Source organism: Cupressus sempervirens, chromosome 11 (genome assembly GCF_028749045.1).
Source record: "Cupressus sempervirens isolate cs-2001-9-10 chromosome 11, ASM2874904v1, whole genome shotgun sequence".
Classification (NCBI taxonomy): Eukaryota; Viridiplantae; Streptophyta; class Pinopsida; order Cupressales; family Cupressaceae; genus Cupressus; species Cupressus sempervirens.
The window spans coordinates 720,274,744-720,418,922 of NC_143128.1; the positions used below are offsets into that span (position 1 = coordinate 720,274,744).

General features: G+C 35.6%; 1 pseudogene across 1 annotated transcript; it reads right to left on the reverse strand.

Annotated features, from left to right (window-relative positions):
- Positions 1–24,166: 24,166 nt before the first annotated feature.
- On the reverse strand, positions 24,167–89,658 carry LOC149531690 (lysine--tRNA ligase-like; annotated as a pseudogene). The gene is made up of 13 exons (XR_016358694.1): positions 89,316–89,658; positions 88,824–88,909; positions 78,755–78,879; positions 78,590–78,670; positions 78,174–78,299; positions 77,783–78,065; positions 77,505–77,601; positions 77,224–77,380; positions 72,602–72,745; positions 72,264–72,332; positions 50,432–50,575; positions 50,301–50,352; positions 24,167–24,681 (listed from the first exon to the last, which is right to left on the reverse strand). The product of XR_016358694.1 is annotated as a lysine--tRNA ligase-like (transcript).
- Between the last annotated feature and the right edge of the window lie 54,521 nt (positions 89,659–144,179).

The following is a 144,179-nucleotide window of genomic DNA, read 5'->3' on the forward strand; positions in this document are numbered from 1 at the left end:
TGATTAGTATTGATCTTTATATCTATATCATCTAACATATTTCAAACTTTTCATAGGTTGCAGGACACATCAAAGGCAACAAAGGCGAGGCTGGAAAAGGTTGGGCAGCACAGACTTGGCTCTGGGGGATATTCAAAAATCAAAGCACGTGTTGTAAGTAGCAATAAATGAATTGCAAAGAAAAATTATTCATAAAATAAAAATAATTTTGTTAATTAATAAAAAAATGTAGGGTACTAATTTTAATCTAGAGGCCATGGAAGAACACACAAAAATTGCCTTCAAGCAAGGCTATGCAGTAGTGGTTGAACGCCTACGACAAGCTTCCACTGCCCCAACCGAACAGTCTCCTGCATCATGTGCATAGGTAAATATGCCAAAATATATATTAGAAATTGAATACTTGAGCAACAATTGATTTGATAATAATGTGCATGACATTGCAATGTAGCCTGTTAATCATGACACAGATCATACGTAGCATCATGAAACCTCTAATGTGCATCATACTATCAATGGAGGTGCTCATTTGTTATTTAAAACTAATTATGTAATTATTAATACAATTTAACATCTTTAATTGAACTTGGTGTAACCTTTTTGTGTTGAGGATATAGAATCATGTCGTGTTGAACAAGTGCCGGAGGATGTTCAGACTAATCAGCAGGTAGATCATGTCACACATTCAACTAAAGAAAATCTATGTTTTGTCCTTTTAAAATAATTTTTTGATTTATAGTTCTTTTACTTAAATAAAAACTTGTAATTCACTAATATAAAATAGTGTGAATTTAACTCATGAAGTACTTGTTATTGCAGCGGACCCCTCTTTGGTGCAGCGGCCTCATGATGTTCCTGAACGGATGAGAAGGAGACATGTGTTAGAACTAGTAGAGGAGGGGGATGACGAGGACATTGATATTCCTCTTAGAAATTTTATAAAAAAAGAAATGGAAAGAAAGCAAAAAAGATATGATTATTCATGAATGACTTACTCTTGAATATTGTTAATGAATATTATTCATTAATGTTGGGTGCTAATGAATATTGTGTTAATGAATTATTCATGAATGACTTACTCTTGAATGTTGTGTGTTAATGAATTTTGTGTTAATGAATTATTCATTAATGTTGTGTGTTTATGAATTTTATGTGTTAATGAATGTTATCATGTGATTATAATGATTGAATGTTATATTTCAAAAATGGATGAATTGAATGTTATTAAATGTTAATGGGGAATTTAGAGTGATGTTAGGGCGGGGGGGAGGGGCCAAATGAGCTTCCACCTTCATGTGGTTGGCCCTGTTAAGTAGAGAATATTTAACTATTCTTGAAACCAATTGAAGCTCAAACTTTAAAGATAAGCTTATAGTTAATAGTGACAACCAATTAGCAAGTTGAAATGAAGTTCTTCGTTACAAGTACCTTTTTATTTTTTAAAGCACGATGTCATGTTTTAATATTGTATAGGTTTTTTTCTTAAGTTAAAGTATTCTTTTACTATAACAACATAATTAATGACCATTTTAGTAACTATTCTAACATCGCTTTATGAAAAATCCTATTTTGGAAAAGATGGCGATAAGCGGTGCTGTCTATTCCTTGTGAGATTGGATTGCACAGGTCTGTATCTCAACATCATTTGCATGTAGTAGAAATTCATACTTACAACCATTTCATTCTACATTTAAAAACATTGATGATAATATTTCTCATTTTAATTTATATTTTTGTCTATAGTCATTATAAACGTTGCAACCTTAGTCAGCTTTTATAGGCTATGAAGAACATAGTTGAATACTACAATAATTTTGTGGTTAGGAAACGATAGCAATTCTTCTAAGCCAAAAGATGAGACAACTATATTTCATCTTAAGATAGCAACGGAGTTATTCATGTATGATTCCTTTCTTTAATGGTGATTTGGATTTTTTACTAGTTCTAAATATGTTGCTATAGTGCCTATTCAACCTTGTCCATGTATACTGATATTTTGTAGTGTAAAGTATATAATCAACATCTTTTTGTAGCTCAAATGTTCAAACAAGTTGGGAAATACTCTATCCACATGCATATTCCATAGTAGACTACCTTTGCTTGTCTTCGATAACCTTGGTTTCTTGGGATTTTTGCTCTGGTCACAATCCTTCAAACTGTTTGGTTATAAAAATATCTTGTGCCAAGATAAGTATTGCAAATCTTAAGGTAGTTTGACAATAAATCATAGCCATTTTTTTTTAATAGGATCAGTTGATTTTGATTTTAACCAAATAAATAACCATCTCTAGCAGTTTTGGTCTGAAGCATGCTAACAGTTGTTTCTTTTCTGTCCTATATTTTTAGTTTAGAAATGCTTGTTGGTCGTGATGGTGAGCTTCCTGATAAGCTACATAACTTGGAACCACATCTGATAGAGCATGTTAGCAATGAGATAATGGACCAAGATCCCAATATTCGGTGGGATGATATTGGTAAATTTAATATGGCTAAATGAATTGATGATAATATTATTCATGTTTATTTCTATGTACCCATTAACATTAATATTTTTTCTACCAAAATTATACTGAAGCTGGTTTAGAGCATGCCAAAAAGTGTGTGATGAAAATGGTCATATGGCCTCTATTGCGACCTGACATCTTTCAAGGTTGTCGCTCTCCAGGAAAAGGGCTCCTCTTATTTGGCCCTCCTGTAAGTTAGTCTGATTTATTCTCTGTTCTTTATATGTTGGAAATTCATTTTTGTTTACAATAAAGTACATTTAATTTTCTCTTAGGGTACTGGGAAAATGATGATTAGATACGCTATGGCAGGAGAAGCCAAAACTACTTTCTTTTATATTTTTTCCAGTTCATTGACAAGTAAGTGGCTAAGTTCCTAATAAAATCATGCTTTCAAGTTCTTTTATTGTTTTGATTCTTGAATGCAGAAAGCCTTGTATAATTTTTTTTCCAGGGAAGCACTTGTGCTTAACGAAAGTCTTAAATAATAAAGATAACATCAAAAACTATAACAAATGGTTTTTGTTTGTGAGAAATTAGACACATATTAGGATTGCATGTGCAAGTGCAATTTCTAAAGCATATACCATGGCAGGAGTTAATGACCAACAAATTTCAATAACAAAAAAAACATTTTCCTATGATTGATTGCTAGAATTAAATATTGATTTAAGGGAAGAGCGCAAATTGAAAGAGGGTATTGGGCATCTGTTATCATTTACTTTTTTGTTTTGGGTGACAATACAATACTGTTAGATTAGGGTATTGGGCATCTGTTATCATCATATTAGAAGATGGCAAATGGTGTGAAATTGTACTTTCCTTAGTCGTGGTTGCATACCTACTGCACTCTTTCATTTGAAAAATGAATAGAAATACCATATCTAGTAGCTTCTCTATGTTGTATTCATTTATTGGTAATGATTCAATGTCATGCCATTTGATGGTAGCTTCTAGAGTTTCATTTAGTTTTAAGGTGTGTCTTATCTTTTCAAGTTTGTATACTCCATTTGGTAGTTTGGTATTAATTGATGATGTCTGGGATCTTCTATCTTCATTGTAGTCTTCATCATCATCCAACTTGTTGTTTGGTATTTTCCATGTTATCCTCTATTTCCATGGTCTTCAGCATGGTTGTGTATTTTATCTATCTAGTTCAAAGACTCTATGTGCCTAAGGTGGAAGCCATTTAGAACTAATAGTTGGAGAGATCATGTTTCCCCCTGTAAAACTAGAAAATGTCACGAGTTTAAGGTCAAGAAGGAAGACATCGCAAGATTGTGAGTAGCAAAATATGCTTAAAGATACATATTTAATTGATTCTTTGGTGAAGTTTCTTATTTCAATTCAATTGATTTTGGTTGTCAACCAAATTCCTAACTCCAATGTATATTGTATTTCAGTGCTACATTTTCATAGGGATCTAAGTAAAATGACAGTTGACTATTATTTATATTTGAGAATTTGTGTTGTGCCTTACTATGATTTTACTTAAAACTTATATCATTCATATATATAATGGTTTCACAATTTATTATTGTTTTATATTTGCTTGTTGTATCTGTTGGCACATTATATCAACATTACTTATTGTTATAATTATTGTAATATCGAACAATAACTTCATGAAAGAAGGATTTAGGATACTAATTTTTTTTGTTAGCTAGCATTTGTAAGAGAAAATAAACATATGGTCATATACGTGGATATACTATTTTCATAACTTAGGCAAGAACCTACAACACAAGGATAAAATTGCGAGCCTCTTATGATTTTGGGTTCAAATCTACTAGAATTTAATAAATAATAATAATAGTAATTAATAAAAACATAAAATAATAATTAATCTTAGCTTTGACCTCTTATCAATCAAAAAATAAACATCAGAATTTACTGATATCTTGTACTTACTATATACATCTTTCACTACCATAACTAGATCAGCCATTTTTAGTTATCAAACTCTTTTATCTAGTTAACTCGTGAGTAATCTATAAAACATGCATTTCTCAACTTCAGTTACCAAATTTGTGCTCTCATTTCTCTACAAATAGATATCAAGATATCTAGAAAGTTAATGATTCTCACATTGATACTGAGGGATTATGCTTCTATGCTCTTCATTAATCTACAAGCTTTCTTATAATACAAGAAACCATAAAATGGTTGTTTTTTTTTCAGTTTTATCAATGCATGTTCTTCATCATTGGGTCAAGTAATCTATCCACATATTTCCCCTATGTGGTACTGTGATTGCCACATGTAATTGTTATTTGCTAGAAATTGTCCTAAAAAATATTGTCCAGAAAAATGGATCAAGAAGATTTAATGTCTTTCTCATGGCAACTTTGGTTATTAATAATAGTGTAAAATTGGCCTCATTCTTTTAACAATTATTTTCATGTTATCCGTAGAAAAAAATTTATCATTTAAGTTTGTTGCTCTTGCAAGATGAACTACGAGATGCAGTGTTATTGGTGTTTGCAAATAAGTAGGATATTCCCAATGCAATGAATGTTGCAGAGATCATGATAAACTTGGGTTGCATTCTCTTAGGCTGCGAAACTTGTGAGTATCACATTCTTTATAATTCTCAGTATTAAAAATTGTAGATACTAATCATCTATTATGCTACACTATTTCTACTTTGCATATAGTTTATCATCACTCTAGTAAATGAGAAAAAAAACTACAATCTAAGTGTTGCTTGTGAAATAGCTTGTATCATGTCCTAAGGTATATACAAAGCATCTATGATAGTTTGTTAGAAATAAATCCTTTTATTTTAGTTCTTATGGCTTTTTTTTTATTTTGCAGGTTTGAAAGATTACAGTGGAATAGGGTTCAAGAATTTTGTATTACAAAAACGTCTTACTTCTTTATTGATACAGATAGATTGAGGAGGTAAAACTTTAGTTTTGATGCATACTCATATGTAGGATGCAAACTTATTTTGATGTGACATTATGTGTGTTGTCTTTCACATTTTACTATCAATTTTCTATCCAATTTAATGACCCAAATCTACTGAGAAAAACTGTGAAGGTCACAATTGCTATTAAAATCTTGTACTACATTTTTATGTTTATCACTTACCTATCTGCAACTCCACAATCGATATTGATAGTCTCGTGCCCTCACCGTGCAACTGAACTACTTTAGTTTTATTGATGCAACTGAACTACGAGTGCCTTTTTTGTTCTTGACAAATCGTAAACTTTCAACTTTTGTGAAGCCATTAAGGATGCAAATGAACAACTGATGAGGTGTCAATTTTAAGGAAATTTTTTGTTTCTCTAACGTATAGTTCAATTGCTAGAAATATTTCATCTAGATTGTTAATTGATAGATTGTTAACTTTTCATGTCACTTTCTACTTTGGTTGGGTAGTTATCCTTGCATTTTTAAATCGTAAATCTTGTTGCAGTCTTTAGCCTAATGACAGTTTGGTATTACATCCAAGGCGATAACATAGTTGACTTAAAACTTTGCATTAAAGAAAACATCAAGGGATAATATTTGAATTGTGGATATTTATAAATTATGTTGCTTTTAGACATAGTTATAGTTATAGTTATATATGCACTCTTATGATGATGTGATTGGGACTATAAGTTTTTTTGTCACGTTTATCTGTTTGAAAAATAGATGAAATTATTGGCTTTCATTCTTGGTAAATAATTCTTTCCTAATTTTATTCTTCCCTGCAAGAACCAAAATTTAGACATGTTGTGCCAATTATTGCAAAGGCTTTGCTCTCATAGGAGCCTTCTAAACTACACAAAATTTTAGTTGTAAAGCATAATTTCTCGGTGGAGACTTAGGATATCGTGCACATTTCTTCCTCCTTCCCATTATTTTGTATGAAATAAATCATGTGACGAACGAAACAATGGTGTGCAGGTAGAAATGTGCATGATACCCTGACTCTCATGCACTGAGAAATTACACTTTAGAATCAAGTTTTGTTTTGTTTAGAAGGCTCCTATGAGAGCAAAGCTTTTACAATAACTGGGATAGCTCGTCAAAATTTCTACATATCTTGGTCTCAATTTTGATGCAAATGTGTAGAAAGGTAAGGTCTTTTGGTTGTAATTTTGACACCAAATTGGTCGCCTTTGACGTCACTTGTACGGCACCGACATAGAAAAGTAAGGGGTTTTGGTCGCAATTTAGATGCCAAATTGGTGTAGGTTTACATCAAAATTTTGACCAGTGGTGCCTTCAAATGAGGAAATAATAGTTTAGGTTGGACTAGGGAAATCGACGAAATTCACGTTAGTAAGTCCACCTTTATGAAGTTGAAATTTCAAGGCAAAATGTATGTCGCGAAAAATCGACCAAAAAAGACTGACCAACCTACTCTTGTCAAAATTTTGACCTTTTCGCGTTGAAATTTAGGCCTAAATTTACTAGTGTAACCAACTCTCATGATCTTACTAGTTGTTGGTCTAGCTAAGAAATGGCCACCATCAAGACCATCATGAAACTCTTTGATCATCTTATCAATTTGATCAAGGTTGATACATCTTAATAATGCTCCATTAATATCCTTTCTAAAGAGAAATCAATCCACTAGGACAAAAGGGATAGACTACAATCTGAATTGTCTTCTTTTAGCTCTGTTGAACCCTTGTGGATATCCTTCTCCCAACAAGAAGGTTGTCATGTCTTACATCTAATCATTCAGATTTCCATCCCCTATTGGTTTTGTATCTTTTGTAACTAGACAAACCTTGTTAGTAGACTCCTAGGATGAAATCATTTGTTCACATAGTCCTTTACCTCTAACCAGCTTGGTGATCTTGATGTCTATGTCATACTCTATGGCCTTACTGATCCATCCAACCCTTCTCTCATCGACATCCTTATTTAAAAGAAAGTCCTTCACACTTGCATGAGGGACTAAGAGCTGGATCCTTTTATGTGACAAAATATGTTTGAACTTCTTTAAGACTCTTATGACAAGGAGGACCTATTTTTCTACATAGTTGTACTTAGCTTCATAGTGCTTTATCCCTTCACTAAAAAAGGCTATGGGTTGCCCTTCATTTGTACCATTAAGTTGTGTCAAGATAGCTGAGATGCTTAACTCACCCCCTAGGGTATAGAGAATGAAATCCTTATCAAAATTGGGATTGATGAGCGTAGGAGTTGATGTTATTGCTACCTTAATCTCTTCAAAACTAGCTCTCCCTTCCTTTGTCCAAGTGAATACCATATCCTTTTTTAGCATGTTTGTAAGGGGCTCAACCATGGTAGCAAGATTAGGGATAAATCTCCTTACAAAGTTAATTCTACCAAGGAGGCTCTGCAACCCCTTCTTATGACTAGGAAGTGGGAGAGCAAGAATTGTCTTTGTTCTCTCTAGATCAATATCCAAACCCTCCTTAGAAAAAATATGTCCAAGAAAATTTCCTTGATTAGTAGAAAACACACAATTGCTTGGATTTAGGGATACACCATACTCCCTACATTTGATGAATACCTACCTCAAATGACCAAAATAATCTGCCACATTCCTGGAGTAGATTGTGATATCATCAAGGTAAACCAAGACAAATATCTCAATCATATTCTTGAAGACCATCTCCGTTACCTTTTGAAAAGTAGCACCTACATTAGTTAGTCCTAAAGGAATCTTGTTATAGGCATAAGTTCCTCATTTAGTGGTGAAAGAAGTCTTGTATATATTAGATTCTTGGACTAACACTTGATTATAACTAGAGAACCCCTCTAAGAAAGAAAATCTTTTTCAACCACTAAATTTGGACAAGATTTGTTCCATGGAAGGGAGAGGATGGTGATCTTTAAGAGAAGCCCTATTAAGGTCCCTAAAATCTACACTCAATCTAATTTCATCATTTTTCTTCCTAACGGGAACAAGGTTGGCTACCCAAAAAGAATTCTTAATAGGAAAAATTATATTAGCCTCTATTAGCTTGGATAACTCTTTTCTCATTATAGGCTCAATCTTAGCGTTGAGTGGACTTTTCTTTTGTCTAACATGTTTGACATTGTCATGCAAGTCTATAGTATGTTGAAACAAACTTGGGTCGAAACCATTTAAATCATCATATGTCCATGCAAATACATCATTTTATTCTTGACATAAATGAACAAAATTTTCTTGTTCAACTTCAGAGCATACCTTTCCCAAACTGAGAGTCTTTCCATAAGCAATTGTAACTGGTGTGTGATCATCTTTATTTGCAACTAGATTCCAACTTCTTCTCCTTGCTTGATCATTAGGGTTAAAAATACTCTCCAAAGTGATTAGGCCTTTGGGTAACTTGTTTGAACTGAGGTTCATGATTTGATCACCATACTGACCTTGCAATTTATATTGGCTCCTCTTAGAGAATTCTACTTCACTTTGCAAAAAGTTGATAATTTGTGCATCAGAATCAAAAACCTACCAATTGGTATTATTGTCTAGGATTGCAAGTCTTACCATCACTATAATGTGTTGCTCCTTCTCATATTTAACACACTCTAGTACATCATAAGAAGCACCAATTGCTGCAAAATTATTTGTTTGTCTATTCTCTCTCCTGGGAAAACTTTGACTGTTGAATGCTTGAAAACTTTCAAGAAAGTCCCACACTCTATGTTTATATCATTTGAGGAGGTTGTTCTTGGTGATATTTTGGCTTCTTACTTGATTAACAACCAACTCACTATCTCCAAATATCTTTAGAGCCTTGATTCCTCTCTTTTGTACAAGTTGGAGACCTTGGATGAAAGCTTCATACTCTGCTACATTATTGGTACAGCTGAATGTAGCCTATAAGAGAAATAGTATTTATCCAATTCAAGGGAAATGAGCATGACATCAGCCCTTAAACCATATTTTTTCCTTGAGCCATCAAAAAATATGCTCCACAATCCATCTCTATTTTCTTCCTTCTTCATGAGACTAGGAATAGGAGCATCCTTTTTTGATATACAATATGTCCCAAGGCCTATCTCTAGGGTTTCTTGTACTGAGTCAAATTGATAAGTGGTTGCCCACTCATCCAAGAGATAGTCAGGACCTTTTTCCAAAGAAGTAGCATGCCCTTGTGCCATGTCATTATCATCTATCTGAAGAATAGCACAATTCATGTTTATGGGATTTGGAGTATAGGTCTCTATATGATTGAGGGCTAGAGGCTCTGCTTTAATGGAGACTTTTGTTCCATGCCTTGTTCTAAAAACCATATAAGACCAGTTAGAAGAAATATAGCTAGCTATTTGTGCAGTAAAATCTGTAGAGAGACAAATGTTGAAATGTGGTTTGACCTCTACTACTGATATGTCTTGTGTAATAGTACAACCAGGGCAAGAATGCAATTCCATTTCTACATTCTTTAAGACTCCCACTATCTTGATAGAGCTACCATATAATTGGAGCACATCCCTAACCATTGGCTCATATTTAATACCTATGAGGTCAACTACACACCTAGGCATTACAGAACTACTAGCCCCTGAATCAATCATGCAATTATGGACTAGTTTATCTCCTATAATTAAAGAGACATATAAAGGAGGAAGCTTTCCTTTCTTACTCGATTCTCCTTCTTTTCTTGGCTACACTAGGCTTGTAGCATCCTTTGGAGTAGTTGATTGATCTTCCACTCTTATGGTCTCTAGCTCCTGCCACAGTAGCACCCTTTATGATGGCATAGCAGTAACAACATCCCACATAGGGACACTGATATTGGTCTTCTTCATCTAATCCACAATATTAAGAGGAGTACCGACTACTTTGATTGAAGCTTTGGGAACTATAGGGGCTGATAATCAAACAGGAACAACCTGAGATTCAAAAGACTTTCCTCTATTTGTGTCTTGTTGATGTCAAGTAGCCACACTTGGTTGTGTACTCATGATTGGAATAGAAGGAGCAACTCCTAAATTTAAATATTGATTAGGTGGAAGAGGGATAGTATCCTCTATAGCTCTTCTCTTACTTTTGGTGTTGTGAGCTATGGCATCCTAATTGGTATGGCAACATTCTCCTGGTTGATGGTTCATGAAAGAATAATCACCTTGGTGCCACAAATGGGCAGTATTGGTAGCTTGAAGGGCATCATCTTGTTGTCCTGGTGCTTGGTCTTGAGTGGTTAGAACTAAGTATGATTCTACTTTAAGGCACATGCAATGACCATAAGAATAATTGTAGGAGGGACAGAATTCTTGGTCCTAAGCAAGATTGTTTTGAGGAACTAATGTACTCATTGGATTTGGGTTTACATTTGCTACAAGGGTAGTGCCAATAGGCCTATTATATGTAGGGTTTTGAAAATAAGGTTGGGGAGGCTTAGTATTCTGGGCTTGCTGCTTTTCCAAGGTCACCACCTTGTTGCTCATATTTTGGACCACTGAGAAATTTGTCATCCAGCTTCTTTTCTCGATCCTGTAGCTTCTTGCCAATCTTAGAGCCCTGATCTTGCAATTTTTTATTACTTAACATAAGGCCTTGCGTCATGTCCTTCAACTTTCCAAACTCACTAGAAGATGTGGAGCCCACTTGCTCTACAACAAGAGGTTGGCTTGTGGAGGTAGTAGGGATAGGGGCTACTGTGGGCTGATGATTGGGCATATTTGGGAAGAAAGGCATAGGAGGCCTTGGAGCTAATTTTCCTCCTTGTATCAAGATACTTTCTGCCCTTATAGAAATTTCATAGGCATCAAGCAAAGTATCTCCTCGCATGGATTGCAGGGTGGTAGAAATATCACTTTGAAAGGCTCTAAGGTAATATAAGAAAGCATTACCATGAGAATGCTTTACTGTAGTAGCTATTATATCCCATGTCTTTTAAAATCTATAATTAAAATCAGTCATATATTCATGGGGTTCCCTTTTGATAGTTATTAATTGTTCTAAAAGTGATAGGTGATCACTTTTGTCTTCAAAATGCTTGCAAAGTCCTACTCCCAACCCATCCCAATCAGTAATAGAATTAGGAGCCAAACCTTTATACCACTACAAGGATTTCCCTTTTAGAGATGAAGCTAAGAGCCTAACAGCAACATCATCTTCACAATACCATGTACATTGCAGACATTTGAAACTTCTTGAATGTGTTTGAAGGGAGAAATGGAAGTTTCACCAGTAAATTCAGGTATACTTTTAAGTGCAGCAACTAGAATGTCATGTCTATGAGCTAGGAGAAGAGGACTTCCACCATTGAAGGTGGAAAAAATATGGGCTCTAGGTTAGGCCATATAGAATAATGACCTATTCAAATGAAAATATGGCAACCTAGCATGTGATCTATCAATAGGAAGAGTAGAGAGAGATCTTGCAAGTGTATTTGTTGTTGTTGCACTCTTAACTGGTGATAGAGATACCCTGTTTCTCTTTCTTCTAGGGTTTGAAAATGAAATCTCAATCTATTGAAAATTACCTCTAGAAGATACTCTTGTGTGAGCCTCGGGCATGAACCACAGAAACTTGGTTTGAAACCAGATGTATTAGTAGAGTGGAGTCACCAAGTACTTGTAAATGAGCCTCTTGAAGGCCTGAAATATTGAGAGCAACACTATCTTCTCGACATGAATCTGAAGTTTTCTTCTTTGACACCAGTGAACTTAGAATGCTTCAATATGAGTGTTCCACCAAGCATGCCAAAAACTATTATCACAAAAGCTTTCACCCTTGCCTAAAGTTTTTACCTAAAGGCAACCTTATGAAACATGGAAACAATCTCCAATTTACGGGGCTTGAACTATGAGATTAAATCTCTAGAGAAGGTCAACTTTCTCACTATCAGGATGCACCTAACTATTCTTTTGAGAGGAAAAGGTAGAAGGATTGCATGAAAAAAAACTACCTAATCTAATATAAAAGGGGTGATACACCAAAATAGTATGTTCAACCTTATCTCTCCCCAAGAATGGATAGTTCATCAATATAGACTCAAAGTATAAAAATTCAATCCTTTCTTAATCCAACAACCGTATGTAGATCAAAAACCAAAAGAATGCTATAAGGAAGAGACTTTACTTTATATCATTCCAAAAGCCAAGTAGATACAATCATACAGTTGAGAAATGAAGACAATACATTAACACAAGGCAAGAAGGTATTGCACAATATATTAATGGAAGAAAGAGATACAACAAAGGAGTATATTAACTCAGAGGAAAAGGAATTTTCTCTAGTAGAGCATAGACATAGAATGCTACAAAATCAAAGAAAAGATTGACCCTAAGAAGAGTTTTAAAATTTGCTTTTATAGTTTAAGCATAATTGAGAAACTTCTACTAGAAGCCAAGAAAATCAACCACTACCACCAAGTTGCAAGGACATTAATGCAGATACAGAAGGATTTGATTAGGTGCACATCCATATGTAGAAATTTGATCCCTATGTGCATATTTGACCTTTGAAGGGACAGAAACGACAACCATAACTGAAAAATTGGGTAGATGGATAACCCAAATCAGTAAGAAGATAGAAAATTTATTCACCATGCATGGGGAACACAAAATAGTAGTTGCAGATGATCAAAAGATCAATCTAGTGGTTAAAGAGCCACTAGTTATGCATTTTTTGATCACTTCCAAATCAGATATGTTAGCAAGTCAAACAAAAATTAATTGTCAATCCCACCATGTGGCCCAATGACATTACAACATTCTTCCACCTCACCCTAGCATTGAAATCTATGTTGACCCGTGCCTTTGCCTTAGTCGTAGCTTCACCACCTTTGTATTCATTAACTTTTTTACCCTTGCGAAACCACAAAACCATCAAATCTAACAGTTATTGTTGCTTTGTTTCTTGCCTTCTCTTCACTTCACTAACTATTGTAACCCAACGATTGCATGATTGTAATTGTTCGCAATGTCACCATGTAGACTCTAGTTAGACCTAACCCTTTGCGACCATGCGAAACTATGAACCTTAATTGTCACCACTCAGTAGACACATTGACTCAAGATAAAGTTAAACTCATTGCAACCATGCTACAAAATAATTTTAATTGTTGCTTCTGTGACCTCGAGCCCACTGGTATACATGTCTTGTTGTTGTTATCTCGCTATGACTATTCTATGCAAATTTCATTAACAATAAAGTGACATCTGTTGATCCTGAAAAGATCAGACGACTATGACAAAAAATCTCCCTTCCATTGTGTTTATATTTATGGCGAATAAAAACTTGTCAGTTAGAACCTCATTTATAGCAAAAAACCTTCGACAACTCCCTATATGGTCAGTCCTACCACTTCCACGTGTCCACCTATTGTTGGCTCACAACCTGGAACTAGGGCTTGGCGTTTAACCCCACGACAATGCGAACAAAGGGTTTTTCACTTTTGTGGTATTGAGCATGATTTTCCCTTAACCCATTGCGACTGTGTGATCCAAAGGGTGATCACAATATCGTCGCTCTTAACTAGATGCTAGCCTTCTAAACGACGACCCTGCGCTTACTGCTGAGAAAATCGTATTGCACATTCGTGACCTGTTTGATGGTTAGGACATGATATCCTACGACCAGACGATGGAAGGTAGTCGCATGGTCATGACTTGAAACATTCACAGGGACATATCATGAAAAGGCTTGAAACTTAGGGATATAAGGATAAGTTAAAGATTTTTTAATGTATCCCTATAACACTAGAATATTTGAATATCTAGAATATTTGAAAAGATATTACCCTTGACCATGCTTGATAGGCAAAACTCAAATTTTGGGGAGAGGGCAGAAGTTGCTAACAGTAACCATAATCATTAAACAACACATGAAATATAGTCAACTAAGTAATCATCATTGATACATCTTTAATCCAAGTCATGAAATAATATCATAAAACTGTAAATCTGGTATCTCTAAAACTAATCAATGCATAAAATCAGCCTAAAAGAGTTTGGCAATCAGAACATAAAAGCAGACGATGGGTGGGCATTACATGCAAGTTGTGTCCAAAGGAGATTATGGTCCTTTTAGGTAGATGTCAATGGACCTGTTTTGTTGATGTAATTTATTTTCATATTAATAAAACCTAAACTTATCCGACCAAAAAATAGATCTAGCAAACATGATGTAAAAAATATTTTTAAAATAAATTTTAAAAAAAGGATTTCAAAACCCTACATTAATCCACAAAAATTAATTTACAATCATGAAGAATAATTTCAAAACTATTAAAAACCTTAAAGCTATGAACAAATTCTTAAAACTCTCAAAATCCAAACAAGGTATGTGGCAAACCATCATGAAATAATAACCCAAAACCCTCTAATATAGAAGATTGGATAGGTTTTCCAAAATAAGAGACACAATTATGCAAAAAAAAAAAATATTAATTAATTTATTTATTTAGTTAAGTCACTTAATTTTTAAAAGATTAAGTTATAATTTTAGAATAAAGTTTTTTTTTAGTTGCATTGTCTAATTTAAATTAAGCAACTCAACTAATAACCACTCAACTCAAATCACTAAACTTTTAACTTAAATCATAATTCAATTTTACTAAATTAATGTGCAGCTTTAATTTTATTATAGTCGTCTTGGTGTTGAACGACTTTGGTCTAATAAGACATCTCTTTTTATGATATTTTTGTAATATTGTTGTGAAGGGTTTTAAGTCACTTCAAAACCTATTTTTGAATTAATCAAAAACATATTAATATTTATTTAAAAATTAATATTTTTAGCACACTACTATATGAAAAATTATAGGTTAATTATATTTAATAAATTTAAACAATATAAGATGCAACATGACTTTAAAATTAACTCACATTATTTGTGCAACTTTAATTTAAGTTTTTCTTTAATCATTAATTAAATCTTTAATTCCATAGCTAATTTTTTAATTAAGTCTTTTTTTAAGAGGTTGAAGCCAAGATTCATTATTATTATGAGTTGTGATTAATTATTATTATTTTATTAAGCTCAAGTATACTTGAAACCAAGACTTCTCACATAAGAGGCTCACAACTCACTGTTGTGTTGTAGGCTCTTGCCTTTTAATTACATCTGTTTAATTAAATAAAGGTATTTAATTAATTCATCACACCTAATTATTTTAATATTTATTACTCTAATATTCAAATATTCATAAGATTTAATTATTCTCAAGTCATAATATATCTTAATAAATTCATTTCACCAAGTAAACATATGACAAAACTCACGACTTAGCAACATGAAAATAACTCCAATAGACTATCAAGCTCATGGTCAGGTTCACAAATTCATGTCACCTTGATGAATTTGGATAGGTAGTCAATTAGATGCATGTTTGTATTTTAGGACAATGATGAGTTAGGATGGGATTGAGTATGTATATTATCTCCCCTTTTATGATTGAGATACTATGATAGGGCACGCTTATCCTAACAATTCAAGAAAGTCGATGTCTAGTACCTACATACTTGTATAAAAGAAGAGCATGTACAAATATATGTTTATATAATAGATAATGATGGGGAGTGGTACATCATATAGATTGTAACTATGACTTCCTCCATCATCTACATCAGACACATCAAGAGAAAATGTAAAACAGACACACACATCATAAACATGCAAGTATGGGTCAACCAATCCAGAATCATAAAGAATCATCATCATGAACACATAACTATCCACACATGATATCTCACACTATCCTATAGATCTTGATATAAAATCAAATCCCAATATAAGGTCATACATTAATGATCTCCAATGTTACTGAACTAACCAATATACAAATGAAAGTGGCCCAAAAGAGTTTGGCAAAATGAATTGAAAAGAAAACTATGAGGTAGGCACTACATATTTTTTCTCAACTATGTCGTTAAATAAAATGTGTATCTTCTTTTGATTTTCATGGATTTTGAACAAATCAAATATTGTATTCACCTACCTAAGGTCAAATTGGTTTTTAAACATGTATCTAATAGGTAGGTAACTAATTTAAGATGGTATTAGTCAATAATGCATTCAAAGTTGCTTGCTTTTACCTCTCTTTTGAGATCTCCCCACTAGCGTTGGGGAGATTCACGTTGTATGCTTAGGACTACTAGAGGAAGGTTGTTACAAGCAACTATGTCTCACACTCCATAAGGATGTAATCGTTGTGTTATTGAGTGAGTTGGATCAACCACGACAAAGCTAATTTTGTATCTCACTTAAGGTCAGTTCTCTTATGACTATATTATAGTCCTTGGGAGATGTTCCTTTCTATGACTCTATGAAAGATAACATGTTCATCAAAGCATGAAATGTGAGGGAAAATAGGTCAAGGGGTTAGATCACCCTAAAAGGGTAAGTGCATATTCCTATTATTTCAATCTTCCAAACACAATTAATAATTGTTAATTTACAAGCCTCTAATCCAAGTAGAACTAGGGTATGTTTGGGAGTTTAATCACCTCAAAGAGGTGAAAGAGTATCCCTAATACCTTTTGTTCACAAACAAATTAGGCTTTCTTTAGGGGTGTTTGTTTGTCCAAAGCATTTTATCATCTCCAAATCCACATATTTTGGAATTCAATGACTTTAAGAAAAGAAAGAGCATATCCCTAATTTGTTGTCAAGGACCTTAACACTTCCTAATCAAACTAGATTTTTCAATTAAATGCCACAACTTGATCATATTCAAGCCTGTTTAACTACTTGCCTCAATTCAATGTAGCTAGGCTAGGTGAAGTTTTTATTTATATTGTGCATTTATTTTCATACCTCAACAATAGCTCTCGTTCCTTCCCATGCCCTTCCACAAATGTTAGTCCAAAAAAAACTCCAAGAAAAAGTTATGTAAGTCCAAAATCAAAAGGAAAATGCTCCTAATTAATGAAACCTCAAAATCCAAGGAGTAAAGATCTAATTTAAAGAATGATATTTCAACTTGTAAGTTGATACAACCCTAAGATAACCCAAATGTGCTTCTTCTTACTCCAATAAATCTTCTAGCAAATTAGCATTACTAAAAAAATTCTCATAGCTTGATAATTGCTTCCTTTATTCTCCTTGTAGTGTCTTGGCAATTTAAGCCTCGACTTCTGCACCTTTTTAGGTCTTGTCATCTACAAACAACATGAAATTTGACATTAAGTTTACAAAATTTAAAATTTTGCAATATTTAACAAAAACATTATAAGAAAATTTAAAGGTGTTGTAAATAATTATGAAACCAAGCATTGTAAGGAAAATTAAAGGTATTGGAAGAAAGGAAAAATCACGCTGAAAGATTTTTTAGTGCAAAATTTTGATAGATAGAGAAAAGGAATAAAGAATTTTCCACAAATGTGTTGAAAGAAAATCAAAAGCACTGCAAGTGTTTTGCAAATGAGTTGTAAAATAATTTGAAAGTGTTGCAAGATAATTTAGATGTGTCATAAGAAGATTCAAATGCGCTAGAAGACTATGTGGAGACGTTATTGTAAATTATGACTTCAAAATCTAGTTTAAAGATGAAAATCGATCAAACTTGAAGCTAGTGCCCACGGTGGGTGTTATTTTGGATACACTAAATTGCATATTCATGAAACATTAACTTGAGACTCAATTTGATAACTAAAATGAAGAACAATATGAACAATTATCAAATTAAGCTTAATCAAAACCATTTTATGTTTTCGTAACTAAAATGATTAAGAAAGTTCTTAACTAAGCACAATAGCAACAACTTCTAGAATGGAAAATCAAATATTAACATGATTCTAGATGCACAATTGAACTAAAATTGATCTAATCAAACTACAAAATTAATAATTGAGCTAAATGACTCAGTGTGATCAAATTGATTATAGTAATGTAATGGAAATACAATGGATGATTTGTTGTAAAATGGCTTAGTATTTATAGATTTTTCCAATGATTAGGGGTAGAGTCAAAGTTAAGTCAATTACTCATGGTTGAGTGACTTCATTTAAATGGTTTCAAATGAGGGGAATACCATTTGAAATTAGTGATCAATATTGCATAGCCAATTTGAGTAGTTAAGATTGTAAAGATTTTGGTGATCCATATGAGTAATGTCCTCAGTTCCCATCCCATGTGGTTTGGGAGGGATGTTAGAATTACTAATTTATTTATTTCATTTATTTTAGCAAAGTTTGCCCATGGAATGGGTTGGAATTAATATTTAATTAATTAAGTGAATTGTGTAAATAATTAAAATCAATTACATAATTACTTAACAGCTTTGATTTGATTTAATTATTTTTACTTTAACAATGAATAAATCTATATTCTTCTCATAATGATTTAATATTTAACTATTTTGATCACTTTAATTTAATTCGTTTTGATTAAATGACCTTGATTTGATTTAAGTTTGACTTTGTCATTGTTTATTTAATAACACCATGATTTAAAAATTCTATCAATTTTAGGGTGATTGAAGTAACTTGTGTAGTAGGATCTATAGGAATGTTTATACCTTGCTCATTAATACCTTGAAGACCTTGCTCATTAATATCAAGTCATTGTTCACTATAGCCTTGTTGACTATGAACATGGGTAGTATAAAGAGGAATATGAAGGGAAATAATCTCTTTAGGTAGATTAGGATTCCTATCGCTATTCCTTTCTTTATTAGGTGGAGAAGAAGAAGATGGTTTATCAAGATCTTCACATAGATACTCAACGTTATTCTTGGAGATGAATCGTTAATAAAATGTGTAACATCATAATTATGATAAATACTTTGATAATGTTGGTTAATTCTAGTGTAATCATCAACAAATAGACTTGTGTAATCAATATATTATATGCATTTTGTTAAAGATCTTGTGAAAAAATTAGAATACTGATAAAAGTCTTAAAGACATCCCTCATAAGGAAGAAAGATATTTGAAAGTCTCATAACACCATATGCAATAAAATCATGGATTATAAACATCATTAAGTGCAAATGGTATATTTTTCACCATGCGATTAATAAAGAGAAGGAAAAATATAACTACATAACTTATCACACACCAATCTAACTTAGTAAATTCCATAACAAAAATTGCCCCAACTTAGACATATAAATGAAATGTATTAGATCCAGTTATACAAAAAAGAGGTAACACTAAAATCAAAATGGAAATATCATATGTTGTATTCACCAAAATGTACACTAAGAAAATTTAGCAATGTGATTGTTCCCCTAATCTTGATTTACAATTGGAAGGAAGACATCTCAATAGGTTTAAGTCTTAAGCTATAAGAGATCCAGTGATACTTCACTGATAGAGATGATATGATGATGGAGAATAGAATGATGAATAAGAAAATATTGACAAAATTACAAAATAGACTTGGAGAAAATAGACTTTCTAGGTATGAAATTCCTTGGATTTTTTGTTCCTAGAAATACAAAGCCTGAGGCACTCTTTACCCAAGTGTTTTTCCATAATCTAGTTGTAGTTTTTTTACAAATCTTGTGCTTGTCATAGCAACTCTAGACAAGTGTGCCACCTATAACTGCACATGAAAGAAAAATGACAATTTGATAGAGAAAATCCCCTAATTGAAATCAACCTTGAGATTATTGGAAGAAATGAAAGCATGTTTTCATATAACATGGCTAGATTTGAAAAGAAAAATATGTCATACCTTGGCTATGCAAATGTCTCTTTAAATATGTTGATGTAATAGTTGACATAACATAACAACCCCAAAAGGAAAACATGAAAGATAAAATTATACGATGGATGCTCTAATTCACCCCAAAAATTTGATTGAAAAGAAGAAAAATGTAGATGTGGGTTTATCTCTTGGATAGAACACTCATTTTCTAGGCATTCAATGAGAGAAAGAAGATTGATCCATAGAGAATACCACCTTGAATTATTGAGAAGAAATCTAGATCTGTAATGCTTGAATGCTTCCTTACAAACCTTGATTTTAAATTATTGCACTTGACAATAATACATGCTTGGTAATAATGTTAACACCTCTTAAATTGATGAGATAAGGTGTTTATATACCTCTAAAAACAACTTCAGGGTTATAACTAAAGTAGGTTGAGTGTAAATCCATATATTCCAGTAAACTGCCTAATCTTCAAGGAACAAAGTGTCAATGTATATGTTCCCAAGAACATAATGTCTTTCACTCAATCAGAGCTCATAGCAAGGCCACAAGTTGCAGACAATTAGGAGATGCCAGATTATAGAGCATGGTTGATTTTGAGATCAAGACATAAAATGATGCCACAATGGTAACATAGGGCCTAGCTTATGATATAAATTATTGTCTTGGAGGAAAAGGTTGAGTAGAACACTTCGAAATAAGAGCTTACCATGATTTCAAACAAGATTGATATAATAGAAGACCTATGCGTAAATTTAAGTGTAGGTGAAGATAAATTTAAAGTCCTCTTATGAAAACACACTAAGGTGGGTGCTAAATAGTTGTGAAATTGTACACACATGTTAGGCACTTGCAATTTATACTGTATAAAATAATTAGTTAATTAATGAATATTAGCCCCTAGAAAATAAGTGGTTAAAGCCATGTCCCATATTATACCTCCATAGATTCTCCAAGAAGATTTAGTTACTAAAGCACAAATAATGAGTTCTTTTTTGTCAAACCCATTTGTGTCCACTTAGAGAATGGCACTCAGGTATATGTATGTTTGAAGGAAAATAAAACATGTTTGATAGTTACAAGTAAAAATATATATTTTTAACATACAATGAATTTGTGGGTAGACATATATCAATTCTATCAATATGAAAAAAAAATTGAGATAATATCTTAATCAATCTCAAAATAATTTAGTTTTAAAAAAATACTTTTATTAAAATATTGAAAATAGTTGATAATAATATAAATTGAATTTTTTAACTAATACTTCTTCATAGTTGTATTCCTTCAAAATAAGAAGGCAAAAACTAAATTAACAAAACTAAATTTGTTATTATGAATGATCAAACATCATTGTTGACTTTTTGATAGATCTATCCAATATTTTCTCACTTTAATGTTGAAAACATAATATTATATTATTCCATTACATGTATACCCTCATCTAAAAAAAAATTAGAAGACTATATTATATCTAAAATTATACCAATATTATTAACTAGCATAATTATATTTTTAAAAATAAATTATAGATGTTGTAAAATAAGAACTAACATATTAAGAATTGGAAAGGTTACAAGTCATATATTTTCAATAAGATTTTCATATGCATGACAACAAAGTGAATTTGTGGCTTGAGTATTTTAGATTAGAATGAAATGTAGAATCTTTAAAACACAAATTCAAATTAAATTGCATACATTTAACAAAAAGATGAGGAAAATATAGCAACCATCTCCTTTATATTGAAGTATACCATTTGAAACTTTTATAAATTGTGGAATAATCTTACAAACAACTAATATTTAAGACAAACTTCTTTATAAAATGAAAATAATACTAATATTAATAAATGATAGCTCTTTAGAATGAAAAACACACTATCTATATAAAATGAAATAATGTTAAAACAAAACATTAAATAAAGATCAAGAGGTCACTAATTATTAGTCTATCACATAAATGGGCTATAAGGCATATGACACAGAGCTTCAGCTCTATTTTTGAGGAAGAACCCATGATCAAAACATTATTTTGCTATAGGACAATTTTGAATCTCCTAGAAAATAATAGCTCTTATTTTTTTAGTAATATTTTTTTTTCATTAATCAAATATTAAATTTTCAAATTCAAAAATATCAAAAATTAAAAGAAAATTAATTTTTTAACTTGTTTTTTATAGGCAAAGTTACGCCACACCTTATTTAAATTTTGTAATTAATCTTTTTAGGTTAAGATAGACTATATAATTCATGGTAATGCTAGCTTTCAAATATTCCCTAAAAAAAAAAGCGAGTCATTCATCTCTACTTTTGAGGATGCTCCCTTCTAAATAACCCCACCCTGTACATTCATTCTAGTTAAGAATAAGAAATATCCTTTTCTTTTCAAATATGCTACAAATTATTCGTTTTCAAATATGCTACAAATTATTCTATAAGTGGTGTGATTTCCTCCAATTATTTTGCAAGGCACCAGCCTCATTTTTTTTATTTTGTTAAGTTTTACACTCTTTTAAACACAATGCCCCGTAGTAAACGGAATGTTGTACGTGCAATAATTGGTGAAATATTTCCATCGATCGGCATTTCTAAGGGCTTGTGTTGGAATGCATGGTTGGACGCTCTAAAGTTAACCAGTTTCATTGCTTCTAGTAGTAACTTCATTCCCCGCCCTCCACCAAATTCAGACCTTGAGACATCTTTGATTATGATGTGCTCCCCAACTAATATAGTAGCTACTATAGTAACTTGAACTAAGTTTCCTTCCTTCACCAGATTTTTCATTTCTTCAACACGTCATAAATAACAGAGCACAATGTTCGAGTTCTCAATGTCAAATAAATGTTTTGTTTTGTTTTTTCTCATTTTTCCCCATTTATTGTCATCAGATTTTTACAATCCATTAGAAATGCATAAGACAGTTTTTTCTACTGTGTATGAACTTTAAACATGAGTTTTCTATTCTCTTCACTCTCCTTCATCAATGGGTAACTTTATGGCCAGATATGTTGATGTTAAAAACTCACACAATCAAAATTCTAGAAAATTATCTTATGTAATTTATCATTACTGGAATATACATATACATATACATATACATATACATATACATATACATATACATATACATATATATATATATATATATATATATATATATATATATATATATATATATATATATATAGTTTAGGCAAAAGTTGAGAATGTGAAAAAATAGGTGATAATAATATTTGATAAGAAGATATTTTTCTATATCAAATTAAATTGTGATATTGTTATTAAAATTTAATTTGGTAGATTTTGAGTCGAACTCATTGACACATGTTCTATGTGCAGCAATTCATAAGAACTCGTCTTCCATGAATGAATGGAACACTAAACACTCATTGCATCTCAGTATTACTCTAGCTCAAACACACCTAACCACAGTTTCCACAACAATAAGCTCACTTGGGTTGCAATCTGGACAGCAATATCATAGAATAACATTTTACAAACACTCAGAACAAACGAGTGCAATTCATTGTATCTTTACAATTCATCATTCCATTCTCAAGTATATAATAATAAGCAACTTAACATCAGTTAAGATTTTTTTCCCTAGTATATATGGTGCCTATCACAATGGAGGAAGCTCACCTGAGTACAAATATAGTTTACTAAAATCAAAAGACACTTGAAAAAATGTTATTTAAGGCTCTCAAAGATATAAAAATGACTTTTCTAATCGACATGGTTACAGACAAAAATCAGCACATTCAATCTCTTACCATTCCTACTTTTATTTAGGGAAAAACAAACCAACCATCTATACAAAGCCTCAATATACAATCATTACATGGGGATGCAAGTGTATGTGTCCCGCCACTCTCCAACCTCACCTCCCACGGACACGAGGATCTCACCCAGTGATCCCCTGTTCTGTAAGGGAAATGGGTACAGGTGCATCCCTTCTTTTCTTTACTTTTAATCACTCACTTTCATTAGAAAAGCAGACAAAAAAGTGCATGGGGAACTCACAAGCCATCTCACTCCCCTTCTGAAAACCCTTAACATCCCAAATGGAACTCGCTCACCATTTACAAAGACTGCATAGATATTTTAGATTTTTATGTAACATTTGAACAAGGCAATCATTCTATGAAATTCCAGGAACTCAAAACAGTTCCTATATTAATATATATGAACTGCTGCCCCCGCCTTGGAAACATCGTGGAACATGGCAGTTTTACAACAATATTTCTGAACTTGAATAGTTCACGTGTCTTTTGACAATAACAAAAACAAGGCATTAAAGAAATTGAACCTCTTTTGCCGAGCACAACAAAAAAATTCCAAAAATTAATCTGCCAGCAGATTTACATCATTGCCATCGCCAAGAAAAAGTATTTAGTAACAGTCGAGTCAATTGCAAATAGTTAATTTAGCAAATTGGATTGTCAACAATAGAGAGATAAATCAACGACAAATTCCAGTTCATCTATTACAACGAACATAATAATAATTGTGCTGCTCATTTATCATTTGAGATGTGCATTATAATGCAGTTAGAATGCCAACGAAAATACAAAAATTCATCCAATACTTCTGCGCAGCATGATAGCAAATCAGCATTTTGTTTGACTTTCGACCTTTCTTGGAACACTTCAAGCTGTGAAAAGAATGCAATGTATAGTTACAATCAAGATATACATTAAGCAAAATTACATTTCTTTATAAAGGAACCACATATTCCATACAAACTTGGACACAATAAAAAGTTTTTTAGTCTCCCAAGTTAATTATTCTGAACTTCTGCACAATTCAGCCTTAAAGACAAAAAAATGGTATCAGTAACTACAATATCTGTTAGTAGCAAATTTTTTCTATGATATAGGATGAAGCAACCAATTCCTGTAGTCAAACAAGGGCATAGTGGTATAGAAGACATACTATTAGGAATCAATATTGGCCTATATGTCATTCTTTCTCAATAAAACCCAGGGACACAAACCCAACCCAAAACCCCAGAGTACCAGGTGTTGGGACATCTCCAGGACGAGTACTCCGCATACACAAGTACCCCCGCCACCGCTGGAGCTCCCACCATTCCGCGCGGGTGCTCTGAAACTCCAGTGTGGTGTGATGGTGCTTGGGGACTTTTAGACTCCAACAGTCCCTCAACAGCACCATGAATGTGACAAGGTGAGGTCATCTGCGGGAATGAAAAAGTACTTTAACATCCTACTTGAAAAGTGTTATATAAGTAGCTTGCAACTCCCTTCACCTATTGAAGATATTGTTTAATGTTTCAAATATGATTTATCACCATACAAAGCTACCAATTATTTGGATGGGCCATTATCAACAATTGGATATAAAAATTTCACTCCAAGAAATCTTGAGGCCTAGTTTATTTTGATGTAATAAATATTTGAACTTCAGAAAATTTTATTTGTAATGCGAAAAATATTTACTCAAATTCTGTAATAATTGTTTTCTGAACTAAATTATAGAATGTTCCCAATGAAACTGTACCTGGTTCACACTCGGTCTACTTGGGTCTGCCCTAGTTCAACCTAGGTTTGACCCAAAGGAACCAACCTGCTTGGCTTCTGATGGAGGAGCATCTTGGGCTTGCTTGCAATCCTGCATGTTGGAGGTGTTTTGGCGAAGTATTGTGGACTCGATCACCAAATAATGATGCTTGGTCACTGAAGGGTCTAGTTATGGCCGAGATGCTCGATCGTCGTTGGAGCTCAATGCATTTTGTGGTGCTCGATTTATGTTGGCTGCTCGACACTCTCTGTGTGCTCGGCATAAGTTGGTTGCTCGGCACTCTCTGTGTGCTCGGCATGCACTAGGAGCTCAACAGTGCTTGGGAGTTAACTGATGCTCGGCTTGGTCTTTCTAACGCTCGGCTTGGTCTTGGTTCCTGATGGTGCCAAGTTGTCTATGAGCTCACTTTTGGTATTTAATTCGTGTTGAAATCGACTTCGGGTATTTAAATTGTGTTGTAGCCGACTTGTGGCTCAACATATATTTAATGTAAGGGATTTAATTTAATTTGTAATGAACTAGGCCAACTTGTGGCTTAGTTGGATATAAGTAAGGGATGTTGGGGAGTCTTTTAGAAAGAGGAGAGTAAGTGATCCATCTTGGAAAAGAGGATGCGAACTTTGAAAGGCTAGTGGCTGAGGCTTGAAAACTAGGAGAATGTTTGGTGGGCTTGTGAGCACAAGTTAAGATTTCCTTGGTGATTTTCTTTCGGAGTTCAAGTATGGACAAGCTGGGAGTAGTGTTTGGATTGGATCTTGGGGGATCTTGCAAAACTATTATTGTAATTGTTGTTGTATTTGGCCCTAACCCAGAAGGCCTTACAACCAAGCGTATTGCATATAATCAATTGTTTTATGAATGAAGAGTTGTGATTTGGTATCACATCTTGCATTATTGTTGCATTGTTTTGGTGTTTCCGCTGTGTGGTTATTTGTTAGGCGCTTGGACATCTCCTTTAGGGATTCTCCTGCCTTGTACTACATCAAATGGTATCAGAGCCAAAGTTTTCCTAAGTGGTAGACAAATCGCCAAAGTCGAGGCAATTTGCACCAAGACATTGGTGAAGGCTGGAGAGATGGTTGATCTAGTGGAGTTGATTGATCTTCTTGATTGTGTATCTATTGATTAGGGTTTGCAAAGATTTTGGAAGATGCCTCTAAGAAGACTGGACCCTGGGGCAATTGATCATCTTAGTGATGTTGTGGAGGAAAGGATCTCAGAGAAGATTAGAGCAGAATTCAGATCTGAGATTGCATTGATGAAGAGTGACATGATTGCTGAATTGTGAGTGATTTAGGTGGTGTACCTAGGCATGTGGTTACTGAAGATGGTTATGAAGAAGTTGTTGAAGACTTTGAAGTTACTGGATCTAGTGGTGAGGACAGAACTGATCATGTGGAGAGACCCACTGGAACTAGGGTTGGTCAGTTTGCTAGACCTGGATCTCAATTGAAGCTGAAGCATAAGATGGAGGTTTTTAATTTCTCAGGTACTTTGACTCATGAAGACCTGATTGATTAGATTGGTGAATTGAAAAACTACTTTGAACTTGAGGATATTGAAGATCCACTTAGAGTGAAGTTGGCACAAACTAAGCTGAAAGGACATGTTGCTCTTTGGTGGAAAGAACTACAAAGAGACAGAGAGGAGGAAAGCGAAATGAAGATCACTAGATGGAGGTTGATGGTGACTAAGTTAAAGGCTAAGTTCATTCTTGATGATTATGAACTTGAGTTGCTTAAGAGGTTGCAGAATATGAAACAAAAGGATATGACTGTGAAAGATTATACTGAGGAGTTCTACAAGTTGACTATTTGGTCTGGGCATAGAGAATTGTCAAAGAAGAAAGTAGCTCGGTACATTAATGGTTTGAGATTCATTATTCAGGATGTGGTTGGTATGTTGAATATTTCTTCGGTTGAGGATGCTTATCAGTATGCTCTGAAGGAAGAAGTTAAGTTGAAGAGGAAAAGTCAAGGGAATGCTAGAGGGAAGGTGAAGCAAGATAGCTTGGCAAAGGCTAAATTGAGTGCAGAAGGTGAGCCAAATCTATTAGAAGGACAGGTGGAGGTGAGTTCAAAAGTAATTGTTTTAGATGTGGTAAGGAAGGGCATAGATCTTTTGAATGTCCTCGTGGTAGGAGAGGAGTTGTTGTGAATGAGGTTGTAGTCCAAGATAGTCAACCTAAGCAAGGAGAGAGTTTACTAACTCGGCGAGTACTAGTTGGTCAAAGGACATTGGATTCTTGTCAGAGGACTAATTTGTTCAAGGCTTGTTGCAAGTCTGGTGGTAAAATCTGCAAGATGATTGTGGATGGTGGTAGTACTGATAACTTTATTGCTGAGGAGATGGTTCAAAAACTTGGTTTGAAGAGAGTGAGACATCTTTATCCTTATAGGATTGGCTGGTTGCACGGTGAGCATGCTTTGGAAGTGAGGGAGCAGTGCCTTGTTGATTTCCAGATTGGGCAGTATAAGGATCAAGTGTTGTGTGATATTGTGGACATAAACAGTTGTCATGTGTTGCTTGGCAAACCTTGGCAATACGATTGCAGATTTGTGCATGATTGTGTCAAGAATGTGTTTACTATTGTAAAAGGTGGTAGGAAGCATTCCCTGATTCCTTTGCAGAATGAAAAGTTCACTACGAGAAACCTGAGTATTGGCAACCGAGTTGACTTGGGAGATCACCATTGAAAGCAGACCTGTATCACACCTAGGATGGATGAGAAGAAGCAGAAGAAGGGAAACAGTGTGCAAGTTGAAGAGTTGGAGGATATGTATGTGAAGAACCAGTTTGGGATTTATGTGTTGAATCCTAGAAGATGCTCTTCCAACTACTGAGAACATCTTTTCGCACTTGGGGTGTTTGATGCAAGAGCATTCTGGGCTTGCTTGCAATCCTGCATGTTGGAGGTGTTTTGGCTAAGTATTGTGGACTCAGTCACCAAATAGTGGTGCTTAGTCACTGAAGGGTCTAGTTGTGGCCGAGGTGCTCGATCGTTAATGGAGCTCGGCACCTTCTGTGGTGCTCGACTTATGTTGGTTGCTCAGCACTCTGTGTGCTCGACATATGTTGGTTTCTCAGCACTCTCTATGTGCTCTGCATACACTGGGAGCTAGGCAGTGCTTGGGAGTTTACTGATGCTCGGCTTGGTCTTTCTAACGCTCAGCTTGCTTTTGGTTACACTTGGTGCCAAGTTGTCTATGAGCTCACTTTTGGTATTTAATTTGTGTTGTAGCCGACTTTGGGTATTTAATTTGTGTTGTAGCCCACTTGTGGCTCAACATAAATTTAATGTAAGGGATTTAATTTAATTTGTAATGAACTGGGCCGACTGCTTAGTTGGGTATAAGTAAGGGGTGTTGATTGTCCCTCTCAAATTTTAGCACCATTTGTATGGGGTCCTTATGATCCAAAGTCTCCTGTGAAACCTATGAAACAGTTCCAATAAGAGTTTCACCATCAACACCTACAAGTTGTGGCACGCAAAAATGGAAATGTAATTTTTGTGGCACAAAATGGTTTTGAAGAATTATTAGAGTTAATTCACACCACCTCTTTTGGACTAGAAATTGTGTGAGTACATGCAAAATCTTGTCAAGTGCTGAAAATGGCAAGTTTAGAATTGAAATAAACAAAATGTGGGGAATTCCTAATGGTAGTTTAATTCCAATGCCTAAGTCTTTGGCTAGTATGCAATAGGTGCACACAATTCAGCAGTTACGGGGGTAGCATGTTACTTCTACGTGTATCTTGCATTAGAAAGTAAGGACTATGTCAGAATCAGCTTCGAGAACTTCATCCATTCACAGTTTAGCAAGAAAGGGTAGGGCAGGGGAAAGTAAGGTAGGAAGTTGTAGGAACCCCATTGCCAATTTGTTTAATGTCCACAAGATGGTTAGACAATGCCATTGGTACATTCTTCTTTACCAATGGCATCCCTTTGCATGCAGCTTGATCTCCTTATTATAAGGAGTTGATGTCCTTGGTGGCAATGGAGAAAGGGCCATCATTTGTGCCACTATCACACCCCTCCAAGATACTTTATATTAAACAGTGGTTTTGTAAATTGAGCTCTAAATGGTTTTAGCTTTAAATTAAACAATGGTTTTGTAAATTGAGCTCAAAATGGTTTTGGCTTTACATTAAACAATGGTTTTGGAAATTGTGCCCTAAATGGTTTTATTTGGAGTGAACTGTGGTTTTGTAGGTTGTGCTTGAAGTGGTTTCTGGTTTAATTTTAAATGGTTTTGTGAATTATGCCACAGGTGGTTCTGCATGAAATAATTTATGATTTTGAATTATCCTTATTTGTATAATGAATTTAATTTAATTTTAAGATGTTATGGTTAATCAAGTCTAGTACATTTAATTATTATTTTGCATTATGTATGTCTCTAAATTTACCATAATATGATAACAGACTGAATGCTATTGTACTGCAAGTGGGTGCAGGATCAATGCAGCCTCCAAAGGATGGGAAAGGTATCATCGGGAAAGATGTTTGGTCACCTTCGTAGATCAAATTTCTGGTAAGAAATTGAAATGGATATGTTCATCTTTAGCTTTGATTAATGTGCATGACTCCTGAGTCAAATTGTTACCCCCACTTGCACCATATAGGATATGTTGACCACGTATAGCTTGTAAGGGGTTCTAAAAACGTTATTAGGGTTATCCCAAAGCAAAATTTAATATGTGCCGATTTAAAATATGTATGTTTGGGTAAATATGTCAGCTATATGAACATATTTACCTATATTTCTCTGTGTGCTCGGCATGCACTGGGAGCTCGGCAGTGCTTGGGAATTTACTGATGCTCGGCTTGGTCTTGGTCCCTGTTGGTGCCGAGTTGTCTGTGAGCTGACTTTTGGTATTTAATTCGTGTTGTAGCCAATTTTGGGTATTTAATTTGTGTTGTAGCCAATTTGTGGTTCAACATATATTTAATGTAAGGGATTTAATTTAATTTGTAATGAATTGGGCCAACTTGTGGCTTAGTTGGATATAAGTAAAGCGTGTTGTGGAGTCTTTTAGAAAGAGAAGATTAAGTGATCCATGTTGGAGAAGAGGATGCAAACTTTGAAGGGCTAGTGGTTGAGGCTTGAAAACTAGGAGATTGCTTGGTGGGCTTGCGAGCACAAGTTACATTGCCCACACAAGTAAATGTCACAATAGAATTACCCAAACATAAATAGTAAATAGAATTACCCACACAAGTAAATATGTGTTATGTGAATGTTTTGACTATATGAACATACATGTTTTATATTACCACTTGCTAGCACTAAGGCATTCCGGTGTAATGCATAGCGACACACTAAGTAATGTTGATGAGAAATTGTACAGCCATAATTTATTAATGCTTAGTTAAGTCTAACTTGATCATGTCCAAGTCGCCACCTTTCGATAATCCTATTGAATTTAATTCTTTGGTTAATGGATGAGTTGTCAGGAAAGCTTGGCTCCATATATTGAAATATTTTTGGAAAACATGAAGGTAAAGGATTTTATCGGGAGAGAGGGAATCTGATTTTGGAACTTCCAAAAACAAAAATGATCCCTAGCATGCAAATACATTCTTGAAGCACGAAGGGTGGTAGTGGAAATAGTGTGCCCGCTCATTGTGAGTTAGGGATGCACCTCCTGCCAATATAATTAGGATGAGAAAACAGCTTTGAGCAGCAACTCTTCTTTCTAAGTTTGTAGTTTTGCATTCTTTACAACTGAACACTATCATGAACCTAGGAAAAATAAACGTTGCACTTTGGGTAGCTTGGGACTCAGGTGGGGATGAGATACTTGCCGAACCTTTTATGAGGAAGAGCTAATACAGACCTTGCAGTCTCTCAGCCAGCATGTCCAGGCACGTGAAATTCCAATCGCTTTATTACTTTCTTTTGAATTGAATGAACTAGAAAAGTCAAGTTGCCATCATAGTTTCCTGTTCAAAAAGGTTCTGATAATCACATCCCAAAAGAATGGAATGTTTCTGCTATTTTGTCTTGTTTATATCTGAAGTTCCAGTTTTATGCTTAAACATGAATGGAAAAATAGAAGTACAGTTAGGTGTTGCATAGTTCAAATTAAAAGAATCTTTGAAGATGAAATTAGCAGAGAGAAATTGAACCAAATCTTGATCTGGTGCTGGGCGGCATGCCCAAAGTGCCGCTCAGCTATTTCAATAGCATATAAACTTTTAGACATCCAAACTTACGTTGCATGCATTTAAGGCATTCTCTTGATCGTTTTTATGTCTCAACTCTCAACAGAAAGGACTTAAGCCAAAAGAAAAGTAATATGAAGGGTGACTAAGCTGTTAATGTTCAGACAGAACCGATGCAACCTGAAAGAATGGAAACAATAACCTTTAATGCCTTAACAATAACTCAGACTGCTTCACGTGCCATGTGTGAACTGGTTCAGTATAGGCAGTCCAACATAGCAGCAGACAAGTAGGAACTGTAACAATAGGTTCGATTTGACCAATATCTAAAGCATGATACAATAGTAATGATGTACTAAGAACATGCAGTTTATGGACGGTACTCCAGGATAGAGAATACCTATCAACACTTGTAGCAGAGCAACCTTACAAACCTACAACATTAGAAAGGTCATGCACAATGTAAGCACTAAGCCCAAGTTAGGACACCCTGGGAAAACCAACCATAAACAAGTCAGTCACTTCACATAAGCTGCAAAAGTTGATCTATGCAAGTCAGATGTAAAAGAAAAGTCTCAAATTATTCATAGCTGCAATCTAACCTAATAAGAGTAATGCTAGTGATCCAAGCTCAGTGGATACCTAGTAATTGTAGTTTAGACAATTGAATTTAGATGGTGCAAGTCGATAATGTGTGGACTGATTCCATGCTTGCCATGAGTATAAATCTTTGGCCAAGTTACACCAGAACTTGTCAGTGCTTGTCAATCTCTAATTCCCAGATACAACTTCGTCAGGAGTTACGCCAAGTTAGCAGAAGCTTTAGGGTGTAACCGACTAAGGTTGTAGGGTAACACCAATTCCAAATGACTCGATCCCTTACCACGTACTTTTCCCTTGCAAAGGACCAGGCACACTCCAACTAGAAGCGTACAAAGGAGGTTCAGGTTGATCCATGGTTCGGTGGTTAAACGCCCCAATGATAATCCCTTGGGGAGGTTTGTGAGTGCATTGATTCCATGCTTGGCCAGATAAGGGCGGTTGAGCGTGAGAGGGACCCCAATTTAGCATTGTACAATGAGCACATTCGGCCTATCATTCACTGCAGATAGAAGAAGTTGAACAATCCTTTGCACATGGTTGCCTATGCATTGAATCCTAAGTGGTACATGCCTAGGCCTAGAAGAGATACACCACAACAGGATGATGAGGTGAAGACCAGGTTCTTTAGGTGCATTGTAAGACGTCTAATGTTGAGATTGCTGGTGAGATTTGTTCAGATTGGACGGAATTTGACACTCTTACAAGCAATTGCTAATTCAATATTCATTACTAATATTTACTATCTCTAGTTTAGTAACTTCAGTTTTTCTATTAAGTGTATTTATGGCATTATGTTCAAACTTATTACATTCTAGGTTTTACTCGGATTTGGCACAGATGGGCGTTAGAACAATAGCATACAAGCACTCAATTTTGTGATGGAAATATCATATCCCACAGAGGGCAAAGATTACCAATCTAGCCAATCGATTGCTATCTCAGGTTTGTAGTTCCTCATTTTTAGAACCTATTCAAGTTCTAAATTTTATCATTTTTAATTTTAAGTTAAAGAATCATACTTTTCTGATTTTCTCACAAGAACCATTGGTTTGCTATCTCAAATTGATGAGGATGAGATTGCAGCATAAGTCAATGTAGTGCTAGTTAGTGTTTTTTTAGCAGAACTTGACCATGAGGAGTCCAATAGTTCTAGTGTAGAGGACTTTGGCTTGGGGTGATGATTAGAGGCCTCCCTTTCTTACATTTTGACATGATTTTGTACTCATTTTGGCTAAGTTGCCAGTTCGGGTTCAGTTCCAAGTTCGAAATTTGAAAACCAATTCACTGGTTTGACAAAATTTTGGAAAGGGGTTTGGGTTCGTTTGGGTTTGTTAGAACAAAAACATGTAAAAATTATTTATATATATATATATACATTTTTATGAAGCATGAGTTAAAATTAGAATGTAGCATAGAAGCATAAACACATTTAAACAACAAAAACTTTAAAACACCGTAAACAATAACATATCATAGTGATCATACCATCATATAGTAACATAGTTCAATCAACTTCAACATCAAATATTCAAAACATTTAAAATATCAAGTTCAAGTAATCATTGTTTCACGTTCATGGTTTAACTAATGGAATGAAAATCTATTGTGTCAAAGCAACACAGAGCTCTAACTTAATTTCTTATCGCCCCTCCCCTATTATCGTAAATGAGCCAGTTGGACCCGTCTCTGATTCCTACTCACTGCCTTACCCTTAAATAGTAGGGGTAGGCCCCCCCATAGAATTGTAGTGTGATTCCTTGTCCATTCAAAAAGGGTGGGGTCGAAGGGTCGGTTGGTTTAAATGATTGAAACTGAGAAAATGAACTTATTTTAGATCTTGTTTAATCTTTCCATTTTGCAATTTTATACCTAGTTTTTAGCTTCTCTTAGATTTTCACAGGTGGTTAATGATGGAAACAAATCACTAAACATTCAATTCTTGAGAAAATAATGCCAATCAGGATGCACTGAACTTGTAAAAGGGCTTTCAAAGCAAAGGCTGAGGCCAAAAGATGAGTTTGGATAAAGTAACATAAACACACAAGGTGTAGAGTTGTCTCAATCATCAAGGCCAGATGCAAGTCACAGATGACTTTGATGGAAGAGATACTCCTTTGTCATGTAATCTAAGTTGAAAGCTGACCCAAAATGGGGAATCAATTGATTCTGTGTTCCCTTATTTCGCTTGTAAGTTATGTACTAATATTTATTGGCAAGATGTCAGGGAAATGATGGGTGTAAATTCTCCTTGAGAAAGTCTTCTGAGAAGTGAATGCTTTAGAATCTATAGTATGCTTTGCTTTGTTTGTTGTTCTGTCTTTGTCCGGACAATATTATGTGTTCCCGCTGTTTGCTGGATTTCTGCTCTTTCATTGGCAGTCCCTTAGGCCTCTTGTTGGACATTAAAATTTATCTAATGATCTATCTATTAATAACACCTTTTTAGGTTACATGGACGTCAAAACATTATACAAAATTGCAAATAAAACACTTAAAAGAGAACCCTGGTCGAACCAAGTTTGAACCGGACCCGAACTTGCAACCGGTTCGAACCAGATCGTGGTTCGGAGCGGGGGGGGAGGGAAGTACCCGTGCAACCTAGCATTTTGGTATTGATTATGATTCATTATTTCATATCATGCTACTCTACTCATTATCATGATCATCTTCATGAATTACTATATTTCATATTTGAACAATGAATTTTGAACAAATAGATTAATAGAGTGTCATTGCTGAATGGTGACATAATTGTGACCGGGTCAGTTGAATTGGAAAAATGAGTGTGGAAAGCAGAACAAGGCTTTTTAAAAATTCATACATAGCAAGTAGCAGGGTAAAAGGTCTGATCCTATCAACAAAGTTTGGGGATTATATATATCCAGTCAATAATTATTTCAGGCAAGAAAACCCGGCAAATAATTATTCAATCACTTCCAACTACTGTATCTAAACTCTGATTACTAGCTGGTTTGAAAAGTATGGAAATAGAATTCAAGATCCACTTTCTCAGCCTACCCCTGCAGTCCCTCAAGGCTTCAGAAATACACATCCTTACTGGTGGAAATTTATTAACGTCAAAATATACAGTCAAACATATAGTTCTAAAGAATAAACAGAGACAACTGGAATGAGGTCTTCGAATACAAGCATGAAATGTTTATGATAGAAGTCTATATGAACCATACAAGGTATCGATCATCATTCTGATCTAAGAAGGTAATGATAAATAATTTGACTGTATATACCAAAAGATAACATCCACATCAAACATGACAACCGCACCTAATTGGAGGATTCAATAAAAATATAATTAAGCAGCATACAAGCGTTGACATCAGCAGGAAATACGAGTCCAGACAGGATGAGGGAATATGAGGGTCCAAATAATGCTTAAAACCTGTATGCAACATCAATATGGTTGAAAGAAAAGTAACGATAAAACCCAGATTTAAGAGTACCAATCAGCGATAAAGAGGTTTGGCGTATCCAGTATTATCATTATCAAGACACTGCACATTAACTATGACCGGTGGCAGAAAGGTTTGGATATTTACGGCATCATAAGGCTATCAAAAGCATCTTCTCCAAGTCCAAATATGTAGCTGTGCATACAGTGCAGGATCATTGCAACTCAAACATCTGCGAATGTATAAAATCTTCAGAGGTGATTGGAAGGAAGTAACGAAGGCAATATAGCAACGCTGAAGTGTGGTTCGTCTTTTGTGGTCGCTATAAACAACATAACCAATTATCAACCAAACATATGGATTATGCATTATAACGCAAAAGACATAATAGTTTATGTTACGAAGAGGTGGGATTAATTAATAAGAAGAGGAATATGACTTTTTGAAAGGTCACAATTTTAGAAAAATAGGATATATAGAGGGGCAGAGATTATAAACCACATTATTCGAAAAAGAACCATTTATAAATATTTGTAGGAAGGAATAAGGAGCAAAAATATGGCTTTGTAATATGAATTCAAATATTTGTAATAAAATAGAAGGCCATTTATTTATTTTCTAAAAGGCGAGGAGATTTAAAGTGCAGTTGATTCGTCCTTTATAATCATTTTTGAATTCTATAAACAATTTTGGTCAGATAAGTGGACAAGGTTATCTATGGCATTTTAAACTCGATCATCACAAATATTGTGAAAAATTTAATTGTTTCTGAATCTGTGTCCAATCTGTCTCCCCGACCTTAGGAATTAAAGCACAATCTGGACTAGTTTAGAATTGTGTATATATATTTGATCTGTCACCTCTTGATTATTAAACTATTTATAGTTTATGTGCATAGAACATCATAAAGTTGTACGTTATAATCTTCATTGTAGTTGACTTTGTTGCCCGAATAAGCCAAAGCACTAGTCTTTTTATCATTGAAGTATTGGATTTATATTTGAAGTCGTAAAATCTATAACTTCCTTCTTACACACCTCAAATCCATTGTTAAAAAACTTATACAAAACATTCATTTCAAAACTATAATGTAACTCCATGTTAATCGAGTACAACGACCTTGCCAGTCGAAGAACTCCCAAAGCTTAAATTTTCTATAGAAAAGCTCTAAACCAAGTGATCAGGTTCGAGGAGAAGATCTACCTGCCTAGTGTAGCAGAGCTTGAAGTGCAAGGGAATCAAGGTGATTCTTGTTTGTTGGCCTGAACTAATTGTGGAATCCTATTGGAGAAGTAGCAAGCTCTTGGATTTCCAATCTATGGTTTTGGGAACCAACAAAACTAACTTACTTCTTGTTACAAGCTAGAGTTGTCGTTGCACCAAAAGACCCTGTCAGTGCTTGATACCACTATACTTATAGAAAACAGAAAGCAGTTAAGCCATGTGATGAAACCCTAAGGGGAACGTCGGTGTTTAGTCCAACACTTTCATCATTATGTTACATTGTTACTCTTTTGGTTATTCAAAAGTTTTGGTTTGTGTTGCAATTTTTCCATCTCAAGCATTTGGTCTATTATACTGTAAGTGTGAGGCCTCGCTCTGATCCATCGTATCACATCTGATACATTTTATTTTTGACATATTATGACTCAATGTGTTTGAGACACTAATGTGTTAATACCTTAATTATGCAATTAGTGATGATTAAATATGTGTGCAGAAATGAGAAAAGTTATTTAAATGAAAATTTTAATGTTTTAACCAATGTGATTATGCAAATGTGGTTTTAAAATATGAATGTGATGTTATCGAACTACTGATATTCGAATTGAGTGTGCAGGATAATTAACCATGGAATTAATAGAAGTATAGGTAATTGACCCTATGTGCAAACTGTAACACTAAGGTTGAATCCAATAAAGTGATTCGAACCTCGTTGTCTAGTGTTTAATTTGTATCATAATCGGAATGTATGCATCATTCTGTATTTTGTGACATGTCAAATGTTATGTAAAAATAAATCTTATGGTGTCACTTGACACCCATCATATGCATATGTGGACTAACATATCAGTTTAGGGTTAGCAAAGTAACCCATCAATCTAAGACTGATTAGTTAGTAACCTAAATTAGTTCCCCTTAATTAGGGTTTAGTGGAAAGGTTACATCCTTAGGGTTTTTGAAGATCAAATATTTCAAGCCACTCGTATAGGTCATAAATTGATCCTAAAAGCCAAAATTAATGCAATTCAAGTGCCCAAGTGGTATGTGTATGGGCTAGGAACTTTTTCAACCCTTCTAGAACTTCCTAGCAAAATGGCGAGCGAGAGCGAAGGAAGCAATGTTTTTCAAAAATTGAATTTAGGTAAGGGCGGGACTCTGCAGGAATGTCGAGATCGGATCCCTGGTCTGGAACACGGGTCATAGGCGGGGGATGGACAGGCATCTTCTGGTACTAGGTACCAGTCGGAGATCCTAGATGGGGACCCAGTTATCCCCCCCAAGGAGCCTCTACTCTGGTTGGCAAATTTCTGGGGCCGAGACCTAACATAGACAATGTAAGGTCCTTCATCAAGAAGAATTGGGCTCTGAAAGGTCATGTCTCAGTCACGGCAATGGCGAAGGGTTTCTTGTCTTTTGCTTTTTCATGCATGGAAGATATGTCCAACATCCTCTGTGAGGGACAGTGGGCTATTGGTCGCTCCACCCTGGTGCTCCAGAAGTGGACCTCCAATCTGAACTTGAACGACTTTTTTTGTCCAAGCCCCTGTCTATAGGCTAGATTACCTAAGTTGCCTTTAGAGTTTTGGAACGAAGATGTTTTTGTGGGGCTTGCAAGGACTTTTGGTGAACTCCTATCTACAGATCCGATCACTGCCTCCAAGCGCCACCTCAACTATGCTCGCATCTGTATTGGAGTCAGGGAAGGCACAGACATGCCTGCATTTGTGGCCTTTCACTCTAAACTTGGAGTGCACATTCAAAAACTGGTTTATGAAACTATTCCTTTCGCCTTCTTTCTCTGCCTGAAGGCAAGTCACAAGGCCAACCAGTGCCCTACGGTGGTCAAGCAGAAGACGATGGTCCCCTGTTACCTCAGACAATTCCAAGAAGCTTCCTCCTCCCCCTCGCCCAGCAGCCAAGGGGAAGAAGAAACTGATCTGGAGGCGTAAACCATCTAGGTCTTCAGAGACGTGGATTAGCAAGGTAGTTAAGCAGATTACCCCCGGGCAGATTGACACCATTTTGGAGGATCAAGCCCACATTGATCCTGTGGTGGAATCCCCTGATGCAGAGGACGGTCCTGAGGCGGTAGGGTTAGAGCAGAACGGCTAGAGGCAAGAAAAACCCTGCTCTAAAGAGAACATTGGTCAGAGGATTGAGCCCCCCTGTTCAGATGGTAGGCTGGACTCTCCTCAGAAGATCTCCCCAAGGCCTATGGTCCCCCTGACCCGACCTCTGGGTCCGGGTTCTGATCAGGCGGAGACTATGCTAGCTCTTAAAGGATAGGAGGCAAAACTCCTTCAACTTATCAACTCTTCCCCTAACCAGGTTGCTCATTGGGAAGAGTGGATAGACAGCTGCTCTCTGGACAATCTAGATGGCTGGTGTATGAAGAAAAAATATCATAGGAAGCACCAACCTCATGACCTCCCCTCGTTGTCCCCAACGACAACCAAGAGCAAGGTAAAGGCTGATGTTGGGATAACTCCCAAGCAACCTGATAAGAAGAAATCAAACCAGCTATTGCAAGAAGAAACCAAAAGAAACCTGGCAGACAGGAGCCAGAGAACCATCAAGGAATTCTCAGAAAGCAAGAAATGAAGGTCATTTCTTGGAACATTAGGGGCCTTAATGGAGCCCATAAACAGGAACTTATCAGAAATTTGATCAGAGATCAAAGACCCGATTTTTTGCTGATCCAAGAAACTAAGATGAAAAGGAATCTAGTTAATAAGATTTCTTTTAGTAAATCCATGAACAGTGAAGCCACGGATTCAAAAGGAGCCTCGAGAGTGGTGATGATTCTTTATAACAGTAGGGCATTCAAGTTGTCCCCCATTTTTGTTGCAAAGAATGTTCTCCTTTGCAAGGTGTCCCATATCCATACTGATGACTCTTGGTTCATTTTAAACCTGTACGCCCCTAATTCAGTAAGGGAAAGGAAAGCTAACTGGGACAAGATCTCAGTGTTCTTTGCCAACTACAATATTAACAAAGGGATAGTTATGGGAGATTTTAACTCTCCCCTCACAGATGGTGAAAAAAGCAAACATCTTGCCCCGGATCAGAACAGCAAGCTCGACCTCTCCAACTTCATCCTCAACCTGGCTTTCATGGATCTGGACCTCATGGGGGTAAGATTCACTTGGTCTAACAGAAGAGTTGGTGGGGAATGCATCCAGGTCTGTCTTGACAGAGCTCTCATCTCTCCTGGGTGGCTACAGACTCACTCTTGTAGACTCTCCCTTCTCCCCAGAATTGGCTCTGACCACTCTCCTATTTCTCTCTCTGTTAGCCCCCTGGCAGTGAAAAGGTCTTTCCCCTTCCGTTTTGAGAAAATGTGGATTTCCCACCCGGATCTGGAATCTAAGATATCTTCCTAGTGGGATATTGAGGTTGAAGGCACCGCAATGTTCAGGGTTGCCCAAAAATTGAAGAATGTGAAAAGAAACATTAAAGTTTGGAACAAGTCCGACTTTGGTCACATTTTCCAGGATAAAGACGAAAAGACAGACCAGCTCTGTATCATTCAGGAAGAAATTCAGCACAATAGATATAATGACAAGAACAGGCTGGAAGAACCAGCCATCCTCTCTGACCTCCACAACATAATATCTAAGGAAGAACATTATTGGAAACAAAGATCTAGAGTCAGTTGGCTGAAAGAAGGTGACCAGAACTCTTGTTTCTTCCATTTGACCATGCTCAAACATCGCACAAACAACAAGATCGTAAGCATTAAGAAAGGCCAAGACCTTCTTTCCAAGGAAGATGAGATTGCGAATGAAGTTGTTCAGTTCTTCTCATCCCTCCTCTCCAAGGACCCCTCTCTGTTGGCGATTGATCAAGCTGACATTCTGTCGGCAATCCCTTCATTACTGCAACTGCACCACAATTCTATGCTGAAAGCTATCCCCTCCCAGGAGGAAATCCTCCAGGCTCTCAACTCTCTTCCGGGGGACAAAGCTCCTAGCCCGGACGGTTTCGCGACTTTCTTTTTTCAAACCTACTGGGAGGTGGTCAAAAGGGACGTTACTAAGGCTGTCCAAGAATTCTTTGGGGCCAAAAACCTTTTGAAAGAGCTCAACGCCACTTTCCTGGTTCTCATTCCTAAGATTCTGAGGGCTGATACGCTGGACAAGTTCAGGCCTATTAGTCTTTGCAATTCCTTTTACAAAATCATCTCTAAGGTTCTTACCACCAGACTCCTCAACATTCTCCCCCTATTTATCTCCCCCCAGCAGACTGGTTTTGTCCTTGGCAGGCAGATTCTTGACTCTATTGTCACGGTTCACGAGGTCATCCACTCTCTGGAGGCTGGCAAGAAGGAAGGCTTTCTGCTAAAGTTGGATATGTCTAAAGCCTATGATAGGGTGGATTGGAATTTTCTCTTGGCGATCCTTCAGGCATTTGGTTTTGATGCTCAGGTATGCAAGATTATCTCTCAACTTGTCTCCTCTCCATCTTTATCTGTTTTGGTTAATGGCTTCCCCTCTCTTTTCTTCTTCCCTTGGAGAGGACTGAGGCAGGGTGACCCCATCTCCCTTGTTCTCTTTTCATTATGGCTGAATGCCTGGGAAGACTCATCCAGAGGAAACGTCAGGACAGGAGTTTGCAGGGTCTCAAGCCCTCTTCGGGCCCCTCTACCTTCTCTCACCAGCAATTCGTGGATGACACCATCTTGGGGGGAGAAGCTACTATCCGTGAAGCCAGAGCTTTCAAGGGCATTCTGAACACCTACACCAGGGGTTCAGGCCAAGCTATTAACTAGGAGAAGAGCTTAGTTTTCTTCATCAACACCCCTTTGGAGAGAAAGAGGAAAATTGCTCAAATTTTGGGAAGCGGCATTGGATCCCTGCCAGCCAATTATCTTGGCCTGCCCTTGGGCTTCAGACCCCCGAACTCCTTCTGGAACAGCATCATTGATAGATTCAATAAGAAACTTGCTGGATAGAAAGGGGCTACCCTTAGCCAAGCTGGCAAGTGTACCCTGGTGAAATCCATTTTCCAGAACCTCCCCACTTATGCTTTAAGCCTCTTTGGAATCCCTGCCAAACATGCGGATAGAATGGAGAAGATTCAGAGGGACTTCCTTTGGTCAAAGGTTGATGACCATAAGAGATATCACCTTGTCGCCTGGGATCTTGTCTGTTTCCCTAAATGCTATGGACGTCTAGGCATCAAAAAGATTAAACACCTCAACAACGCCCTTTTGGCCAAATAGCTATGGCGTATCTTTCAAAGCACCGGTGTTTGGAGGGATATCCTAACCGAAATATCTGAGAAGTCAACCCTTTAACTTCCTGATAAAAGAGACCGAGATTCCCCAGGGGTCCTATATCTAGAATGGGATCTCAAAGGCTAGACCCCTGGCCAAGTCAAAGGGAAAATGGAAAGTTGGCAAAGGGGATAATATCTTATTCTAGCAGGACAACTGGACTAGTGAGGGACCTCTTATCAACCACCCCATTTATGGAAGATGGGCAAAACAGTGCATTGAAAGTTATGGTAGGCAAGTCAGTGATTACAAAACTAGTCAAGGTTGGCAGGACCTCACTGAGCTATCCCCGGACCTTATCCCTCTGATGATTTTATTGAATGCCACCCCCATCAACAACAATAGGGACTCTGTCATTTGGGGTGATAACTTGGATGGGCTTTTCTCTGTAGCCTCTGGCTACTTCTCCTTATGGGCCAGAATGGAGAAGCCATTGTGGGCCAGTGCCTGGATTTCTGGCCTCACTCCCAAAATTAATATCTTTTTCTGGCTACTACTGCAAGACAAAATTCTTACCTGGACAATTTAGCCAAGAAAGGCCAATTCATCCCCAATAGGTGCAACCTTTGCAAGCTTAACCTGGAATCGGTAAATCACCTATTCATCCTCTACCCCTATTCCTCTAAGGTGCGAAATCTTTTGACCAAGCATCTTGGCTTCAGCTAGTGTCCCCCTGACAACATCCAGGACTTCTTCTACCAGTGGAGAAGCCACCACTCTGTTTTGAATACTCAGCTTTTTAGCTCCTGGATTCTCCCACACTTTTGCTGGGGAATTTGGAAAGAGCGCAACAACCGAATCTTCAGAGACAGAGAGGTTCCTAAGTCCATAATTGCTGAGAAAATTGAAGGTCTAACTATGGAGAACTTTGCCATCACAAAGGGAGGAAACATCAAGGAAGGAGGGAATAGTAAAGCTAGGAAGAAAGACAGGGACAAGAGAAGACAGGAAGCAAGATGGTCCTTCCGCCCTGAGGATTGGCACAAAGCCAACTTTGATGGGGCGGCTAAGGGGAATCCTGGACCGACCAGTAGCGGTGGCATCATCAGAAATTGTTCGGAAGGAGGAATTGCGGCTGTTTCTTTCCCTCTTGGTCACCAGACCAATCGCTTTGCTGAAGCCAGTGCGGCCAAACAGATTGTTAAGCTCACCCTAGCGTCAAGGATCGAGAGCCTATGGCTTGAGGGCGACTCCCTAAACATTATCAATTGTATTAAAGGACATGCCCCGCCCTCTTCAACGATTGCTAACATCATTGAGGACCTTAGATCTGACTCGGGAAAGTTCAAAAGGACTTTCATTAGCCACACTTACCGTGAAGCCAACTTGGTTGCTGACTGGTTCGCCAATGACGTTGTTACCAGAAACTCGGTGATGACATGGACGAACAGAGACGAAATCCCGGCAGCGGCAATTGAGTTACTCCGGCATGATCAAATCTAGGGTACTAATATCACCCCTTTTTAATTATGGAAAGATACGCCAAATCACACGTTGAAAGGGGAGTAATTACAAGTCATGCAAAGCTCTTTTCAAGTCATAATCACACGTACGGATGGCACACTTTGAGGGCTGGTGTGAACAAAACCACCAAAAATCGTAATTACGATTTTTTTTTCAGCGTCTCAAGGAAAACCGAGCTCAACATTTCTGCTAAAGGAATAGGGTTTATAGAGCCGAAGTCTGCCATGGTTGGGGAAAGGATCAGAAGAGAGCCTTGGGGGGAAAAGGGGAAGGGGAAGGTTTGGCACAAGCTCGAAAAGGGGGTATAACCAAATTCATGGAGAACCTTCATGGCTTTGACGCTGGGGTTACCAAGGGGATGGTGGAAACATGGAACAACAGGAAAGTTAAAATTGATGGTCTCCCACCAAATCACTAAGGGATTGATAGCAGAGGTGACGGAAATCCCTCAAGTTGGCATAAACTTCTTCAGGGATAAAAAGATGTCGGCCAATGCTATTAGTGAATTTGTCAAGGACAATGCTGAGAGGAACAATCTTATCAAGATAGACACTTACTATGAGATGGAATCCATCAAAAAATTATGGAGGTATGTTCTCAGGATTCTCATTGAGTATATTACTCTTGACTCCAGGTTCGATAGGATAAGAACGCACCATTTTGTGTTGCTTAACCACTTTAAGCATGCTGTTAAAATTTATTTTCCTTTCTTTTCACCTCCATGTCTAAGAATATTGAGGGTTTCAAGAGAAAACCCATCACTAATCCCGCCCTCCACGAAGGCCGTCTCCTCTTGGTTTATGAGTTTCTGAAAGCTCAAACCAAGGGAAAAACCCTTGGTGGCCCTGGGAATGCTTCGGAGGACACTGCCAGTTCGGACTCTGAGGATGTTCAAGTTGTTAAATCGGAGGACGAGGATTTTTTCACCAAAGCCATCTCTGTTGCCCTCAACCCCCGCTTTCCTAGCAGAAAGAGCCCTAGAGGTCTCCCCCCCATTCTTCCCAAGCCTGAGCCCCAAGAGGTGAAAGATGACAGTGAAGAAGAAGAGGAGACTGCGACTGAGTCAGAGGATGAGGAAAAGGCGAAGGGGAAGGACACTGTGAAGGATGGGGAAAAGGAGTGGGGGAGAGACAGGGAGGAAACCCTCGATACCCTCGTTGCTCCCCTAGATAACCCCAGAAAAAGAAAAGCAAAACAAGCCCTGCTTCAGGAAGACCCCATCGCCCTGACCTCCGAGACCCTTGGTCCTGTCTCGCCCTCTTCCTTGCCTGAGGCGAAGACTGTGGTAAAAAGTGGGGAGGTGATAACAAAGGACAGGAGGGCTTGGAGGAATTTTAACATGGATACTGTTAGGCTGGGAATTGTCAAAGAGCCAATGAACATCCAGGTGATGGAGGACCTCGACAGCACAACCCATTATGATGAGCTCATCGACCCCGCTCTTCTGGTCTTGTCTGATAACACGCGGGAATCCGGCTTCGACCTTCTAAACAACGCGAAGAACGGCTTGATAGATAACTTTCGATCTATCAAATTGTTGTCTCAGGAAATCGAGGCTCTAAAGGAAAAGATTATCCAGGATAGCAACCAGAGCTCCTGCAGAGTCCAAGAGAACACCGGAAGGATGAACGACCAGGATGACAACCAGAAGCACTATAGCGGCCAGGACTCCAGAAATGATCAAGAGGATAGATTTTCCCGGGTTGAACAGAAAGTCCAGAGGTTAGACAACATCATCCAGATTCTAACTAATCAAATTGTGGACACTCTGCACACTTTGAACGAGAACATTGTCAACCTGGGGGATACTCTAATGAGAATTGGCGTCGAGGGGGGAACACGGGGAAGCTGGCTAGCCAGAACATTGGTAAGGAAGAGGCTGATCTGAATGCAGGCAGGGACCAGGTGGATCATTTGGACCAGGAGGAAGCCCAGAACTTCAACCAGGAAGGAGCGGACAACCAAAAGGATAATGAAGCTGTAGAAACTCTGCAAGATCTGGATAAGGAGAACCATTAGGTTTGGTTTTCCTTGTCGGTCTAGCGGTTGGCTTTTGCCTCCTGGCCTCTGGCCTTTTGTTTCTTTTTGGCTATTGGTTGCTATTTCATGTTTTGTTGGACTTTATTGTCTTATCTTTTATGCTATAAAACTTTCGAGTTTCAAGTCCCTGTAAAACCTGTTTTCCTTGATCAAAAACATTTATGACCCCTAAAATATCCCAATTTCTCTTTGTTGCAAAAATGGATCATCTTCATAAGGTTAGCCAAGTTTTCACTCTTTCAAAAGGTTGTCTTGATGATAGGGGGAAGTGAGAAGACCATAGGAGGCTTAAAGTCAAGTTTGGAGTTACTGTTATTTTGGGTAGATAAGTTTAGAGGCTATTTAAAGTCCCTTTGAAGAGTTGAGGGTTGTTCACTCATTCTCTACATTAGAGAAGTCAAGTTTGGAATTTGCAAGGAGACTCAAAATTCATTGACATAACCTTTGTGAAGGTAGGTTCTCCATTGCCATGGTTATGCCTTTTTGTTCATTGCTTGTATGTATAAAATTCTTGCATACTATAGTATGTGTGTCTTGTATCATGTAAGGAATGGGCATTGTGGGATTTTACTTGCTTTGTTTCATGTTTCTTCTCTTGTTTTGTTGGGAAAACTATGAAGGGTGTGTTGGCATTACTCACCCTCGGATAGGGCATAAGTGGTCATGTACGAGGGAAGGGCTTAGTTGGATCTCAAGTCAATGCAGAGTCTCTTCCCATGTTGAGGAAAGGGAGAAAGCAAGGTGTTATGGGCCCTTGCCTGTCAATGCAAAATTGAGTTTGTTTTTGGGAAATAAGGAGAGAAAGAAATTGAAGTTTATGTGGTTTGGTAGCCTTGAAAGAAGGCATATGATTTGTGCTCTTGAGTGACATCTCCTACCTAGAAAAATCCACCTTCTCCCTGGTCATAGGCTCATTATGAAACCTGTTGTGCATACCTTGGATGGTAATTATATGATGAGTTATGTCATTGTGATTGGTCTTTGAATGTCACCTAGTCAATTACTAGTTCTCCTAACTCGATGGGTGGCCTTTCGAGACCTAGGATGGCAGGTAAGCTCTCCATAGTTGTTCTTTCTATTTTGCAAATTGTCTGGATAGGTTCTCATGATGGAACAATCCTGGTTTTCTTGGGGCACTATTGGTGTTCTTGATGTCATGTTATTGGAGGATTCTCCATTGTAATACCACCTATTGTATTGTATATCCATGTTGAGAATGATTACGAAAGAAATGGATTAAATGTTGTAACTTCAATATTGATAAATAGGAATTCAGATATTGTATGAAATAAGCAAGTTATGTGATCTAAGTGTTATTAGATTGTAAATCATACCTTACTTTCAATTATATTGCTTTGCATAAAGTTCAAGTTGAAAACTCTCTACTTTCTCCACGAAATCTTGGATTTAATTTATTGTGCTCGAGAGTAATCAATGATGTGGATGTTTGATTTAGATACATCCATCTTACTTGCATATTAAAACCTCAGTTTGTATAAGTTTTATTAAATCAATGAATTTTACCTTATGGTGCATAATATGTAAACTACCTAAAAATACTCCCAACTTGGATGCAAAATTAAACATCAAAATTATACCTACAATCCACTCAATAGAATGAACAAAACATTATACCCTATGACACTATAAAATTTCTAAGAGGAAATCTAATACTATTAAAGAAGGAAAACTTATCATTTCCATCTATTTGGGAGAGCCAAAATGCTCTCTGGAGAATGTATGGGGGAGATTTTAATTCTCTTTTGTGACAGAGAATATTCTTTCAATATTCCTCTCATTAGGATATTTCACCTATCATATTTTATTGTTAGTGCAAACCCAAATGCTAAGTAAGAAAGGGTAGACATAAATTAGTGGACACCAATTTTAATTAAAACAATTAACGAATTAAACTCTTAAAAAGTAAGTGAATGGGAAAGCGACACCCGGTGGGTCCCACCTCCACCTCACCACTTTAACCTTAAAATACCCTAAGTATATGCATGTGGCGACATGCCCTTCACTTTACCAAAAAAGGCAAAGACCCCATCTTGCAAATATCTCTACCTTCCAACACAATCCACATTAAATGCATTTTGGAGCAGCTCTCCCATTGGGCCGCTCATCCTCGTTGTCCTTGGTGAAGATTTGATGACATCGTCCTTGCCATGCGTACCTGGTATGTTGACTTGGCAGAAGTTGAAAAGGGTTTTAAAAAAAAATTGTTTTACACTCCTTCCTTTATCCTTATTCCACCCACTTGCTCATTATCCTCTACCATGTGTGTAAGATCTTTAGTGTTAGTAAATAGGTTTTTATAAAAAATGATTGTGTTCCTATTTACATATTAAATTGAATTAAAATGAAAGTGTTAGGATATAAAGTAATTCTAGTTAGTAAGGTTAGTTAGATAGTTAGGAGATTAATGTTATAGTTTGTTCATTAATTTTTTTTAAATATTTCTTTTTATGCGACATTTGAAAGTTCAGATTTATATTTAGAATATAATTTATTTTTTAAATGAGATGTAAAATTATTATAGGATTTCAAACTTTAGGTGTAAAGTTAGAGTTAGATCGGGATAGTGAAATAGGAAGGTGCTGTAGAGATGAAATGTGCAACGTAGGTATTTGCATGATGAATATTTAAATGTATTAATTAGTTTTATCATTAAATTATGATTAATTGGGAACCAGTATTAAGATTCCGAATCACTTCCTAGGAGGTGCAGAATTAGTTCACCTAGGGTAATTGTCCGACATAATCAAATGACTTTATGGAATCATGTCAAACCTAATGTGTCTTGGGTAATTAGTCAAACATATTGATTCAACTTTAATCCAAGAACTATGGAACCCTAATGTCCCCTCGAATTTGATGTCACATCTTAAACATGGTTTAGTCAACCAAATTGTGTAACTCGAACTAAGTGTTCCTAAAGTCACTAATTCCTAAGGTTTCGTCATGGTGTGATAGGGTTGAGATGTAGACTCTGCATCATTATAAAATACAACCGAAACTTACTTCAGTCTCTTTTTCAACTTGCCGTAACATATTCAAATTTAGTAGGTGTTAATCATGTGTTTATTAAGTTTAAAAATAAAATAAATTGTTTGTGTTTTTGCCCCAATTTTTGGGCATGACAGAAAGTTGACATGTCATTTCATAATTACCATTTCAAGAACTATTTATGTATAGTATGCAATGCCCCCGTACCCCCACCGTCCCAAAATTGAGGCCATTTTTTCCCACACCTGAAAGTTTTCCCAAGGTCCGACATACCCCCACGTTGGTGTTACAACCTAGATTAAAATCAGGATTAGATTCAAAGGCCACTCTGTGAACTTGTATCATCAAAATCAATTGTTTCCCATGTATATTACATTTGGGTAGAGCATTGGGCACAAGTTCCACCAGACTAACTGGTTTGACATTGTTATATTGCTATCAGGGTTTAACTGTGTAGTTTTTGAGTCAAACTCACTGACTCATGTTTCAGGAATAGTAATTCATACGAATCCATCTATCATGAGAATAAATGGAACACTTAGCACTCCTTGGATCTAGGTGATGCTCACAAAGGTGAAGCACCGAGACTTCCCAAGAGGTCACCCCCCCAGTACTACCTCCAATTGAGCACACTTAACTATGGAGTTTTCTCCGTAGTTTACTCAAATTCACATCACTTAGAATTCGACTATATTCTTATTTATTGAATTGCTAACTGTCACTTTGAATATTAAAATGCGTATAGGTTAGGTCCTACCAATATATATATATAATTATATATATACACTAAAACCTAAGTTGTCAGTTTGGATATGAGTTTTCCCTGGGTTCACTATACATTATAGATAGGTAAAAGCAGCCATTAACATATATGAATGAAACTTTTACAAAAACCTTTGCTGCCTGACAGAATGAGGAAAGTAATCCATGACTTTCAAGGGATTAAACCCAACACAATCCTAGATACATTTGATTCGGCATAGCAGTTGAATGACGGTCAAACATCCTAGTCACTATCAATGGAGCTACTGTCCTACACCTGCAGAAGCAAATTTGCTTTCACATAGGCCTTTCCATGAGTATTTGCAATCTCAATTGAAAAAGAAAATGACATTTATCACATTCTGATATGCTTGTGTGGTTGAGTCACACGTCAAGTCGGCCTTGCCAAGTCTGAGCTAAGTCCAAGTTAAAGAACTATTGTCTAGATGGCATCAATCTAAAGAGCTTCCTTTATATTTCACCTTGTATTCCAATTGCTTTCACCCTTAAGACAGGAACAAATTCTATATAGCATTCAATCATCACTTTAGCAGCACTACAGGAATGCCATTCAATTAAAAGTAAGAATTATCACAAACCAAAAGAAAGCCAACTTTCCACTACAGAACTTATATTGGAGCCAAAAGTTCTTCCAATTGTAAGTTTACAAATAAATTGGCATCCAACACACTGAACAATAAATTCGCTTTCATGTTCAGAAACAATTAGTAAAGCCTCAGTAGCTTCACCACGATTTATAAACAAAAACTAACCTTTGGAGGAATTATCTTCTTGAGGTTTCATTGCAGGGAAGAGCAGAACTTCCTGAAAATGGTGTACAGTTATTAGTTCTTCTATCAATTATGCATCTTCAGAAATGAACAATGAAGCAAACAGAACTGACCTTAATATTCTGGGAGTCTGTCAAAATCATAGCAAGACGATCTATTCCCATTCCCCATCCACCAGTTGGTGGCAACCCATACTCTAATGCAGTACAAAATGTTTCATCTAAAGCCATTGCTTCATCATCACCAGATTGCCTGTCCTGAAATATTTAAAAACGTGCAAAATGAAAAGTATTAGAAAACATTTAGATAAAATATTCATCTACAGCAACCAAACATGCGGCTTTGGAACAGTTTCTCAGAGTTTAATCCCTCATCTTAAATTTTTAACACGAGGATACAGCTACATCATGTTCCTGCCATAGTGCTTTGTTTTAAAGTTGAAATTGTTGTAAATTGTAATAATAATATTAAAATGTTGACATTTATAAATCACTAGTTGGAATTCTTTGACTAATAATTGCAGTAATAATATTGTTAGATGAATATTTACTATATTATTACTGCAATAAGTTAAATGTGATGCAATTATTGGCATTAGTTGAGGAGAAAGGTGTCACAAAAGTATTAGTTGCTTCTGCCAAAGCCCAAATTAATATCTGAGATAAATGTTTCTAAGGTTCTCCCTTGAAATCCATCACATTTGAGAAGCCAACTTCTCTGATCAATTATAAGTAGTTCATAAGCTTTTCTAACGTGAAAAAACAGCTGGTATATGCCAGAAGATAGATATTTGAACAAGAAGCTAATAGGCAGACACTGACAGTCAATATAATCCCTTTAACAGTAAGCAGTTGGTATTTTAATTTTGTTTTACCAAAATGAAGTTTTTGAAGTGAAGAACAAAATTTGCTGGTTCAAATCAATTAAATAAGCAAAGATTGTTCCACGAACTTCCATATAGAATCCAGTGAGGATTACAACGAATGCTAAGATAGAAGCAAGATAGGAAACCACTGCACTCCTTGGAGGGTAAGCAGGTCCCTGGAGCAAAATGTCTTATCAAGAAGAGTGGATCCTTGAGTCAATCAGTCAAAAGAATCAGTGGTTATTTAAGATTTACAGTTTTACAGCAAGCAGGTAAAAATATTCCTTGTACTATATCTGAATATAAAATTACATTTTGGGCCTCTTCTCCCAATAATTGCCAGATCTCACACAAAGCAAGCAATTAGAATTCAAGCAGCCATGAATCGTTTATACCAAGCAATTGAAATTCAATTCATTTTATTCTAATGTTTGGTAATATACCAGACCACGGTCATGATACTGAAACATTATATCTGTAAAAAAAGGCAGAGTAATTATATTGCCAAGTTTTTGTTGATGTTGGTTTTGTACCACTACATAACATATAGCAATTGAATACTTGATATGGGGTATCAAACACTCAATTGCTATATGTTATGTAGTGGTACAAAACCCACATCAACATTATCTGGCGCTAGAAGGAGGGTCTGAAAGTGTTTCGTTTAAGGACTCGTCGGTATTTAACTATGAGGAAGAATGGTGCTTCCTAGATTGAATCAACCTAGAGCAACTTGGGGAACACTCCAAGACCACATTGTAGCCAGTTTGTGCTCAACTGCTTGGGAGGAAAGTGAAAGCACTAGAGAGTATCTGGACACTATTGACGTATTGAATCAAGAAGAAAGGAAAGCACGAGCTATTGAAAGGAGAATTCAAAAAAGGTTGGAACGCCAAAGAGAACTAGAAAGGAAGCTTGAAAGAGAAAGGAAAGCACGAAGACAAGCTCGGGCTACTGTTGAGGAAAACTCAAATTAGAAAATCAATCAGGTCTGAATTGTAGTCAAGCTGGATAGAAGAATTGGGTTTTTTTCCCCCGAAAGGTTTGAGAAACTGCAATCTGATAATAGGTAGAGGATACTAAGGTCTACACCACACCAAGAAGAGGATCTACTTGTGTTAGAATTTCATAAGAAATCAATAATCCGCTGGGTAGCTGATACCTCAAATTTAGCTAGCCCCTCAAGTAGTCAATTGGGTCAAGCTCAAGCCAATCAACCAATGATGGCTCAACCATCATGGATTCAGAACAATGCCTCGCCCATTTCATTCCAACAATATCATGATTTACCAAAGAATCCGGCAGTATTCTGCTCCAAGTTCTTTGTTAATGACCCTAATCATACAACAAAAGAGCATATCAAAGTGTTCGAAGATGCATTGTGCAACAGAAGGATTCAAAATGAGGATGTAGCATGCAGGCTTTTCCCTTATTCGTTGGGGGAAGACCCTTACTACTGGTTTGTCAATCTGCCGGCGTCATCTATAATAGGATAGGTTCAGCTCAGAGAAGCTTTTATTGCAAAATTTGGCATACCCATCACACCATTGGAGTTGCATAGGATGTTTGTGGATATTAGGAGACAAGATAAAGAGTCAATAAGTTCCTTCAACAACCGTTTCCACAAGGCCTACACGAGATTGCAAGCCCCTTACACAATGACGGAGGTAGGCGCTTTAGAAGCATATTACAGTGCCTTAGATAGTCAAACAGCTATGTTTACAAGGATGGCAAATCTTGCTCCCACAACGTTGAATGAGGCTTACATTAAAGCAATTGAATTAGGGAAGCAATTGGGCCAACAAGGAATGGAACCTCCAAGTGCTAGGTATCCGAATAATCCAGTTCCATAGCTTGCATTCCAAGCACCTACAAATCAGTTGATGGTACATCCGGGACCTCTGTTGTCTTAGGCACTGCCATCAACGCCAGTTTATCTGAAAAGTGCAAGTTCATCCACAAGAACGCAAGAGGAAAAGGATGAAATGAAGGAATTGATCGAGCAAGTCAAGAAGCTATCTACAGAAGTTACTTATTTGAGAAATCAAAACAATCAACTCCAATCTTTCCAGAGGAACAATCAAGGAGGTAATCAAGGAAGCAATTATCAAAATCATGGCGGAGGTTATCAAGGAGGGAATCAAAGAAATCATCAAGAAGGCAGAGACCAAAGGAACTATCAGGGCAGAGACTATCAAAGAAACAACCAAGGTGGTGGTTATCAAAGGAACTATCAAAATAACAATTACCAAGGTAACAGCCAACCACAGGACCAAGGATATAACAATCAGTCTAACCAAAAGAGGACGTGGAACACAGGCCCAAACAATGGAAATGTGGTGTCGCCACTAGATAATCAAGCCTCAGTGGATAGTAGACCGGTGGATAGAATATTTCTAGTTGAGTCCGCCGTGTCCAAATATTGCAGATTCCATGAGACTGATCAACATTCGAAGTTAGGATGTGCTGAGTTCAAGAGGGCATCCAACCTGTTTCAGAACATAATAGATGAGTCAAACAACCAAGAAGATATTAACGTCACAGGGTATGAAATTGTCCCATCCTTGGGATATGATCAATGCTTGACTTTTGAGGAGATTTCATTTCCATCAGAATTTGAATCATATGAAGAACACCAAGGAAGATTTCCTCCTGCGTCAACCAACAGGCTAGTTAGCGAGGCAATAGACCAAAATGGGTATAACAATGGGTCAGATTCTTTCCCACCTTTGAGCGACGTCATTCTAGTTCAAGGGACAGGTGGGAACCAAACATTTCAACAACCGGCTAGCAATGCAAGGTTTTATCATTGAAACAATAAGAGGAATGATGGACCCTTCACGTCCTCCATACCTCCAAACAATTTCAATACACCTCCACCCCCCAATGCAAGTAACGTACCAAATTCTTCAAGGGATGCACCCGAGTACAGACATGGTAACCATAACAGCAGAAGTGGAACACAGAGTTCCCAACAAAGTACGCAACAGAACAATCAAGATGTTTGAAGATCACAGAATATCCAATCAACACAAGGAGCAAATAAAGGAAGAACAGGAAACAATGTCGTGATTAATGATGAGTTGATAAGATTAGGACAAAGTGTAATAAAGGAGATGAAGAAGATCAAAATCAATCTCCCTTTCTTTGAATTGTTGAAGATAATGGAGATTAGAGATACATTCCTTGACAACTTGAGGATAACAAATCACAAGGGGACTCACAATCAAAGTGCAATAACGCATACTCAAGGGAGGCCTCCTCCTAACTCAATACATGTAATCCAAGACATTCCAGGAGGGAACATGATGAATTCATCTCAAGAGATTTCATATGGAGAAATAGAGAACTCTACACAAGGGATTGCATATGGCGACATTAGTGAGTTCAACAGACAGCTAGGGCCTCAACCAATTTATGTGGCTCAACGATCAAGCTCGGCAGCACCACAAGCTCAAAAAAGTCAAGACTCAATAAATAATAAGGAAAGGGTGAAGAAAGAAGAAGTAGTGCAACTGACAGATTTCGAAGTGAAGCCGAAGCAAGTACATAAGACACCAATGGTATATTATCAAGGGAAAGATGAGCCAGCCCCATTCCTGCTATCAATGAAGATATTCGGAAAGCTTCTCCATAATTGTTTGATAGATTCAAGAGCATCGAGTAATGTCATGCCTTTGAATATTTGTAGAAGTTTGGGAATCACGCCTTTGGGATCAAACAGAAAGGTAACTCAATTGGATAAGACAGAAGTGCCAGTGGTAGGTGAGCTACACAACATACATATGCAGTTGGCATTTGATCCGAGGATGGAACATATCGTAGATACTTCAGTGGTAGATGTGGCCAATACCTATGGATTGATCCCAAGTAGAGATTGGGCCAGAAGGTTGAACGGATACATGGCAACTGACTTTTCTCACATGCGGCTCCCATGGAGAGGACTGGCCAACCAAATCAGAATCGATAGCACCCCAAGGATGAGATTGATGGTTACCAAGTATGGGGAACCAAATGAAATATCGTTTGTAGAAACAAATATGAACACCTATAGACCAAAGAAGACAGAAGTGTTGACAATGAATATCATAAATGAAGGGGGGGATTCCACAGAGATCTTGATTGAGTCGGATCCAAACACTTCATCAAACTATGGTGAAGTCATGTTCGAGAATTTTAAGAACTTTGTAACTAGAACTGTACAGCAAGGAGGAGAGTTCAGTAATCAAAATCAATGAGGGACTTATTATTGCCCAACAGGTGCAGAATCCACAATGCTTTCCTTTCAGAATTATCTTGCTCCTTGTGCATAGTTGCCTTAGAACAAGTAGAGAAGAGAATCCCAGGGGCACTAAAACAAGATGATCAACATGGCAAACAGAGGGTTGAAAATTTACAAGTTGATGAATCAGAAAGTAGCATGATGGGTGAAACAAAGAAGCAAATTACACCACCCAACTCGGAAATGAAGAAAGGTATTGAAACAGACAAGTCCAAGAATTCCCAAAAGGAGTATCAAGAAAGTGATGGAGTGTGGACTCTAAGATTCGATGGTTCCAAAACTAAGCAAGGGGCTAGAGCCGGATTTGAGTTAGTTAGCCTGACAAGGGCAACATATTTGGAGGCACATAGATTGCAATTCCCATGGCAGAATATGAAGCTTTGATTTTAGGCTTGTTGTGTGCTATCAAGAAAGGCCCCAAGATACTTCATGCACTTGGAGATTCATATTTAGTAATTGAGCAGATAAAGCAGAAGTTCACTTGCCATGACAAGCGATTGAAGAGATATAGAAACAGAGTTTGGGATTTGATAGAGGACTTCGATGCCTTCAATATCAAGTTTAGCTATAGAGAAAATAATTAGGTGGCTAATGCCCTTGCACAAACTGCAAGCTCACTAGCACCAATTAAGTTGGATGGCTTGAAAAAATTCAGAGTTGAGTTAGCATCGGTCCCATCAATACTAGATAATGTCAAGAACTTCCAAGTGTTTGAAGATGATAGACATATCCTCGACTAATTCAGATGTCTTTGCAGCACAAATCATCGATGGTGAAGTGGATGAAGAAGCAGAAATCGACTTAGGAGTTATGAGCTTGAAGACAAATACTATTCCATAGGGAATGATTGAGCTAGAAAGAATATTTGACATGGACCAATTCAACAAAGTGCAATATCAACCCACTGGGGATGATGAATGCAAAAAAGTAAATTTGGGAAAAGAGGATTGTCCCAAAATAGTTTATATTGGGAAAGTTTGCACACCTAAGGAGAAGGCAGATATACTGAGTTTGATGAAGGAATCCCAAATGTAATTGCTTGGGGATATAAAGATTTGAAAACATATGATCCTTCCATCATCACACATACAATTCCACTGAAGGAAGGAAGTAAGCCATTCAGGCAGCGATAAAGACCAGTCAATCCTTTGTTAGAACCATTGATATTCCAAGAAGTAAAGAAGTTGCTAAATGTGTAGATCATCTTCCCAGTAAGGCATTCAATATGGGTCGCCAATCTTGTCCCAGTTAGGAAGAAAAACGGAGAAATAAGGTTGTGTTGATTTCAGGAATTTGAACAGAGCATCAAAAAAGGATAATTATCCATTGACAACACTAGATGATGTCCTGCAAATTGTCAATGGAGCACAAATGATGTCATTTATGGATGCATATTCGAGGTACAATCAAGTAATTGTTGAAGATAGATTGAAGACAACTTTCACCACGAAGTGGGGAACATTTGCATACTGGAGGATGCCCTTTGGCCTGAGTCGGTGCAACATTTCAAAGAGCCATGGTTTATGCTTTCAAGGACTTAAAAGACAAGTGCATTATCATTTACATGGACGACATAACGGTATTTTCAAACAACAGAGAGGATCACATTCTGGATTTGAGGAAAGTTTTCACGAGATGTAGAAGGTTTGGAGTTTCTTTGAATGTGACGAAATGTATGTTTGGAGTCACCGAGGGGAAACTTTTGGGACATGTAATTTCAAAAAAGGGTATCATGATAGATCCAAAGAGAGTGGAGGCAATTTTCAAACTTGGCGTGCCAGCTAGCAAGAAAGAGCTCAAATCATTCTTTGGAAAGATCAACTTCATGAGAAAGTTCATATCTGCATTCGCTGAGATTGTAAAGCCAATGAATGACATGTTAAAGAAAGATGCAAAGATGGATTGGACTCCAGCAGCAAAGAAGGCATTTGAAGAAATAAAGCATGTTATCGTTAACGCACCAATTCTAGTAAGCCCAAATTATGAGAGGCCATTCTATATATACTCTTTTGCCTCTGATCATGCATGTCCGACCATTTTAACACAGAAGAATGAAGTAGATGAAGAGCACCCGATAGCATTCATGAGTGCACCTTTCAAGGAGGCCGAATTGAATTATCCAAATTTGGAGAAACAAGCTTATGCCTTGGTAAAAGCAATGAAGAAGTTCAGGCATTACATATTGAGAAGCAAAGTACATGCAATTGTGGCTGACATAGCAGTGAAGACTCTCTTAATGCAAAACGAAATTGGAGAAAGAAGAGGCGAATGGGTCGCCACTATCCAGGAATATGACATAGAAATTCAACCAATGAAATTGGTCAGACGGCAACGGTTGGCGCAGACCATGGCATCAGAGGGGCCTGGACTTGTGCAGCAAGTTTATGAATTGGAAGATGTGCACCCAGATGAATGGTATCAAGACATAATCAATTATTTGTTAAATCACTGGTGCCCTTCACATTTGAAACCAGTACAGAATAAAGGAATTGAGTGTTTGATATCCCATATCAAGTATTCAATTGCTATATGTTATGTAGTGGTACAAAACCAACATCAACAGTTTTGATCAATTGCAAATCTAATATTGATCATCAGCTTGTGAAGTCTCATTTGCCTGACTATCATGCATAAGCATAAAAAAAAGCCTAATAATGTATTAAATTGACAAATGTCTTTTTTATTGGTGGTACACATTCTAGGGCAATGATTTTGCAGCTTGCCTATGCAATATAGTTTTCTGTTGATATTGACATCTACGGGTGAGAGTGATTACAGAACAGGAAACATCTCCATTTGTGAAGTCCATTTAATTTTTCTATTTTTTTAAGTTTTGACTCTATTTCAGTTGCCCTGGGCCTTGAACCTTTTTTATTCCAATTCACATGACTTGTCAATGCAGGACAATAAGCATGAGCATGGAACAATGTCAGTTCCAACTCCACAACAAAATATTGGTCACTATTAATTGTGTTCAAGTCATGAATAAATTGCATAATAGAACCATAAATTTCTACTTCTACCTGGTTTTCGATTTGATACTTTGTCATTTAACAAACCTGATCTATTGTCAAATATAAGCTATGTTTACCAGAAGACTGGGACTGGTAATAGTACAGGAGATAAAATGGAATCAATTAGCTTCGTAGATTATGTAGCAGATTATCTAGCCCCTATAATACCAAAGATTTAAGTAACAGAAATGAGGTGGTAATATATTACTGCTCATGAGAGCTGATCTCTTGTCATATCTTAGGATATATTTATCAGACGATTGGGACTGGTATTAGTAGAGAAGATAAAATGCATATAATGAGCTTGGTATATCACCTAGCATCAATGGTATAGAATATCTCTATTGCAGAACTTCCATAAAAAGGCAAGATACAGATGCACAGGAAATCAAATGAGGATAAGGAAATATCCTTATACACCAGATCAGCATATATTGTACACAAGGATTATACAGCAATTAAAAACTTATTTATTATAAAATCCACAAAAGGAAGAAGCATATCATGGCATATGCACAAACTTCAAGAGATATCCCTTTCAAAATTGCTCAGTTACAAAACAAACTCAGCATCTCTTCCAGCTAACTGAGAAAAAAGAAAGTTGTGGTAATCATAAATACATGACTCCAAATGTAATTGTGAAAATGAATGTAGTAGGCCATAACATGCAATGATCATTGAGTTACCGGTACGTCGTGATTTGCCCTCCAGTCCTGGTACAGTATGTATCCAAGTCAAGTTTGTTCAGGAATCCCTGTTGAATCAGACGGTTCAATAGTTTCTTGCCTGAAATGCATCCATCTGCATTTTCCACTCTACATTTAGACATTTTTATGATGACGTTGCAATTTGACTACAATTCCTGTCAAATCGGATGGTGACCTGGCTTTTTTTTTGCTTGAATTGTTGCAAATTTTTAGCAGTTTTTTCACTTAAACCAATGGCCAGAACCCTGAAAGCAAGATTTGAACTTAACGAACACAAAAAAATCAACATGTTATTCATTTCAGCTGCTCTATGTGCAACAAAGACAAAGGAACAAACATATTTTGTGAGCAACAAAGACTGCGAGAAATTTTTTTCACTTAAACCAACCACAAAAATCCCTAGAAGCAAATTTAAATGAATGCAAAAAATCACACGTTCATTTCCACTGCTCTGTTATTCATTGCCAATGTTATATGTGCAACAAAGATGATGGAACGTACATATTCTGTGAAGAACGGAGATTCTGCAGGAACGAAACTCTGTATGCAACAATAGAGTAAAGCTAGGAACTTGGGAATAGTGTCCCCAAGTCCCAAGAATGCTAGGGGTTTGGGCGGAAGTATCCCTGTATAACACTGATAATTATTTCTTTAATATGTTGTCAATAGCATAATGGCAGTGTTGTCGGGAAAATGGGTAGTTAGACGGTTGGTCCGTCTGAGGAAGTTACACAGATGCAAAGGTTCACCTTGCATCCTTTCGGGAACTATAAGTATATACTTCTCTCTTGGAATGAGATACACTTGTATGGAGAAAACCTATATGTAGCAAGGAGTTGATGAATACAATGTTGTTATATTCTCTTTATATCCATTGTTGAGTACCTTACTTTGGTGTGCAATTAATCTATGTTAACCTATGAGGGAAAACATTTGGGTCATTGCCCATCGAATTTGGGAAGTGACGAAATGATTGGATAAATGGGATTACCATTTGAGGTAAATGGGAATGTGAGGACCAATGCCTAAGACATTACGGAACTCTTTGAAGGGGAGCATGCTCTAACAATTGACTTCCTTGTTTCAATTCACACAGCGATTGAGACTTTTGTACGAAGGGAAGTCGTACGAGTAGAAGTCGATTCAAACCTTGTGTGGGACGCACTCGACATCAGTCCTACAACGAATAGGTTATTGCATCAACTACCTCATCTGTTGGCGCAAGCAACCATAGCAAAAAGGAACCGAAGGGAGGAGGTAGAGCGTAAGCAGCGCCGACAGCAAGTCCTTTGGAACTTTGCCGAAAGTAACCATCGCAAGGAGGAAGAGTGTGATTGCACTCAACGAAGAACAAACCCATGAGCTTTAAGCCTCGGGGAGAAGAATAAAGAACACTGAAAATTCATAATAACAAGATCACAAAGTTGACTTGTTGTACAGAAATATGGATCAATAAAAGTGTTCAACATTTTGTTTTAAGATGATTATAATGTTTGATTAGATTAATGCCAAATCAATTAAACAAAGATAAGAATAAGAAGCAACAGCCGAATGCCTTAGAAGCCCCACATGATGCTTTAATTTTTGCCCAACAAGTAGAACATAGACGAAGGTTTCAGCAACTTGCCACAGGATAGCCAGACGACGGGTTAACCAAAGGAGATCACAAAGGTGGTTAACAGCAAAATGCCTTAGAAGCCACACATGATGCTTTAATTTTTGCCCAGCAAGTAGAACGTCGACAAAGGTTTAGGCAACTCACTGAAAGACAGTCAACCGACGGGTTAACCGAAGGAGACAATTGGAAAGGCAACAACCGAAGGGGAAGACTATTGTTTGTCAGAACCTAGGAGAGTAAGAAGTAGGGAGGAGTCACTTGTGGAAGCGAGGCAAGAGCTAAATTTGATTGAATAAACGCGAGAACAATTTCTCAACCTATCCATCACACCACAGGCAGAGTAAACAAGGAGTAGACGGGAAGCAGGAACCGACACGTCTGAAGGTGTCGACGGGCACAAGTGCACAGCAACCAAGATACCCTGTTTAGTCCTCACTGGGACACTCAATTCGACTCTTGTACGTCGAACGGGGGAAGACGGTTTGGTAGTAGAAATTTGGGATTCGTCCTTATTACGCCCCTGAACAATACAAGCAACGCGGGCGGCCAAATACAAACCCCACAAAGGGAACAACCCATACAAAAACCAATAGTGATGACCACAAATTGCCATCACAGGCCAGGCAAACAAGGATCCTCTACGGCAATGTCAAACCTGCGAAACCATATGGATGGCCAACCAAGTCACCGACGAGGATGAGTGGGTCAAGTAGGTCCTTGCCACATTGAGAGAAGGAGCCATTGATTGGTACTCGATGTGGACAAAACTCACATGACAACATGGGCAGATGTAAAGAAAGAATTTCAAACAAAGTTCAAATTATTGAGAGATGATAACAAGATCCTTTCTGAAATCTATAGCACAAACCAAGCAAAGAATGAATCTATTAGGGCTTACGAGCAACAACTAGAGGAGTTGATTGGAATTATGTCATCTGGCCCAACCGACGAACTAAAGAAGTAGTGGTTTGTCGAAGGACTAAAGACCTTCATCCGGAAGAAGATGAAGATCGTACCTTTGACATCATACAATAATGCGTATAACCGTGCAATGTGAAAAGGTTTGTAGGATCTCTAATAAAGATAAACTAAATCCTCTTGATGCAATATCAATATATACTGATATAGATATTATTAGAACTATATATACAACTGAGCCTGGTTTTGATTAACAACATCGATGTGATTTTGATATGGTAAGTAGATCGACAATGTTTTTGATCACAATCTGAATGATGTATGTATTTAACAGGTTTGAGTGAGGCAACGATATATGTCTTCTACTTTATCGTTATCGTTGGTGAAGAGTAGAACATCCTCGTTGTTATTGATGATTTAATTCACCCAGCGATCAATGATTAAATATGAGAAGTAGAGGTGCATGTCTTGTAGGTACATGACTATACGTGGCCAATGGCCACATAGAGTCATGGCCCTATAGGGTCATGCACTTCTAATAAACTAATTGTTCTAATAACAAACTAACAATAATCAAACACCTAATATGATTAAGCATATGAAAATTAGTAAACATATGTTAGTGATTATATATATATATATATATATATATATATATATATATATATCAATGTAAGAAAATCACAGATCGCATACTTAACATATCTGCGAACTTCACTTCTTCTGAAGCTACACATTAACACTCCCTCTTAGCAAGAGAGAAGTGAAATATTAATCATATCTCATGAACCTAAACAAGATATCAATATTAATGATATTCACACACATAACAGATTATCTAACTTTAACACTGTAAAATAGTGACTTGTCAAATAATCATAATCACAATGTTATGAACACTATCACAACATGTATTATGATCTCCGTCATTCCAGATCAACAATAAGAGTGATCATAATACGTTCATTATCAATGACTTTCGGCATATCCAAAAACAATAACATAATTTGTCACGATAACAGGCCTATCATTTGTAAGATCATCACCTTACAATGATTACCTTATAAATATATATGTCTATGAAAGATTGTCATCTTTCATTACATATCTAATGCAACTATTCAATTAGAAGCATAAACATACATATAAAATAGAAACTCAAATTCAATATTCAAAATTACAATTTGATCATACCAAGTTTTCCTGTAAAATATTCCAATTTAACCTTGGCAAGAGGTTTGGTAAGAACATATGTTGTTTGCTCATTTGTACTTATGTACTCTAGTTTGATAACACCTCGATCTACCATATCCCTAATATAATGATAAGGTATCCCAATGCTTAGATCGATTGTGGAGAACTGGATTTGCTGAAAGCTTGATACAACTTTGATTATCGCAGTGAATGATAGTTGGCTTCAAAGGTTTCTTGAACAACCCCACTAGCAACTTTTGCAACCATACAACTTCTATGGCTCCCATGCACAAGGCTATATATTCTGCTGCAGTGGAGCTTAAGGCAACTGAAGATTCTTTCCTACTAAACCAAGAAATCGTTGCAGATTCAAGACTGAAACAACATCCTGACATTCAATAGAGTTGTCGGCCCAGTCAAAATCTAAATATCCATCAAGATTGATTTCAACTTGATCATATTTGAGTCTCATACCAATTGAACCTCTTAAGTATCATAAGATGTGCTTAGCTGTCATAAGATGTATCTTCTTTAGTTCACACAAGAATTGACTTAATGTATTAGCTGCACAATAGATATCAACAACATTACTGATCCAATGATTTGCCTATAGTAAGTAGGATCAATACGTTCAAATTCAAATCCATCATTCTTCAGTTTATGTAAGTTAGTTAGCTTCCATAGGAGTAGTAACTAGTTTACAATCCATCATTCCAAACTTAGTCAAAATATCAACAATGTATTTTCCTTGATTTAAGAAAATGTAGTCCTCCTTTTGCCAAACTTCTAGACCTAGGAAGTAATGATGAAGTCCTAGGTCTTTCATATCAAATTATGTTGTTAGTTCGTACTTACATTTAACTATGAGACATTCTTCACCTATTATAAGCAAGTCATCAACATATAATACAAGAATAATCATATCATCTCCATTTATTTTAAAGAATATGTTGGGATCAACTTCATTCTTGGAATATCCTAATTTTGCGAGATAGTTGTCTATTCTTTCATACCATGCCCTAGGTGCTTGTTTAAAGGCATATAGTGCTTTCTTTAATTTGCACACATAAGAGTTTTTTCATGAGTGATGAATCCCTCTGGTTGCTCAATATATACTTCTTCAATTTCACCATTTAGGAATGTTGTTTTGACATCCATTTGATATATCTTCCACGCTTTGGAGGCTGCAATTGCTATGATGGTTCTAACAGATGTGTATTGGGCAACTAGAGCAAATGTTTCTTCATAATCAATTCCTTCCTTCTACAAGAATCCACGGGCTACAAATCTAGCTTTGTATTTTTCAATGTTGTCATCAGGGGCATGTTTGATTTTGTATACCATTTAGAAGAGACCGCTGATTTATTCTTTGGTCTGGGTACTACATCCCACATATCATTTTTTAGTATTGATTGATATTCTTCAATCGTTGCTTCTTTCCAAGATTTGCTTGATAAGGCTCCCTCGACATTTGAAGGCTCTGTTTTGATGAGTTCAGAGAGTAGTGCTACATAGCATGATTGATTTCTTGTTTTCTTGTTTTCTCTGACTACTTCATCAAATTCTACATGATTTTCTTCCATCATTTTTCTAGCCCAAAATGGTCTGTTTTTGTTATTAGGATTTTTAGTATCCTTCGAATTTGGAATAATAGGTGTAATGTGTTCAGCATCATTCTCCCTCTCATTCTCTACTGAATGATCCTCATCTAGTTCAATAGTAGGCTCTACGTATGTTTCATCAATGTTCTTTGAAAGATTAAAGGCAATGTCTTCTTCAAATTTTACACCTCTACTGACTTCGATGATTCTTTGAACAGGGACATAGATCCTGTAACCTTTGGTTGATTCACTGTATCTGATGAGTATATCCTTCTTTCCAAATGGTTCTAATTTTGTTCTCTTTTCTTTAGGAATATGAATATAAAGAGGACACCCAAATTTTTCTTAGGTGGCTTAAGTCTAGTTTGATGCCTGTAAATACTTCTTCAAGAGTTGTATATTCCAATATTGAGTGAAGACATCTATTTTGAATAATAAACTGTAGTATTAGAAGCTTCAACCCAAAAAAGAAGTATGAAGATTTTGGTCATGCATCATAGCTCTGGCTGATTCAATGATGGATCTGTTTTTTCGTTCTGCAACTCCATTCTGTCGAGGATTATAAGGTACAAAAAACTCCCTCTTAATCCCAACAGTAATGTAAAAATCTTTAAAGATTTTTGAGATGTATTCACCTCCATTATCTAATCTTAATGTTTTGATTTTCTAACCGAACTGATTTTCAACTAGGGCTTTGAATTCTTTGAATTTAGATAACACTTCAATTGATTCCTTTTGTTTAACGAAGTAGATCCAAGTTCTCCTAAAATATTCATTTATAAAGATCACTTAATAGAGACATCCATTTAGGGAAGGTACAGACATAGGACCACATAGATCAATATAAATAAGTTCAAGTACAAAATTTGATTTGTGTACATGTATGGGAAAGGATTTTTTCGTGTTTTTACCTAGGGCACATCCTTTGCAAAAGCCTAAATGATCATGGTTTGAGGCTAAGTAACCCAATTTCAATTTTTCCTATTGATGATAAAGCACAGAAATGAAGGTGACCTAGTCTTCTATGCCATATTTCATTTGTGTTTGATGTTTCATGATTTAGAGCTAAATTTTGCTGGTTACAAAGTTTGTGTAGACTTCCATCTTTAAATCCAATGGATATAGCTTTCTTGATATTTGAATTATTTCGCCAAGATAGAACTTTATCTTCTTGGAAGGTGATTCGATACCCTTGATCAGCAAGACCAAAGATGGAGACCAAATTTCCTTTTATACCAGATACAAACAAAACATTCTCAAGTTGGAGAGTAATGACTAATGCCTGAATTTAGTTGAATTGAACATGATCCAATGCCTTTAACCAGGTGTAGAGTTGTCTCCAATGGTTGGTTCTTCAAAGGAGTATCCTTCGAAGCTTTCAAATTTATCTCTAAAGCCTATGATATGAAGTGATGCTCCACTTTCTACAATCCAAGTATTCTTGTTGGAGTTTATTTCACTTGCAAATTTATCTCTAAAGCCTGTGATATGACGTGATGCTCCACTTTCTATAATCCAAGTATTCTTGTAGGAGTTTATTTCACTAGATAGTGCTAGATAAAATGCATAGTTTTCTTCTCTTTCATCTTTTTACTCTTTGATTTATCATTTATGCTAGAGTTGCTTGAATTTTCTTTCTTTCTAAAGAGAAGTTGAGTGTGCCAAATTTGTCACATTTGAAACCTTGTACTTTTGACCAATCTCGTTTTTTGTATAATTTGTTGAATTCCTTCCTATTTCTTTTGAATTTACCTTTCTTTTCTTTATTGTTGCTATTAGCATGAAGAGCTTGAACGTCTCCCTCTAGATTTAGGCTGATTCCTCTGGAAACTAATCTTGACTCTTCTTGAGTGCATTCATTCTTAAGTAGTGCAAATTTAGGAAGATCAAGTCAAGAGCTTAGGCCACGAATAAACGTTTCCCAAGATAGTGGTAATCCTTTTAAGGCTATAATGCTAAGTTCTTTGTCATCTACTTGACTTCTAATAGTCGCAAGTTCATCTTTCAACTCATAAATTCTTAAGAAATAAGGCGTAATTGATTCTCCATTGTTCATTTTGATATATAGAAGAGCTTGCTTCAATGTTAGCAATCTACTAGTGTTGTTAATTCAAGAGTATTCTTAACTGTAGGAAACATCTCAAAAGTTGTTTTGAAAATAGATATAGGAGAGAGAATGTGATCTTTTAAAGAATCTATAATAATCTTCATGGCTTTGTTGTTGTGCCTCTTCCATGTTGTTTTATCTAGATCATTTTCTAGAATTGGTTTATTCTCGACTCTACATATTCTTGTAATTCCATCTCTCATAGTATAATCATAACTCGAATTTTCCATGATGTAAAATTAGAAGCTCCTTCGAGTCTATCCTCTAGCCTTACGTGATTCACCATTTTGATTTGAAAAGTCTGATATTAATAACTCTGAAATTAATAATTCTGAGAACAAGTTTCTCTATCAACTAGGCTCTGATACCATGAAAAGGTTTGTAGGATCTCTGATAAAGATAAACTAAATCTCTCTTGATGCAATATCAATATATGGGGGCACTTTGTCCTGGACTGTTTGAAGGAGGAGACTCCACAGGAGCTGTGTAGGTGGTGCAGACCAAGAGACCATGAGAAGGCCACTTGCCCCAAACTGGCTGCAACCTCCTTCATGTGGAGAAAGAAGACCCGAAGAAAGACATTCTGATGATTACAAGGGCACAAGCAAAAAAGACCACCTACCCTAACCCTCGTACAGAAAAGCAAAGACTACTCAAGGTGAAGGTTGAGATTTAGAAAGAATTACATGCTCGAAGAGACCTAAGAGATACCTTTGGCACTTCTACTCGAGCCATAGCAGAGCAAAACATTTTAGGACAGATGTTGCAGTTAGAAGTACCCGTGAAGATCAAGGATCTCGTGGAAACGATGCCACATTTAAAAGCAGCCCTATTCAGTAGCTCAATGGTTCCAACAAGTACAATGGAACAAACAGAGGATCCTGGCAGCTTCGCGGCAAACCCGATGACGTTGGCTATAAATAACGGGCGAAATTTTGCAATAGTGGAGATGGATATCCTCGGCACCATCCTCACCAACACAATTGTAGATGGTGGGTCAAGGGTGAAAGTTCTACCCGAGGACACTTGGAAGAGTCTCGAAAAGTGGGCATTGTGGCCACCGACATTCAACTTACTCAGGGCTGATCAACATGGCATCAAACCCTTGGGAACCTTGACGACGCAAGAAGTAACCATCGGTCCACAACCATTTATTTTGGACTTCGTGGTGATTCCCCTCAATTGGAAAGAATACAATGCCATCCTAGGAAGAGGGTGGTTGGTGACCGCCAAGGAAAACCATAATTGTAAAAAGAATACCCTGTCATTCGAGAAGGGGGGAAGAAAATTTGTAATGGATCTCAGAACCTAGATGGTTGGCGAAGAAATAGCATCCTCATCAGATTTTGAATTTGACAACAGGGGAGATGAAGGGAAGAGGAGCATGAAGCCTAACGACGAAGGGGTACTAGAGTTGCAAGACGACACAGACTCCATGGATGGCTTATTTCATAGGCAAATGAATGACTGTGAACTATTCCCTCTATCCTGTAATGTGCTTGAAATCGAAGAAGGTCCCAATGAGTTCCCTCAAGAAAACAAAGAGTACAAGGAAGGCGAAGCACAGGTCAAGGACAGCCTTGCCCACCAATTTTCTAAGGATGAGCGGATCCAATACAAGGAGGCAAAGCTGCAGGACATAAACCTCGGAGAACCCAAAGACCATCCTAATGGGGGATGATTTGGACTCGGTGTTAAAAACGGCAGCATTCAAAATCTTTGTGGAGTATAAGGAAGTCTTCACCTAAATGTACAAGGACCTGAAGGGTGTACCTCCCAAGCTATGCATACACCGAATTCCCCTAGTCCTCGGAGCCCAACCTGTAGGGAAAAGGTCGTACAAGATGAACAAGAATTATGCCACAAGGGTAAAAGTCGATATCGAACGGATGTTGGATGCGGGTATTATCTTTTGGGTGGACACAAGTGAATGGGTCTCACCCATCATAAGAAGGAAGCAAACCAGATCCACATTTGTGTGGATTTTCAAGGTCTTAACACAGTAACCATTAAAGACTCGTTTCCCATTTCGTTCACAGATAGCATATTGAAGGATGTAGCCAACCACGAAATTTACTCGTTCGTAGATGGGTTCTCCAAACATAACCAGATATCCATTACAGAGGAAAACAAACAAAAAACCACCTTCGTAGTGGAGGACTATGTATATGCTTACAATCTAATGCCCTTCGGCCTTTGCAACGCATCGATGACTTTCTAGCGGATTATCTTACACATCTTTGATAAGATGTTGATGGGGAATTTCAAAGCATTCTTGGACAACTGGTCCATATTCAGCAGTCAGGACAAGCACATTGCAGCCTTGGGGGGGTGCATGGAAAGGTGTCGGCGAACTCGTCTAGCACTTAACCCCAAGAAGTGTTGATTTATGGTGCCACAAGGGAAGTTGCTTAGGCACATAGAGTACATAGAAGGATTAAAACCAGATCCTGACAAGGTACGAGTGATAGTGGAAATGGAGGCTCCTACAGACATAATCGGATATTACTAATGGTTCATCAAAAACTTCGCACAAATTTCATATCCGATGGATATGCTCACAAGGAAGGGGGAACCGTATGCTTGGAAGGGAGAACAAGAGGAAGCCTTTAGAGATTTGAAGACAAGGTTGTTGGCAGCCCCTATTCTTGCATTTCCAAATTGGGACAAAGAATTCCATGTACATGTTAACGCATCAAATTATGCCATCGGAGCCACCTTGGCTTAGCAAGGGGCACATGGACTCGATCACCCAATATACTTCGCAAGTAAGCTGATGTATTTGAGATACCGTCGAAAGGCAAATTAGCACAGAGTACCCCTAGTAATTTATTGGCGACACTTGGACATTGAGGGTAGAATAGCTGGCCTAAAGAGAGTGATGTAGGGATTGAGCATGAGTGACACAGATAGTGGCCGCGAAAATACTACAGAGAGTGAGGAGACTACTTCAAAGAGTGACAACTCTCAAGCCGAGGATGAGACAAAGGTGATCCAGAGCATGTCTCTGCCTAAGTCATTGTTTGCACCACCTCTATTACCAACGACAGCACACTTGACACCTACCACTGCCACTCCTTCCATTCCACCATTCGGACAAAGGAAGCCACAAATTGTTATGACACCTACTCCGGAGCCGCCCACAGAGATTGAGCAGGTGATGGGGACAGAGATAGTTGAAATGCCCTCCTAGGTAGCTTAGAGTCAGATAGTCGACCTTGTCCTTGACCAGACTAGACTAGATCTAGCAGAAGGTGAGATGGAAATCCACCAGGCAAAGGCAAATGAGAGCGATTTTCTGAGCCCCAGGACAGATTAGAGGTCATTGGCACCAAGGCGGTCGTGACCATTGCTTCTCCCCTATTGTCTGAACTAGAGAGCATGGCGCAATCAACCCAACCAGAGATGGCGGATGTCCAAGTGATGGACCAAGCCAGTATGTTCCTGAGACACCAATTCCGACTCACTCCTACTGACGTCAGTCCCCATGACAGGAAGTGGGTTTGAGCAAAGCACCAACAACAACAACTTAGAAGGACAGTCCACTATCTGAGGATGCACCCGATGAGGAGGCTGCACCAAAAGTGTAAGTTGTTGTCGTAGGAAGTATGGAAGTTGAGTCAGATCAGCAGATTGGGCAGAGGATGAGGACAGATTTTCCTATGGGTCGGATGAGGAGAGATCCAAGGCATACATCAGAGCTCTGAAGAATGTGTTGGAAAGAGGTCTGATGATTGGACATCATGCCTTGACTAGAACACGGGAACTACAGCTGATCCAGGCCTACATCAGGCGAACATGCCCCGAGCAATTCCACTCTTGCTTTGAGGCAAGAGGATGACCAATAGTACAGACACCGGAGATGCTGGCAGATTGTGCCACAGAACCCGAGTTGGGACCAGTCACCAACACAATGGAGAGGCTCGCACATGAGTTAGTAGCGGCATACAAGGACACCTACTATGCTCAGCGGCGTGCAAAGGCCGACAGAGTGGTAGCTAAGAGGTCCAGAGAGATTGAGGCAAAGGCTCGAGAGGAGCTAGCTACTCATTTGGCTAGCCAACAGGCACCTTGGGCCGCAGAGCGAGCAGTGTTGTTACAAGATAAGGAGCAAGCAGAAAAGGGGTTAGAAGAGGCTAAAGCAGCCTATAAACAAAGGGAAGCTCAGGGCATGGAAGTCGGACTCTTATTGGAAGAGGTCGTAGAGGTCAACACAAGGACTCAAAAGGATTTGCGCATCCACACGGATCAGATCTACGAGCAGCGCCAATTGCTGAACACCCCAGGGACACAATCTCCCTATTAGTCTCTATTTTCTTGATATATTTGTATAGATGTCTCCTATTTTGTAAGTTTTCTTGATATATTCATATAGCTGTCTTCTATTTTGTAAGTTTGAGTCACCAAGAGACGACTTTTCTTTTTAGGAGGATTATGTTGTCGGGAAAACGGGTAGCTAGACAGTTGGTCTGTCCGAGGAAGTTACATGGATGTGACGATTTGTCTTGCATCCCCTTGGGCACTATAGATATGTACTCTCTCAAAATGAGACACGCTTGTATGAAGAAAACTTGTATATAGCAAGGAGTTGACGAATACAATGCTGTTATATTCTCTTTATATCCATTGTTGAGTACCTTACTTATGTGTGCAATTAATCTCTGTTAACCCACGAGGGAAAACAGGCAGCAAGTGTTGGTTTTATTGCTCGACCCACGAACCAAATTCGCCATTATGATAATAAGTTAACAGTAACAGGACAAATAAAGGGAGTGGAACATTTATTTGGACATGCAGTTTTTGTAAGTGGAAGAAAACTAGCACCTACAGCAGTTTAAATGCCCATTCTATGTCATTTTCCACCACAGAATCAAAATACATGTAGGACCAGATAAGAAAGGATTACCACCTCATCAAAAAGCAGGATTTATTAGAGAAAGAGGAAGCGTATGCAAGAGCCCGACGTGACACAAACCATCCTTTGTTGAAAGGAAAAGGAGGTAGATAAAGGCCCCCAACTTCTCCATCTCATAGTGATTTTTCTGATGTTGCAGATAGCCACCCATTCTTGGGCAGAATTGGAGAACCTATTACTACGAAGAGAGGCAATGGGCTGTCAGAGAGAGCATTTAAGAATGATGCTAGAGAGATTGCAAATCAACCTGTCACAAGATGTGCATATTGAAAGGTAGATATGTTAAAACATTGCAAGTGAAAAAATCAAATCACTCCAGCTGCCTAAAGACTTTGCAGAAACTTGCTTTAGATGATAGACAATGGTATTTGACAATTAATTGACAAGTATCTATGCCTTCCTTCAAAATTAGGTTAGAATCTAGAATGAGAAATATATTCTCATTGTATATAAAAATTAACGCACTCTTAAGAGTAATTAAAAGACAAATACTACTAAATAATATACAGAGCAAGAGAGAATTGGAATTGATAGCTTATATTATCATGCAATCCCAACATTGTCAAGCAAAATAAATATGCAGCCAAATTTCACAATATGCAACCAAATTTTACTGGTATTCACCAACACAGAGTATAAGTCAAAAAATCAATGATTCTCAAGGTAACGTAGTAAATTAAGGCAATGATTACAGAAGCAAGCTGGTCGGAGAAAACTTGTTTACCTTCAACTGATCTGCGAAGCGCTGATGCTGGACAACAGGGTCATTCAGTTCAGTATATGCATTGCACAACTGCAAAAGACAAATATAACATTTCTTATAGGAAAGACATAAAAGCAAGCTTCAAACCTAAGCATATGCAGCTAGTTTGTAGAATTCCGTCATTAGATAAACATGCAAGGGTTAAACAAAATGCAAAAGTATGACCATTAATTCTTGTGTACTTTGAGAATTAATTTTTTTCTCATCTCATTTATAGCACCTGATGACCATGCACACACTATAAATGAAATCTATTAATTATTGAACCAAAATTCAAACTAAGCAGCTGGCTGAAATACCTCGTGCTTATTCACAAACAGTTCAAATCACTCAGTCAATTCCGGTCTGTGTCTGTGCCACTTTGCAAGGGGACTCATGATCTGGGGATGATTGATGATGAATGAAGGATTCACACACATTTCCTCCAAGAAATGTCCAACAAGCTGCCAATTCATTTATAAACGGATCAAAATTTCTGGTGCACCCATGATTATAGCAAAGCTTAACATTGATAAGTAGGAGATATTTTCCACAGCAAGTCAAATTGTGATATTGGTACACAGTTAAATCCTGATAGCACTATCACAAAGCTCAATATTCCATAATTGAATTATAACAACCTTATTACATGCAACTAAAATTTACTGTATACCCAAGAAACCAACTTATGTGAGACAGACAAGACTGAACTGATCCACAAAATCCATAACAGTCTAGATCGTCTTAAAAATCATATAATAAGAACGACATTTATGAGAGGTATTAATAGGTATGAAAATCAAAAAGGAAAATTAGCATTTCAAGTTTTCCTTGTCCGATTGAAATATCTTAAAAGCCTTTAATGGCACTCTTGGGATTAATAATGAGCATTATTGTTCTTGTACAGAATAGTGAACCATTGTTGACCTTAAACAAATAAATATGTGCATTCCATTATTGCAATTAGCATAACTTTTTCTTTCAAAAGTTCAGTTTTAGAACATTATAAACAATTAATTCCTAATCCTAGAACTGAGTTTGAGACAACTTCAATTGATCAAATAAGAATAATTTTCATTAAATAAAATTCTCAAATCCATTCCATACATCAATGCAAGGCTTTTCAATCATTCAATAATAAGCGTCTACGAAAAAAATTGCATCCACAAGCAAGACCATATGCTTATGAACTAAATTTCATTTGAATTCTTAATTGGATAGCATCAACTAAAGTTGCTAATGATACTACTCATAGTGTTTATCCAGCATTTCCCTACTCCTCTTAACATATTAGTGTTGTAGATAACCTAGAATAAGAAACAACAAAACTCTAGAAATATCCTGTGATTTTCCACCCCGTCTATCTTCAGTAACATCAAATTCCATTCCGGTATCTTTTAATTCATGAAATAGTCATCATCAATCTATTTGAAGCAGCTAACTCCTGCATAACACTAACATATCTGTTCTTGTATGTGGACTATTGATTTTCACCAGATTTATGAAATGATAAATTAACCCGCAATCTATACATATTATGTTACCAGGTACACTGCAGTGGGCTCTGGATCCTGTACTGAACTGCTCCAAGTACTGGTTCTCCAACAGGAGTAACCAAGTTCGCCCAAGGTCCTACACAAGCACCCCAAGTTCACGATATACAAAAATGTGCCAAATACCTGAATTTTCCCTTAAGACATAAAATTGTGATAATAGCTGTTCCCAGTGTTTTTTCACTTTTTTAGTGTGATTTGAGGGCATTAAAATGTGTAGTGGTAATTGTTTCAGTTGAGTAAAGTTGAAATGCTTCTATGCAGTGTTTTCTGTGTTATCCACAAAGGTTCAGTTTTGACTGCCAGAAAGAACTGCTGTCAGACCTATACAAGGCAATATTATCGTCTCTAAGTAGTATATCTTAGTTGGGTACTTGAGTACATTCTTGATCCATATTATTTGGTTCACATTTAGCATTGTTGCTCAGGCTACATTTGTGATCAGAACTTCACATTACTTCACAAGCAATTTTTTTTTCCAGTTTTTTGTGGTTCGTTTTCAAGAATTTTCTCAGAACCCGACACCCTTTTTTTGTACCCACATTTTTCAGTTCATGAATGTGTGCTCCTGTTTTGCTGGGCAGTATTTTGCAGAAGGGTTTCTGACCTTTTTTAGCCCATGCACGGAGCATTTTTTTTGTGTTTTTGGCAGAAATTGAAGGGATTTTTGGGCCGTGTCAATTTTATGTGAGGGCTGTTTTTCTGGTGCCCAGACCTACTCTAATTCTGATTTTTGTCCACATTCATTCTGTCTGACGTCATTGTTTTTATGTATTTGGCGGCTACATTTTGCAAGTATAAACCCACAACTTCTGGTATCTATGGTCAAAAGTGAAGGAACCAGTGTTTTCCAGCAGAATATGAGTTTTCTTGGAGCCACCGTGTAATTTCAAACACATTTATTATTCGGCCATTGCCGCAGTTTCAACTCTCAAATTTGTGACCACAATCTTTTTCCACTCTGCAAATTCTGGGGTTTTTTACTGCCTCTTTAATATTTTATAGACCCTGTTTAGCTCGCGTTTTCTTCTGTTCATTTTTTATTTTCAGGTCGTCATTCTTCAGCATGTGATTGACAGACAAAGACGTTTTTTCTGTCAGCATGGATTTTCTGGGAAAACTCTACAATTTTGGCCAATAAAATTCTCTGGTTTTGGCCCTAAAACCCTATAAATCCATTTGGATCCATTCGGATTAAGTAGACAAAGTTCTACACTCTTTTTGGAAAAAGGGTCTTAAATATATTTTTCCCTTGAAAAAAAATCTGTTGTTTTCATAATTTTTTTCCTTCAAAAGAATGCTAGAGGACTTATAATGTTTTCCTCAAAAATTAAGTATTTGCTGCCATATGACCTGGTCAAGGTTTCTGCAGTTCAGGAGGGTTCCTTGCTTTTGTTGAGTTTTCCTATGCTGATCCATATCTCAGATTTGTGTCAACCTTAGTTATCGGATTCAGCCCTGGAGCTTGGTCCAGATCCGGATTCGTCTGGGTTCGGATTCGTGCTTGGGTCTGGATCCGGGTTTGGATTCGTGCTTGGGTCCCTGATTGGGACTGTGGACCATAAAAGTGTTTCAAATTAAATTAAAATATCATTTTTTAATATTTTCAATGTATAATTTTCTTTACAATATTAACATTGATTAATGAGTGAGTATTTAATGTTTATCTTTGACATTTGGCATTGATCAATGATCAAGTAACATTGATATATTCATACTATGAAATGAATTCGTAAGTTAGTTTTACAACTATGCATGTTTATCTTTTTTTTGCATATATATATATATATATACTCACGAACCCACCCACGAACCCAAATGGGAAAAAAAATTTGCCTGAACACACAAACCCGAACCCGTGCTTGAACCTGAATCGGCAACTTAGGTGTCAACTAGTCATTAGTTTTACAAATATGGATGTTTATCTTTATATATGTATACTCACGAACCCAAATGGGAAATTTTTTTTGCCTGAACCCACGAACCCGAACCCCGAACCCGAATCCGTCCTCGAACCCGAATCGGCAACTTAGGTGTCAACTATTCATCTAGTTCCGATTGATTTCTCACCTCAAAAATTCTGTTCTATTTTGATTAATTTTTCACCCCGAAATTCGGGTTTGGTTTCTATAATTCATGAAGTTAATGTGGGAAGTTATGTCGGGAATTCCTATTTTCAGATTTTTACCATTTTTTTCCAAAAAAAACAATGTTTTATTAACTTCAAATCATATGGTTTCTTGCAGTCTATTATGGAGCATCTTGCTCTTCTGCAATAGTTTGGAGGAGTGCCGATTTTTCCTCAAAATCGTGGCAGCTGTTCTCAATGTGTGCCTCTGTCTACAAGGAAGGACAATTTTGTTATCCAATATCAGGTTGGACTTCTTGTGATGATTTTTGGTCAGAGGTTTTGCAGATTCTGAAGGAATAGTGGTAAACTCATTTCAGTGGCAGGCTCTTGCCTTTTGTTGCAGACCATTCTAAAGAAGGGGGCAGACTTCTCTGTTTTTGCTGCTCTAGGTTGTTGACATTTGCAAATCCAAGGAGTATCAGCAGCAACAGAATGTTCTGAAGAATTTATGGCCACTAGATATGTACAGTCTTTTGAAGGCTAGTTGATACAATCACCATTAAGTAATGGTATTAGAATATTTTTAGTATCGTAGGTTCTCGCTATTTTTAGCCTGTTATTCTAGAATCTTTGTTAATAGTCATTTAAGCTTTATTTTAAGTTGTCTTAATTTGGTTTATTTTTAGGCTTCTTTATTTGGACAACTCTTCTTTTTAGTTAACATTTTTTTACCATCTGTAAACAACTATTTATTTGTGTGTACTATTAATACAATTCATTCCACTTTTTAAAGTTTCAATTATGAGGCGATCGAGGGGGCTTCAACTGTTTAGATCCTTTCTTGGTTTATGACCTAAGGCTTCATTTGGTTTTTATTGCTCATCAGTGTATTCCGAGGCTTGTGATTTCAGAAGTCCTTCACAACCATTGTTTGGGCAAAATTTGATGAAATTTGTGGTCTACTGTCCGAAGCAAAGGCAGCATTAAAAAAATTCCTAGGATTTAAGTGTAAGAAAAACCACTTGAAAGAAAATTGCATTCTGATATATAGCTAACAAACACCAGATTCTGAACTAGAATGGCTAAAGATTCCAAACTATTTAGTGGCCTGGCATGGAAGCAGAAGCCTTATATTAGACAACTGCAAGCTTCTCTATATACAAATTTGAGAAAAGCATATAGTTACTTGGGTAATTATATTCATCATCACAAAATGATTGGAAACAAGAAAGGAAAACATAACATAGAAATAGCAAGACCAGAATCTGAATAAATACCATAGAACTTTCAAAGGATTATATTCAATGCATCAACTGACCTTGTCAAGCAAACGAGTCGTTGTTAGTGGAGGGGGACATTTCACATCAAACTTCTCACAAGCAGCTATAAGATACTTGACTGCCTCATCAGATGACAGGTCTTTAGGAATGTTGAGACCAGCAACTTCTTCTAACCCCTCGATCATATCTATCCTCCTGAAGTTAAAAAGATAAGGCTTGCTTTCAAAGTATCAAATCATCTCAAGTAAATAGTCTAAACAATAACCAATATATATACCACAAAACAAATCATTAGATAATATCACAACCAAAAACTCACTTGAAGGGAGGAGTGAAATCAATTTCAATGGGATCCTTATCCACACCATTAGCATGATATTTGATTTTATAGCCACCAGTTAATTCCTTGACTATTCCTGATAATTGGAAAGCAAGAAACAATTAATCTTAAGATATCGAAGATTTGATTGTATATGAAAGTAGAAACTGACTATCCCCAACTCATCATGTTCAATTCACTTTATGTGAAGAAAAATATTTCAGAAAACCATAAAATTGATGGTTGGTTAGTTTGATAAATAACATTGTTGTCCTAACCAGATAGCAATTGCTCTGTGAGTTTCATCAAGTCATTATAGTCTGCATAAGCCATGTAGAATTCACAGGTGGTGAACTCAGGGTTATGAGTCAGATCTATGCCCTCGTTTCGAAATTGCTTTCCAATTTCATATACTCGATCCAAGCCACCTACAATAAGTTGTTTCAAGTAAAGCTCTGGAGCAATACGCATGTATAACCTCATATCAAGTTCATTAATGTAAGTAACAAACGGCCTTGCAGCAGCTCCACCAGCTATCATATTCATCATAGGTGTCTCCACCTGAATATCAAATTTGGCTTCAGGTGGCAAAATCAAGCAATAAACAACAGTAATGAAATAAATAAAAAATTATATAACTAATATGAGCAAATTAGGCAAGATCAATACCTCCAGAAAGTTAAGCCTGTCAAGAAACTGCCGTACATAAGATATTATCCTTGATCTTGTTATGAATATATTTCTAACCTCTGAATTAACCATCAAATCAAGATAGCGTTACCGATATCTTGTTTCCTGTCACTCAAAATTAAAAGATAATCAAGAGACAACTTCACCAGAACACTGCAACGTTTGAGAATAGTGGGATTTTTGTAGTTCTCTTCATGTGGATCAATCAGAACATAAGACAATATTTATTGGTTTTCAAGGACTTTAAATAAGAAGCCAAACAGAATAATAAGAAATTAGAGTGTGTGTCATTCCAACAACCTACTAGCTCATAAGAAACAACCTCTAGCAATGTGAATATGTATTCAAGCAATTACAGGTTCTCAAGCACATTCACATAAAAAGAAATAAGATACCTGATCTTTCAGAACATATTTTTCAGGGTTTCTGGTCTGACCAGGACACCATACGCCAACAATTTTATCTCCCTCACTTTCCTGCATGTTGATCAAGAACATTAGATTTGGGGGTGAAAGCCTCTTGATTTGTAGGTAATAAAATCCTTGGAGTAATTATTAAACCTTTTCCTGAGCACGATCATCCTTAACCCTCTCCTGAGCTCTTTGTCTTGGCATCATGTGTAAGCAAGGTGATAGAACCTCCAAAGACTTAGGAAATATACTAAGCTCACCCATTTTACTTTTGCCTGAAGCACAACATCAACAATCCATCTTACCAAGACTATTAACAATAGAATCACACTGAAACACATTGTATGATATTATACTTGGAATCAAGAAAGTCAGGAAAATAAATGCTAAATATTAATGTAAAATTTCAATACTTTCCAATATTTTGAAATTCATACTGTGTATCCTAGATTAAATTCTAAGTATATACGATACTTCTTATGATCAAAGAACTAAGCAAAATGGAGAAGAAAAAACTCTATAATCACAACAATCAGATTCATGAAGATCCCATACATAAATATAAAGTAATGCTTCACAAGGACACATCCCCTGTGTTTTTAGCTTTGTCCCTTACAAAGAACATTCTGGGGACTCCGGGACACACCAGAAACATCTCCATACCCTATCAGTCCCCAAAATTGAGATCATCCCCAAAATGCAAAAAAAATGCAGTCCTCCCCAGCAGCCCAGTCATGATTCAACACAAGGATGGTTGGGCCTCCACACCGCTTCAAACAAAACCTAAACCTATTTCTCATTTTGACATTTACAAACTTTGTTGATGAGCAGCAAGTGAAATACAACAGTTGATAAGAGGAGTTAGGGCGTCAAATCCACTACATTAAAGATAAGTTTTCTTTGTCGTACTTTAGTTATTTTCAATTAAATCAAAAAAATTAAGACATGGGAAGGGCAAATTGAATTTACTTTTCCTTTTATAACTTGCAGCTTTCTTTGAAACTCTCAACCAACAAAAATCATAGTATGCAGTTAGAATACTGAAAATGAGGAGGTTGAGATTAAAATGGAAGAAAGAGATAGACCTAGAACTTAGAGGTAGAACTCATAAGAAATATGGCAGCCACTGAAGGTTCCTCAACGAAGGAGTGTACCAAGGCCAGCTAGTTCAAATCCATTTAAATTTTTTTCCAAACTGCTTAAAACCTATGCAAAATGCCATGTAACCCCTAGAAACCTCTATAGCAATTCATAACACGAGTTGATAAGCATAACAAATAACAAATGTCCCCCAAAGGATATAAGGGCAGCTATCCTTGAGATTATTGTTATATTTCATTTATAGGTAGTAAAATGTTGAATAGTTGTGAAGCTATAACCCATCTGAAAAAGATTGAGACATATAGATTGCATATGGAGGGGCAAACCAAAAAGACAGGGATATCCATTGGAGAGCTTGCATCCTAGTGTGACATTGCCTACAAGATATGCAATCTGCCTCAACATATCATCATAGCATTATCTGCATTTCCTCTACCACAACCCATCTTGACAATAGTTCCTACAAGATTGTAACCTTCTTCAAGTTATAGGTCAGATTTCAGATCTGCCACCTTACAACCAATCCAATAAGGTTCTCCCCGATCCAATCTGCAATAAAGAACTCGCTCTAATACAACCTGACACAGGGAAAATGAAAGGAAGGGAAAGAGGTGGAATAAACTCAACTTGAACCTTCCAATAAACCCCTCCTCAGAGTTACACACAGAAGCATCATACAGAAATTCAATTAAACAACAGTGAACACGAGGCCAGATGCAGCATATTCATAGGTGTAATTATTTAACATTGCATACAAAACAGCAGCACGCCCGACTGTGAGGCCTTCCAGGTTGCAGCCTTATACACAATAAGAATTACAATTTAGAGTCCAAGCTTGCATCTTCAATCTTCTAGTCTTTCTCTAGGAATGCTACCTTCCTACATCTAAGGCACAAGTCTGCTAGTCAAGCATTTAATTACAATTTAGGTCCAGCCTTAAGGAGTAAATCAAAACCCAAGCAAAGGAGAACATAAGATCACACGCACTTAAGGGGTCCACATGTGTGTTAAGAGTTGGGCCCAAAATGCGCAAGATGCCACGCAAGCATAGGAAATCATGCCAAATGAAACGACATGCCTTGCCGGAAGAAAACTGTTTGAAACAAAGATCGCAAAGAACGACACAAAACTTGAGAGATATAAAACATTAGAACTTGCGCACTTAGAACAAGGATCTAGGATAGGTCTTCAACATGACATCAACTGCCCACAACATGAAACCAGAAGTAGCAACAGCTACTCCGCGAACAGCAGACTAGTACAAAAAATAAGAAATACTTTTACTTGATACAAGATTGCTCAAAGACCCAAGATGCTCCTACATTAGACACCTGGGATTAGTAAAGAACTGGTGTCCACATTAGGCATCCCTAATAGTTTGACTTGAATCATAAAAATCCAACTCAGCTTGTGTAATCCATGAATTGTCTTCAGCGGGCTTATCTTTCCACTGAACTAGGTATTCCATGCAGTCTTTTCCTCTCATACTCTTGTTTATTCTACTATTCAAGATCATCTCAATGCTATTTGCCTTGTTCTTAAGATAATCCAAGTTGTCTGTCGATTCATCATCATTAAAGAATGTCCATACTCGTTGTCCGATGTGTGCCACATAATCTTTAGATTCTATGTTCATTTTGGTTGCTCTGCGCAAGTTGTTAATTCCTTGTAACTTTGACAAAACAAGTGTTCTGATTTTCAGATCAGTCTGATCTAGATGCATGAGTTCCCCTAAGTATTGGTCACTAGAACATATTGTCCCCTCTAGACAGATTGGCATTTTCTTTGTGGCTTTTATAAGCCTTCTTATTTACTAATGTGGTTAGTTAGTTACTAACTATTAGTAATCTTGGAATGGGCACCAATCTTGAGGAAACAACTATGTTGTTAAATAGGCCAACCTAGAGAGGGACATGTCCATTCAATGAACATGCCCCTTGAGTTAGGTATAAGGGGGGCCAAATTGCAGATTAGAAGACACACCGAAATCTATAATTTTTCTCTTCTAGCAATCTGCCCGATTAGAATCACCTATACAAATGTAAATATTTGCAGAAGATCCATGACCTTAACACAAGTGGTATAAGTACCACGAGTTTCTTAGGAAACTCTTCCAATGGATATTCTCCATCCTCCCTCACCTTCTAGATGTCCTCCTTCACTGGTGCCTTCTTATTATACAGAGTATGATCCCTTAATTATACTCTTCATTTTGTTTACATCTGCAATTAGGCTCTAATAACACGTTGAATTCCGAGGATCACTTGCAAATGTAATAGCACTACCATGCTTTTTGGTATGTGTGTTTCAAATGCAACCTCTTAGATTTATATTGAGAGTGGGGCACAAATAGACATGTCCCTTCATGCGACATGTCTATTCATGAATCAGATAAATAATAGAATAAAAAAATTAATCATATATATATATATAACCTTATATCTCAAATATATTAAAAAAACACATATATAATAGATTTATCCTATTGAAGCTACAAGCATTAAAATCTCCAACTAAACATCTCAACAAATTACCCAAACTCTTGTTCACAACCTTAGTTTGCCCATCTGTTTGTGGTTAAAATGTAGAACTAAACTTCAGCCCATTATTCATCTTCTTCCAAAGTGTCTTCCAAAAATAACCGATAAACTTAGTATCTCTGTTTAAAACAATATTTTTAGGCAAACCTTTCAATCTTATTACCTACTTAAAGAATAATTCATCCGTATGTACTACATCAGATGTCTTCTTACAAGGTATGAAATGAACCATCTTTTAAAATTTGTCAACTACTACAAAAATAGAATCATTACCTCTTGGAGTTCTAGACAAACCAAGAACAAAGTTCATACTGATGTCTTCCCAAGACTTATCAGGTTCAGGCAATAGTTAAAAAAATCCCAAATTCTAATTAGTTCCTTTTGTTTGACAAACTCTGCAACTCCTAACCATTGTTTGCACAACCTTATAGATATGCGGCCAAAAGAATCTACCAAAAATCAACTTTATTGTCTTATCAAACCCAAAATGTCTAGCAAGTCTGCCACTATGCTTCTCCTTCATGATGTTCTCTCTCATAGATCCTCTGGGGATGCACAACTGAATTCCCTTAACATATCTTCCTAAATGAAATAATCAATCCACTTATCACTTATCATCTGTTCTTTACAAACTTTCCAAGGATCTACAAAATCAAGATCAATTTCATACAAATACTTCAAATCATCAAAGCCACATACTTAACTCTCATCTCTGTCAATAAATTCCTTCTACTTACTGCATCAACAAAATATTTGACTGTCCACTCTTATGTTTCAAAGAGAAAGAGAAGTTCTGCAAAAACTTAACCCACTTCATATGTCTCTAATTCAACTTATTCTAACCCCCCAAACACTACAAAGCTTTATGGAAATTATACAACACAAAATCTTTAGGCATCAAATAATGTCTCCATTTCTTCAAAGCTTGAATAATAGCAACGAAGTCTTGATCATAAATTGAATATTTTCTTTTAGCATCATTCAACTTCTCACTAAAGAAAGCTACAAGTTTTCCCTCTTGACTCAAAACAACTCCAATAGCACTTCCACTAGCATCACAATGAACTTGAAAGACTTTACTGAGGCAATTCTCCAATCTTTTGTCTCAATGGTTCAAAGCTTTTTTATGCTCCATGTGTCCACTTGAAATCCTTATTATCTCCACTGATAGTCTCAGTCATAATATTGCAAATAGAACTGAATTTGTTTATGAACTTCCTATAGAAATTTGTCAACCCATGAAATGATCTTACCTCTCTAACATTCTCTGGTGTAGGCCAATCAAGAATAAGTTTTAGCTTTTCAAGATCCATCTTCAAACCATCCATTGAAATAACAAAACCAAGGTACACAATCTCTTTCTTCGTAAATGAACATTTCTTCAAATTAATCAGCAAATCTCCTCCTTCAATTTCTGCAATATTTGTTTGGCATTGTTTCTTTCATTCAAAATGTAAAATTGCAATTATGTTATCACATGCCAATGATATCATCGAAGGACACATACCAAATGAAGATTTTAAAATAGTTGAGGTAAATATCCTTTATAAAAGCATAAACTATCTTTCATCCTGTTCAAAAATGAAGGTTAACACTATTAAAGAGTTTCATGGCAGCCTCATAGCAGGATGTAGAAAGGACATAAGAAAAAATATTCTTGGAAGGGACATGAGAAAGACATAGTTAAGCAAGTCTAAGAATGTACGAAATGCCCAAAAAATAAAGCAAACACACGCAGTCGAATTACTTCAACCCTTACCAATATCAAGCCACAAATGGTAGAGCATCTTCATGGACTTCATAGTAAACCTTCCCAAAGTACCAGGAAAGATTGTATACACGTAGCGATAGATTGATTAACCAAATACACACTTCACAACCAAATCTATAGAATATAGAGCACCTCAAGTTACAGAGGATTTTTTCCAAAGTGTTCAGGTTACATAGGTTTCCACGAAACATTGTTATCGACAAAGGTAGCCGATTCTTTAGCATGTTTTGGCAAGAATTTTTACATTTGGCAAGCACTAAATTGACACCAAGCTCAAGTTATCATCCTCAACCCGATGGACAAACAAAAATAGTTAATACAAGGATAGAAGGATATTTGAGGAATTACATTACAAGTCAACTGAATGCATCAGTAAAGTGGCTACACCTTGGTGAGTACTATTACAATACTACACACCATCTATGCATTGGAATGAGCCCATTCAAGGCATTATATAGGTATGAAGCCGATTCTTTTTGGAGTTTGATTCTTCCAAAAAGTAAGGTACCAGGAGCTGGTCATTTTGAACAAACAAAACATGAACATTATGAGAGTTACTAGAGATAACCTACACCATGCACAAAACCAGCATAGAACCAAACTGAACAAGCATTTGAGTTTGGGGAATTGGGTTTTCTTGAGGTTACAACCCTATTTACAGTTGTCAATAAAACCTAGTGGCGCATAAAAATTTAAGCCATGATTCTATGGGACCTACAAAGATTTAAGAAAAATTGGTGGGGTAGCTTGTGAAATCAAGTTACACGATAACAGTTGGTGCAGGAACACCTAGCCATCATATAACTACATGAGATCATAATGGAAATTTTAATGATCTATGTTAATTCTTATATGTTGCAACGTCATTTCATGTAATGGAATCCAATTGAAAAGAAAAGTTGTAACAAAAATGTAATGTTGTCCATATTGTCATAGTTGAGGTCCCAATTGATTTAATATGTCAAGAGTTGTAAAATAACCCTTGAAAGGGTAAAGACCATGTACAAGGTTATTAAATGGTCATTTGGATATGTCTTGAAGGTTTATGCAAAGTCATGGCATCACATTTGTAAAAAGTCTCAAAAGTTATCAAGAAGATGAAGAGTTGCAAAAAATGCAGCAATGCAAAATTGCATTAAAATTGTAAAAGGAAGTCCAAACGTCAAGGGTGGCATTTGTAAGGTCTAAATTGACGAAGAAACTATAAAATTCATTGTAAGGTCGAACCAAGCAAGAAAGGGAAGAAAAGTTAAGATCTTTTGGAGCACTTTGCACTTGTTATTTTGATTGGTTTTTCTAGTTCTTTTATCATTTCCAGCCTCTGTACGGCCATGTACAGCCTGGAAACGATGTATTATTGATATGGTTAAGTAGGAAAATGAATAATCCTTCTATTTCTTTTGGTTTGAGTTAATTTCATGCAGATTTGAGAAAGTTGTGAGCATTCTATGGATAATAATTTTCAGATTTTCAGAATACAATCATATTGAAGCAATGTTTACGATTGCTTAATGGATCTTAAAGGGATGAACCTTATATTTCTGGAAACAGGGATGAATGAGCTTTCTAATGCAATTGTTTTGATATGTTTTTGTTAAGTTTTGTAAAAGTTATGACAGTTTTAGTGAAAACAGGTTTTTAACCCTCTTCAATGGAGTCACAGAAAAATAGGTCTCGGTGTAGAGACCATAACTTTGGATTCTACCGTTGGATGTTTCTGAGTTTTGGATATGTTGTTGGGGACCAAACTGTGCCTAAATTGGATGGTTGGATTGAATAAATAAGATTGGGTTTGAAAGTTGTGAATCTCTGTGTGTAGATCTATCTAGAATGGCATAATTGAAGAATATATTTTCAAGATTGATTTGTTTTTGATAATGGTAATTTGATTGATGTTGTATTGGGAAACATATATTAATGTCTCTATAATATTGAAGACATTGTGTTGATGATTGAACTCTATGGTTTATTAGGGGATCTTTGTTGGAATCCCATGAAGCTCTGCATCAACAGTAGGATCCACATGTCTACTATGTATCATGGCTAAAGAAATACTTGGCCAACAAATTAATCCATGTAAAGAATTACCCCTACTTGATGATGAGGGTAAACTCGTCCTAAAACCAAAAAGGGTCCTCAACATGAGGGAGAATAAGTGGAGAAATAAGACCAATTTAGAATATCTCATTAAATAGAAAGGCTTGCTTGAGGTAAAATGCAACTTGGGAAGGAGCAAATATTTTTTAGCACCCAAACCTTAAATTGCTCAAGGACAAGCATAATTAGGAGTGGCAGACTGTAATAGCCCTTACTTGTACTAAGTATTTAATAAATAAACCAATTCACAGAATATATTAATTAAATATATATTTTATCCAACATCAATGTGTCATTAATAGAATAACTAAATAAGTAAAATAAATATTAAATGATTACATTGTATATCTATATATATTCAAATAAACAAATAATTTTTAATTATATAAAGCTAATAATTATTAGATACTAAATAATAATTAATAAATAGATAACTATCTATACCGTCAACACTAGGTATATATATCGTTGACAATAGCAATGAGACTCTTGCACAGTCTGATGACTCTGCAAGGCCACATAGGAGGTAGACCGTGCAAACACAATTATGCTAGAGAGTTAATAAAAATGAAACAAATGCAATTCAATTGCTGATGTGAACGACACTATTGATATTCATTAAGGAAATCGTAATTGATATTACCCAAGTAATCAATAATCTAAATCGGTTGTAGTACAATGATAAGAGCACTCTAATATCGACTAATATAGATTTAGTAAGAAGATCATGTTGGCAAGTGAATCCAAGGTGATTGTACAGATTTTGTCATTGATGGCAATATACATCATTGGTATAGTCACCAGTGTTGGTAATAAGTTTTAGTATGTCAAGAATGTGAAAAATGCAGGAGTACGGGAAAGGAATATAGAGCACAGTTGGGCAGTCTCATTCAGTGACGACAAAGGATTTTTTCAGATGGGTCTATAACTTCTAGAAGATAGTTGGTGTTAGTATGTGATGCACTGAGTTACAATGGTGTAAATTGGCACGTGTTTGAGAAGAAAATGTTACAGGACAGTTTTGTTGATCGGGCAATTTGGCTTAGTAAATTGAATTGACTTGGCAATTCAATTACTCGGCATTATTGGGCCGACATATCAGGACTTCTCTTGGATGGCACAGTTTAATATTGTATATCGATGAGTGTATGAACACGTTTTGTAAAGCCTTCTCAAAGATAACTAGAATAGAAAATCAAGTGGTATAAAGGAAAGCAATTTGTATCTGAGAATATGAGATACAAATGTAATACTATTGTGATGTGCCAGCCTTGATGCTGGATGTCAAAACAGAGAAGATGTGAACTTCATTGGAACTAATCAAGCATTGAGATGCTATGTATAGTTCAAGCTTTTGATATAATACTTTATTGTATTGGACAGTGTGTCCTTGAAAGTGGCTATAACCTTCATCCTCAAGCAGTGAACTCCCTTTTTGTTCTCTCAACTCCTAACAGGGTTGCAGACCTTTAACAGAATCTAGTTTCTTAATAGGTTCAGTCTACTAACAGGGACATTTTCAGATTGGTGCATTATCTTGTGAGTTCAATCCCCATTGGGGTTTTCCCTTGCCCAAGGTTTCCTCGAGAACAAATCATGGTGTAATGAATTCTCTTGTTGTATATGCTTTACTTTCATGCTTTGTCATTTCCGTTATTGTAAGGTATTGTGGTGAAAAGTTTAATTTGATTAAAAGTGTTGCAACACTGATTCCCCCCGCCAGTGTTGATTGATCCGAACAGGCCAAGCTGTTAGCATGATAACGGAACAGTGCGATCCAAATACAGCAGTACCATTTGATATTAATGTGGCTAGTAATCATTTAATAGCAGTCTCTCACACACATACATATACACACAATTAATCTGAATTGTTAATGAAACTATAACATATAATTAGACTCAGATGCTATTATAGCTTGACTTATGAGAGGGGAAAGAGGGGCAGTCTAAATCCAATAGGGTAGCTCCCAAGATAGGGTAGGGATTAGCGTTATCTTTAGCCCTGAGGGCTTAATCCCAAAACAGGTTCAAGGCTGAATCTATAAACTTTTAGGGAGCCTATCAATGGTCTTTAACCACTTCGGGAACTGCCTCCAATGTCTTATCCCTTCTCGAGAATTGAAGGATTATTAGTTCTGTCCCATAATATACATTAAAAAATGGTCAATTTTAATATTCATTGCCAATTTCATATGTTGTATGACTATAAACAATATTTGCTAAATTATCTTAAATGAAAATCTGGTAGTGACTGCGCTTTCACTTAGCAGGCGACATTACAGTTCCCTGGTGGGTATGTTACATATACCTTCATATGGTTTTTTGTCATTATTTACTCCAGCTTTCTTTAAATAAACCATATGGCAAATATGCCTGATAAATATATACAAGTCAATAAAAACCATTGTGTATTGAACCATGTTGAAAAAACACATACTAGAGTACGAATCTGTGGCTTACAAAAACAAAATGGGCTGTGCAACTGAATGCATATAAATGAGATTCTGTCATCGTTCCTTTAATTGAAAATGTAAAAAGCTGTGATTGTAATACTCCTATCACATTTAATGTCACTAAAGCAGAAACCTTACTTTATTGTTGTCTAAAATTTTCACATAGGCACAGAAAGTTTATTGCATTGATGAAAATTCAACCAAAATATTGGCCTCAATAAAATGTGACTCAATTAACTAAGGAGAACCACACACCTGGAAATCCACGAATGCCAACAATATCACCACGCTTTACACCAGCATGGAGCTTAACAAATTGAGCCTCTTCCATTCCTGAATTCCTGAAAACAGTAACACGTTATGTGTGTCAATACAAAATGAAGGGGTATATCCAATGCTAAGATGAATTCGAAGATAGAAATTTTAATTTCAAGATTGAATTCACAATCAATCAATTACTTGAAAAAAATATTGAACAAAAAATCAATGCTGATTAAAATATGAGAAATCCCATATGTGGAATCTCCAATATCTTTGAGATGAAATAGATTAACCATAGATGAACTAGAATATGGTCAAACTAAAATTTTCTAGGACATAAGAACCCGGACCATTATTTGTGTAAACATAATCACAAAAACTTATTCATTCCAATAAACTCTGGTTGACTTTTCAGCAATACATTTGGCACATCAAATTTGTGAAGGACAAAGCAATCTGATAATACAAGACTCAATATCACTGTACAGATAAGAGCTTGGATACAGCGCCCTAGCAAGGTGGAGGCGGAAGGGGAAGCAGAAGCAGATGGGCAAGGATGCTGATTCTGATCTGAACTGTGCATCCACAGCATATCCAGAGGCTCCTCTCGGGGAGCATCCATAGGGCACCCAGGCACTTCCGCTAGCATCTGCAGGTCCCATTTGGCAAAAACGTGATTTTCAAACAAAATACAATTTAAAGCTCATTCAAACATGTGCATAACATATTTAATTCCTTTTTTGTTTCAAAACCCTAAAACAGCCATGTAGGGGTCATTCATTCATTTTTCATCTCATTTTGTTTGCAGCTAGGCTCTCTCTTCTCATTTGGGCTCCAATTAGGCATTTTGAAGATGAGGTGATTATTCTCGAAGAGGATTGTTTATGGAGTGCGAGATAGCTTCCACATAGGAGTTGTAAGCATCTAATGTAAGCATTTTATCCCATTCTTGAGCCCTTCAATGAATTTTTTGAGATCTTGATGAATTCTTTCAAGTTTGGGAAGAATTTTTTCTCTTTTTTTTCATTGTTTTTTTAATATTTTTGTATCATTTTCTCACACTTGTATGCTTGATGTTCATTTTTTTTTTTTCTAATTTAAATTTATTTAATTTCTTATTATAGCAAGAAATTAGATTGTATTGTGCATGAATGGCTGCCACGAGTAGTCAAAGTTCAATGGGAGAACAAGGAGTTGATAGTTTAAAAATTGATGTAGGATCTACATTATGGAGACATACCACAAGATTATCATAGGTTTTAGGAGGTGGCTCATTTCTTTCAAAGTGTAATGTTTGAAGTAGCAAAAGCAAACCATTCGATAGCTCATATTCCCAAGTCAAACTTCACTTTATGGGTTTTGCTGGCCAAGGAATGGGAATGTGCAAAGGCAAAGATGGCAAGGGGATGTCTAATGCACAAATAGCAAGATGTATAAAAGAACAAGAAGTTGTTGAAAAATTGGCTAAAAGATCCAAAAAAAAGTTTTTAACCAAAAAGAAAAAAAATGTAAATACGCACTAGACCAATTCTATCCTCAATACATCCATTCTTGCAAGTACATGTCCCACAAGAAGAAGAGGACGAAGTATAAATTACCCCTCGTAAACAAGATCCATTAGACACAACATTTAAGATGGAGGCAAGAGAGATCGTTGATCAAGCCATTGCACATTGCCTCTATGCCAATGGTCTTCCTTTCAACTTGGTGAGATAACATATTGGAAGAATATGGTGGAAGCCATCAATAAAGAACTGACTACCATCCTATTGCAAAAAGAGAAGACTTCTCTAGAGAGATCTCTTCAACCAATTGGAAATTCTTCGAAAACAATAGGTGTTTCTATTGTGTCTAATGGATGGAAAGATACAAGAAACGACCACTAACTAATGTGAATGTAATGTCCCCCAAAGGGCCTTAAGAGTCATAAGTAACCTCTATGAGTAGGCATTGTTGAATTGCATTCTCTAGGAGAACTCTAAGGTGAAAGCCCTTGTTCAACCCACTGCAAGTAGGTATGGTCAAAAACCCTCTACGAGTAGGCACAGTGGAAGTCCTGTGTGCAACTCCATGACTTTAATTTTATGCTCCTATGAAGTAACTATGGTGAATAATCTTACGCTGAGATAACATTGCTTTCTATGCAATGAAAATTTATTATTGACATCTTTCATTGCAGCTATTTATGCCTGCCATACTAAAGATCTCTCTTTTGCTAAGAGGGAGCATTGAAGATTGTACTTGCAATAGAGATCTTTATCTCTGATTTTGCCATATGTTAAAATTGGGACAATACCTTTGTATTGTGTCATCAGCTAAAGGAGACATTTATGTTGTTATTAAGTGAGCACAATGTGGCATTGAACATGTGCTAGGCATACAAAATGCTAAGTCATGTGTTTGGAAAAATGAAGAGACTTTCTTTTGGAAATTGAAGAGACCTTGAGTTGTGATATAAAGAGTCTCTCTATTCAATATATATATGTGATTGTTTTCTGTATATGGCATCAAGTCGAAAGCATTGTATTTAAACATCTATGATTAATAAAAGAGATATTTCTCTAGTGTGGTTGGGTTTTTCCCTTTATTTGGAGGGGTTTTTTTTGGGTAAGACATTGTCGTTTGTACCTATTTTATTTATCATTATTTTTTAGCAAAACATTAACACCTTGCACCTCCTTGCATATTCTTTATCTCTGAAAAAAGATAGAAGGCTTATTGGGTTTACATGTAAACTCACCTATTTTCTAATTATGTCACAGGTTTCTTTCCTTGGAAATTTCTATGGCTCAATTCATGATGTTGGTTCAAGATAATATGCTCCTGATTCACAAAAATGAGGTCAAGGCTTTTCAGTATTTGGATCAGTTCAAAGACATGCTGGATCCTGCTGAGTTAAATCAACTTGAGAAGAAAATGGAAGAGCTACAAATCTCCAGTAATGTTCAGCATTCTACTACTGCTACTAGTGGTAGTAAAGAGGTCAAAGAACTTGGTGACAATATTCCTAAAGAATGCATTCTACTACTGCTACTAGTGGCAGTAAAGAGGTCAAAGAACTTGGTGACAATATTCCTAAAGAATATGTGCTTGCAGGCTGGAACAATGAACTTTTGATACAGATATTTTGCAATCACTGGAGTCTAATGATGGATGAGGACCGAATAGAGATAATTAGCAAATGTCTGAATATGTTGTTATTTTGAGATCTTGTTTTTGAAACATGTGCAGGTGCTCTAAGGTCTGTTTACTTTATGTACTCCCATTTTGGGTATATGTGATACTTTTCCCATATGTATTCCGATGTATAGTGCTGCTAGGTCTAGATACTGAAGTAACCGCTTAAGTTAGGTGCTCTTTGCTGATTACTTTCAGCTAAACTTCTTGTATTCAGTCTCTAAACTATTCTAATATCATATATATAAATGCATCCAAAACCCCAAAAAAATTGCATGCACCCAGTTCTCGCACCGACATTTGCATTGGCAACTTAAAATAAGAGGCAATGAAAAAAATAATCGCATACAAATATCTCAACAAGGATGATAGATGCAGAAGCAAAAAAGGCATTAAAAGATCATGAAGGAAGAATGAATAAGAGATTCAATACTTGTCTTATATTATTAAAAGACATTGAATTAGTTGTCACAAATGCTACAGATATTTGGAATGATGCATATCATCTCAGGAAGCCATCAGATGATCCTATTGAAATTAAGGATAATGATAGCAGTGACAATGATGATTTTGATAACACTCCATCTATCATAGTTACACTAGGAGAGGTGCATGCACTTATGAAAGAAAAAGAGGAAGAAGCACTTGAGGAAGAAAAAGATGAATATGACCCAGAAAGAATTGCAACAGTAGTTATTGCATCCCTTCCTCACTCTCCACCAAAGATTGGTAAATCTACTATGGAGATAGCTTCTGCAAGTGAAATTGTGAGCACAACAATAGTCACTTCAATTGCTCAATCTTCACTAGCCTCATCCTAGCTCCAGGTATCTAAAACAGAAATGCCAAGCACTTTATCAACTAAGTTTCCTGTCACTTCTTCAGCGACCAAGTTAGCTACCTTAGCTCCTTCACCATCAGTTAGTGTAATAGTAAGTTCTACAATTTTGTCTCCATCTATTCTAGTAAGCTCTATGGTTTTGTTTTCATTAGGATTATCTGTATCCACTTCAACTCCAATCAGTTTAGATACTGCTATGGGTACTCTACCGAGTGTGACACCATTTTTGGGAAGTGTTTTAGTTTTTGATCTAGTTAGCACTTCTATTGGCATTCAATCCTCAAGTCCTATCCATTTTTCACTATTAGCCCTTCTATCTCCACTATTGTGTCTATTCCAAAGGTCAAACCAGTAAACACAGAAGTCAAACAAAAGCATCCATTAAAACTTCTGATCACTGGAAAGGAAATTGAAGAAGACATTGACTTAGATACAGAGATAGTGATACCAAAGATTAGCTTTGACACTGCTACCATTGAAGAGATGAGGTTAGCTAGTCAACTCATAGAGATGAAAGCTATGTAGGAGCAGTTAAGGTTTGAAAGGGATAAGGAGTACAGAATAATTAAGAATGCCAAAGATATAATTACAGAAGCTATAGGTGTTGAAGTAGATTCCACTCAACACATTTTCATTTAGTTAGAAGAGGTAGTACAAAAGTTTAATGAAGATCCTTCTAGAGCATATTGCTCAATAGATAGCAATCAAGCAAGTTGAATTGTCCACACTTTTGGGTAACTTTGAAAATTATTTTAATAATGCAGCATCACTTTTTTCCAAACTTTGTGATGTTTCTGGTTTTACTAAAGAAATAAAGGATAAGCTAAATAAGATTGACGTTGATATGCAATCAAGTGCATCCAAGCTAAAGGTGGACTCCTCCTCCACAACCTCCCTTCACACCAAAATTAGATATATGGGAGATGTGCAAGCAGAACTATTGAGAGAGGAAGCAAGGATCCAGTCTACACTAATAGACATCTAGAACATGATCCTTCCTATCATGGATGCAATGCAGAAACATATTGCTCATTGCAAAAAATTGGTCCAAGATCAGAACTTCTCAGTGGCTGATCACATGATCCAATTATCAGTAGAAGTTCAAATTTCTCTCTCCACCAGTCAAATTTTGCAACAGACTTAGGATAATACTTTTGCCACCATCCTTAAGGTACATCAAGATTTTCTATCTCACTTTGGTGTACCCATATAAACTATATATGTAGTCCTTTAGCATTATTGTGAAAAAGGGGGAGAGATTCAGCATAATAAATGAGGAGAGTTATTAGTATAAGTGAAAGGGGGAGTTAGCACTCAATAGAATTAGCATGTGTACATAAGTATCTTTGTATATACATCATCAAGAAGATATATGTAGAAATGTATATGTAGCAGTCCTACAAAGAGTTCTACAAAGATCAATTTAAAAAAACCAAAATTCAGTGAGTCAAGTTATGTACATATGTTTTGGCTTATAAGTATTTTGTCACTAATGCCAAAGGGGAGATTGTTGGCATTAAGTTACTATTGCCATTAGTGACAACACTTATCTATATCAATATAGCTACAGAGCTCAGCACTCAGTTTCCTACACTCACCGAGCTTAGAAGTGTTCAGCAGTTTACACCGAGCTTAGAAGTGTTCAGCAATTTCCACCGAGCATCTTAGTGTCTACCAAGCAGTCACACTGTGTCATCAGAATTCAGTGTAAACTGAGCATGGAAGTTATAATGTTTACCAAGTAAAGCAAGGTAAACTCAGCATGGAGTATATACCGAGTAACACTACATCTATCGAGTCACTAGTGGTCACCAAGTTTAGAACTACGTCAATTGATTAGTATGGACTGAGCCTTCACTTCTACTGAGTGCATGATGATGCCAAGTAATACAGTGGATGCCGAGTATCAGAAGGTCACCGAGTCAGTTCAGTGAACCTGAGTTATTTACTATTGGGCTGACTCAGTAATATTTTGTTCACTTGTGTTTTAGCCGACCTTGCAATTATAATTATTGGAATTATATATATGTAATGTATTATATCATTTACAATGCATGCATGAGAGTATCGAGAAATAGACATATAATGTTTTGAGAAGTGTAAATGCGAATCAGCAGCAAAGCAGAATACTCAGAAAGGTCAACAAGGAACAGTAAAGATTCATCAATCACAAAAGGTGATATGTACTTCAAGGATCTAATCAACAATCTAGTTGTAAGTCAAATCTACTATTTCATCCTAACAGGTGAACAAGTTTCTAAATCCTTTAACAAGGTAGACTTAATAGTCTTTTGTAAATCTCTTAACCAAGTGCATACTTCATTATATGTTTATAAATCCTCTAATAAGGTGGACCTAGCAATCCTTTATGCTCCTAATAGGGTAGATCACCAGAAGTGGTCAATGTAAGCCTTAACAGGCCAACTTTATACTACAATATTGAAGCTTTGTGGGTATCATCCCCACCCCAGTTTTACTTTCTATTTGGAAGTTTTCTGGGTCACCAAATCACTGTGTACATGTGTTATGAATGTTTGATCTCTCATACATACAATAGATTAGATGAATGAATGGTGAATAGTAAATATAATTAAAGTGTTGAATTCTATTAAAGTTTTGAGGTTACTGATTCACCCCTCCCCTCTCAGTAACCTGTCATATCTTAGATATTTCTAACACCCCTCTAGAACTAACTCATGTACCATATCTCAAGATCCATATCCATGTAAGAAAAGCATAAACACAATGCACCTGAGAGAAACAATGGGCTATACCTCTCAAGTAGCAAACCATTGAGTAGACCAAGAGTGGGGAATGAGAATGCTCATCAAGATATCCAAGTCTCCAACCAAGACTCATCTAAGAAAAATATTCTCTCAAGTCCATATCAAGTGAATGCCCCTCAGACTTCCTACTGAAGCCATTAGTTGTCCCAAAAAATACTCCTCCAATACAAGAGAAATCAATATCACCACCATCTCTAAGTATTCATGAGCACTTGTAACCAATCAACCATTCCAACTCCAAATTGAACATAGCAATATCATGAAGTATCCAAAAAATGACCAATGCAATCAATACCAAGAAACTAAACCAAGACCAATGTCAAAGTTCCAACCATGGCCTTAGGAACATAAATATGAAAAAATGATCTAAACCATCTCAACCAAATAGATAACATGCTCCATATGAGCATATCATAACATGTCAAAACTCTAAAGATGTATCAAGAGTATACCATGGCATAATAATAAAATAATCCTAATACCAAGGATAACATGTCAAATGAAAGCATAAATCACACCTTTACCAAGAATCCTATGAGTCCTCAAGATGAAACCATCTTTGTATACCATTAAGACAACCAAGAACCCCATGAGTGCTCAAGATCCAACCCTCTTCACACAACATGAAGATAACTAGCATAACATGTAAATGTTAAAGATTATTTTGTAACAACAAGTTCTAAGACAAACCTCTAAAATCTGCAAAAACTCAATATATCAATGACAAAAAATATCATTCAACCATGCTATGGAGTCACCCATGACATCATAAAATTCTCTTACATGAAGATCCTCTAGGTCTATGCACACACATAACCAAAGTGTCAGTACCAAATGAAACCAAGATCTCCAACCCAAGAAGATACAAACCAAACTAGGAACTAATCTTGTAGCACCATCTCATTTGTTACAAGCTCCCAATAAACCATTTATCTAAGCTATCCATGACATCATGATGAAAAAACCTTCCTCTAACCATGAGAATCAACCAATGCATCAAACTATCAAAGAACTCAAAGTGCACATCATGAGCTCCTCAAAAGAAATCAAATAACCATGATCCTCAACCAAGAAGATATACCACCATAACTAAATTAGGAATCCAAATCAATGAAATTATACCATGTACCTATATATCCAATCATGTCATGCCAAGATCCATGGCACCATGATCATATCCATGAGAACAAAGTAACTAACTCTCAAAGTGTCCAACCTGTTAGCATAAAATAGTCAACCACAATCCTCCACTGTGACTGTACTTGGTAACAAAATATCATCCTTTCTACATGAAGAAAAATTAGAAAATCATGTGACTTAGGGCATAGAAAACCCAAATATAAGTCACCAATCTAAATATGCATCAATAATGAAAGATTAATGGGCAAAGACAACCCTTAACCAAGGCATAAATGCAACCTGTAAGTATAGACCACTTACAACACTGCATAACTTGTAGATCCAACAAGTCATCATACATACCCAAACCAAATAATAATAACCATAACCATATCATCATAAGACTAGTTTGAAATATAAGTTGAGTGTACAATAACATCAAACTCAAATAACTCTTACCTGTTCTTTTGTTTAACGTTGTCTTTTGGCTTTTTGTTCTGGCTTTTGGCTGTGGCTTTGTTTAATTCCTTTTCCTAGTCTTTTCTTAGTACTCTTTCCTTTGGCTAGGCTTAATGCTTATTATCAGCCTTTGAACTTATACTTTTTTGGCTGGGCTGTCATGCTTATTATCAGCCTTCTTATGTACTAAGTTTCAGGTTTCAAGTTCCTTGTAAAACCTGTTTATCTAATCAAAAACATCAAACTCAAATATCCAAAACATACAATGTCATAAAATCACAATGTTACCATAGACAATATATATATCATAAACCATTCTGATCAATATATCACCAAATTAATCATGTCAAACCTACACCAAATCTAAACCAATGTGTAGAACACTCCAAGATTGTTCCATTGACTACTAGAAGTCCAAAATTTGTCTTTGTATACCAAGTTATACCCAAATCTTTGCCCATTATAAAAAACATATGACTTTTAGGCTCTTAAAACTTGATTAAATTTCAAAATCATAGAATCAAACCTACACCAAGCTATAGTTCTCTAAGTTATCTTTTCAACAACTATAAGAAGTCTAAAATTTGATCCTAAGAGAAAGCTACGATCATTTTACCAAGACATTCTCTTTACCATTTTCATTGCAAATATTTCACTTTTTTGTGACAAAAATTATGCTACAATTAAATTTAACGGCCATCATGGGCTAAAACTAAAGATCTTTTACATTTTCTATCAACATGGCCAAACTAGGGCATATTATCTATCAAAATTTATGGAAAATCCAACCCAGATCCAATGGTGAGGTTTTATTTTCCCAGGAGGTCATTTCTACAAGCTTCTCCTTAAAACCCTCATTTAAATGAAACATCCAAAAATTGTGACATAAGATATACCCTTGAAACCCTCATTAAGGAAAAAAAAATCTAGCCTCCAAAAGAATTCATCACAATGTATTACTTAATAAAAACACCATTTCAATACAACCATGGAAGCTTTCAATTCCATAGCCACAACAAAATAATCCACGTGAACAAGCATGAATCCACAAATCCCATGTCATGCTTCTAAACTTCACAAATTCTCCCTTGGATAATCTGCTAAGCCCTTCCATGCTCAACTCTTGTCTTCTCATTTTTTCCCTTCTCATAGAACTACCCTTGTGGCTACTTATATTGTAGTAAATACCACAAAAACATAAAGTGGCATTACATAATCCATGTCCTAGAACCATGTGCTACCTAACCAATTGATCCCAAATTTAATATTGGACATTTAATTCTTTTCCACAATATTAAATAATTATATCAAATATTATCACAGTATTAGAATACAACTCATCAAGTATGTGCCATGGGAATCTTTCCTCGTTGCACATCTGTCTAGGTGCTCTTAGGTGCAGCATTACATAATATAATGTAATAATATTATGCAATATGTACAGCACACATAATCTCAATAGTCATTACTATGAAATCCATTTAGTAGAAATTGTTTATAAACTTCTTAGGTGTATGAACTAGATAAAATATGTTTCTTTTGAAGTAGATTTCTATGCTTTGGTTAACTATAGTAGGTAATTATTCTAAATGTATAAGTGTGTAATACAAGGCAAGATGAATTGATTTTTTATTTTCATTCAAATCTCTATATTTTTCTACATTATGTATGTTGTCTCTAGCACGTGGTTTGGGGTGAGTCAATATATAGAAACTAACCTTATTTTAAGAAAACTTTTTTTTTTTAGAAATCTTATTCGGGTCATCCTGAATCAAACAATCTAAGATGGATTAGGATATTGAGGGATGAAATATGTTTTTGGTGAAATCATATTTGGGTGTTGCCAAATTTAAAAAATCTTTAAGTTGATGAGCATGTTGTAAAACAAGGTGTGAATCATGATGGTTCTCTGTTAAATCAATCCCAATTTTTGAGAAACTAGTTCTTGAAAACATCACTAATAGAAGGAGAAATTTTAGTTGGAATTAAAATTCTATGCACAAAAACACAATTTGACATCACCCTTATTTACTCGAGATTTCCTAAGATATAATGACTTTGAAACTAATATTTTCTTGAAAACTCCTCATCAACAGAAGGAGAAAATTCAATTAGAATTTATTTTCTATACGTACTCATTTCAACACTACGTATTTTTTAAATTCACCACATAAGCACTTTACTGACTCGTGCCCCAACATCTCTTCTAGTTTGACTCAAGTACGTGTGTGACCCCTAACCTACCTCTTAGATACTCAAATATATCCTTAGGTAATAGATTTGTGAAGATATCTTCTACTTGTTCCTTATTTGGAACATATTCCAAATATACATATTTTTCTTGTACCTATTCTATTAGAAATGATACTTAATTACAATGTGCTTTGTCTTAAATTGCATGTTCAGGTTCTTAGATATGTTGACATAACTTGTTATATTAGAGTAGATAACTATTTTTTCAATCCTTTTTTTCCTAAATTCCTTCCAATATCTTCTTGATCCACACCACTTGGTTATAGTTGATAGAAACCATTTTTCTCTATTATATAACATTATAGAGCATCTCTTGAAGCAGAACATCAATTGAATGCAGAGGTCATTCAATGCTCTAACTCTAGACATAGTTATGGATGCCAACCTCTTCTATTCCATCTTGCCAATTTTGATTAATTATTTCTATAGTGTCATATTTTGAGATATGTGTATGGTTATAATCCTTAAAATTTGTGTATGGTTATAGCCTATGCCATTGTGAGAGGTACTTTCCTTCATTTGCCTAGTGACAAAAGTCATCAATATAATCTTGGGGCTTCATATTAGCATGGATGATGATGGCATTCCTTTGGGGGATTATCCTAAGAATTAGTGAGCATGTGGCATGATTGACATGTTTCATTCATGACTGTGTTTGTCATCAATGACAATATAGTGTTGTTTCTATGAAGAATAGTAGAGTAGTATACATACATCATATAGACAAAGGTTTGATGTTCAGGTGATGCATGATAAAGAACATGTTCTACATTGTGTCTTGATGAAAAGTTCAAGTGTGTATTGAGTAAGTCAAAGATATGCATAAGATATACATGATTTATAGAGATCAGTACAAAGGCAGAGTAAATGATAAGCAGTTTCTGATGATTGGACTAAATCTCCTAATAGAGATAGAATCATGATATGAGCATTTATACAATGACATAAAATAGTCTAATGGTGATGTTGGCGAGTGTGAAAATTTTAGAGTTGCACATGTGAGAAGTTGTAAAGACTATGAGCCAAAAATGTTATGTGATTTTGAAATAATTAATTATCTTAATGTGGTCTTATTATAATTAATTGGGAAAGCCTCAATGCTAACTCAAGGAATTGTTTTAAGGACATGGTATAAAGGAAAGATGCTTTCCTTATTTGAGATATGTATTGGATGTGAAGAAGTACAAATAAGAGTAGAGAGTTTTCTAAATGCATGTAAGTGATCCAAAGGATTATTGGATGTGAAATTGGTGATATGGTATCGAGATCAGAAGAAGTAGAGTAGTCCAATTGATAGGACAGAGGAAGAGAAAGTACAAGTATAGTTCATTTCTATTATTCTACAAGGAATAATATAGAGATTATTTGGATAGTAAGTTAATTGGTCTTGCCCCTAAAGTTTTTTGGACATTGGGTCCATGTGCATTCCACAACTCCTAATAGGGTTGGAATCTCCTAATAGGGATTCAAAGTCTTTGAATAGGGATTGATATGTATTGAATGTATTTCATAGACTCCTAATAGGGCTCATCTTTTAACAAGCAATAGTAATATTAGTACATCATTTTGTGGGTACCATCCCCACTAGGATTTTCCCTCTGATAAGGGTTTCTCTAGTTAACATATCTGGTGTTATTGTGTATGAGTATCTTTTTATGATTGCTGATTATATTTCTCATATGGTTAAGGATTAATGAGGTTGATAATTATTCTAATAGTTGGATAACTGACTCAACCATCACCACCCCCAATAATATTAGTGGACTTTATATTCTAACAATTAGTACTAGAGCATCAGGTCCTTGAAGAGAAATCTTAATAGCTTTGGGAGATCAATGATGAGTTACTTCAAAAAATAAATTCCTAAGTTAGATGGAGGAAATTTTGACACCTAGAAGATGGAGCTTTTTGGTGAAATATTAGAATTGTGTAAAGAATGAAGCATCAATTTTCCTAATCCATAATCCTCCTATTGCATTCAAAAGATCATAAGAACAAGTAAAGATAGATCAAAATCTAATGAAGACAAGAATATCAAAGAAGGTTTTGATCTTCTTATAAAAAGGGAGCCAAAAGGTATGAATCTTTTTGTTTGTTGGACATGTAAAGAGTTTGGTCATTATGCATCTAAGTGTCCTAAAAGAGAGAAATAGTATAAGAGAAATTTTAAGCCTAGAAGACCTAGGGATTATTTGTATGCAAATAAAGATGATAAATCCTAGGAAAGAGTTTAGAGTGAAAGTGGTGATGAGCTAGGATTTGTAGCCTAAAAGAAGATGAGCTTGATAAAGAAATTAGAGAAGAAAAGGCTCTAGCTTCCCAAGTTGAAAAGAAATATGATTGGATTATAAATAGTGGATGTTCACATCATATGACTAATGATATGAACAAAATTTTTAAATTCAGAAATCATGGTGGAGATATTGTTAGAGTTGGTAACAATGCAATATGTCACATCACAAGAATAGGATCTATTACTCTTGATAGAAATACTATAACTCATGATGTTTACTCTGTTGATGGTTTAAATCATAACTTGTTGATTGGTGGACAATGGTGGATATAGATTATCAGTTGCAATTCATAGAGAAGACTTGTATTATAAAAGATAAGGATGGTAAACCGATTGAATGTGTTTCAATTAAATCCTACTTAGATGACATGTTTGGTTACAAAAGTGGATAATAGTTAGTTATGGCATAGAAGATTTTATCATGTAATTTTTTATAATATTGTGAAGGTTAGTAGTATATTTATAGTCATATATTTTCCTAAGATCATGAAGTCTACTAATGTCATTTGTAAAGAGTATATCATGGCTAAGCAAAAGAAGGTATCATTTCCCTGTGAGAAGTTCCCTACTATAGAGAAGCTATAGATTATTCATACATATTTAAGTGGCCCTACTAGGACAAGAGAATTATATGGAGAAAGGTACCGTATGATTTTTGTTGATGATTTCACTAGAATGATGTCAATAGTATTTCTTAAAGAGAAATTTCAAGCTTTTGAAAAGTTCAAGATAGTCAAGAATAGAGTTGAGAATAAATCTAGTGAAAAGATTAAATGTTTGATATCAAACAGAGGTAGAGAATTTACTTCTAGAGATTTTAACATGTTTTGTGAAGAGAATGGAATTAAGAGACAATTATCATCGCCCAAGACCCCTAAGTAGGATGAGATAGAAGAAAGGAGAAATAGATTAGTATCAGAGGTAACAAGAGAAATGATGTTTGAAAATGATGTATCCAAGACTTTCTGGAGAGAAGTAGCCAATACAATAATATACACCATAAATAGAGTACATATCAATAAAGTTGCAAATAAGAATCCTTATGAATTGTGGTTTGGTAATATACTTTTAGTAAAGTATTTCAAAAAAATTGGAAGTAGGTACAACATAAATAGAGATGATGATGTTGGTAAGTTTGATTCAAGAAGTGATGAAGGTATGTTCCTTGGTTATTCATTAAAAATCATAGAACTAAGATAATTTTTGAGTGTGAAAATGTAAAAATTGATGAAAAGTTTGGAGTTAAAGAGAGGATAATGGATTATAACTCCAATGAAGAAGAAGAAGAAGATCCTAGATTTGTTAGAGAGAATGCAAAAGTTTTCTTGGAGATTAACAATGACTTGTAGAACAATGCAAATTATTGAGAAAAGAGGTGAATAGAGATTAGAACCAAGGGAAGAGATAAGATTTGAGATAGAAACTCCTACACCTAACAGGAAACTGATAAAGAATCACCCTATAGAACAAATAATTGGAAGCAAAGATAAAGGAGCAATGGAAAGAAATAAAGTAAATGCGTAATTGTGTATGATTTCTCAAGTTGAACCTAAGTGTATAGATGAGGCATGTAAAGATGATCATTGGATTCAATAAATGAAGGAAGAACTAAATCAGATTGTGAAGAATGACACATGGGAATTGGTTTCTAGACCTATAGACAAGAATGTTATAGGAATGAAATGGGTATTCAGAAATAAGATGAATGAACAAGATGAATTTGTGAGAAACAAAGCTAGACTGGTATGAAAAGTCTATTTACAACAAGAAGGAATAAATTATGTGGAAATGTATTTCCCTATAGCCATAATGGAAGTAGTGAGAATATTTTTTCCTTATGCAACAAATAAGAAGTTCTAAGTGCATCATATGGATGTCAAATCAACCTTTCCAAATGAAGCACTTGAAGAAGAGGTTTAGACATTGAGCATCTTGAAGGATTTTCTTTGACAAAAGACAAAGCTATGGTATGCAAATTGAAGAAATCTCTATATGATCTAAAGCAATAACCTTGAACCTAGTATGCAAGGTTGGACAAGTATTTGGAAAAACTTGGATTTGCTAAAGGTACGGTAGATAGTAACTTGTATTTGAAAGAAATTAAGAATGGTTTGTTGATAATAGTGATATTTGTTGATGATATAATTTTTAGAGGAAATGACAAAGTAAGTGATAAGTTTTCTAAGGAAATAAAGAATGAATTTGAGATGAGCATGATTGGTGAGATCAAGTTCTTTCTGGGTGTAGATTGTACAAAATAATGATGGAATTTTCATATCACAAGCTAAGTATTTGAAAGATTTGTTGAAAATATTTGGCTTGGAAAGTTGTAATCCTATTAGTATAGCAATAATAACTAGTCATAAGTTATATAGAAAAGATGAGACACCTGTTGGAATGAGTAAATGGGAAACAAAATACTAAGAGGGGGAGGGTGAATTAGGATCTTAAAATTTTGAATACAAAACCAATTCCATTAATTCATATCGAAATCATCACATAGATTTATAAATAAAAATGTAATGTTGATACATAAATGAAACACGTCACATCCATTAAAATTTCAACACATAACACAATGATTTGGTTACCCAAAAACACTTCAAGATGAAGGTAAAATTGGGGTCGGGATGAAACTCACAAATCTTCATTATTACAATAATAAATTTATCTAGTTAATGTTACCATGTTTGATCATAAAATATGATATTCCCTATGAAAGGTTTGACCTATTAAAAGCTTAAGAGACTATTAGGTCTCACCTTGCTAAATGGTTTTACACTCATAATTAAGTAAGGACTCTATTAGGAGGTTTATATAGATCTATAAAGACAACTCTATTAATAGATTTACCCTATCTCAATTACAAAATAACTAATTCAGTACTTGACCCTTGGTTTTCTCTACAAAATGATCTTGGGTCTCCTCTTTCCTATAACTCTAATATGATTCTCCTAATCCGATGATTCTATTCAGTCCTTCACTTCTCCAATTTCTCTCTTTTTGATCTATCAATGAAACCTCATTTTACTTCACATGCAAATTCACTCCTTATGAATATCTTCTCCTTGATAACAAATCTAACAACAATAGATTCTAGGGTTAGAATCCTCCTTAAATAGACACTTTGTGAAGATTCCAGATCTTGATCAATGACTTAAACTTCATCATCTTTTTCATTTATTTCCCATTTTCTGATTGGTTGAATTACAAGCCTAGGGATCATTACCTTATGCAATTATGTATAATCAACATCTGTTCTAGATCTACAAATATTAAATACCCTATAAATTCATCCAAAAATGGTTTACATATGAGTTTGTGTAGTAAAAACTAACATATCAAGACTAAACTACTCAATACTTGAGTAATCTGATGCTCAGTCATGCATAAACCTTCATGTTGTTACTCAACCTCTATATACCTATCTATGTGGATCTTGATAGCTGATTAATATGCTCAGTATTCATTATATTTCTTAGCTCATATATCTTCTTGGTCTCTATTGAATGCTTGACAATTACTATCCTTCTCAGTATAAGTATTATATGCTCAGCCTTCACTAGATAACTCAGTCACAGTGATAAGCTTGTAATCTTTCCTAGTAAATGACTAAGTGTTTGAACACTAATAAGTAACTTAGGCTTAGAGATCAACAATCTCCCCCTTTGACATTAATTGAGAAAACACTTTGCCATGAAATCATCTCATTCAAAAAATGTGTTCTCCCCTTGAGACCAAAATTTGATTATGTTCAATTTGATATATTTGATCTATGATATACATATTGTCTTATCTCCTTATTTATTTATTATCATCCCCTTTCTTGTTATTTCATTCTACTTATCTTTCCTTATCATCCTTATCCATTATTCTTAGCATCCTTATCCTTATTATCCCCCTTGTTTTTGTCACTAGTGGAACTTGGAGCTATTTGGGTTAACTAATATTTATCAAAGAATTGTTGATAACTTGCCACAATATTGGCATAGCCTATGTTCCACCTCTCATATGCCTATTCCAAAATTTGAAATTGAATTTTATCTTAGTAGCTAGATCAACGAATCTTGCAATGTGTGAAAAATGTGAATCTTTCTTCAAAATATCTCTACCAACAAAGATTACCTTTTGAATTGTCTCTATATGTGGAAATAGCTGAAGTTGAATTAATGTCAACTTATGTCTTATCTCTACATCTTTAGTTGTGAGCTTGGTTAACCTTGTTTGACTAAATCTTAGTTCATTGTAAGAGAACAAGCTTGAACTTGCATTCTTTCCCAATGTGAGAACACTATCTCTCATGTCTGCATGCAATAACTCTAATGAGTGTGTAGTGTTTGCTATAAAGAAATCTATATCACACAATTTCAAGTATAAAAAATTGATGTACTTCAAAATTGTTTCTAACTGTGTAATGGATGTAGAAAGCTCATCTTGTCTCTGTACAAGTTCCTATGAGACTTTCTGTAATACTTTATGCTCCATTTTTCTGTTATACCATTGCAATAACTTCTCATTTGTCTCTATATCATATTTTTGAATTTTGTCAACTATATACACTAGTTGGTCCAAAATTGTTTGTTGATTATTTACATCTATAATTCCAAATGCATCAGTAAAGATATATTTGACAATATAAAGTACCTATATTCTCTTCTACTCTCCCTTTGACTATTTTTTCCCCCTTATGACTCAACAACATTTGTGATTCATGCAATTGTTCTAGTGTAAGATTATTCAAATCATATTTAGGCAATGTAATTACCTCATCGAGGTTGACTAACTCATCATCTTCCTCTTCTTCATGATTCATATCTTGAGATCTAGAGGGTGTATCACTTGGAAGTGACAATCACAATATCTTCCCTTTTTCACTTGATCTCAACTTTTGCTATTGTACTGGTGTAGAAATCACCTGTTGCATAGGTGTCACATGTGTTGGTTCTATAGCCTTTGTACTTGGAAATTGAATAAGAGATTGAGTAACATCTTTCTCTTTTTGTGTTACTTCAACTTCTTCAAACTTAGTGCATGAGTCTTTTAAAAACTTTCTTCCTTGTTCAAAATTTGCATACAAATTATATACAATTAGTGCCTTACCAAGTTGCTCAATACTTGTAGACTCTATAATTGATGTGACTATAACATCATCAATCTTACTAACTTCAAGATTTGGATATTCAACTATCTATAAACAAATTGTCTTTTTATAGAGTTTTCTTGAGTCCTTCATCAAACCTTGAATTTCCTCTTCAATTAGTATATTAGGATTAGGTGGAGGGGTGTTAGTGTCATCTTCATGTTGGATTTCTTTAGAATAACTAAGAGGGGGGTGGGGTGAATTAGTTATCCAAGGTCCAAATGTGCAAATAAAAATTTTTCATTTCTTAACAAATTCATATCCATAAAATTGTATCATGCATGCATCCATTAGATCATCCAATACCTTAACTTAGTAGGTCACTATCCTAGGTCAAAATAACTTTGTAGTAATGTAAACATGAAATCCTACAAACTCATTCACAAAATTTGACACAAGGATTTTACATGTAAACCCAATTTGGGAAAAACTACTAGTAACATTATACCCAATTTCACTCTTTTGAAGTGATGCCTTGTTAAATACCAACTCTATTAAAGGTTATAATATACACTGTTAAATGTGACTTGGTTAAAGGATTTCAATCACCCCATTAGGAGTGAGCCTTGTTAGAGGACTTTATAACATTCCATTAGAATGTCACTTAGTTAAAGGATTTATAAATGACTACTAGGTCAACCTTAATCCAAAGGATTTATCCAAATTGATATAGTTGTTATAAAGTAACAATAGGACTTGATTTGATAATAAAATACAACTCACTTGTAGATTAAAAGTTTCTGGTTCAGCCCTCCATTCTATTTGGTATTCATATTCTTCATCTCTAATAGCTTGTTCACCCTTCAATCACTCATCCTCTTAAGCCTTCTTGCTTTATATGCAAATCATAGTCTCTTCTATTCAGCCACCATATCAAGCAACACCATAGACTTCTTATCTTCCTTAGGTTCTCACACATGACAACCTTTGCTTCTAGCCTGCTATCTTTATAAATAGAGAATTTAGGTCTTTTTTTGTTTAACCACAATCATCCATTTTAGGTTTAAGTAAGATTCAATAGATCTACCCACTTTTCCATTTGAGTCCCTCTAGAAACTTATTCTATATTCTTCTTTGAATTTTCTTCAAAATGGGTTATCTTGAATTCTATGCCACTAGCTCATTATACTTGTCTTCCACACACTTCACATTGTTAAAGAAATCAAATCAATCAGCTTAAATTCATCAAATCTTCAATTTAACGCTTTTTGGTGTCACTCAGCATCTATATTATTCACTTGGCATTAATAGTCTTCTGATGCTCGACCAACACTAAGTTGCTCAACATTAACTATGTCTTCTTAGCTTGGTCACTACTATTATTTCCATGATGCTCAAACTTACTAAATTTTATTGGTGCTCAACACTTAATGAATTTTACTGATGCTTGACATTTATTGAATTTTATTGATTCTTGACACTTACTAAATTCTATTGATGCTTAGCACTTACTAAATTTTACTGATACTCGACACTTGCTCAATTTTACTTGGCTTACATTGTTCACTCAATCGGGCTTGGAAGACACTTATTATGAAAACACTTCTTCTTCACTTAGCTAGAGTGACCATTTTCTTTAGCCTTAAGTAGATTAAAAATACATCATATCATCCATGTCTTACTTGGTCTTAGTGCTCCTTTTATACACTAAAAAACTCAAACTTTCTCTAGGTTTTCTTGTTATCCTATATTTTCAAATCCTCTTCATCAATCAAATAAATGATAGAATTTAGACCAAAAAGCAATTATCTCACTAGCACGTAGTAGGTTTGAAATCATTGACAAAATAATGATTGTTCCATGATAGGTTCTTCACTTCAAGCAATCTATTTTCAACAATCTCTCTCTTTGGCATTGATGGAAACCCAATACCAACAACAATATCAATATGAAAAATTAATATATTTGAAATCTCTCCCTCTATCAATATGTCTCCTTCCTCTATATAGGGTAATGTAACCTTTATCAATCTCCCTCAATGTATCTTCTCCCTCTAACTTATATCTCTCTCACTAGGAATTTCTCCCTCTTTGACAACAATGCCAAACACTTGTCATCTTTTTATGCAAATATACTAAATTCAATTTCTCCCTCTATCAACTTGCATGTGACTATAAATCTTTTTATTCAGCTTCTTCATTACTTTAGGTAGCTCCCAAAGTAAGATCCACTGTACCAAATTCTAAGATATGACATTTAACTCAGCTAATGTAGGACACTACTCTTGCCTCTTAAGTAGCTTTGGATTCTTAGATATTCATGTGCATCCTTAGGTATATGTTTTGTGAATATGTTAATTATTAGTTCTTTTGTATTCACATAGTCCATTCTCACTTCTTTTTCTTGAGCCAACTCTCTCAAGTAATAATACTTGATTGTAGTGTTCTTTGTCATTATGTATATCACAAAGTTCTTTGATATATTTATACCACTTGTGTTATCACAATAAACTACCACAGGTTTAGTAATTTCTTCCTTTAGTCCTTTGGGTAGTTGTTTGATCCATACCACATTTGTATAGTTCACTATAGTAGCCACATATTCAACTTCAATAGTAGATTGAGATATATAATTGTGTTTATTACTAGTCCAAGTGACCTATCTCTTTCATAAGAAAAATGCTCCACCACTTGTACTCTTTTTGTCATCAATGTTTCCATCCCAATCAAACTTATCATTCATCTTTTAGTATAGCCCGTAGTCTTTTGTTCCTTTCAAGTATCTCATGATCCATTTAGAAACCATCACATGATTCTCCTTAGGATTTGTAGAAAACCTTGCAACAATCCCAACATCTAATGCAATATTCCAATTTTCCAATTATAGAACTATACAAAGTTTGATTTACTTCAACAGAATCATCTATTTTGGATAGTTTGTGTCCTATCACTATAGGATTACTAACAAATTTTGAATCCTTGATAACAAAAAAATTCAATATTTCCTTTACATACTTAAATTGAGTGATGTAAATACCATATTTCATCTGATATATTTGTAAACCAACAAAGAAATTTATCTATCCAAACATAAACATCTCAAATTCTATCTTCATTTCATTTGTAAATGTCTTGCACAATGCATTTTGTCCTCCAAATATGATATCATCAACAAATATTTCAGCTAGTAAAATCCCTTTACCTCTTTCTATCTTCAAGTGTAGATTGTTTTTATCATCAGTCTTCTCAAATCCAATCTTCACAAGATAATTATGAAGCCTTTCATACCATGCTCTTGGGGCTTTCTTTGATCCATATGAAGCTTTGTGTAATCTACATACCATGTTCTTATTGTTTGGAGCAACAAATCCTTTTGGTTGTTCAATGTAAACCTCCTCCTCCAGTATACCATTCAAAAATGCTAACTTCACATCCATTTGATAAAATTTGAAACCTTTGTATGCAAAGTAAGCAAGAAAATTTATTACTCATTCCAATCTTGCAACTGAGGAAATGTCTCTCCATAGTCAATTCCCTTTTGTACATATCCCTTGTAAACTAATCTTGCCTTATTCCTTGTGACTTCAACATTCTCATCTAGTTTGTTTCTATACACCCACTTGGTTCCAATCACATTCTTATTCTTTGGATTGGGTACTAGAGTCCAGTTTTTGTTCTTCTCAATCTAATCAATCTCTTCTTTCATGGCTTTACATCTTCATTCGCTAACACATCCTTCACTAACTTAGGCTCATGCATGCTTAATAGACATTTATCAATTCTCAACCTATTCCTTTTCATTGGTCTAGCTTCTTTATCTCCAATAATTTGTTTAGCAGGGTGATGTCTTGTGACATATTTTGACAACCTTGGTTCTACTCTTCTTTCTTCAATGGGTTTGTCAATTTCAAGGTTACTATGCACTTCTCTATCAAGTAAATTAACATTCCTTTAATTTACATTGATCTCGGTATCAAAATATACTTCAGCTTTTGTCTAAAACTCAGCTCTTGAATGCAACTAGACATCTATTGTATGTGACTCAGTAGTTCCTCATACTTGTTGTTGTTGATTTAAACCTTGGTTCAAAACTTCATCAACATTCATTTCTTCATAGTAGTATATGAAGGTTTTGTACTCTTTAGGTTCCTTCTTAGGTTAATCTTCATGTACCTCTGTATATTCATCAAACTTCACATTTGCACTTTCCACAACTTTGTTAATGTTAATATTTAAACACTTGTAAGCCTTTCCTTTTGTGGAATAGCCTAGGAACATACCTTCTTCACTTTTAGCATCAAGTTTATCATTCCCAATGTCCTTAAGAATGTAACACTTGCTTCCAAATACTTTAAAATATTTTACATTGGGTAAGTATCCATACCATAGTTCAAAAGGTGTGGAATTTGTACATTTCTTGACTTGTACTCGGTTCAAGGTATAGACAATTGTACTTACAAATTCTCTCTAGTATTTCAAAGTAACATTCTTCTCCATCATTAGTGTTCTAGCACAATCCATTATAGATATGTTCCTTCCTTAAGAAATATCATTTTGTGGAGGAGTCCTATGTGCAGAATTATGTATCTTGATTCCTCTATCATTACAGAATAGCTCAAACTCATTTGATGTAAATCCTTCACCACTCTTAGATCTTAGACATTTTAGGCTTTTACCAATTTCCTTTTCAACTCGTGTCAGATACCACTTAAACATTTGAAAATAATCATATTTTTGTTTCAAACACATAATAGTCATCATCCTAGAATAATCATCAACAAATAGAATAATATAATTGTCACCTTTGTAGCTTTGCACATCAATTAGTCCACACAAATCACTATGAAATAATTATAGAATTTCTTTTGAGGAGTGAATATTACTTTTAAAGTTAGATTTTATCATCTTTCCTTACTGACATTGCTTTCAAATCACATTATTAGGTTTCTTCAATTTTGGAAAATCTCTGACTCTTTTAATGTTAATAATAGTGACTAAGTTATCAAAGTTAACATGACATAACCTCTTGTGCCATAGCCACACATCATAAAATTCTACAACAAGACACGTAGCATTATTCATGTCAAGATAAAATATATTACCTCTAGTTTGATCTCTATTCCCAATCAATTTCCATCAATTTCATAGATCTCTACTTTGTTGTTATCAAATTCAACTTTACAACCTAAACTATTCAATTGTGATACACTCAACAAGTTATAGTTAAGTCCTTCTACATAGTAAGCATTATCACACATGATATTTTCTATCAATTTTATTGATTCTTTACCTTTTATCAGACAAGGTGCATTATTTCCAAATCTAACAATATTTCCATTGTAATACTCAAGGGTAATGAACTTACTTTTATCTCCAATCATGTGATGTGAACATCCATTGTCAATGATCCATCTATCACTTTTGTTCACATAGGATATTAATACAATTTTGTCATGTTCATCAAAATCATCCTTCATAGAAACATACAACACTTCATCATCATGGTCATTAGATCCATCTTTTGTTTCACAATACTTCTTTACTTTGTCTTTATAGTCTTTTTTTTGTTCTCATCTCTTTTATCTATATATTTATCTCCACTTCTATTGTTGTTCTTCTCTGGACACCTTTCAACAATATGACCAACCTCAATACAATTGAAACACATGATAGGTAACTTACCTTTGTATTTCCCTTTGCCTCTATGAAATCTCCTCACCAGCAATGCTTCAAGATCTTCTACATCATCTTCATCTATATCACTATCACTAGAAACATGCTTGAAATTTTTCTTCTTCTCTTTAGGTTCTTTCACTATCAATTTAGCTTTGAAAGCAGATTCAACATTTTTAGTTTTGAAATTATCAAAATTAGGAAGCTCAAAAGCAATGAGTCTATCCATTAGTCCTTCCAAGGTTAGATTACTACCAAGAAAACACCTCTATTTTTGCATGGAAGAGACTCTAATAGCATATATAGGCAACAAGGTTCTCAATAATTTGTTGATCATAGTCTCATCTTCATAACACCATTTTCTCCTCTAATAGCATTCACAACATCTTGAATTCCTATGCAATACTAGATTATAGTCTCACCTTCTTGCATTCTCATGACATTAAAATTTCCTCTTAGACTTTCAACTTTGGCTCTCATAAAATTCATGTCTCCTCCATAGATCATCTCTATACATCTCACATCTTAGTAGAATTACATCCTTTGATGTCATCAAACTATAAGTAGCTTAGGGTAGATGCAAGATCTAACATTGCTCAATTGTGTTGTTTCTTCTTTTGCAATCATCAGAAGTAAGCACTCCAATAGGATCAATAAGATCAATGGTGATGGTTTATTTTGTATAATCTCTAAGTCCTCCAACATGTAGCTTCATCAAGTTTTTTGATGTAGGAAAGTTTTCCTTGTTTGGTTTGGGCACCTCCTTTCTGTACATCTTTCTCTTTTTATTTTAATACCTTCAAAATATTTTCTTACAAGCACCAATAGAATTGATACCAATTTTTGGAATTATTTATAATAAATGAGAGTGGGGGGGTGGTGAATCAGTTATCCAAGGTCCAAGTGTACAAATAAAACTATTCAGTGCTTAACAAATTCATATCCATAAAACCATATCATGCATGCATCCATTAGATAATCCAATACCTTAACTTAGTAGGTCACTATCCTAGGTCAAAATAACTTCACAAAAATGTAAACATGAAATACTAAAAACTTATTCACACAATTTGAGACAAGGATTTTACATTGAAACCCAATTTGGGAAAACCACCAGAAATATGCTACCCAATTTCACTCTTTTGAAGTGATGCCCTATTTAAGGCCAACTGGTGCAAGAGAACCCACAACAAATGGTGACTCATCAAAGTTCTAAGAACACCTAGATTAGGTTAGATTAATCAATTAGGAATCTAGACCAAATTGTAAGAACTGGTTCCAAGATTGGCATAGTTATAAGCCCTTGGTCAACTATGGTCAAAGATGGTCAAAGGGCCTAGAGTCTTAGGATTTTTACCTATTTAATTTTTAACCATGTTTCGGACCTATTTGGGTAATTTAGACCAAGTTTCATTAGTTTTCCTTGTAAGTTTGCAAAAATTGCTAAAAATGCAAAAATTGTGTAAAAGGTTTCAAGCAACTTTAGTAACTTTTTGCAAAATGTTGCAAAAACTCCCCCAATGGCTCAAAATAGTTCAAAATATTGTTATGACCATTGGAAGGCATATAAGAAGCCTTTTCAAGTAGGTGATAGGAAATAATGATGTACTTTCACTTTTAAAATCAATAAAATATCTATTTTAGTGCAATCCACCTATTGTCTCATGTTGTACGGATCTATATAGATACATCTAGAGGAGACCCACTTTTTTGGATAGGTGGATGAAGAACACTTAAAATTCATCTCTTTTTAAGTCTTAATCTATCTCCTAACTCAAGTTATCCATATTTTTGCAAAAGTTGGTTAAAAAAGTTGCTAAGCTAGGGTTTTGAGACAATTTTATGTATAACCATGGATTTCACCATGGGAATCTAATGGACTTTGGTAAAATCCTAGTGTTTAACATGTATTATAGAATGCAAGTGGTTTTAGGATTGTACTTGTAAGGTTCCATGAGTTACTTGATGCTCTAGGCATGCAAGACCCATGTGCATGCTACGAAAAGAATGCAACATCTCCCATAACTTGTACCAGACTTGGCATCAAGGCTTGAAATCAAGTTTTTGACTTGTCTAGGGTTTCCATCGCATTTTCCCTTTTTTTTGTTTGATGGAGTCTTATAATACGTACTTCCTTTCTAAATGGAGACTTAATAGGCCTAATTTCCTAGGTGAGAATTGGAGAAAAAACCTATTTATTTATTCCATCAAACCTTGGTGCCTTAGTATATTTTGTAAGTCCCAAAAGGGTAACCAAAAATGTAATTTTTTCCTTGGGTTTTGTGGAGGTATTCTATTTTAAGTCATATTTTCATCAAAAAGGGCTACTATCCTTCTTGAGTGGCTTAATAAAGCAACTATATGCTAGAAGTTGTATATTTCAAATTTAATCATTGGATCATTCCATTTGTGACCTAAATAGACAATTTCCACAAGTATGAGTCTCCCCTAGTCATTTCATGAAGTTTTAGGGTTGTTTAACCAAATTGGGTCAAATTGTGCATTGTGAGAAACTTGTGATAAGTTGTCTTGTTTGTAGGGTTCCCTTGTGATTAGAATTTTCCTTGTTTGGGTGAGTGTTTGTGATAACCTAATACCATCCTTGAAACACTTGTAATTGGTTCTTTGACATTTTATCATTGTTCCAACACACTTCGTCAAAAGGACTTCAATGAAGAGGATTTTTGAACTAGTTGATCATCATTTGATCAATTCCTCTAGGCTCCATTGCATCAAGTGGTATCAGAGCCATGACTCTTATTAAAGAATATGAATAAATAACTACAATGGTAACAATGCTGAAATAGAAAAGTTAATGAGAGAATAAAGGGAAAATAATGTTTCTCTAGCAAAGAGGTTGAGAGAACTTGAAGGAAAGGTGGACAAACAAAAAGGAGCACAATCTAAAGAGACTAGAATAATGAGGCTGAAGACCTTGAGGAAGATGGTGAATTTCCTGCTGAATAAAAACCTCTTTTGAATGCTCTCAAATATATAGAGAAAAGAACCATGAAAGTGAAGTTCAAATTGTTGATGTGGCATTGGATTGGATAGAAGCCCTAACTAGTTTCTTGGAGTATGAAGACATTCCAAAGAAGCAGAGGGTAATATGGAAAAGTCAAAGTTGAAGGGAGTAGCCCTAACTTGGTGGAACTTCATCTAGACTAAGATGGTGAAGAAAGGAAGAAGCATGATTTCTTCTTGGGATAGAATGATGAAACTAGTCAAGGAGACATATGTGCCTAAAGACTATAGGGTACAACTCCATGGAAGAAAAAAAAGTTTGAAACAAAAGGATCTAGATGTTAGTTCATATATAGAAGAGTTCTTGAAGTTGTGTATGAAAACCAACATAGTAGAGGATGAGGAAGAAAAACTAGCAAGGTATATGAATGGCCTTAAGTTACCCTTTTAAGAAGAACTCAACTTTTGCAGTCCCACTTTAGTGAATAAGTGCTATCAACTACCCCTCAAAGTGGAATTAAAATGAAAGAGGAGACAAGATCAAAACAAAGGAAAATAGAACAACAAGAATTTCAAGCCCAAGGACAATTCTTGGAACAAGGGACAAAATAGTGGAAACAAACCTACAAATTTGAATAAGGATTAGGGAGGACAAAGTTCTAAAGGGAACTATAGAAGATAAAATTATTTTAAAGGTAGAGGATAAGGTAATGGCCTATTTACATGCTACAAATCTAATAAATTAGGAAACCATGTAGGAAAGTTCCATGAGAAAATGAATAACAATCAAAGGGAAAGAAGAGCACAACTTGTGGAAGAAGAGAAACTTGATTGTAGAGACCTTGAACATAAGGAAGGAACATGTTTGATGGCGAGGCAAGAATTTTTGTAGATCCCTCACACCCAAGAACCTCATGCTCCTTGCACACTCCATTATAGTCTTGTTCATGCATTCAACCACTCCATTTTCCTATGGAGTCCTTGGAATAGTTTTATGTCTATGAATCCCATTAGTGGAGTAATAATCTTCAAATTCATGACTACAATACTCACCACCATTGTAAAGTGTAAGACATTTCAATTTCTCTCTAATCTCATTTTCAACCAATCGTTTCCATTTCTTAAAAGTTTGGAAAACATCGTATTTCTATCTAAGGAAATAAACCCATACTTTTCTATTTGCATCATCAATAAATGTAACATAATAATGAGAGCCACCAAGGGAAGATACCTAAGTTGATCCCCACACATCTGTATGCACAAGCTCTAATCTCTCACTTCTCTTTTCCTTCGTAGTCTTCACAAAACTCACTTTCCTTTTTTTCCATACACACAACTTTCACAAAAATCCATATTGACACTTTTTAGACCTGGTAAAAATTGATTTTAATGAAGTAATTTCATACCTTTCTCACTCATGTGCCTAATTCTATTGTGCCACAATGCTATATCAAAATCTACAATAGCTATTTGTTCTCCCTGCTCAACTATAAAAACTATTCTTGAACATTCATTTTTCTCTAAAATAATCAAAGTAGAAAGAACAATATAACCTATACAAAGATATAAAGTGCCTACTTTCACACCTTTTCCTACTACAAGGGAACCTTTTGAAACCTTCCAATTTTTATCATTAAAAGTAACTACACAACCCTCATCACCGAGTTGCCCTGATGAAATTGAATTCCTACTCAACCTTGCAACATGTCTTACCTCATGTAGTAGACAATGATTTCCATTCTACAACTTAATCTTAACTTTTCCTTTTCCAACAATCTAACAGGGTTCATTATCCCCTAAATAAACAAGCCCAAAATCCCCTTGGACATAATCAATGAAATAACCTCTATGAGGTGTAGCATGAAATGAAGCACCAGAATCTAAAACCCATGAATCATCAACAATTTCTAATGATAGAAGCAAAGCATCGTCTTTGGAATTTTTACTTACCACATTTACCTCCTTGTGCCCTTCAAGTTTATCTCCTTCATTGTTCTTTCAAGTCCAACAATCTTTCTTCTTATGCCTTATTTTACTACAGTACTAGCAATCTCTGGGTCCTCTAGATTGAGACCTCTTCCCCTTTAACTTTCCTCTTGATTTCCCACAATTTTTGGAATTATTTCCTCTCTCAGCTATTCTGCCTCTGCTTTATGCATTCAAAGCATTTCCTGATGTAGATCCACCTAAGCATTTCTTATGAGTTTCCTTAATCAAAATAACACCAATCACATCATCAAAATTTATGGTATTAGATCTAGAAATAGAATTACTCACAAGCATTACCAAGCCATTGTAGCTTTTAAGAAAAGAACACAAAATTAAGAGAGCCCTAATTTCTTCATCAACATTAATACCCATAGAAGATAATTGACTAGTAATAGTATTAAACTCATTTAAATGATCTACAATAGATCCACCTTTTTCCATTTTCACATTAAATAAATGCTTCATGAGAAATACCATATTTAAAGAAAAGGGCATTTAATATAATTTTTCGAGGGTTTCCATCAACTCTTCAATCATCTTTGCTTTTTTAGTGTTAAATGTGACTAATCATGCCAAGCATAATTGAATGCTTCCAAATTCCTTTTCTATCTAAAATCTTCCAATCCTCATATGACATAGTTCCTTGTTTCTCAAATTTTCCTTCCAACGACTTTCAAAAATCCTTCTGATAAAGATAGCCTTCCATTTGCATCTGCCATAACTGAAAGTTTTGTCCATTAAACTTCTCTGCCTATAGCTTACCCATGTCTGCCATTTCTCCCACTCAATCATGAGACTCCCACTCAACTATAAGACCCTCTTACAGAGGATCACTAAAAAAAATGACAACAATCTACTAAAATTAACAACAACCATCTGGCTCTGTTAGGATTAACCTTAGATAGAAATAATAGTTACATGCAAATATAACCAATACTAGAAAATAATAGATCACACATAAGAAAACACAGGATGTCAAGATTTAACATGGTTCACCCAATCCCTGGGCTATGTCCACTAATAGCAAGTCGAATATTATTGTGATCCAGTGGTTACAACCTAATTTTAATTCATAGTCCCTTATAGCTTGATACTACTACAAGAACCAATTTTTGTATCACACATTATAAAAATCCCTAACGCTTAGCCTTTTTATACAAGCTTTTTACTGCATACAAAATTAGGGCTAGAATGATAGAAAATAATATCTGACACTTTTTACAATATAAGGTCATTATGGCTTTGAGGCCTCCTCATGCAACAAGGAGTGCACCCCACAAGGGCATTACCCCTTGACCTCATCTTGGGGGAACTACCCCCAAACCCTTTTAAAAATAATCTGGAGGGAAATTATGCTAAATAAACCTCTAAGTCTGATTAGGCTCTACATCACATCGATCTCCCACTTGGAAACTAATCAGAATCCACAATAATAACCTCCCACTGGAGATTGATCATAGCACTACTAAACCTATAGCTCCCATTGGAATATTAAACCACCTTGGACTTTATTGTTCTTTTTGTTTGGTTAGTCTAGAAAACCAATCGAAGCTAAAGAGGAGTTCAGCTTCTCCCTTGCCACTATATTTGTAAACATATCTACTAGAATGTCATTTTTATGTATATTCTCTAGATTTAACTACCCATAATTCAAAATTGACCAAATAAAATGGTACCACAACTGTATGTGTTTTGTCTTTGAATGTAGAGCTGAATTCTTTGGAAGATGAATGGAGCTATGGTTATCTTTGAACAAATAATTATCCCTATATGGGTATCCCAATTCTTCTATGAAGAACTAAAGCCATATCATCTTCTTGGCTACCTCTATAGTAGCAACATACTCTACTTCTGTAGTGGATATACCATTAACCTGCTATAATTGAGAAACCCAACTCACTACTACCCCACTAATAGTAAATACATAACCTGTAGTATTTCACCTAGTATCAATATCTCCTACCAAATTTGTGTCAACATATCCTTATAAATCAATAGTAGATCCCCAAAGTGTAAACACTTACTAGATGTGCCTCTCAAATATCTGAGAATCCATTTAACTACATTCCAATGCTCAGTTCCTAGATTACTCATATACCTGCTAACAACTCTTGTTGTATGTACAATATTTGGCCTAGTACATACCATATCATACATTAAGCTTCCTATAATTGAAGCATAGGGTACCTTAGACATATTTTCCTCCTCTTTTTGTGTCTTGGGACACATCTCCTTAGTCAACTTCAAATGACCAAGTAAAGGTGTGCTGACAACTTTAGCATTCTCCATAGAGAAATGTTCAAACACCTTTTCAATATAATTATCTTGAGATAATGTCAATTTTCTATTCTTCCTATCTCTGCAAATCTTCATCCCAAAGATTTTTTTTTTTGCCCCCAAATCCTTCATAGCAAATGTGATCCATGTTAGACCCAGCTATAAGCATATCATCAACATATAAACATAAAATAATGTAGATGTTAGCATCCAACCTATTAAAATAAACACAATCATTTGAATGACAACTGCTATATCCATGCTCATGGATAATCCTATCAAATTTTAGATACCATTTTCGAGGTGCTTGTTTCAAGCAATAAAAACTTTTCTTCAGTCTACACACTAAATTCTCCTTACATTTGACCTCAAATCCCTATGGCTATGCCATAAATATTTCTTTATCCAAATCACCATGAATGAAGGCTATGTTAATATCAAGTTGCTCTAAATGCAAATCTTTAGTAGCCACAATACTTAAAATAGTGCAAATAGAAGTCATTTTAACAATAGGAGAGAATATCTCATCAAAATCAATTCCTTTTTTCTATGCAAATCTTTTTACAACTAACTTAGCTTTAAATCGTTTCTTACCTCCATCCTCTTCTTTTAACCTATAAAACTATTTATTCTACAAAGCCTTTTTTCCTACAAGCAACTTGCATAAATCTCATGTTTTATTTTTCAGCAAAGAGTCCATTTCTTCTTTCATTGCAAACTCCTACTAAATCTTTGTATCCACCTACACAACTTCATCATAACATTCAAGTTCAGCAACATCAGTAAGTGAAATAAAGTACAAGGAAGGAGAAAATCTTTTTGGAGGTCTACTTATCCTTGTTGATCATCTAATATTCACTAGAGTGTGTGGTATTCATTGTTGTAGTTGTTACACATCATGAGGAATTGCTGGACATTCAACTTTTGGAGTATCATCTAGTACTACATAATCATCTCCTTTCTTCTCATGTTGCTACAACAAATCTTCATACAATACTTTCTCATTGCATAAACATCCCTACTTCTTATAGTTATGTGATTATCAAAATTCCAAAGCCTATAACCAAATCCATTAATTGCATATTTAAAAAATACACATTTCTTTGACTTAACTTCCAACTTGGTTCTATTTTCAAAATCTATATGAGTAAACGCTTCACAACTAGAGGTTTTGAGAAAAGAATAACTCACCTTCTTACTAGTCCATGCTTCCTCTAGAATACCACAACCCAAAAGAGTATATAGACCTCTATTAATGAAATATATAGCAATATTGATACTCTTTGCCCACATGTTTAAGGGAAACCCTACATGCAACCTCATGCTCCTTGCACACTCCATTATAGTCCTGATCATTCATTCAACAACTCCATTTTCCTATGGAGTCCTTGGAATAGTTTCCTATCTATGAATACCATTAGCAGAGCAATAATCTTCAAATTAATGACTGCAATACTCACCATCATTCTTAGATCTAAGACATTTTAATTTATTTCTAGTTTCATTTTCAACCAACCATTTTCATTTCTTAAAAATTTTAAATACATTAGATTTCTATCTAAGGAAATAAACCCATACCTTTCTAGTTGCATCCTCAATAAATGTAACATAATAATGAGAGCCACCAAGGGAAGATACATGAGTTGGTCCCCATACATCTATATGCACAAGCTCTAGTCTCTCACTTCTCTTCTCTTTCCTAGTCTTCACAAAACTCACTCTCTCTTTTTTTACATACACACAACTTTTATAGAAATCCATATTGACACATTTTAGACCTGATAAAAATTGATTTTAGTGAAGTACTTTAATACCTTTCTCACTCATGTTCCCAATTCTATTGTTCCACAATGTTATATCAAAGTCTACAACAACTATTTGTTCTCCTCGCTCAACTACAACAACTATTCCTAAACATTCATTTTTCTCTGAAACAATCAAAGTAGAAGGAACAATATAACCTATACAAAGATATAAGGTGCCCACTTTCACACCTTTTCCTACTACAAGGGAACCTTTTGAAACTTTCCAATTTTTATCATTAAAAGTAACTACACAACCCTCATCATTGAGTTGCTTTGCTGAAATTAAATTTCTACTCATCCTTGGAACATCTCTTACCTCATGTAGTAGCCAATGATTCCCATTCTACAACTTGATTTTAATTTTTTCTTTTCCAACAATCTGACAAGGTTTATTATCCCCCAAATAAACAAGCTCAAAATACCCTTGGACATAATCAATGAAATAACCTCTATGAGGTGTAGCATGAAATGAAGTACTAGAATCTAAAACCCATTAAACATCAAAACTTTCCAAAGACAACAGCAATGTATCCTCTTCGGATTTTTCAGTTACAACATTTTCCTCCTTGTTCCCTTTTAGTTTATCTCCTTCATTGGTCTTTCAAGTCCAACAATATTTCTTCTTATGCCCTATTTTACCACAATACCAACAATCTTTGGGTCCTCTAGATTAAGACCTCTTCCACTTTGACTTTCCTCTTGATTTTCCATGATTTCTAGAATTATTTCCTCACTCATTTGTTCTACCTCTACTTTGTGCATTCAAAGCACTTCCTTATGTAGATCCACCTGAATATTTCCTACAAGTTTTCTTACTCAAAATAACACTGATCACATCATCAATTTTTATGGTATTAGATCTGGAAATAGAATTACTCATAGCCATTACCAAGCCATTATAGCTTTCAAGCAAAGAACACAAAATTAATAGAGCCCTAATTTGTAATCCCTTACAGCTCGATACTACTGCAAGAACCAATTTTTGCATTACACATTATGAAAATCCCTAACCCTAAGCCTTTTTATACAATCTTTTTGCCACTTATAAAATTAGGGCTATAATGATAGAAACTAATAGCCAACACCTTTTATAATATTCATTTCTAGCTTTGGGGGCACTACCCTTGAAAAACCCCTACAGGGGTGTTGCCCCTTGATCCCACCCTATGATATGACAAGAAGTGCACCTGGGATGCTACCCCAAGACCCTACATGGGCACTACCCCTTGACCCCATCTTGGGGGTGCTGCCCCCAAACCCTCATAGAAATAATATGGAGGGAAACTATGCTACATAAACCTCTAAGTCAGATTAGGCTCCACATCACAACAAAGATCAAGTGCCAAGGTAAAGTATGTAGTTTGTTGATTGATTTAGGCTCAACTAAAAATCTTGATTCCTCTAAAAAGGTAGAAAAAATTAAACTACCTAAGAAACCCCACCTATTTCCATATCATGTTTCTTGGCTAACAAAGGGTCATCAAACCTTAGTAATAGAACAAGCATGGGTAGAATTTTCCTTAGCAGATTTCAAGGATAAAGTACTTTGTGATATTGTAGAAATGGATGAATCTCATATACTCCTAGGAAGGACTTGGAAATATTATGTTGATGCCATCAACCATTACAAAAAGAATACCTACTCTATAACTAGGAATGGTGTAACTTTCACCATGAAACCCATGCCTGATCCTAAAATAAAGCCTACTATTGTAACCATAGGAGAGAAACAAATGATCAAAGCCTTGAAAAAACCTAATGCCTAATATTTTATATTAGTTTCTAAGCCAAAGGAAAACATAACCTTTAAGGAAAAAGATCCTATTCCACAAGAGATACAAACCCTGATGCAAAAGTACAGTCATGTCACTACTATTAATCTGCCTACAAGCCTCCCTCCCATTAGAGATATTAGTCATCAAATTGACTTGATACCTAGTTCTTCTCTACCTAATATAGGGCCTTATAAGATGAACCCAAACAAACATGCTAAAATTTCTAAGCAAGTTTATTATTTTTTGGAAAAAGGGCTAATATAAAGAAACCTAAGTGCTTGTGTTGTTCCATTTGTCCTTGCTCCCAAAAAGGATGGAGAATGGAGGCTCTGTATTGATAGTAGAGCTATCAACAAGATCACTATAAAGTATAAATTTCGCATGCCGAAAATTGAGGATCTATTAGATCAACTAAGAGGAGCTTGTTATTTCTCCAAGATAGACTTGAAGTCTAGATACTATTAGATTAGAATCAAACTAGATAATGAATGGAAGACAAAATTCAAAACTACTAAAGGTTTTTTTGAATGGTTAGTGATTCCCTTTGGGTTAAGAAATTCCCCTAGTACTTTTATGGGGCTTATGAATGAGATATTCATTGATTTTATTAGAAAATTTGTTGTTATTTTACTTGATGACATACTAATATTCAATCATAGAAAGGAGGAGCATCTTGATCATGTGGAATAGGTATTAAGAAGGCTTCATTAGCACAAGTTGGTGATCAACTTGGAAAAGTGCATGTTTATGAAGAAAAAACTTGTGTTCCTAGGTTTTGTGATCTCACAAGGTACCCTCAAGATGGACCCTGAGAAGAAATCATCAACTAGCCTCCACCAAAGAACCAAGGTGATGTAAGAAGCTTCCATGGTCTTGCCACCTTCTATATAAAGTTTATCAAAAAATTTAGTCATGTGTGTGAACCAATGCTTGATGCCATTAAAGGAGGTAGGAAGACTAAATTTTCTTGGACAAAAGAAGCCAATGATGCATTTCAGTACTTTAAAAATAGAGTTTCTCAATATCCCATTTTGGTTCTACCTAATTTCAACAAGGTTTTTACTATGGAAATAGATGCAAGTAATTTGACCATAGGTGTAGTCCTAATTCAAGAAGGTAAGGCAGTTACTTTCTTCTTTGAGAAATTAACTGATGCTAAAAAGAAGTTCTCAACTTATGACTTGGAATGTTATGTCATGGTTCAAGCCCTCAAGAAATGGAAACACTATCTAATCCCAAAAGAATTTGTAGTATACACTGACAACCATGAATTGAGTTTCTTCAAATCTTAGGAAAAGATATTTGTTAGACATTTGAAATGGATAGAGTAGTTGTAGGCCTACACCTTCAATATCAAACACAAGAAAAGTATTGCAAACAAGGTTGTCAATTCCCTTAGTAGGAGGGTTGGTCTAGTTGAAGAGGTACAACTTCAAAGTGTGGGAATTGATTCCCTCAAGAATTTATATGTTGATGATCCTAATTTTTTAGAGATTTTTCAAATTTTCATGGAGATGGTTGGAAGATACCATATTGATTATTCTAAATACCTGATTCAAAATAGACTCCTATTCAAAGGAGCCAAACTATGCATTCCCAAATGCTCAATGAAGACAAATATAATAAGAGAGGAACATTGTGGTGGCATAGGAAGACACTTTGGCATTGAAAACATGGAAGATATGGTGAAAAGAAGTTATTATTGGCCAAGAATGAACAATGAGGTAAAGAAGTTCATATAGACTTGCACCATCTATCAATAAGCTAAAGGTGTTTTAATGAATCAGGGGTTATATTGACCCTTACCAATCCCCACAAGACCTTGGGAATCAATCTCAATGGATTTTTTCATGGGGCTACATAGAACAAAACAAGGTTTTGATAGTTTTTTTTGGTAGTGGATAGATTTAGTAAAATGATCCATTTTATACCATGTAAAAGCACAAATGATGCTTCTCATATTGCACATCTTTTCTTTAAGGAAGCAGTTAGGATCCATGGTTTACCACAAACTATTGTATCTGATAGGGATGTGAAGTTTCAAGGCCACTTTTGGAGAATATTCTTCAAGAAACTTGGTAGTAACTTGACCTATAGCTCTTCCTACCATCCAAAAATTGATAGGCAGATTGAGGTAGTGAATAGATCCTTAGGAAATCTCTTAAGATGCCTAACCAAAAAATATGCTTAGAGTTGGGATCTACATTTTCCTCAAGAAGAGTTTGCATTTAATGACTCCATGAATAGATCAACGGGCAAGACACCTTTCCAAGTAGTGTATGGCCTTGATCCCAAAGGACCACTGGACCTAGTAGAACTACCATTTGATTTCAAAATCAATGCTTAAGGAGAAGAATTAGAAAAACTTATATCAAGTGTGCGACATGAAGTCAAGGAAGGATTACAAAGATAAACATTGAAATACAATGAACATGATTACAATAAAAGAAGGGAAATTCACTTCAAAGTTGAAGACAAGGTTTGGGCATTCTTGAGGAAAGAGAGATTGCCTAAGGGTAGATATTCCAAACTTTAGATGAAGAAAGTAGGACCATGAAATATACTCAAAAAGATGGGTGAAAATGCATATGAGATATTTCTTCCCCCTACTTTTCAAATTTCTTCAAGCTTCAATGTTGTAGACCTCACCCCCTACAAAGGCATAGCAGATTCGGCAACTGAACAAGGTGAGCAAGTAGACATAACTAATGAAGACTATGTAACTGATCTCCCTCAAAGAAAACTAGTGGAGTTAGAAGAAATTTTGGACACTAAGTTGCTAAACTAGAAAAGAACCAAGAAGCACATGCAGTATTTAGTCAAGTGGAAAGGGCTTCCCAATATTGATGCAACTTGGATGACAGAAGACCAAATCAAACAACAAGACACTTTTGTGGAGTAATTAACCTCAAGTAGGAACTTCAATTTAAAAATTCAAGAGAATTATGGTGTAGGATAATTCACAAAAAATGGTGACTCGTCAAAGTCCTAAGAACACCTAGATTAGGTTGCATCAATCAATTAGGCATCTAGACGAAATTGTAAGACATGGTTCCAATATTGGCATAGTTAGAAGCCCTCAATCAACTATGGTCAAAGATGGTTAAAGGGCCTAGAATATTAGAATTTACTTTATTTCATATTTTACCATGCTTAGGACCTATTTGGTTCATCTATACTAAGTTTTATTAGTTTTACTTATAAGTTTGCAAAAATTGCTTAAAATACAAAAATTGCACAAAAAGTTTCAAGCAACTTTTTGCAAAATGTTGCAAAAACTACCCCAATGGCTCAAAAAATTTCAAATTATTTTTATGACCATTGGAAGGCCTATAATAATCCCTTTCAGGTAGGTGATAGACAATTATGATGTACTTTCACTTTTCAAATCAATAAAATACCCTATTTTAGAGTAATTTGCCTATTGTCTCACATTGTACGGATCTATATGAACATATATGTGGTTGAGACCCATTTTTATAGATAGGTGGATGAAGTAGATTTAAAATTCATTTGGTTTTAAGTATCCATCTATATCCTAACTCAAGTTATCCATATTTTTGCACAAGTTGGTTTAGAAAGTTGCTAGCCTAGGGTTTTCAAGCATTTTTAAGTATAACTAGGTATTTCACTATGGGAATCTAATGGACTTTGGTAAAATCCTAGTGTTTAAAATGTATGATAATATTCAAGTGGTTTTAGGATTATTTTTGCAAGGATCAATGAGTAACTTGATGCCCTAGGCATGCAAGACCCATGTGCATACTAGGAAAAGAATGCAACATCTCCCACAACTTGCACTAGACTTGGGATCAAGGCTTGAAATTAGGCTTGTGACTTGTTTAGGGATTCCCTAAAATGTTCCCATGATTGGTTTGAAGTATGAATTCTTATAACATGTACTTCCTTTATAAATGCAGACCTAATAGGCCTAATTGCTTAGGCAAGAATTGGAGAAAAACCTTATTTGTTTATGCCATCAAACCTTGGTGCCTCAGTTGGCATCAAGGCTTGAAATTAGGTTTGTAAATTTTCTATGGTTTCCCTCACATGTTACCATCATTGATTTTAAGTATGGTTTCATGTACCCTTTTCAAATAATTAAAAAATAATAATATTTTCTAAGGCAGGCAGGCCCAAAAAGGTGAAGTTTCAGAAAAAAGGGGATAATCTTTGGAAGCAAATGGGCTAATAAATAAAAATTATTATTAAAATATGTTTTTATTAATCCCTCTTGGACGTGAGTTAGGGTTGTGCCCTCTTTTAAGAGGTTTGGAGGCATTCTGGGCTCATTCCAGAACTTGATTTTGCTCATTTCTTTGTTATTCTTTAGAGGCTGCCAAACCTGTGGAGAAGGAGACCCAAGAACGGGAGTTTGCAGGTTTCCAGGGAAACCCAAGAATGGGAGTTTGCAGGTTTCTAGGAAGGCTAAGGATGGGAGTTTGAAGCCATTCCATGTGCATGCTCATACAGAGTTTGCCTTTGTGCTGAACAGTGCAAATTTGTGAGTTTTCGGGTGTGTTTTTTGGTATGAGTTTGGTATTTTCAGTTGAGTATTTCATATCAGTTTGGGTTGCTGCTGTATTTCAGACTTTAAGATGTTAAAATAGAGTTGAATATATGTATTGGGATGTGATTAAACTTTTGAGATAGATTATTAGTGTTTTTGTGGTGTTTCTAGGCATTTTTGTGTTAATTTCGGGAGCCCGATGAGCATAGTTTTTGTCCTACATTTGTGAGCTGTTGTGTAAAGGCTATACAGATCTAGAAATGTCATTTTGTAGGCCATTATGCTGCTGAAATTTTTGTAAAAATTTCCATTTTCAGATTTATTAATAATTTGTGAAGTTGTGAAGTTTTTTGACACTATTTCAGACATACCCGATTTGGGTTTATTTGAGAAATTGGTGGATCTTTGTAATATTGGTTGTTTGGTTTTAAAAATCTGATTTGAGGCTTGAAATATCATGTAAAATCAGAAAAGGGACATTTCAGTGGTATCAAAGCCATGATCTTGCCAGCCTGAGGGTTTGTAGAAGCTTGCATGTCAGTTTTGACAACTACCCAGATCTTGCATGTCAGTTTTGACAACTACCCAGATCTTGCATGTCAGTTTTGATAACTACCCAAATCTCGCATGTCATAATTTATGGTTGCATGTTGCTTCCAATCAGCTAGATGTCAAAATTTATGGTTGCATTCTACTTCTAATCATTTGCATGTTAGTTCTTGGTGAATTTGGTGGTTGCATGTTGCTTCTAATCAACTGCATGTCAAAATTTATGGTTGCATGCAACTAAGTGAGAGAGAAAAGAGATATTTACAGTGAGAAAAGAATAAATAAATTTTGATCAAACCTCCAGTTGAAAGAAAAAGTATAAAATCCAAGGAAGGAAAAAGTATGACTAATCTAGATGAGATGGCAAAGAAATTCTTCCAAGACACCCAAAATACTCAGAAGCAAACAGTGGATAGTTTGGCAGAAACTAGAGAGGCTTTGTGAATATTGACAGAAAAACTACAAGGAGTTGCATCTATTAATGAGAAAGGGAGCACTTCAGAGGAGCCAAGAAATCTGAAATCCACACCATCTAAATCAACCAAAACTATTTTCTTGCCTGCAGATGAGCCACCAGTACCAAATCCAGCCATTAATCCTATGGAAGAGGTTACATGTAACTTGATTATATTAAGAGCTACTTATAATGGCTTAGATGATGACTTTCATAGTTCGGTTCCTTTTAGAGAATATGTGGATATGATGAACACTTTGATGCCCAAGAAAGAGTACAGAAGGGAGCAGGACATAAGTGGAAGAGAGCTCAAAAATAAAATAAGCAAGTTTATAGCACCTACTTTTGATGGAACAAATAAAATTTCAGCTAGAGCATGGCTACAAAAATTACAGACCTTCTTCACACTTAACCCCATGAAGGAGAGTGATGCTGTTCAAATTGCAAGTCTACACTTGGAAGATGCAGCCTATGATTGGTGGTATCATGGAATGACTATCCAAGGTCATGATCAGGTAACTACATTTGATGATTTTAGTCAAAGAGTGATAGATAGATTTGACCTCAAGGATGATGATTATGAGGATGTTGTTGTGGATGATGGTGAGATACCTAGTGGAGATGAGCAGACATTGAGCATTCATGACTTTTTTGAGAGAGAGTACAAGGCACAGTTAGATGCTTCGTCACATGAGGTTGAGGCTAGTAGTACTTCACATGATTTATCTTGCCAGCTGAAGGTGAGTGAAGATAGTATTGTGACTACATTATCTCATCATTACAGGTATGTGGAGTTAGTTGGTATTGGTCATATTACTCAAGTGAGGATTTTTCTTGAGTTACAAGCTGATTCTAGTTTACAGATATGGACTCAAGATTGTTATATTGGCATTTGGGATTCAGTTGACTGTAAATCTTTAACACTTTTTGGTAGCAGTGATTTTTTGGGTGCTATCATGGATTTGATTAGCAGATTGCACAGTGTTGTCTTTTCTTGTGCCAAGAGCTTATCCGATGTTGGTATTAGTTTTTATACACTGGTGTTGGGCTTTGTTCATATATCCAGTCGACCATACTTGCTGGAATGTGTTGATGATCTTTCATATTTGGCAGTGTGTACAGATGAGTCCCAGGATCATATTGGCATTAATGACATCCAGGAGGATGCAGTGGGCAGTTTTGAAGACTTAGTTTCCTTGGGTACAGAAGAGTTGGACAGTAGTGCTATAGTTTTTGATACTCCATATGTTGACATGAGCTTTAGAGTTGATTCACAGGATATGGATGGTAATACTCTAGAGACTAGTAACTTTGAGGATACTCCTTTAGACAGTCCATTAGAGGAGGTTTGTAGGAGATAGTCAAGCCAATGCCATCATGTGTCTAATTAGTTGAGAGTTAGTGATCGAGACATTGCTATCACTTGCCAGCATTTCGATGCTGCTCATCAGTTGTTATCAGTTTATGGATGGGGTTCTCTTACTAGTGATGAGCAGGGAGGCAATTATCTTTCCTTGACAGAGTTCCACTCTTTATGGGAGGCTATCCAAATTTTGAGATAGGATTATATGCAGTTGGTAGCTGATAGAGATTATCTTATGGAGTGGGGCAGTAACACATACGATGCATTGTTGGCCAAGGAAGATGAGGTGAGTGAGCTTACTCACCAGCTTGAGGTGACTTCTAATATTCTTGAGAGTACACAGTTGGCTTTCAAGAAGTCACAATTTCATTTGGCTAAGGTGACCATGGAGTTAGAGCAACTACAGTCTTTACCAGATTTTGTACAATCACAAGCGGTGGTGTCTAATGATCCGAGGATGTCCATGGTCGAGATTGTCAAAGATAGTGGAGATGGGGATGCATCCATCTTTGATACTAACATTGGCATATCAAGCTCATCCCCAGTAGAGTCAAGTTTAGTTGAGTTGGGTGCTGTAGCAGATTGTTGTGGTATGCCTAACATGGTGGTGACCTCTAGTACTAATGGCACGAAGACTAGAGATGTTGTATCAAAGACTATGTTTGATGTTGGCGAGCTGATAGTTGGCATGGTTCTTGCTAGTAATACTACTCCCTTGGCGATGTCTTCAGAGGTACTAGTCAGTTCCAACTTGGTTAGTGATCGATTGCAGTTAGTTACATATGGATTGCAGTTTGAGCCACTAACTAAGATTGGTGCATTCTATCAGCATTACACTGTGAGGTATGCTCATAAATCTACCTTTGATGACCATTTTGATGAGATGATGATACAGAGATGTACTTTGGTTCCTAGTGCTTATCATCAGTTATGGGACAGTTTGATGCCTCAAGATGAGAGTTGTGATGGGCATGATATGGTGATAGGTTCTGCAGTTGACAGCTTGATAATATGTGACTTAGAGCAGGAGTTTGGGAGTGATGCTTCAGTGGGTGATGTTATTGATTCTACTCCTTTGGCTATGACATCTCCTGACTTAGCCAGTGATCAGTCATAGTGGGTTGTATCACTTGTTCATGGTGAGCTGTTGACCGAGGTTGGTTTTTTTAATCAACATTATATTGCAGGGTATGTACATCAGTTAGCATTTGATCCTTGTGTTGAGGAGTTGATGGCAGGAAAATTTGGTTTGGGTTCCATTTCTTGTTGTTTATCTTGTGATGGCTTTTCACCATCAGGGGTGCATGGGAGTTATGGTTATGAGACAGTGGCCAATGATCTACAGAGTTGTTTTGACTGCAGGAGTTGTACAGTGTGTGGATTCTCCATACTTGGTATAGTTTCATTTGAGAGCATTCACCATTGTTGTAGAGTTGGATTGTACATTCCGTATAGGCCAGTGGGATGTGTTGATGGTATTTATTGTGTTGGCAGTTTGATTTGTCCACTTTACTTGGGTTCTGATGTTCTAAGAGTTTGTGTCTCATGGGTTTTTGATTGTGGTAGTGGTGATTTTGGAGTTTGGTTGAGCTGTAATTGTCAATTTGATTATGGATTCCTCTTGGTCATATTGCAGAGGGTATTGCAGGAGCCTATGTTATTTGGCAGTAGTATAGTTCATGAGTACATTTGGGATCCAGGTGGATTGATTGGTTTATTGTTCAGCCATTGCTTGAGGACAAGAAATATTTGGGAGGGGAGGACTTGTCATGTCCCCTTTTCAAATAATTAAAAAATAATAATATTTTCTAAGGCAGGCAGGCCCAAAAAGGTGAAGTTTTGGAAAAAGGGGAAAATCTTTGGAAGCGAATGGGCTAATAAATAAAAATTATTATTAAAATATGTTTTATTAACCCCTCTTGGACGTGAGTTAGGGTTATGCCCTCTTTTAAGGGGTTTGGAGGCATTCTGGGCTCATTCCAAAACTTGATTTTGCTCATTTCTTTGTTATTCTTTAGAGGCTGCCAAGCCTGTGGAGAAGGAGACCCAAGAACGAGAGTTTGCAGGTTTCCAAGGAGACCCAAGAATGGGAATTTGTAGGTTTCTAGGAAGGCTAAGGATGGGATTTTGAAGCCATTCCATGTGCATGCTCATACAGAGTTTGCCTTTGTGCTGAACAGTGCAGATTTGTGGGTTTTCGGGTGTGTTTTTTGGTATGAGTTTGGTGTTTTCAGTTGAGTATTTCATATCAGTTTGGGTTGCTGCTGTATTTCAGACTTTGAGATGTTAAAATAGAGCTGAATATATGTATTGGGATGTGATTAAACTTCTGAGATAGATTATTAGTGTTTTTGTGGTGTTTCTGGGCATTTTTGTGTTAATTTCGGGAGCCCGATGAGCATAGTTTTTGTTCTACATTTGTGAGCTGTTGTGTAAAGGCTATACAGATCTATAAATTTCATTTTTTAGGCCATTATTCTGCTGAAATTTCTATAAAAATTTCCATTTTCAGATTTATTAATAATTTGTGAAGTTGTGAAGTTTTTTGGCACTATTTCAGACATACCCGATTTGGGTTTATTTGAGAAATTGGTGGATCTTTGTAATATTGGTTGTTTGGTTTTAAAAATCTGATTTGAGTCTTGAAATATCATGTAAAATCAGAAAAGGAACATTTCATATGGATTCTTATAACATGTACTTCCTAATAGGCCTAATTGCCTAGGTGAGAATTGGAGGAAAACCCTATTTTTTATGCCATCAAACCTTGGTGCCTTAGTATGTTTTGTAAGTCCCAAAAAGGTATCTAAAACTATAATTTTTCCCTTAAGTTTTGTGGATATATTCTCTTTTAAGTCATATTTTCATCAAAAAGGGCTACTAGCCTTCTTGAGTGGCTTAACAAAGCAACTATATGATAGAAGTTGCATAGTTGAAATTTAATCACTGGATCATTCCATATGTGACCTAAATAGACCACTTCCATGAATATGAGTCTCCCCTAGTCATTTCATGAAGTTTAGGGTTATTTAACCAAATTGTGTCAAATTGTGCATTGTGAGCAACTTGTGACAAGTTGTCTTGTTTGTAGGGTTCCCTTGTGATTAGGGCTTTCCTTGTTTGGGTGAGTGGTTGTGATAACCTAATATCATCCTTGAAGCACTTGTGATTGCTTCTTGCGTATTTTTTCATCATTCCAAGACACTTGGTTAAAAGGACTTCAATAAAGAGGGTTTTTGGACTAGTTGATCATCGTTTGATCAATTCTACTAGGCTCCATTGCATCACCAACCCTATCCAAGGTTACAATACACATTGTTAAATGCAACCTAGTGAAAGGATTTCAATCACCCTATTAGGATTGAACCTTGTTAGAGGACTTTAGAACATTCGATTAGAATGCCACCCGATTTAAGGATTTACAAATAATTGTTAGGTCAACCTTAATCAAAAGGATTTATCTAGAATGATATAGTTGTTACAAATTAGCAATAGGATTTGATGTAATAATAAAAATACAACTCACTTGAATATTACAGATCCCTAGTTCATTTCTCCATTCTACTTGGCATTCATACTCTTCATCTCTAATAGCTTGTTCATCCTTCAAGCATTCATCCTCTTAAGTCATCTTACTTTGTATGCCAATTGTAATCTCTTCTATTTGGCCACCATATGAAACAATACCCTAGACTTCTTGTCTTCCTTAGGTTCTCACATATGACAACCTTATACTTCTAGTCTATTATCTCTATAAATAGAGAATTTAGGTCCTTTTCTATTTAACCACAATCATCAATTTTAGGGTTAGGTAAGATTCAATGAATCTAACCACTTTTCCATTTTAGTCCCTCTCGAAACTTCTTCTAAAATCTTCTTTAAATTTTCCTCAAAATGGTTTGTCTTGAATTTTGTACCACCATCTCATCATACTTATCTTTCATATGCTTCACATAATTCAAGAAATCAAATTAGTCATCTTAGATTTTTCAAATCTTCAATTTAACACTTTATGTTGTTACTCAACATCTATACTACTCACTCAACAATAATAGTCTTCTGATACTTGGCCAACACTAGGTTGCTTAGCATCAACTACATCAAATTAGTCACCACTATTATTTACCTGATGCTCGAGACTTATTAAATTTTACTAACGCTTAGCACTTACTAAATTTTACTAATGCTTGACACTTAATTTTATGGACACTTGGCACTTACTAAATTTTTCTTGATTGACACTATTTGCTTGGTCAAGCGTGGTAGACACTTTTTATGATAACACTTCTTCTTAGCTTAGCTAAAGTAACTAGTTACTTTAGCCTTAACTAGATCGAAAAATACATCATATCATAAATGTCCTACTTGGTCTTGGTGCTCCTTTTATAAACTAAATACCTCAAACTTTCTCTAGGTCCTCTTGTTATCCTATCTTTTCAAATCCTCTTCATCAATCAAGCAAATGATAGCATTTAGACCAAAAAGCAATTGTCTCACTAGCAAGTAGCAAGTTTGACATCATTGAAAAAATAATGATTGTTCCATGATAGGTTCTTTACTTCAAACAATCTCTTTTCAACACTTTAATTTTTACTATGTCTTTCTCTTCATACCCACTAACAATTTTTTGAATTTCCTCTATTAGCTTGGCTACTTCTTGCTTATATTCATCTTCAAATTAAATAACATCTTGGCCTTCCCTCTCATCTACTATTTGAATAGGCACTCCAAATGCTTCTTTCCAAACTCTTATACTATCCTTCTCAACTTTATGAGCATTATTTTTTGAAAATTTATATGCCATGTCACTTGGCATAAACTTCTTGACAAAATCTTTAAGGGTATAGACATGTGTGTCTTCCCTAAATCTGGAATAACTTGTGCTAATGTTGTTTCTATTTCTTGGTTTTCAATGGACAATGCCCATTTCCACTTAGCATCCACTCTTTTGTACAATCCTAGTGGAAATCATGTTCCTAATTCCATGGATGTGTGCCTAAAATTTATTATCAAATCAATCACTGTGCCTTCAAGTTTAACTTTATCATCACTACTCAAAGAATCATATTGAATGTCTTTAAATCCTATAATGCATTTAAATTATACTAATTTTAAATATAACTAATCTACAATCATTGGAGGGAGTTTATTTTCCACTTATAGTTTGTTGGTCTCATCAGAATCATTCATTTCTTTATCTTCATCTTCCTCTTGTGTAACAATCAGCTTCCTCTTTGGCTTTTCTTAATCATCTTCTTGCTTCCTTTTCTTTGATGGACTTCCTAGTAATATCTCAGTAGGAGGATGTGCTAACCTCTTTCTGGTGATGATCACCTTTCCCTTTGGTATTTGTGGTGTCACTATTTCTTGTATGTTTTTCTGGAGATCTTCTTTCACATTGGGTTCTATAATAACAACCTTTCTCTATCTAGTGGCCTTTGGCTTCACCATTGTAAGCTCTTTACCATTACCTTCCTTGGCCTTTGACGGTTGTCCTAGCCCTTTCCCTTGTTCATTCTTACAAGTCTTGACACTTTTTCTCTTCCTTTTCTTGTCTACCTTAGGTGTGTTAAATTTTGTAGTCATCTCGACAATGATAGTCTCATATGTACCAAACTACTTGACATTAGTATCAATGTCTTCTACTAAGAGTGTAATAACTACTACAATTACATCATCAATATTTACCTCATAGGGAATTGGCCTTAGCCATGCTACCCTTAATAATACTTCATGTGCATACACAAAATCTGTGTCCACTATGAAACATATTTCATCATAGTATCTATCTACAACTAATTTTGGAATTCTCAATCTGTTCTTCATTTTAACTTTGAGCTCTTCAAATTTTTTGTCCACTAATACCTCAAAATTCTCCCCCAACCTATCTATTAGGTCACTTAGCTACTCTGTAGTAGCCCTATTTTTGTCTTACACAATCCTTCTAATTGTAGGAAAATAATTTTGTACATAGAAGAATACGCAAACTAATAGTGAACCTAATTTAGACAATGTGTTCTTCACTTTTCTCACTGCTTCTAGGTTCTTCGAGAGTTAGTGTAGCTATAGCTTGGCAAGATCATATGAATGATGTTTCTTTACAATTTTGTAGCCCAAATAAACCATGATGAAAGGTATTTTGTTCAATCTACTTGATTGATAAAACTTGTGTGCAATCACATGAACAATAAATTCAATTAGTGGATCCTCAATGTTGTCTATTAACATTCCACAACTATTCCATTTCACCTTGGTTAGGTTCTCAATCTCATTCTTGGTTCCACTCCTTATGCTCTTTGGACTATCTAATGTAGTGTACCCAGTTACCCTTTCAATGATTTCCTTTTTGATATTTTTTTGCCCACCTTCCAACAAGACTTTCATGTCATGAACTTTGTTGAGCATAATCTTGATCCATTCAACTTTGAAAACTTTTGGAAATCCTAGGGCACGACTAATCCCATTGTTAGCAACAATCTTGAATTCATCTTTTAGAAATCCATCAACACATAGCTTGTCATATGTTGCTCTAATTTCAAAATCTCTAATCTCTCCAATCTTGCATTGGTAGCATGATCTAGTGTCTTGCACAATCAAGACTCTAGGTGGAATTAATGACAAAGCTCCAACATCATCGACATTAGTTTTAATGTTAATTATATTTCTAAAGTTGGGTGGAGGTCTTTGATCATTCCTAATAACTTGAGCACTTCTATCCTTCACCATTTCACTTCCAAATGCTAGTGTGAACTAGGCTTTTAATAAAAACTTCAAAAAAACTTCACTAAATACTTTACTCATCACTAAGAATAATACTTGCTTCACTTTAAAAATTTGTTGATAACTTGTTAAGATACTTTTCTTTTTTTTGCTGAAATTGCTTTGATCACCTTTAAATATTCTCATGAGATCTTTGATTGCTTGGTGAGTAAAAATGAAAGTTCAAATTCAATATATATCTTTATTCTTTTGATTTAGATCTGTAATTAATGCTTTTTTACTTAGTTTAAGATAGCTAGCTTGGTCTTTACTTCAGTTTGGTCAAGGTTACACATTCAGTGATAACCAATTTACTTGGTCAATATGTAATCCCTTTTGATCACTCAGTCTATACTACAAGGTTTAGTCAATATAGACTATACCAATGGTGCTTGGTACTTTCTAATATTCTTTTTCTAACAAATCTTAGTGCATCTTTATTTATGCAGATACAACTTTTCATCACTTTTATGCTAGGAATTAATGTAAAATATAGCTTTAAGTATATGGTTCCTACATACCTTCTTTCTTTAGTGAGATGTGGTTTGATCACCTAATCCATCACATTGGGTGACCATAATTTCATCTACTCTGCTACTTCTAGCTCTTACTATCTCTACCCATGTCTTCTTCCTTTTAGGTTTTCCATTCACATTTTCTAGTACTAGTGTTGGTGTTTTAGTTTTGCAGTTCTTACTAATGTGTCAAACTTTGAGACAACTAAAACATACTGTCTCTCCATTTAACAATTTCCTGTAATTTCCCTTGAAATGTGTCTTGAGGAAATTTGATGGAATGTGCCTATATTATCCACAATAATGACAATTGTACCATGTGTTGTAATCCCAATAGTAAGAATTTTCTTTCCTTGTTGTATGAGCTTGTTTCTCAAGTAACCAATTTGAATGTTTCTTAAGTCTATACTCATAAGCTCTACATCTATACTTTTGACAATTATAGCAATGACCTTTGAATCTAGATACCTTTATGGTTGAATCATTGTTCTTTGATTTGCATTCATGTGCTTGATGTCCTATTTTATTGCAATTAAAACAATTACCACTTGCCTTAGGTTTAGTATTTTTCTTACCATTTATGTTTCTATAAATATTGGTTGTGTATCCAATTTTTCCACAATAATTAAATGTAGGTTTTCCTTTTGACTTTGCATTTCTTTGTTCTCCACTTTTGGATGAGTCTCCTTCTTTATAAGTTGAAGATTGCTTGTTGTATCCAAGTCCAAAGGTGTCTTTTGCTCTTGGTGACTTCATCATATCTTCAAAATTCTTAATTACTTCATTAGGTTTGGTCACTCTCTCCATGAGTTACTTTTCATACCTTAACTTATTTTCCAATTTCTCATTCTATATCCTTAGATTTGTGATCTCCAAATCTTTTCTATTTTCTTATTGATTTGCAATCACTGATTTATTTATCATTTCCATATGATTGTTTGTAAGCTTATGTACTTTAAATGATCTCTCTGCAATTCTACTAGTCATCTACCTTTTGTCTTCTTCAACCATATTCTTATCTTCCATTTATTTCTCTTTTTCTTGGTTGCTTCACATAGTGTACCTAATTGGATTTCATGTTCAGTCTTGAGATCTTTTACTTATTTACCAAGTTATTGTTCTTCTCCAATAGTTTTGTCAATGATCCATTATTTTTACCAGCCTTTCCACTTTCCAACATTCCTTTTGTATCAATTTCTATGTCTTGAGTGTCATTTAGTTGAATATCTATCTCTCTTCTTCTCTTTAGGTTTTTCCTTAACTCTTCTTTTGATGTCTCTAATTGTTGCAATACAATATGCATTTCAATCATCTGATTCTCAATAGTCTTTCCCATCTTAAAAACTTCCATCTCCATGAATTGGTCTTCTCAATTTGTTAGGCTTCTTGACAAGAGAAGTGGCTCCAATATCAATTGTTGGAATTTGTAAATGGGAAATAAGATACTGGGGGGGTGGGGTGTGAATCAGGATCTAAAACTTTTGACTTCAAAACCAATTCTGTTAATTCATATACAAATCATCATATAGGTTTTTTAATAAAACTATAATGTTGAAACACAAATGAAATACATCACATCCATAAAAAGTTCAACACATAACACAATAATTTTTTTACTTACAAACACTTCAAGATGATGGTAAAACTAGGGTGGGTATGAAACCCACAAATCTTCACTTTTGCAACAATAAAGTTAACCTATTAAGGTTACAATATTTGATCATAAAATATGGTCTACCCTATGAAAGGTATGCACTATTAAAAGATTAAGAGACTATTAGGTCTCATCTTTTTAAAGGATTTTACAATCACAACTAAGTAAGGACTCTGTTAGGAGGTTTATATATATATATAAAGAGCACTTTGTTAAGAGATTTACCCTATCTCAATTACAAAATAATTGATTCATTACCTGACCCACAATTTTCCCTGCTAGCTGATCTTGGGTCTCAAATTTCCTATAACTCTAATCTGATTCTCCTAATCTGATAATTTATTTTCATTCCTTTACTACTTTTATTGCTCTCTCTTGGATTTGACAATGAAAATTCATTTTACTCCTTCACATGCACATTCTCTCCTTATGCATCTCTTATCCTTGATAACAACTCTAACAACAATAGATTCTTGGGTTAGAATCATCCTTAAATAGATGTTCTACGAATTTTCTAGATCTTGATCAATGACTTAACTTCATCACCTTTTTCTATTTATTTCCTATTTTCTAATTCATTGAATTGTACACCTAGGGATCATTACCTTCTGTATTGACGTGTAATCAACATTTTCTTTGGCTCTACAAATATTAAATACCAGAGAAAGTTAGCCGAAAATGGTTTGTATATGGGTTTGTGCATTAAAAACTAACATATCAAAATTGAACTACTCAACACTTGAGTGTTCTAACACTTGGTCATGCATAAACCTTCATGTTGTTACTCAGCCTCTATATACCTATCTTCTTGACTCTTGATAACTCGTTAATATGCTTGGTCTCCATTGTATTTCTTGGCTTGCATATCTTCTTGGTCTCTACTAAATTCTTGGTAATCACTATCTTTTTTTATATAAGTATTGTATGCTCAACTTGTACTAGATAACTCAGTCATAGTGATGACCTTGTAATCTTGCCTAGTAAATGGCTAAGTTCTTGAACACTAATAGGCAACTTAGTCATAGAGATAAACAACACCTATAGTTGAGCAAAAAAATTATAGATCAATGATTGGAGGTTTGTAATAGATCTAACTCACACTAGACTAGATATAGCAAATGCAATTGGGATACTAGCCAGATTTCAAGTTGATCCTTAAGAGTATCATTATGTAGTAGTGAAAAGGATATTCAGATATTTGAAGGGTAAACTTGATTATGGATCATGGTACAAAAGATCAATTGATTTCACTTTATGTACCTATACTAATGTGGATTGGGCAGTAGTATGGATGATAGAAAATGCACTAGTGGTGGAGCATTTTTCTTAGGAGGAAGATTAGATTCTAAGCTAAGCAAGAAATAAGATTACATTTCACAGAGTAAAATTGAGGTAGTGTATGTATCAAAAACAAACAATTTTAATCTATTCATGTGGATGAAACAAATGTTGAAGTACATAATTGGGATAGAATTAGATCATTTTATCATAAATTGTGATAACACAAGTACAATGAGTATGTTTAAGAATCTTGTATTGCATTCTAAGACTAAGTATATATCAATTAAGTATCATGTTCTAAGAGAGAAATTTGCAAAGAAAGAAATTATATGGGAGTATGTTAGTACTAAATATCAAATTATAGGTATCTTTATGAAGCCCTTACCAAAAGATACATTTGAGTGCTTGAGAGGTATGCTTGGTGTTATGTCCCTTTCTACGTTTGAGTAGATGATGTGGAGAATGCATCAGTTTTGTGGTACAAAGCACTATTGTTTGACTGGACTAAACAATGATGCTTCATGTATGTGGGAGTATCTGAGTTGAGAAAAGTAATCTAGAACTCTTGATAATTGGTCTTGAATAGTGTCTTTGGACACTTGAGATGGTTGAAGACTTGGAGCGAATTATTGACATAATTTCATGCCCAAACATACAAGGAAAAACACAACTACAATTTTTTTTTGAACATTTAAATTATACATCAGAGATATCAAATGACATGATGATCAATTAGAATGTTAAGATTATCTTAAAGGTATAACTATTACAACTTAGTGTCTGAGTATCGAAATTAAAGGCACACTGGCCATTGATCAACCATCTTCTAATAATCACAATTACCATCTAGGTTGTATAGAACCTTACCCATACATCTCAAACAACCTAATTCTTTCATTAATTATGACCATGACATTGAGGTAACTCTCGCATAGTTCTTTTTGTATCTATTCCTAGAGATAATGGGTTCATTCATTTTTCAATAATCTCACTTACATTCTTTTATAACAACTAACACTAAGCAATCCTATGAGGGGTGCAACCCTTCTAGCACTTTATCATTACATCCTTGTCGCAATTGACCCATCATAATTACTAATTTTCACTATAGCAAATACTTGGAAACATTAGGTTAGTCAATTGATCTCCAATGCTTGTCAATAAAGTTTGTATCCATAATTGATTATAATTGTACATTGTCATTTTGGATGCAGGATAATATAGATGACTTAGAACCTATGACTTAAGAACAAGATATATATCTAGTTTCATATTTAAATCTTAAACGAGTATTTTAATTTCATAGTTAAATGCATTAGTGCAATTGAGTTTTCCATGGCATATATATCTTTACATAATGATCTTCTATGTATATCATCTCAATGTTAAGGTCATAAGTGGAATTCATATATAGATATAACTAATTATCAATGGTAATTAATCCTTATGCAGTTACTCATATATTGTATATATCACAATTTCTATTGCTAATATTATTATTCTTATCTACCTATCAACCAGTTCCATTCTACCAACTAATACTAAATATTTATTTTTTAAAGCTCACTCACTCAACTCATCAACGAAGCACTTATCAATTTTACTTACCCTTCCACTCTATAACCATAATGACTTGAAATAACTGAACCTCTAATTAATCAACTAAATAATTTGTAAGAATTTTCCTTAGGGAAAAATTCACCCAAGAACTAAGAACTCAAACACAAGCACAATTGTAGACCAAAAAATGGATATGATCAATTAATCAGAGTATATCCTCATACATTGCTCTATTTAGTATATGCAAACACACTAGGAGTGCCTATATATAAAGGCCTCTCAGGAAGCACCTAGAATGTCTCTAGAAAGAACCAGGAGATAAGATAAGCATCATGACAACTAAGCACATGCCTTATCCATCATTCTAGATGAGTGGATAAGAATGACAAGGTTGTAGACATCATGTACTTAATTAGTGTGCTAACTCCTGTGTTGTACACACCATGTGCATAAAAGAGGTGTGGACTCCTATGTTATCAACATGACAACTCACAAGAGTACACCTACTCCTACGTGGCTAATAAATAAAAAATAAAAAATAATGCATTAGCATAAGTAAACTTAAGTAAGAGTAAATATTAAATACTTATTTACACCAACACCCCCCCTTAAGTGCAACTTAGGGGAATGCACTTAAGTTCACAAGAACTAGGATGAAATGCATAATGGGTCCAAGCTACTAGGCCATGTTAGGTATCCATATACATAATGATATTAAAATCTCTCATAAAGTAGGAAGAGAGGGAAAACATCATGGGAAAAACCCTTCCCCATTAAAGAGATATGAGAAGGGATGCATGGATGGATGGAGTAATCAAGAACACCCCATTACGACATACATCAAGTATATACAAGAGAAAAATGGAGAAGGACAAAACCCCCAAGAGCAAAAAGTCCTCCCAAAAAAGGAGAAGAAGGGGATGAGGTAGTCCTCCCCCTTAAAGGTAGTGTGATGATCAATGGAAAATGCTCTGACATAGAAGCCAATCCATGACCTCTGAATGATGGTTCTCCCCTTTAGAAGAAACAAATGCAAGGGCACAAAGGAGATGCATCCCGTGTATGGAGAAGGAATTTCTAAGATGAATGATGTGTCTAAAACCTCTTCAAGCGCCTCTATGTCAATGCTAATAATGGCTTCCTCCAAAACTATGAAGAAGAAGTGTAGATCAAACAAGGAGTGTTGTAGAACCTATTTCAAAAAGCCAACAGTCTTCTCAAATGATCAAGAGACCTCCTACAGATATTGTACATAAGTATCCACAATCACATCAGCCTAGAAAGTCTGATCATGTAGAGAATGATATGAGGGTTAGAGTGGGCCCTTGCAACAACTATAAAAGGATCATACTCAACAAAGAGAAGTAGTAGATAATCAAAGAAGTCTTCCAAATCAGCTATGTGTGACTCCAAGAACAAAGTTAAAATGTCTAGCAAGAAGTCATCACCCGAGGCTAGAAGACCAAGTGTACCTTGCTATGCTAAAGTACATGAATTGGTTACTATGGTAATGAATGCACTATTCACCTCAAAGATAAGATGAATATCATCAATAGTGTCTCCCACATCTTCAATGTGAGACTCCATGAATAGGCCAGTAAGGACTAGTAGGAAGTCATCACATGAAGGTAGAGTAGGAAGACATACAGGATCCTATGAAACTAAATCCAAAGAATCAATGGCTAGAATAGGATTAGTAGGAGCAATAGGAGCATTTAGAGGTTTAATCTCATCTAAAGAGGAGTCAAATACAATTGGAGGTATGAGATCTTTTGGGAATGGAGGAATGTTTGGATCTCCATACATCTCCCAAGGATACATCCAATTATCATATGGATCAGATGACTTAATATCAAACATTATATCCAAAATGTCTATATCCATAAATAGAAAGAGAGTACACCAAATGATGTCAATCTAGTCAATATCATATTGAAGGTCTCTCACATATGGCAGTGCATTGTGTTGACTAAGAAATTGGATAACAAGTTAACTCCATTCCTGATAGTTGTCTAGGGTCAAGTAAATCAAATCTTCTTCTTCTATGATGGACTAATCAATGTAACCCCAAAATAATCAAAGAACAACCCAACCCCCCCCCCACCCCAATGTATGATTTGGGTACTTCACCACTTGCCAATTTAGGGCCTATTTCTGAAGAAAAAAAATTCTATCTATAGAACCTATAATCTAATTTTAGATTTGGAAAGTAGAC